This window comes from Centruroides vittatus, unplaced genomic scaffold (assembly GCF_030686945.1).
Source record: "Centruroides vittatus isolate TY-2023 unplaced genomic scaffold, ASM3068694v2 contig_883, whole genome shotgun sequence".
In the NCBI taxonomy this organism is placed as follows: Eukaryota; Metazoa; Arthropoda; class Arachnida; order Scorpiones; family Buthidae; genus Centruroides; species Centruroides vittatus.
Genome location: NW_027122575.1, coordinates 1,760,142 through 1,862,272, shown reverse-complemented (window position 1 = coordinate 1,862,272; position 102,131 = coordinate 1,760,142). Strand labels below are relative to the sequence as shown.

General features: G+C 31.9%; 2 protein-coding genes across 2 annotated transcripts; one reads left to right on the top strand and one right to left on the bottom strand.

Moving 5' to 3' along the window:
- Nucleotides 1-4,813: 4,813 nt before the first annotated feature.
- On the bottom strand, nucleotides 4,814-6,910 carry LOC136983542 (uncharacterized). Its single transcript, XM_067280302.1, has 8 exons — nucleotides 6,813-6,910; nucleotides 6,676-6,740; nucleotides 6,510-6,578; nucleotides 6,258-6,284; nucleotides 5,355-5,423; nucleotides 5,246-5,275; nucleotides 5,123-5,164; nucleotides 4,814-4,986 (listed from the first exon to the last, which is right to left on the bottom strand). The coding sequence occupies exons 1-8, from the start codon at nucleotides 6,859-6,861 to the stop codon at nucleotides 4,897-4,899; spliced, it is 441 nt and encodes a 146-aa protein (XP_067136403.1). The 5' UTR covers nucleotides 6,862-6,910; the 3' UTR covers nucleotides 4,814-4,896.
- Nucleotides 6,911-19,917: 13,007 nt separating this feature from the next.
- On the top strand, nucleotides 19,918-91,722 carry LOC136983572 (putative leucine-rich repeat-containing protein DDB_G0290503). Its single transcript, XM_067280366.1, is given in 20 exon segments — nucleotides 19,918-20,066; nucleotides 45,366-45,555; nucleotides 45,558-46,076; nucleotides 47,013-47,146; nucleotides 56,716-56,991; nucleotides 60,146-60,252; nucleotides 60,605-61,001; nucleotides 61,077-61,259; nucleotides 65,279-65,316; nucleotides 66,524-66,635; nucleotides 68,076-68,711; nucleotides 71,445-71,531; nucleotides 73,704-73,994; nucleotides 78,675-78,740; nucleotides 79,415-79,498; nucleotides 82,556-82,660; nucleotides 83,650-83,814; nucleotides 85,576-85,626; nucleotides 85,733-85,783; nucleotides 91,198-91,722. Coding segments are annotated over 19 exon segments (3,492 nt in total). The 5' UTR covers nucleotides 19,918-20,066; nucleotides 45,366-45,386; the 3' UTR covers nucleotides 91,219-91,722.
- The last annotated feature ends 10,409 nt before the right edge of the window (nucleotides 91,723-102,131 follow it).

The following is a 102,131-nucleotide window of genomic DNA, read 5'->3' as shown; positions in this document are numbered from 1 at the left end:
CACTCGATTTTCAAATTCGACTTTTTTTTAGAAATACTTAGTTTGTTGATTAAATTACTCTTTTTTGTGACTATAACTTAATAATGTTAATTATCGTTATCGTTACTTTTGCCCGAGCAACGTCGGGTCTACCTGCCAGTTTCATATAATTCAAAATATATAACAGAAGTATTTTTGAAAGTACAGTACATGGAAACCTCGTTTATTGCGAGTAATGTCGCCAAGAAAATTACCGCAATAATCGAGAAGAATGACGTAAGGGAAACAGGAGATTGTTATCAAGAATTTTCCAAAATTATGCTTAAAATTTTAAATATTACATCACTTATTTAATATATTGTACAGTTTATTTGTTTTAAGTTATAGCAACGCAACACTTGGGCGATCTGCCTAGGGGGTGCCTTCCGAGAGGTCTTTTTTAAGGGTAACTAGTCCCTATTCAGGCGTTATAGACGTTATAAACGAAATTACCAACATTTCATATTTTGAGCTAAAAGACACTAAATGGAATCTTTGAAATGTCGCAAAAACCCGCAATAACCGGGTTTTCCCTGTTACAACGTTCTACATTTTTCTAATCAATGTTTTCATTTTCATAATTGCTGCAATTACGTTTAATTCTTCAGATGCATATAAAATTACTAATACGAGTGATTACTTGTAAAAAATGCGAGTTATTTTACTATAGTATTTTTAAAATATTACCGTTTTCACCTCTTTAATATATAATTTGTTTCGGCCTAATTTCAAAGAAAATTATGATTTAATAATACAAAAATATATTTCAAAGAATTTCTATAAAAAATACTTTATATATATATATATATATATGTTTTTACCCCAGACCTAGAGTTGGGAGTTGGGAAAATATCAATTTCTTAAAACTATTTTATTAATTCTTGCATGTTTTAAAAACTTTGAACTCAATTGGTTTATTCTATTAAAAGTTATAAAAATACATTTAAAAAAGGTTAATATGGGTGATTTTTCAAAAATTTGGAAACAAATACATATATTTTTTGCTAAACTAAAAATCTATACGAGTAAAAAATCTTTCATAAGTTAGAAGCTTTTTGAAACATAGCCCATATACCTTTAATATCTCCTAAACTAATGGTCTGATTTTCCTCAAAAATTTCTAGAAATATTTCCCTCAATACATAAATCTCCCTGAAAAATTTCAGAAAATTTCGACAAAAGGCACAGGAGTTATTAAGCTTCAAAGTGGGTGGAAACAAATAAACGCCCCGCACATACACATAATATCGATGTATACAAAAACCCCGTAACATTACTAATATTTTTTGCATTTCTCGATGTTTTAAGGTCCTCAGAGTACAAAAATGTAAAACTTTTGGGGGATATGTTTTTGACCGATTGTCATACTTTTCCTCTGTTATATATAACATAGAAATTATATTAACTTCATTAAAATGAACTAAAAGTCTTTTGGAACATTTTTAAAGATTTAAAAAGGACATAAAAATTTTAAAATTTATTTTACTTTTCATGCAGTCGAAGTTTTCAACTCGAAAACGTGAACATTGGACGTTCAGCGCTGCCATCTTGTAAGCTTAGAAGTTTGACAATGGCGTTTGGATCGTCGGTGGAAGTTTCAAACGCCGTTGTCAAACTTCTAAGCTTACAAGATGGCAGCGCTGAACGTCCATGTTCACGTTTTCGAGTTGAAAACTTCGGCCGCAACCTCTCTATTGTGGAGAGACTCAAGGACATCTTGTCTTGTATCGGCAAGTTGGGCGTGAGCTTTTAGGCATATCGCTCCGTGGTAAAGTGTGACGTAATTGTCGTTGTATGGCCGCGACTCCACTAGCGCAAAAACGGCCGTAAAACCCCTCGCCGTAAAAGCTTTTAATCACGTGACCTATTTGCGTTTGCGTTGGGTTTGCGGTGGAGGTCCGGTTAACGAAGCTTTTTACGGTGACGATACTATTACGGTTGTATACGTGATATATCGATATAAAGACAATGATTATATTCTACGAGTTTTTTCTGTACTATAATTACAAATGTAGTAAAAATAATATCTTTACTTTCATATATTAACTTTTATTATTGTATTATTAAGATAATATTTAGCACTTATAAGCTTAGCTTTTTTATTATATACTCCTCTAAATGAAGGATTTTTCTTTGGCCGTCCATATCTCGTGTTTTAGGCATTCATTATTATAATCGGGATACCTCTTGTCGTAGATACATGAATACTTTCGGATGTTTTCGATAAATCTTTCTGGATCTTATTCTAGATCTTTTCCAAGTAGCCACGAGAGAACGTACACAAAAGCTTGTTTTCCGCCATTTTCGCACGTGTCACAATGACCTAGATTTCACTGACTTTTGATTGGTGGATGGTACCGTTTTACGGTCGTATTCGCGTCGAAAGTTGAACACTGCTCAACTCGCTTTTACGCTGGTTTTACGACCTGCTCAGGCGTAATTAAAAGCTTTACGTCACGTGATTAAAAGCTTTTACGGCCGTTTTTACGCTAGTGGAGCCGCGGCCTATGAGTTTATGACGGTCGTTGTGCGGAAAACAATGCCTTCTGGGAGATCTTTTGAAGGTAATTGGCCCCTATTCAAGCAGTTCCTTTCCCTGAACACTAGAAGTTCGGTCGTGGGTTCGCGCTTCGTCATAACGGGCTGGCCACGTGAAGTTTTTCGGGTTTTCTCCACGTCTGTAACGCCCGAATAGAGGCAATTACTCTTAAAAAACATCTCCCAGAAGGCATTCTCCTTAGGCAGATCGCCCAAGAGTTCGCGTTGCCGTAACTAAACTAAACAAACTATTCAGTGGACTTACTTTTGTAGTGGCAACTTGAAAAGGGTTGTCTTCTGTGTTAACTACGTGAGATTGATGCTATTATCAAGTGTCGTCAATGAATTATGATTACTTATTTGATCCTAGTGTCAAGTTATAGAAAATAGAAATTATATTACATGATATATATGTATATATATTGAAAGACAAGTCATTTTATAGGAAAGGTCAGTCGCCAAAAATGTAATGTCCTGAACACAATAAATGGTGGTTCCTTATTTTTTGGGAAGGACTTTGTCTTCAAATAATTAATATGAATAAATAATTGTTGGTAATAAGTTTAAAGATTTATTATTTTAAAGTTTAAACTAGCTTGTTCACATTCTCAATAAAAAATCTAACAGTTAGGCCTACATGGTAAATTTATAATGTTTTGCTGTTATGAGAAAATATTCTGATACTTCAAGATATGTCAAAATTAAGAATTTTCGGAAATTTCTATAATAATAAATGTTTTTCACATTTTTAATAGAGTTTTATCTTTTACAAAAATAACAATGCAACTGACATAAATTATTTATCCAATTATATAAATATAATGGAATTTGCTGTGTTATTTTCTCAATACTGTAAAACCGCGTTCAGTCGAAAATTTAAGGAGCAAAAGTTCCCGACTTCAAGTTAATAAATTTAATACCGACTTTCTCAAAGTTTTCTGTTGCCGTAAATTTACCAATATAACAAGCTTTTACTTAAGAATCTCTTCGTAGAATGATTACAAAATTGTATTCAGTTTATGGTGTTATCAAAGCGCTCTTTTATGTCCTAATCGGAACGTCAGTAACATATTGTATTAGTAAAAAGACGCCAGGTTATGATGGCGTGGTATTGTGTAGTTAGTGCCACTTCTATTTAACGCAGTTCGATTTATCGAGGTTTTATTGCGATATACTAAACCTACTACGCACCTGTTTATTTATTAATCTCTTATCTATTTTGCTTCAAAACACTTTTTATATTGGTAAAGCAGCTTATGTATCAATTTAATTCAATAGAAGTGAATTGAAAACCTTTAAGTGAACAGAATTTTCTTTCCGATGAAACAAATAATTGTCAGTAGTTGAAACTTATTTAAATATAAAACATTTTTAACAAATGGAATTAGGCATTTCAGACCTTGTTTTAAACAGATTAGAAAATATGAATTAGCTCTTCAACAGGAACGAAATTGAATTGGAATATACGTAGGTGGTTTTTTTCAATTTCCGATAATCCATAAAACAAATGTAAACAACAAAATGAATTTATTACCAAAAGGTAAGTACACACATGGTTACTTTTTGACATAATCACCGTGAAGATTGAGGCATTTGTCTATCTGTGGACGAGCTTTGAAATCCCTCTTCATAGAATGTTGTCACCAATGACTTAAGATGGGCCCTAACGTCGTTTTGAAGATCGTCATTAGTCTCGAACCTCTGCCCTCCTAGCCACGTTTTCAATTCAGAAAAGAGGTGGAAATCTTCACATATTAAAGGTGTGAAGACTTCCACACGGCTTAAAACTTTTTAAACACCCAGAATATAGCCCCGATTTAGCACCGAGCGACTTCCACTTATTTTTTGAACTGAAAACGTGGCTAGGAAGGCAGAGGTTCGAGACTAATGACGATCAAAACGTTAAGGCCCATCTCGAGTCATTGGTGACAACATTCTATGAAGAGGGGATTTCAAAGCTCGTCCAAGATAGACAAATGCATCAATCTTCATGGTGATTATGTCGAAAAGTAACTATGTTTGCACCTAACTTTTGGTAATAAATTCATTTTGTTACTTACATTTGTCTTTGTTTTATGGATTATCGGAGGTTGAAAAAGAAACAGTGTTCGTGTATCCAGTAGGACCGTTCCCGAGAAATTCTTGGAGGTTTGATCCGTCCGGATTCAATCCCGTGTTTCCCCAAAGCGGTAAGATGATGTTTTAACCGCCTTGACATCCGACCGGCGATACTTTTTAATCGATAACAACAATTAGATAATGCTCCTTATATTTTAATAAACATTTTATATAATTACAAATCTCAAACAAAAACTTAACAATGATTCTGTATCACTTTCACTATTGATAAAACATATCTTTGCATTCGCACATGAATGTGACGTCTTTATCATCACCGGAGTAATCGGAACATATTTCATCCACTTTTTTCTATAAAACAGAAAGTAATTTATATTTTAAAATTATATACGATTTAAATTATCTCCTGCTGTAAAGTAGGACCTTTTGCAATAATCAAAGTCTTAAATAAATTATATAAACAAATTATTGTTTTTAAATAAAATACCTTTACTTCCTCAAACACATTAGTGCAATCATCGGTAGTTATCTGGAAAAAATTGATCAATTTTACTTAATTTTAAAGTTGCATATATTTCTTTTAAATGTAATATTTTATAGTTTTAATTACGTAAATGTTCACGATATCCTTAATACTTTTCTAAAAAGAAAAAATATATTAAAAATTAACAAATGGTGTCTTGATGAAAAATTCGTATTAAATTATTAAAGTTATTTACATTCTCTTTGAATTTGTTCATTAAGCACTTTTTCGTCTCGTCCTCAACACATTCCCAAATTTTATTATCCTGAAATTCAATTGTTAATTGGTCATTACTGTATCACGCATTATTTTAATTTTTTATTTATATTAAAAATTTCACTTAAAAATTATTATTTTAAATTGAAGTTTCCCTTATTTTGTTTTATATGTATTATTTAAAAAATATACGACATGGGTGGCAAACCTATGACCCGCTTGTCCAAAGTGGCACAAACACTTGTTATTGTTTTACGTTTTCAGCTGAATATATCATCATTTTCTTAATCAGTTTTTTAAAATTTATTCTAATTAAAGTATATTCGCTTCATTTCTTTAAAAATAGTCATTCGAAGTCTGAAACCTCGGCACGAATAAATTATTTGAAAGATAATTATGTCTACTGTATGGCACGCGGACTCAAAACGGTTTGCAATCCCTGATGTATGATAATTCATCTCTAACCGATTATTATTTATAATATATAATCTCTTCATCTTTTTTATTAATGTCTGATTATTTTCACTTAAGGTTGAGGTTCGGCGAAAGATTTAAAAGTCTTAAGTGGGGGGCAATATTTGGCTCCCCTCTTAAGACTGTGCCATATATGGCCGAGGGGCCCCACCTTAGTCACTAGAAACCATTAAAAGCTTCACGTAGCCTGCAGATCACACCAGGCTTTTAGTTTCTAGTACGGCCTGAAAACAATATAGAAAGATGCAAATTTAATTTTATAAAATATATAATAATCGGTTACGGTAGAATGAGAGCATAATACTTTTTAAAAAATTTTAAATTCTTGTTTTTTCTTTAAATCACTACTTTAAACTTAAGTGTTAATAAAAATAAGGAATTTAGAATTTCGAAAAAAGAGTATTCTTACCTGAAACTGTTTTATAATGCATACCAACTAAAAGTAAAGTAATTTATTAATTAATTAAAATTTATAAATATTCTTAAAATATAGAAATAGCATTACTTAAATTTAAATTTACAAAATATAAATTACGATTGAAAGTATTTGAAAATTGTTATATCTTAATAAATAATTAATTTAGTTTAATTTATTTATTTATTTGAAAATAATGTTAAATAATTGTTGTTTATTAAATATATTTAATTTATGATTAGTTACTCTTTTATCATCTTTCTTATCATTGCAACACTTTTCAGCTTTAGCTTCAATTTTTTGTTTTTCTTCCTCCTATAACAATAATAATAATAATAATAATAATAATAATTCATTTTCTATATACGTTTAAATATATCCTACACAATTAAAAGAAAATTCTTTAACTCACAGTCAACTTTTCAAGTTTTCCTTTAATACAATCTTGAGTTGTCGAACTGAAACACTCTTCGCAATCTAACGTTTAAAGAGATATCAATTTTAATCATATTTTATTTTTTTTTATAATTTAATATCGCGAATACTTACTGCAAACATAAAATAATGCGACGAAAGCTAAAACTGCTAAATACTTCATTTTAAGGCTGAATGCTTGGGATCAGTGTAAACCACTAGCAAGTAGAGAGAGTTTATATAGGAAAAAGCTGTGAAAGAATTCTATAGGATTTGGAAGGGTGTCAAATTATATGTTGCGTAAAAGCCAACGACGTATTTTCTAATCCACGCAATTCGATGAAGGTCGAAAATTGTTTAATTTCGTGCACGAAATTAAATTCCTGTAACTAAGCATAAAATTCTGTTCACTTTTTATTAATTTTCCTTTAAAGTTTCGTGTTTATCTAATGCCGTAGAGAAGAATATTTATATATAAATTTTTGTTGAATTAGTGAGAAAATTTATAAATCGTAATTTTTACATTATGAATTTATATCTAATTTTTTATTTTTATTTTATTTATTATTCCTCTTTCAGTTTTGCGAAATACACAAGGAAACAGGAAATTCTAAAGCACGAATTTTCTTCACGAAGGCAAATAATAGTTTGGTGGTAGAAAAGTACTGAATAGAAAGGAATTCAATTAAGTCAAAACAGCTAAATAATCAAATTTTATTACGCTTGTAGGTAATATTTTTAATACTGTTTCGTAAAACTCTACTAAAAAGTATTAATTGAATACAAGTTTCTTGTATTCAATTATTATGAATACAAGATTCATAATAATTGGTTTATTATTATTATTATTATTTATTATGGTATAATACATATAATTGTTTGAATACAACAATATTGTATTCAACCAATTTTCAATTCGTTTTAGGAATTTAATAATTAAGTAATTAAATATTAATTATTCTAATTACGTGGATTGTATTATTATTTCTTATTATGAACAACATGTATTTAATTATTTAATTTACTGGCATGCTTTATTATATTAATTTAATTGATATTGTATATCGAATGCTCATGGAAATAACTTTGTCTTGCTTCGTAATTTCAACAATATTTTCAAATAAATGATATTCGTACTTAAATATATTTTTTTCACTTTTAACTTTTTTCGTTCTGTATGCACTATTAGGGCCGTTTTTAGGCCCATGATTGGTTTGGCCAGGCTCACAATGGACGAAATGAGAGACAGGGTTCTACATAAACTAGACAGATTGTCCATGAAATAGGTCTATTTCTGGTAAGTCGTATGCGGATTCGTTCCCGGAAACCTCAAAAAATTGTCTTGTGGATGTTTAATGTTATTTTACTTTTCGGGTTGTTATATATAAAAGAAGGATAATATGGCGATCGGTCAAAAAAATTACTCCCCCAGATTTTTACAGTTTTGGACTCAGGACACCTTAAAACGTCGAGAAATGCAAAAAGGAATAAAAATCGTGGGTAATTTTTTTTATGTATGTTAGTCTGTGTATGTGTGTGTGTGTGTGTACGAGGGGTACGATTTTGTTCACCCTCTTTAAAGCTTAATAATTCCTGTGCTTTTTTGTCGAAAATTTCTGAAGTTTCAGCAGGGAGGTCTATGAATTAGGGGGTTTGATGCTAGTAAATTTTGGTGATTAAAGGTCGAGGGGTGAGAAGATAAAGGTGGTCGTGTGTGTCTCCAATAGGGTCTGGCTTAATGACGATTTTACTCGTTATTAGCATTTAGAATCTTTTTTAATATAATCCATCTCTATCCTCAAAATTAAGTTTTCTTTCATTTTATAATAGTTAAAAATATAAAAGTTTTTTGTAAATAAAATATGATAACATATGGCGCCACCAAATGTTGCCGGGAAAGTTAAACAACTCTTCGCTGGATTTTTATAGTCACCGTCTTTTTATAATAATTAATAATATAAAAGTTATTTTTTACGAACAATTTGTTGTGACAACGTCACAATGCCGGGCTGCAGTTTTTAATCATATTTTTAATTTATTTCATTTAAAATATATGCTCTCCACCTCAAACTAGTTTTGTAGTGTCTTGCCCCTGTACATCATACTTTTCCTGCTAGCAATAAAGTAGTGTCGGTCATTTATCTAATTCCTCTAGGGAAATTTATTTGAATTGAAGTAACGTGACTTCCGGTTTGTATCGGAAGTTGTTATTCAGGGCCTCCTGCTCCACCCCTAGGCTTTCCATATATGTTCTCGATTTTCTTCTATCTAACTATGTTCTCGATATTAAGAAAGGACAGACGGACAGGCTGATGCTTGCAACTCAATTATAAATACAATGATTAAAGAATGAAATGAAGGGCTTGAAGTACCTAATCAATAAATTTAAAAGAAGTCACAATTTAGTACATAAATTACTTATATTTATGAATAACAACAGTGATTTTCAACCCGAGCTTCGTGACACCCCGGGAAGTCGAAATTCTTGTTTATTTTATTTAAAATTTAAGTAAATTATAGGGAATCAGATGTGTCACACACACGCACAAATTAGTTTAAGGTATTTATAATCAAATCACATTAAATTCCAATAACAGTAAAAAACATATTTCAGTTCGTCCCTCGTTAAATGATTGGATTTTCTAATACAGTAATACCTCGACTTACGCGAACCCGGAGTTATGCGATTTTCAAATCTCGTCGATTCGTCTTTTGTTTGAGCGCCACGCAACTCTTGATTACTCACTCTCCCCATACTATTGTTCAGCTTACATGTTCGGACGTGTCGTGCGGAATCGACGCATAGCAACAATTTATTTTGTGTTATTTATTTCCGAGTTTGTTATATCTACAGAGACTTGAGAGACTCTACTATGTCATCCAAACGAAGTAGAACTGATTCTTCTGCATCAACCAAGAAATGAAAATCTTTATTTTTGGAATGAAAAGTTAACATTATTGAAGACTTCGATACAAAAATGAAAAAGGGCTACAAATTTTAGAAAATATAGACTCGAAAGCAGAGCGCATTTCTTCTACAAAACGAGAAATAAGAAAATTATTAGCATGCTACGAAGAAATTTTGCGGGAGAAAATAAACAATCTTTGAGTCGTCAGACGAGTTTGTTAGATTTTATGAAGTTTTCTACATCAAAATGATGAAGATTTCATAAAATCTGACAAATTCGTCTGACTTCGGTTTACGATTTTAATAATATAATTTGTTATACATATGTATTATCTCAGATTTTATTAAACATTTTTTTTAAATTATTGTTTTCTTTAGTCTCTGGCCCCAATTAAAAATAATTTGTATGTATTTATATGGGAAATTATACCCCGACTTACGCGGTTATCGCGTAAGTTCGGGGTATTACTGTACTTATAAAAAGAAAGATAATTTTCCTAATATTATATATTCACGAAATTAACGTGTAAAACGATTTTCAGCGTGCAGAATATTCTAAATATTTAGATTTAAAAGTTCGTGTTAATTAAACGTTTAATAAATGTCTATAGAAAAAATGAAAGAATTTAATAACAGATGGCGTAACAACGCATGATTAAGAAATAATTCTATGTACTTAATTATAATTATTTTTTTAAATTGAATTTTGTAATTATATATATACATATATCATTGTTTTGTAATTATTTCAGATATAATTTTATTTATTTATTTATTTTTTATAATGATTTAATTCTATCACCTTGCATTTATTTATATTAACTTTTATATTATATGTTGCATTTTAACTGTTAGTATTATTAAGCATAATAAGTAAAATTGTGTATGGCGCCATCTGTTATGAGAGTTTATTATAAAAACTTTTTATATTTTTAATTACTATAAAATGACAAAAATCGTAATTTTGGCGATAGCGATGAGTTTTATTAAAAATAAATAAATAAAAACTGTAAATGCTAATAACGAGTAAAATCTTCATTAAATTTGACCTCTCTTGAAATATGACAAATGACACTCCTTTATCTACCCATCCCGTCGATCTTTAACCACCAAAATTTAACAGCATCAATTTTCCTAATAAACAAAACTCCCTGTAAAATTTCAGAAAATTTCGACAAAAAGCATAGAAGTTACAAACAAGGTAAACAAAATCGTCCGGACATTGATGTTAGTGTGTGTGGACACGCTGACATCAATGTCTTATATACAAGCTATTGTGCCAAATATAATCTCTTAATCTTTACCCTATTCTTAGATATTAAACAAAATAGACGCCAACACACAAAATTTTGTAAGCTTCTTTTTACAATTTTGGGCTCGTGGAATGTGAAAACGTCACGAAACATAAAAAAGTCCGGAAGAGATCAAAATTAGACCGATCACCATACTTTTCCTACGTTATATTCTATAACAGCTAGGAAATTAAAAAGAAAAAAAAAGAGGCTATTTGTAAACAATAAATTTGAATGAAATGGATTGACTGGTTAATGCAAAACATCAACTCACAATAGGTTTTATTCGACTTCAATTTTGACAATTATGGTTAGATCTAATTTTGAGTAGATTTGATCAACGCAACTTTATTCTAAATCAGATCCGAATTAGTCATGAAATATCACCAGGGTTTTAAATCTCTACAGTTTCTCGGAGAACTAAAAATAGACTTTCATTGTTATCGAAACTGCAGGAGGCAACTGACAGGAGAGATGAGACCAGGGAGGTCTTTTTGGCGCTGGATGAGTAACTGTAGAATGCGAATAAAAACCAGTTCCTATTGAGATTCACGTGGATGAGGTCAATGAGTCATGAAAATGCAATTTTGTGATCGTCATTTCGTTTCGTATTCCTTAATCAAGTTTTTTGATAGCCTCAGAATTAGACGTAAGAATTTATTATTATCACAAGAATGTCGGAATAAATCGAATTGATACTTAAACTATAAAAAAAATTACTCTAAAATATTATTTTGCGACTCTGAATTTACTTGAAATTTCAAAAAAATTTTTCATATGAGATATTTTATAACATTTCCGTTTACTAAAGTATTTTGCAAAATATTAATGAGGATAATTAAAGTGTTATTTTTATAGAATTAATAGATGATTTGGCATATTAATTATTAATTAATAGCCATTTATTTGTAAATTTAATTAATGATCAATAGTTAATTAAGTATTATTAGAGTGTGATCGTAATGTGAGAGGCATGCGTTTTTATAGAGCACATTCGTAAACGAAGATTTGTGCAAATTAAGACAAAATTACTCCATAGAAATTCGGAAGGGTACTTCCCCGAATTCATAAATCGTAAATAATATAAGAATTTTTGGCTTATTTTATGCATATAAATTAATTTTAATTTATATGCATAAAATAAGCCGAAAAATTAAAGGTTAAAGTTTACCTAGGGAATCCCAACAGCCGCACTTCCAGAATCTTGCTAGCATTTTCGATTAGAAATGCAAATTTTTAATTTTCGTGGGCCCGAGTACACACGTTCTAACCTAACCTAACCTAACCTATTTTAATAAATTACCCAATTATTCTTTTCTTCTGTTTGCTGGAATCAGGGAACTTGTTCTAACCTAACCTAACCTATTCTATTCCCTAATAAATTACCAATAATTTTGGTAATTTATTAGAATAGGTTAATTAAAACGAAAATTAAAAATTTGCATTCATAAATGCTATCGAGATTCTGGAAGTGCGACTGTTGGGGTTTCCTGGGTAAATTTTAAATAAGATAAAATTAAAAGAAATTCGTAAACAAAATGTAATGTGTCGCGCGAGAAATTTTTTTCGAATAAAAGTTATAGTAAATATATATTGCAAGTAACTTATATTACTCACTGCGATTTTTTTTCCTTTTTGAATTAGCGATTAATTTTACAAGATTTTTATTTTATTTTTCTATTTGCAGTTTGCTGCGTCCGCACCTGGAAAGAAAGCTTGTACCTTGTACCGAAATAATTATAATAGAATGAGATAATAGAAATGAACAAGAAGCTAACCGACAAAAGTACATGACTTTATTGGTGACATGATCGGACGGTAAGGTTGGAAACAGTGGCGTAACGTGGGTTTCAGCCGCCTGGGGCGGAGGAAAATTTCGCCGACCCCTTAAATTTTCGCCCCCCCTTTTAAATAAAATACGGGGAATCCCTACAAGTCAGTACAGACGGTGTTGTCAGTCGCTACAATGAGCAAGATGTCATTATTATACATTCATTTAAAGAAAGGGGATTCCCCAGTTTCGTCACAGAATAAGTAATGAAAAATTCCGTGCTCATTTCAATCGGTCCGAATCGTAGGTGCGACAAAAATATGAAATGAAATGGTTCAAATTTTTACAAGATATATTATTATTTATTGCGAAAAAATGCCGCCCCCTAAAAGTGCCGCCCCTGCCGCCCCCACTACGCTACGCCACTGGTTAGAAAATAACGACACAGGAAAGAAGAGACTAACACGCAGAAGGCTAGATGTCTGATTTGATTTGTTAATGCAGTGATTCAGAATACGAGTAATAAAATCGACCCCAAATTTTTCCTAACCGGTTATTTGGCACAGTTTGGTCGAAAAGCTCTTGTGTTGTTATACCAAACAGAATCAATTAACTGAATTTTGCTTCTTAAAAAGCGTGCTTTGAATCGCATTGGAATCAACCAACATGGATGAGAGATAGGACTCGAACGGGCTCGACAGCCTGGTCTGAATTTTCATGATTAATTTTGAGAATTCTAAGCGGTCAGATATCATCTTATTGAGACTATACTTTATTTCCTCGTAGTGAAAGGCTGATATTTTACCATGTGGCTATCCGATTACTTTCTAGTAAAATTTCTTATTCTTTTAATTTGTTTGTTTATTTGTTTTAAAGAAAGTTTTAATCATATTTAAGCAGAATATATAGCAATACATAACATTAATTATTATATAGATTACTAAAAATAAAAAAATCAGTCTGGTCTTTGTAAAACTTAATCAAGAAATGCAGATACAAAGACTCTCTTTCTATAAAAGTGTGTTAGATAAGGAAAATGGGTCAGCTTTCAGATTTTGAAGGAAGACTGACTTTCAAGCAAGAAACGATTGATCTTCGAGGAGTACCTTGCTATCAAATAACCTCCGAGGATAATCAGTGGCAGATTTCCCATTAGGCTCACTACGCCCAGGACTAAGAGCGCGAAACTTTCGGGCGCAAAAATTCAAATAATATTAATAACAATAAAATAATGAAAAAATAATTTTATGTAGGAACAAATTCATAAAGGAATTAGTGCAAATCAAAAGCTTAAGTAGAAACAAAATAAGACATATCAGTTAAATAACATTAAAATATGAATATATTTTGCTTGGAGTGGTAGTACTAATGGTAAGTTTTCAATAGTAGTGCCCTTTGCCCTTTTGATATTTAAATATCTGTAAAAATGCGATTATTGCAGAATTAAAATTATAAAATAGAATCATTCGATGCAAAAGTGGCACTATTAGCTTAGGGGGAGCATGCATATTGGGGGCATTTCTAAATCTGCACTGTGGGTACTACAATAACGATTACGACAATGGCTACGATTGTTAATACCAGTGGCGCATTCAAGATTTAATCTTGCGGGAGCCGAGTTGAACGGATAAAACATCTTTTAATGAGAACTCAATAAAATTACCACCTTATGTGACCGCTAATTTATAATATAGAAATAGAACACAAGACACACAAAAAAAATTCTAATTAGAAAAATATTTCCTGAAAATTTACTAGTGTTTCTTTTCCTTTTACTTTGCTGGGTGCCAAGGTTCCTTGGCCCCAGCCCCTGGGTACGCCACTGATAATATACACACTCATTTATTATATTAATAGTCTTAACACAGTGAGATTAATTTTAATTTTATTAAAATTTCGTAATGACTCAATAATATTATCAGTTCTAAAATCGATTTATTATTATTATTTTTTTTCGAAATTGAATTATGTAAAAGTATTCTAAATTACTTCAACTTATCTTCATTGATGATTAGTTTAGAATTTTTAACGTTAGGGAATTTTTAAGAAATTTTACAATTTGCAAATTTAAAATTTCATGTTCATTAATTGGAATTAACTAAATCAGTTATTCGTAATCAGTTTCCATATTCATTTATATCTAATCAGATAATCACTATAATTGTTAGATTTAAAATGTTTCAATTCGGATATAGGAAAATATTTTTCATTATTTCTAATGAGAAAAATTCTAAATCGTTTCCGTTCCCTCCTATTAATTCCAATCAATTTCACCAAACGCCACTGAAACAAGTAGAAACTGAAGCTAAGAACAGAGTCGCTCCCTACCAACTTTTACTAGCACGGGCCAGCAATGGCCGAATAGATAAAAGCACTGAACACTTGTAGTTGGTTGCTGGTTCACACCTGACCAACGGACTAGACACGTGGATTTTTTCAGGTTCACTTAAAGTGTTTACACTGTGAGTGACCATAGTCCTGGCTCATTAATTAAGTCAGACGATGCACTAGAACCTCGTAAACACATTTATTTCTCGAGCTCCCCCCAAAAAATCACATTTTAACATATACGAACGACATCGACTCAACAATCCACCACACACCATCAGTCCACGGGATAGCTTCTTCTCTTCTCCTCGCCCAAAATTCCTCTCTCTCTCCCCGAAAACATCGTCTTTCAGCACCTGCGCCGACTCGCTTCCTCCCGTTATAGGAACCGTTTTTGTTTTTATAAGAAATGAAGGCGTTGTAACTTGACAAACACCTAAGCGGGGGTCAGTTTCCAATAGAAAATCCTCCCGAAAGGCATCCCTTAGCAGATCGCCCCAGCAGATCGCATTCAGATACGAGATGTATTTTGAAAGTTGACTCGTTTTCTCTCTTTGTATGTTTTAACAAACTTAAAGTCGTGGTATTCTTAGTTTAAATTTATAAACACTGTTAAAATTATGTGACATTCTGAGGGGATAAGTTAATTTAGTTAATTAGTAATAACTTACAATTAACCAAAAAAGGTCGGAGAGGAAAAGGTCAACGGAAAAAACCCACACACATCTTATTTCTCCCGATTTCTTAGCAGATAAGACCGATTAAATGTCTCTCCGATTTAAACAATTATTACTAAGGTTGTAATATAAATCCTGACCTTAGTCACTACCGGCAATTAATTTTGTATGTTTGATAGTTGTTATCGCGATTATGAAGTAAAAGAGTAACAATGCCGGATAGAAAGTGTCAATAATTCATCGAAACGTCCGATTTCGGACAGCTTGTATAAATAACACCCGGACTCAGTTCGAACTTAGAACATATTGCATCAAGCTTGCATCAGCCAGACAGTGGTAACTAGGCAGGTACCCACTCCTCGGCGCGGACCATCCAGAAGAAGCAAGGACACAGGCTCTGTCCGTCACCCCTCCCGACTCCTCAGCTGACATCGTATGAACGGGATCTCTGAGGTAATTAAGTAGATCTATGTGACTCTCTCTCCGCGTCTAGATTTAGCAGACCCGCATATCGGGTGGCATACGAAATCTGTGTCGCGCGGGTTATATCTTTGTATCGATTATCGCGATATCCATATTTAGCCATAACTTTATAATTTCATGTATCTTAGTTTAGAGATATTAAATTGTTGTGTTATGTTAAATCTGTCTATTCCTGAGAAACGGCCAGCACCTATCGACTTACTCACCTCCCTCCCAGTCAATTACTTGCCCTCTTAAAGCCATCCATTGACACAGTGACGGTCCTCACCAGACCGTGCCGGTAAGCGGGGCATAGAGATCTCTTCCCTATCGCCCTCGGTTCTCACAATTACATTACAGAAAATCAAATTAAATGATAAATTTCAGTGAATGTAACGGTAATTTAATTAAATAATTAAATGCGAAACGTCAAGAAAACTTGGCTGGTGATCACACAATAATTCTAGTTTTCTTTATTATTGTGAACGTCTTATAAAGAAACAAATATAACTTCTGTTCACGTATCTCTTTACCTTCAGTATGAATTTCTTTGATTCACAACGGAATTATCAAACTGAAAGAAAATTAATCGAACAAATCAAACGAAATCGATGCGAAGAAACAAAATAATTTTCGTTAAAGGAACATAATTTTGAATTAAAAGTTAATGACTATTTTATTTTGCTGAAAATAGAATTTTTAAAAATAATTTCGATTTTGTTAGTTTAATTTATTATTACACTTTAAGAGTGCAAAACTGGTATAGTTTCCCGCAAAGCTGGCTATTCTGATTTAGAGTAATGCTTTGCAGCAAAGTAAGATTTACAGGCGACAAAGTCTAAAAATGAGTATTACCGTATTTAGATTTCTTTTCTTTTGCAATATTTCACTTAACTTAAAAAATAATTCAATTTGTTTAAAAGAAAATCAATCTCATTAACACTTTAAATTTTATTCTGTTAATAATATAATTATACGAGTGTTATCAAAAACATATTTAAATTCACTTATTGAAGTTCATTAAAAAATCATGGTACTGGTTGTAAGTGATTATAATATCATAGCAAAAGCAGAATTTTCTGTGTAACAACGCTACAATTTAAAGGAATCTTTAGTGCCTTAAGACCTCCTCTTGTATGGATACGTGAGACGATACGGTCAGGTATACTGGCACAGTATGCTATCCTGTGAAAAATTTTCCTGCAAACATTGCAACTGCCAGATCTCTCACACTCGTAAATAACCGAAACTAACGTTCTATCTGGTCCTACAAATGCTCGATGAATAACAAATCTGGAAACCTTGCGAGCCAAGGAAGTGTGACAACATAACAGACATTCCTGAGAAATCCCCTGTGTTCGTATCTTGCTGGAAATGAATGTTTGCAGCTCTGCCATGAAAGATTAGACATGAAGTACAGGATTTCCTGAATGATACGGGAAGTGGCAAGGTTCTATAGCGAGGCTTCCACCTGTTTCTGAATGATGGACAAAGACGCCATTGCAGTTGTTCGTGCTTGTCTCATGATCAGATAGATGATCATCTCTCTTGGTGTCTGGAGTGTCCAGAATCTACCCACGTGGGGTCTCCCGTATTCACTGCTTCCAGAACCTCCTCACCGTAAGAAGGCCCAAATGGTTAGAAATTCAGCAAAATGGCCATCCCGCTTCTCTCAGTCTGATGATGCGGTCTTTCAACTCCGTCGTCATTGTGTGTCATGTTTTTGATTGTTGTGTTTGATGTTTGATGTTGTGTGTCATGTCTTTGATTGCGTCATACAAAAAAACCGGGATTCAAAGATCTCCAAACAACAAGAACATTGAACATTCGGAATACAATGAGCCTTTTTATAAGATACTAAGGCTATTTTAAGGCATTCTAACAGCATTACCTGACATGTAATTGGACCACAAATATATATACAAAGACAACAATTAACTTTCCATGAAAAATTAGAAAACTTAAAGATATAAATAATTTACACAAAGTTTTCTGGTACAGAATATTGTAATTATTAAATCAAAAGGAAACAGTACTATGAAGAAAATGAAACATAAATTTAAAATAATATTTTTAAACCTTTGTTTTTATTCTATTTAAAAAAAATAAATAAATAATAGAAATTTCAACGTAATCGTTTCTGAACAAGGAGAAATTTTGTTTGAAAATGACAAAATTTCTTGTAAAGGCAGATCAAAATCTATTAAACCATGTTCTTGAATTTTGGCATGAGAAATAACTCCAAAATTCAAAAAAAAGTGACGCGTTTGGCCATTCTTGATGCAAAATGATTCCAAAGTAAATATTGTAAAGGTTATTTGAGACTTTTCCCCCTCACAAATACTTTTTTGGGTTTCTTCATGTTTTTAAAAATTTCTGAATTCTCTTTATAAAATCCTTTAAAATTTATATTTTATTTTGTAAGCTGATTATTGATAAAATTATTTAGTTTTATTTTAAAATAATTTTAACGATTGCCACAATATATTTATTACACCAAATTGTTTATTATTAATAATATATACATATATATATTTTTTTTTTCTAATATTATCCACGCTTAAAATTTTTATGTCATTTTTTAAATCAAAATCAAATAAATTAATATTAATTTACTTAATTTTGATTAAATATTTGATGATAATTAAATTTCTTTAATTAAAATTTATAAACTAATCTAAATTAACGAAATTTAAACAGTAATTTAAAAAATACATTTCATTACTAACTGATATCACTTTATTTAACTTTAAAAATAATTTTTTACTTATTTATTTATCATTTTGAAATTAGTTTTAATTAATATATGCCATTAATTTTTCCCAATTAAAAGTAATTTTGAATTATTTCATATAACTTACTTAAATCTGTCTTTATAAAACTCGTTGATCTTCGAAGAAAATCGTTGAAATTGCTAAAAAAAAATACACATATCTAGGAAAAATATAGGAATGTTATTAATGTGTATAATATAGGAAAAAATAAAGTAATAAAATAATATAGGACTGTTATTAAGAGAGTAAAATTATATTTTATACTCTTAATAATATTTTTAAAAATATAAAATTAATTATATTTTGTCTCGTTCTTGATTGTTCTCGTTCTCGTCCGTTAAATTATATTTAAACTTCTCTGGAATACTTGAAATTTGTTAATCGATATCTTTATCGATAAAGTTATTAGGCCTATTTTTAACTGGAAGTTGGTTTTTGAAATAATTATCCTATTTTTAGGACTAAATAATAGCCATTTTATGTTATAAAATGGCGATTATTTAGCTCGAAATGTAAGTGTTTTACAGTAAATACGGATTTTACAGCAGTACAGTCACTTTAAACGCGTTGTCGTAAAACAATTATAAAATAGAATATTATTTAAGAGATTCGCCAATTCGTTAACGTAATTTAAGAAATTGCATTTTAGAGTAAATTTTATTTCGAAAAATTCCGTGTGGAAGCTAAATTTTATTTTTAAAAAGTAAACATCGGGCACGTTGTGCGGTAAAGCGGCTTTAATACTGGTCGGATATTCAAACCAATGATATAGTCCGTTTCAAACAAAAACGACTGTCATTGGCTCGCTTATCCAGCTGTATTAAAGCCGCATCCAATAGCACATCATGAAATTTTCTCTTTAATTCTTAATAATACGCCGAGAAATGCGCATTCAAATTTCTTATCCAGTTAGAAAGTATCGGAAATACCGAATATAATTTAAATTTAATATAAGAATAACGATTATTATTTTTTAATTTTGAAAATGTAAAAATAAATATACAACAGAAATGACAAAATGACGAATTTATATTCGTACCAATGCAGGGATGTGGCTAAACGACGACGTAACGTTAGAGGGCGTTATAACGCTGTCTGCATTTTCGGATAAAGATAGAAAAGTGGTGCAGGTTTGAGATGTTATTATTTAGATGAGAATCGACATATTTAATTTTAGGTAAGAATGATTTCACTTACTTTCATCATCTGGTTTATTTCGAATATTTTCATTTTTATTTATTCTCTCAATTACGCATCTATTGTGTTAATGACAGAACAGACGACGTGAAATGACCGCTCGCGCTTTTTTTTTTTTAATTTTATTTATTTTAATTTTCGCCGGTATAAATTATTCTACAGAATACGATTCTTGAAATTAATCCAGAAAAATATTCGACGAATTTCGGATTTTTAAAAATAGAAATAAGCTGAAATTTAAACGAATCTTGTCATTTTAATCGATGCGTAGCTTATGAATATAAATAACTTCGTTCCTGTTAATTACTACATAAACTAAGAATTTTTCATTCCTAAAATATCCTTAATAATTACATAAATTACTGCTTTTTTAGATAAATAAAAAAACAAATTAATTAAATTTTAAATTAAATTATTACTCTTTATATATAAATATTTATATAAATTCTCAAATCTGGATGTTTATGATTTTAATTATGGAAGAAATACACATGTAATAAGGAAAAACAAATGTAATAATGTTACTGTTAAATGGGCTACTATAATATGGTTATATACAATTATGTGCTCACCTTTTCATATTTACTATGTAATTTATTACAAATATATAAAATTGTGGCCACAAAACGTCGAGCATATCCAAACCCGATTTAACCAAGCTTTTGCATTATACGAGATAAACCTACAAGTGAATGCTACTTATAATTTACAGAAACTTTGCTGTAATTGCATAAATACTTAATCTTGACCGTGCTGAATGAGTGCCTCGTGCTGAAGTGACTTTTTTATTTTTACTCTCCATCGTGTTGGTGTTAAGAAGAAATTCCTCCAGTGTTTGTTCCAGCTTTGGCTAGGGCAGTTGAGTGGTGAGCCCGATGTATCTGGGACAGGCTGTGCATGAAAAATGAAATAACTGCAGAACATTATGGCAAAGAAGGGAGGAACTGCTATGAAATAAAGGATTTTTTAAAGAGTTTTTAAAAATGATGATATATGGCAACTCAAAGTCTGCATAGTTATTAAAATCATCAAATGTCCTGTGATTTATAAAAACCACATGTTTCGGAACACTGTATATATTTATTGTAATCGTCTTCATATACACCGCATATATAATAAGAAATTAAAAAGTAACCAGCATTATACATAAGATAATGAATAACAATGTTAAGATGCAGAAATTTGGAACAAAAAAGTATGTACAAATACAAACTGTTTAGAATAAACTTAAGCAAATTCATAATAGTATTCTGTAGGAAATCCTTTTTGTCTAATAACTTCAAAATTAGTTTCATCAAGAATAAAATATTTTGAAGTATCATCTTCTATTTTAAACATTCTTCTTGCAAGATAGTCTTTAGTGTATTTTTAGATGAAACATCATGGTTTGTATTACTTGTTCTAATAAATCCCACAAATGATCTATGGGGTGATTTATGGAGGTGTATGCCATTTGTCTTTGAACATTACACAGTAACCATTCTTGCACAATATGTGAAGAATGCTTGCAATCATTGTCCTATAGCAGGGGTGGGCAAGCAAGAGTTCAGTGGGAGCCGAAATGTAAGTTTTGCAAAATGCATAGGAGCCGCAGTTATGTACTGTCATGGTGGATAGTATGGTAAGGTGCGCAATTTTATTATATAATATAAATATAATATATTAAAAAAGTCATATTATTTTTTTTAAATGTATTTTCACAAAATTGTAAAAATAATAATAATAAACAGAAATTAACACTTTCAACAAGAGCTGCATCTACCTCAAAAAGAGTCGCATTTGCCCATGTCTATCCTATAGAAATATGAAGCTATTCTCCAATCCCAATTTTTGCACACTACTATTAAATTTTGGGATACTATAGATTACTACCTATGGAATTTTGGGACTGAGTATATATCTGAACTGAGGAGACAGACGAGTTCAACGATACCATACTTTTGGACTGGACACGAAAAATAAAAAGGTTATCATGCTTTTTTCGGCAGTCGCGTGATGATCGGGAGTTGCGTTGCTCTCTCCGCTAAGCCTATTGCATGTTTAACAGGCAGTCTGACATGTCAGCCATATATACCTTCAACAGAGGCAGATGTTGATCCACGAGCACACTGATTGTCTGCAGTTAGAGTTAAGTCCTTTTCGCACACCCTCGCGCTCCTTGACCTCGGGGCCTACGGCCCCTCAGCTGAAAACATGCTTGCTATCACTCGTGATTGGCTAGTACTACGTGCCACTATCACAGCTTTTCCAACAAACCTAACCTATCCCTCCAGGAGATGACCATCACCGGGAGATGGTTTGCAGACTTTACCGCAAGATGGTGGTACTAGCAACTATGGTGCATCTACATGATAGCATTAAAAAAGTATGATAACTTAAAAGTATGATGACTTTCTTATTTTTTGTCTCCGGTCTAAAAGTGGGTACCGTTGAACTCGTCTCGGTCCCTGAGTTCAAATATACAGCTATATATAGCTCTGTTCCGAAATTCCATAGGTGATAATCTATAGTACAGCCTTAAATTTTTCTTTAAAATATTTAATCATATCTGTTCATATTGTGCTATAGATGAATTTTAATGTTCCAACTCCACCAGCAGCCACACCTCAACGTCACATTAACACTCATATTTAACAGTGGCATTTGTATTTTTTGCTTGAAATTCTGTGTTGGGCTTTTGCCATATACATTCTCTTCCATCAGAAGCAAATATATAATATTGGATATATCATCACTAACAAACACAAATTCCAAAAGTGTTCCAATTTCTCTACGTATTAAATAGAAAGAAGCTTCAAAATTTGCATGATCTTAAAATCAATAGTTTGTCTGATAGTGCATCCATTGAACATTGAATATTTTTTTAGTACTAACCTTCTTATTTTCACATATAGCTGTTTCTGCTGCTATTTACTTTTGGGTTTATTTTTACTTTTTTTGTAATTTTTCATTCTTCTGGAGATGTTAATATTTTTATGATCCTGATCTAGACTTTGAGAGTACATTGCCTGTTGCTTTAAAGTTATCAATTACTCTTTGAATGCTGGAATAGGAAACATTATTTGAAAAAGCCTATCTCATAGTGTTTTTCCTTCATTATGAAATATAATTATTGATGCATATTTAGTGACAATTAATATCAAGAGTTCAATATTCTTTAATGATCTTTTAAATTTAGCAAGAACAAAAAGCAGTTGTAAAACAAGTCTAATTTTTATAATGAATAATGGTTAGTAATGGATAAATTTCAACTTTTAGAGGTATTTTAGGGTGAGAGTTTGAGAATTACTAGTAGGCAGACTTTTTTGGCACACATTTTGTAGACAGGTTTGTTTTATGTTTTAGCATTATAAACTTTTTTAAACAATGAACATTGTATATGTTCATAAACATGTCAAGCAATTTATTACACACAAAAAAAAATGAAGTAACAAATATCAAGGTTTTCTGTGACATTAAAAAATTTTTAACTGCTGTATGCAACTTTTGAGTCACTGTATATTGCAGAATAACTTTGTTACCTTTTTTTTTTTTTTTTGTTCAACTTCATTATAAGACAAACCATTACAAGCCATTAATATTTAAAATGTAACTATAAATACATATTTTTATTCTTGGAACTATTTTGCATACTAACTGTATAATAAGTGGTGTAAAAAGTTTTTTTATACAAGATTAAAATCACTAAGATAGAGGTTCAAAAGTGATGCCATATAAATCTTGGACTTAATTTTTAATCTGAAATAACTGTGGTTATTGATTTTGAGTTTTTAGTTGAGGTAGCATCAGTCTATGTTACCTCAGATAATTTGGGTTCTACTATATTTTAATACAACTTAATGAACTGATCAGAACGTAACAAACCTTGTTACATGGCAAATATTGTAGAATTTTCTTCATCTTGTGTTCAGATTTGGTAAACCTGCACATCTTGTTTTATTTATAGCCATATTTTATTATAAAAAAATACTTTAAAGTACACAAAAAAAAAAAACTAAAAATATTTTAAATACATTAAACAAAACCTTTACAATCCAGTAAGTAATTTTAATGTAAATTCAACAAATGTTTCAATCTTGTGCAAGATCTGCTTCAGGTTAAAAACATTCTAAATTGGAATGAACAGAACTAATTTCAAATTTTTAAAAATTATTGGTACAAAAATAAAGAAAATTGAATGAAGATTTGGTTGCCTTTTTTAAGATGTATAAAATTAAAACAGATACAAATATAAGAATGTTAATATTATTTTTGTGATATTTTTATAATTCATGTTGGTATTGTCTGGTTTTTTCATAAAAGCATTGCCAAGCATATGAGATGCTTTTTCCATCTTTAAAGTTAATCCATTAGGTTGGCTTTGTGTATTTATAAAGCTTCTAGAGCCCTGATAAGGTCTGTTCGGAAGGATTGTTTAATTAATATGGTATTCTGGAGGTTGACTTGCATGCCAATTTGTGGTGTAAATGGACAGAGCAGTGGTACATTTTATTCAAATCATAATGTTGTGTACTTTTTTGCATATGGAATGTTTACTCGACACAATGTATACGAGATCCTTTTGGAGTCTGTTGTCCCTCATCAGAACCTTGCAGCCCTACATTCATTGACCTTGTCTTTGCTGTTTGATAGTAACTTACATAACCTGAGAACTATCTTGTAGGCTAACTTGGTATGCATATTGTCAGCTATTTCCTTTTACAATGTATGCAAATTATTGTCATACTACACCACAGGGCACCTGGGGTTAGGGATGTGTGTTTGACTGCTGTTGGAGCTTTCTTGGTTGTTGGAGTTACATAGAGAACTTATTTATTTTTATTTTTTTGAATAATTTAAAGACAGTTAATTAAAACATTCAATAAAATTTGAAATAAATGATATGCCAATGTTTAATTATTAAAGTATAAAATTAATAGCAGACACATGCTACACTTTGTCAGGGTAAATACAATTGGACATAAGTTACAGAATACCAAATTATTTCATCTAATAGATCAAATTTTTTTTCACTATAATATGCATTTCATTTTAATTTACATCAAAATGTTTATACTTGATGCTTTTATAAATCTAACTTCCAACAAATCTTTTTTCATCAAAACTTGTAAATATAATTAAGAAAATGTATTTTTGGTTAAAAGAAATGTATTTCTTTTCATAGAACAAAGGCATTGTACTTGGATTGACTCATTTGAATTTATAATTACTACCACCAACTTTTTTCTTTTGTATGTCAAGTCAAAAGGTAAAAAAGATAGAAATCAAAAATAAACATATAATTATAAATTAAACCTAAAAATAACATGTGTATTAAAAAAAATAAAATACAACACAATATATAAGAACTATAAATGAATAAATTCACACATACAGTACAACAATAAGTTATTTGTGTATATTATTTTTTTAATATTCATTTAAGCCTAAATTTAAAGATATGTTTGTAAAGCATGAAATACTTGGATTGTTGGGGAGGCGTGTGTGTGTGTGTGTGCGCGCATGCACTTTTTTTAAATGTCTACAGACATAAATATGCTAATATTGTGTGAAGATTTGGAAGTGGGCGTACTATTTGTGCAAATAAGAATTTTTTCTAATTTTTGTATAGAAGAAAATAATTATTATTATTGTTGTTGTTGTTGTTATAAATTAATGTTGTAAAAAGAAACCGTCAAACAAGAAAAAATAGTGAAAATGAAAAATGAATATTACATGTCCATAAAAGGACATGTCTGTAGAAATTTCCGAGAAAGTTGGACTTCTCAGGTTGAAACAATAGATGAATTTGAGTACTTAGATCGACCCTCTCTGATAGGAATCGAATTGTCCGTCGATGTTGACTCATCCAACGACCTGGGTTCCAATCTCGTTATAATTCGTAACGAGGGGGTGGCCAATTGGAGAGCGGAGGTAAGTCGGCATCGATCTATCGGAATGTCCAATCTGGGACGCAAAAGAAAGTTATAAAAAAACCATCAAAAAAGGATGTGACGTTCTCGGTTATTAGCTCTCTGTTCTCTAAGTTCTCTCAGTTCTCTTGGTTCTTGGACCTTTGGCTCGCGATCTTATGACTGTGTGTTTCCGTGATCTTCGGCAGTTGGATTACATCTCTTTTGGAATGTCACCCGCTCCCCTGGATTTGTCACCTGTTATCTGAATCGTTCCTGCTTCCGGAACTCTCCCTCGAGAAACTGAACAGTGCTTCCCGGGGTCATCATATTCCTGCGAAAACATCGGAGAACTTTTCTTGTGGACTTTTGCATTCGAAAAGGGGCCCAGACGACTTGAATGCCGCCACTGATAAAAGTGTATCATAGTTGTAAGCACCTTTTGTTATATAAACGAGTTATGAATGAAAGTCTGTCTCTGAGAGTTTCTTCCACTCCCACACGTGGATCGTGACCGTGCGACATTCTGACTAACGCAGTCGTTCAGCAAACCTCACAATTGCAAATTGTAATCTATCCTTCAAAAGTGAGTCAAGAGAGTATAATTCCTTAAGAATGACTTTCAAATCATTTATATATAGCATCCTTTTATAGGAGGAAGAAGATATGTTATATCTTTGTTATCTTATTTTAATAAGGAAGAGTTAAATTCAGAACTTTGAGGACATTGTGTGGAGTTTAGGTAATGCAGTACCAACCACATTTAAAATATGAAAATCTACAATAAACTTAAATTTGTAAATTGTTCTGCAATCCAGATTGATATAGATCATGAAATATGTTATAGTACTAGTATCAATTGTACACTTTTCTTTCTACATCTTACTTGTGAGTATAGACAGTACTTAATATTTTTTTTAAATATTTTACATATATATAGGCTTACCATAATATTTTTTTCTCAAACTAGGACAATTTTGAGAAAATACAACAGAAAATAAAGCCTACTAGCATTAGTATCTGATTGAAAAGGCTAAATAAAGAAGTTGTCAACAAAAAACAACAAATGAGTTAAAAGCAACCTTTAATAACTCAACTGAACATACCATATTATTAAGAAGTTATTAATATTTATCACTAGTATAAACTTTCTTTAAAAATTCTTTGTTGTTTTTAATGGCATTGAAAAATTCACTACAATTTAGTTCACTGTTAATTTTGCATATGATATTCATTACTGAGAATGTTCTTTTGACTGGTGCAGACTGCCATGCTGAAAATGTATTCTATATTTTGAACAAGATTGAGCAATGAAATGTTCTTTTCTTTGAAATGACCGAAAAGTTGTATCCATTTTTCTTCAACTTGTATTTTTCTAAATTTCTTAGTTAGCTGACCAAAAAGCATTTGCAATCATTACTTCATCAAACAGTTGATCCATGTTTGTGTTATTTGCAATAGTTTCAATTTTTTTTTCATTTGAAACTTCAATTTCAGACCATGTTAATTCATTGTTGTTTATCCAAGTAAAAGATTCTACTCCACCAAAACAGTTTTCCCATAGCTCAATGTAAGAAAGACATCTTTCATAAAATGCTGTAAACTCTTGTAGGATTGTATTGATATTAATACCTCCATTGTTTTCTAGTATTCTAAAACTTTTTTTTTCTTTCTTTCAAGCATAAATTTATCATCATGCCTTTCCTCAATGTTTTTTAATTTTCCAAGTTTACTGACAATATCAGTTGCACTTGCTTTTGTACTTTCCATAATCAAGATAGCTTTGTTAAACAATTTGAGTTTACCTTGCACAAACCATAAATACATTTCATCACAATTATTATCTGTTTTATTATCACTGGACAGTGTTCATGTGAAATAAAATAAGATTTTAGTCCTTCATAGATTTCAAGTATTGTCACTAGCTGGAAGTAGTGAAAGAAAATGGATGTTGCCATTGTTTAAATTATTTTTTATTTTTGTTTTTTAAACTTTAATGTTGTGAGGGGGTGCTTTTTTTCGCGCATTTTTTATGTGAGTCGTCTGTCGTTGTCGCCATGTTGTTTTGTGTATCGGATTCAAGAGGGATCCAAATTGTATTGCTTGAGTCATTTGAGAGAGTTTAAATCAATAAAGATCGTTTTATTGAGCAATTATTGTGATTTCGTATACAGTGCATTTTCGTCGTAAACATTTGGTCTGTCGAGGCGGATGGCAACGGATCGCAACGGATTGTAACGGAGTGCAGCGGATACTGTAATGGACGTGTAGCATATTCTGCTGGATTGGAAACTTTGGAAACTTTCTCCTTCGAGTATTGGTACTCCCCTTTTCTGGATTAACTCCGCAGAGATAGGATTAAATCGCTCGAGCAAGTGAGTTGACCTTTTATTATTACCCGGTGTTATGGAGGGTCTTAAGTGTGCGTTGACCAAAAAGAAAGTCCTTAAGTCCAACACTACCAAGCTTAGGGAAAGGATAAGTGCTGGTGTTGAGGTCGCAGACGATACCCAAATAGAACTGTTCCAGCAAATTCTGCTGGATTGGAAACTTTGGAAACTTTCTCCTTCGAGTATTGGTACTCCCCTTTTCTGGATTAACTCCGCAGAGATAGGATTAAATCGCTCGAGCAAGTGAGTTGACCTTTTATTATTACCCGGTGTTATGGAGGGTCTTAAGTGTGCGTTGACCAAAAAGAAAGTCCTTAAGTCCAACACTACCAAGCTTAGGGAAAGGATAAGTGCTGGTGTTGAGGTCGCAGACGATACCCAAATAGAACGTGTAGCATATTCTGCTGGATTGGAAACTTTGGAAACTTTCTCCTTCGAGTATTGGTACTCCCCTTTTCTGGATTAACTCCGCAGAGATAGGATTAAATCGCTCGAGCAAGTGAGTTGACCTTTTATTATTACCCGGTGTTATGGAGGGTCTTAAGTGTGCGTTGACCAAAAAGAAAGTCCTTAAGTCCAACACTACCAAGCTTAGGGAAAGGATAAGTGCTGGTGTTGAGGTCGCAGACGATACCCAAATAGAACTGTTCCAAACTAAAATTAAGAAACTTAGGGTTGAATTACATGACGTATTTCACGAGGTCTTTTCGCAATGTAACGATAAGGAAATTGAAATGTATATAGAGGAACAGCAATCTATTGAAGAGACTATTGACGAACTTTGGTTAACGGTAGAACGGAAGAACTCTAAACAACGAGTTAATTCCACAAGTGATGCCGATAGTTTAAAATCACAGGTACCGGATGTAAGACTTCCGAAATTGTCTCTTCCGACCTTTAGTGGAAATGTTGAGGACTGGTTATCGTTCCATGACCTGTTTAAGGCTAGTGTGGACAATAATTCTAATCTGTCGAATTGTCAGAAATTACAATATTTAAAATCATCTTGTAGGGGTTATGCTTTGAAAATTATACAGTCACTTCCGATATTGGATTCTAACTATGAAACTGCAATGGAGCTCTTACGCGAGCGGTTTTCTAATAAACGTGAGCTGGTAAATGCTTTGATCAAGAAATTAATAACCATTCCGAGTATCACTGATTCATCTCAGTCTATATTACAAGCTGTGGATATTACAAATGAATGCGTCCGATCGTTGAGTGTGCTTGACCAGGATATTACCGGGTTTTCTGAAGTGCTAATAGTTTATTTAATTACGGAAAAATTCGATAAAAATACTAGGAGTTGGTGGGAACGTACCTTAAAGAAGGATGAGCTGGGCACGCTAGAGACCTTGCTTACCTTCTTGAAGGATCATGCGAGAACCCTTCAAGTTATTAAGTTGCCACCTAAGGAACCGAGAAGTGGTTCGTATCCCAAAGTGACATCATTGGTATCTGGTAGTAATACTTGCTTTCTTTGTAAGAATGAGCACTCCTTATCGAAATGTTCAAGGTTCACACAGATGAGCACTCAGAAGAGGATAGATGTAGTTAAAAGGAATAGACTATGCTTTAATTGCCTTACTGCTCGACACCAAGCTAAAACCTGCATGAGCTTAAGTAGATGCAGACTATGTGGTAAATTACATCATACCATGTTACATATCAGTAGAGACTCTGAAGTGTCTTCAACTCTGAATTCTGGGAAGGCATTTAGTCCACCCTTGACTGATGCTCCTCCCTCCCAAACGACGCCATATGATTTATCGAGTCCAACTACCACTACTTGTGCTGGACTTTTTGATCCTTCGAGTACTATCGGAGTAGGTCTTAAAGGAACTAAACAGGTCTTACTTTGTACTGCTCTAGTCAAGGTAAGCGACTCATCTGGAAATTTCGTAACTTGTCGAGCTTTACTGGATAGCGGTTCTGAGGCATCCTTTGTAACAGAAGACTGTATCAATAGACTGTGTTTGACGAAAAACAGTGCTAATGTTCGGATTTCTTGCTTGGGATCTTTTCATGCTGTGACTTCTGGTGAAATAGAGTTGACCTTTACCCCCCATTTTAGTTCAGACTTGAAATTTAGTACAAAAGCATTCGTGATTAAAAAAATAACGTCGGATGTTCCTAATGTACCTCTCCCTCCACATCTTCTGAACAATTTTAATGACCTAGTTCTGGCCGACCCATTCTTTTTTGAAACAAGACCAGTTGACATTCTATTGGGTGTTAATGTTTTCTTTACAATGCTAAAGGGAGATATAATACGGAGAAAGGAGACACTGCCGTTTGCTGTTTGCACCAAACTCGGCTGGATTATTGCGGGAACTGCCTTTCTCCATACCATCAATCAACCTATATTCTCTGTGAATAATATTCAATTGACCACTAAGGAGTTAGTTGAGAAATTTTGGGCATTGGACTCTGTCCCGGAGGCAAGGCGAATGTCTAAGTTGGACCAAGAATGTGAAGATCATTTTCGAGATACTCATTACCGGGATAAGAGTGGACGTTATGTTGTGAGACTTCCCTTTAAACAGAACCCCTCGTGTTTGGGCTATACTAAGGAGTTGGTGTTACAACGATTTAAGGCTTTAGAGTATAAGCTCAGTCGAACACCAGAAACATATGAGTTGTATAAGGAGTTCATGCGAGAATACATAGAGCTAGGCCATATGGAATTAGTTGATCAGTCAGGATCAAGCGGTATTTCCTATTATATTCCGCATCATCCAGTTATGAAGGAATCTAGCACAACAACGAAGTTACGTGTGGTCTTTAATGCATCGACGAAATCTTCTTCAGGCGTGTCATTGAATGACATTTTAATGGTTGGTCCTAGGATTCAACAAGAGTTATTCCCAATTTTGATGAGGTTTAGAACCTTTCCCATCGTCATTACTGCTGATATAATGAAAATGTTTAGACAAATATTGATTAACGAAAAGGATAGAGATTTTCAGAGAGTATTTTGGAGAAATGATGCTAGTGATCCAATTCATGAATATAGACTTGTTACAGTTACCTACGGCACAACACCCGCACCCTTTCTGGCTACAAGGACGCTTCATCAACTTGCGGATGACGAGGGAGACAATTTTCCCCTTGCTTCTAAGGCTATTATAAGAGATTTTTATGTAGATGATCTGTTATCAGGTGCACAAAGCACCGAGGAGTGTCAGTTGCTGGTCGACCAATTAACGGCCCTGATGACTAAAGGAGGATTTGTGTTACGCAAGTGGACTTCAAATGACCCATCGGTACTAGAGAAGATACCTAAGGAATTAAGAGACTCTTCTGAGTCTGTAAAGCTTCAAGAGGATAATGGAATCAAGATCTTAGGAATCAACTGGATTCCTCAGGAGGATTGTTTCAGATTTTTTATTCCATATTCAGATGAGCAAGCAGGTTATACTAAAAGAGAAATCCTTTCGGATTTAGCAAAAATCTTTGATCCCTTGGGCTGGCTTGCTCCATGTGTTGTATATGCAAAGATTCTGATTCAAGAGTTGTGGAAGTGTCAACTTTCATGGGATGAGCCCATCACTGCTGAAGTGGAGCATAAGTGGAAGTTATTTCGAAATGAGTTAACCCTTCTTGGGAACTTAAAGATTCCGAGGTTTGTTTCACTTCCAAGGTTAAACGTCCTTGATATCCATGCATTCTGCGATGCCTCAGAGAAGGCTTACTGTGCTGTAGTCTATACAAGAACAATGTCAACTAATTGTGACGTAAAGGTCACTTTACTGACATCCAAAACCAAGGTTGCTCCTCTTAAGGTACAATCTCTTCCCAGGTTGGAACTTTGTGCTGCTGTCCTATTGGCTAATTTATTGCAAACAGTATTGAAGTATCTTGATGTTCCCATACGTGACATATTTGCATGGTCGGATTCCACCGTTGTATTAGCTTGGATTTCATCTGAGTCTTATCGTTGGGTACCGTTTGTTGCCAATAGAGTCGAAAAAATTCAGAACGCAATTCCTACCGTGAAGTGGAGACACGTTGGTGGAAGTCATAATCCTGCGGACTGTGCGACAAGAGGATTTCTTCCTTCTGAGTTAGTTAACTGTGAGATTTGGTTCCAGGGACCAGAGTGGTTAAGACAGATTAATCCTGAACTTTGGTCTGAACCTGAAAAATCTGTTGATGATGAGAAGATATACCTTGAGGAGAAGAAGACATACACGACGGCTACTTGTGAAGTTGAAGAAGATGGGATATTTAAAAGGTTTTCTTCATGGTCCAGATTATATCGCGTCGTATCATTATGTTTGAGGTTCCTGCATAATTGCCGTAACCCTCCAGAAAACCGTTTACATGGTTTTCTAACTACTAGTGAAGTAAAGACAGCTATTATGTCAATAATTAAGTCTGTACAACAATCATATTTTAGGGAGGAGATGTCTTGTTTAAGGTTAGGCAAGGAGATAAGTGTTCACAGTGGAATAATTCAGTTGACTCCCTTCTTGGATGCTGTAGGTGTTATCCGCGTGGGAGGTCGGATAAAGAATGCCAATCTTCCTGAAACACGACGATATCCAGTCTTGCTTCCCTCTAAGAGTCATGTCACGAATCTTATTATAACGTACTATCACATAGTTTACCTACATGCTAGCCAAGAGTTGCTTTTGAGTATTCTTAGAATGCAGTTTTGGATATTGTCCGGAAGAAGTGTAGTTCGTAATGTTATACATAAGTGTGTTACCTGTGTAAGAACCAGGGGAAGAACTGCCTCTCAGTTAATGGGTGATTTACCAGCCCCTAGAGTGCAACCCAGTCGGCCCTTCACTATTACTGGATTAGATTATGCTGGTCCTTATTTGTTTAAGTTACGAGGTGGAAGGGGTGTTCGATCGTCAAAGTGCTATGTTTCTATATTTGTATGTTTTTCCACAAAGGCTGTACACCTTGAGTTGGTTAGTGACCTATCTACACCAACATTTTTAGCTGCGCTGAAGAGATTTATTGCGCGTCGAGGAAAACCAGTTAAAATGGTGAGTGACTGTGCTTCCAACTTCAAAAGGGCGGGTAAAGAACTGAAAGAAGTTTATAAAAATGTGTCACTTATCGACAAGAGTAGTGAATTGGCTCATTTCATCGCTAGTGAAGGTATAACCTGGATTTTTAATCCACCAGCCGCCCCACATTTTGGAGGAATTTGGGAATCTGCCGTAAAATCAATGAAGTTCCATTTGAAGAGAGTTATAGGATCTACATTGTTAACGTACGAAGAGTTTGTAACGTTGTTAACACAGGTGGAAGCATGCTTAAACTCTCGTCCCCTTTGTCCAATGTCAAGCGATCCCAATGACTTGCAGGTATTAACCCCTGGTCATTTTTTAATAGGTGCACCCTTGATTGCTATTCCAGAATCTGATTTGAGTGATATAGCTCTCCCTAGACTGAAACGTTGGACTCTAGTACAACAAACAGTTTCACACTTCTGGAAACGGTGGAATGCAGAGTATTTGACAACTCTCCAACAACGTCGTAAATGGTATCGTTCCTCACCGAATTTGGAAATTGGTGACCTTGTGTTACTAAAAAATGAACAACTTCCTCCAAACCAATGGAAAATTGGCCGTGTTATACAGACCCATCCTGGTAGTGACAGTCGCGTAAGAGTTGTTACTGTATTCACGTCAACTGGAAAGCTAATAAGACCGGTTACAAAATTGTGTCCACTACCCAGTAATAATTAAGTAATATTTAAGATTCGAATGATTGTCGGTTCGCTCCAGCTACAGGTAATTGATACCTTGCAGGTGTCAAGGCTGGGGGTAATGTTTAAATTATTTTTTATTTTTTGTTGGAAAACTTTAATGTTGTGACGGGGCGCTTTTTTTTGCGTGTTTTTTATGTGAGTCGTCTGTCGTTGTCGCCATGTTGTTTTGTGTATCGGATTCAAGAGGGATCCAAATTGTATTGCTTGAGTCATTTGAGAGAGTTTAAATCAATAAAGATCGTTTTATTGAGCAATTATTGTGATTTCGTATACAGTGCATTTTCGTCGTAAACAGCCATGTTGAAGAACCTTTTTATACTCTATATCTACAAACTCACAGAACTCTTAGTTCAGTGACTCGAACGGTATAAATGTGGAAATATTCATAAATTTTGACCATTAAAGCTTCTTTAATAGGTAGAACATCAACTGCAGTTTGAAGGTAGTTATGTACAATGTGAGCACCGCAACCAGTGCCAACATTTCTTCCTAGTTCCTTCTTCAATCTACTGTAAATAGTATTTTCTCCTCTATGAACCTCCAAAATTATACTTCTTATACCTCTTCTCTTATACCTCCAAAATTAGTATTGCAATTATCTCCACAAAATCCAATAATATTTTTGCTATATTATGAGTTTTTATAACTGACATTAAATGATTTATCAGTATTTCTGCAGTTTCACTGGGAACTGATTGAAAGTTTGAAAGTTTAACTTTTATGCTATAATCTGGTACAAAGTACCTCAAAACGATTGGCACAGTTTTAATTTCTTTCCTGTTGGAAGAATCTCTACTGATACCATCACAATTTGTTTTAGTTAAATCTTCACAAAGCTGCTGAAACAACATTTTGGTTCAATCACATTAACAAAGACAGCTTCACATTTTTGTTCTGGCTACAGTGGTGTAGCTACTGTTCTCCAGGCCCAGTGCAGAACCAGATTTGTGGGCCCCTGAAAAAATTTTTTTGCAGGTGTGTCCTTTTTCTGTAATGGTAATCGGAAACGTCCAAACAAAAACAAGTAATTTTTTTCTATAAATTTCAGCTTTTGAATTTATTTATTCCATTAAAAACATTGCGTTTAGACGTTCAATTTCTTTTGTTTGATGAATGATGCGTTAGGTATATTTTTTGTTTTGTTTACGTAAACGGACTAAAATATTTTTGTGTAGTGGTTTATATAGTGTATAACTAGATTACAGTTGAGTTGCTGGTTTTCCTGTGTAATAGAGGCCCCAGCTCTAGCATCCAAATGCCAAATTTTGCTTTGTTCTGATTGCTGTGAAAAATTTTTTGGGTCTTTTTTTTCTTGTGATTTTGAGTCCCCCATGGGCTTATTGCTTTCCAGGGCCCGGTGTGGACCGCACCTACCACACCCCCTAGCTATGCCACTGTCTGGCTAGTCTAAACTTTGTTTCAAAGAGCTTCGAAATTAATTTAGATGAACAATCAGCTGACTTAAAGCTGTGAAAGGAACATAAAATGCAAAAGTTGCTTCTTTAGCTGCTATTAAAAATTCTTTGTCACTTAAATCTGTACCTTTTTTAAAATATGACAATATATTTGATGAAGTTCCTTCTGCTGCTGCTAGGCTTGCCTTGTGTTTTGCACATTTCAAGTGATTTTTAGTGTCCGAAAACCCACCATGAGTTACTGAAAATTCTGAAAAGCACAGTTCATATTTCACTTTGTCATACAATCTCAAACTTTTTTCAAAAACAGATAATCCTTTTTTAATCCATCAGTAAAGACAGTTTCATTTTGGCATTTTGGAGATTAAATTTAATTTAGTGTACAGTACAAAATAATTGCAAATGTCTGCTAGCAATTTGAACTCAACTAAGATAGGATGTGTGCAACAATGACGTGACAGTATAAGTTTCAGTATTGCCAACTCTAATTGAAACAAAATATCTAAATATCTAAAAAATGAAATAAAACTATATATCTGGATCTCGTAGGCCACATGCTATTATAAACTGGAAAAATATTGGGATGAAAAAATAAAAACATCTAAATTCATTAGGCCACATGCTATAAATTTTGAGGGTAAACATCTAGATAACATTAAAAATACTTGGATCTAAATACAAAATATTTAGATTGGCAACATTGAGTGTAACAGAGGGGATATTTTAGTTGTGAAATCATTTTACCCGAGGCTGCACTATTTTTGCTACTTGTATATTCTGCACTTTTAAAATTTTACCAAATAACGAAGACAAAATGACAAACTGGCCAGGAACCACATCATCAAACTGGGACAATCCCAGTCGTAGTGGGAACATCTTGTAAGTTCGCCGACCTTTAGGGGGGGATCGTTAATCCCGCGACAGGATGGTCTAGGGTCGTTCATGTGTGGGTGTGAGGGAGGTGACACAGACAATAAGTGTCTCACAAAGAAACCCGTTTATTTAAACATAAAACAACTCACACTATGCACAGATCGTTACAAAGGTAAACGTTCGAACGTTTTTGTGCCGATGTGTTTCCTATCGTCGCTCGATAGAAGGCTCCGGGGCAGCGGCTGGTGCAGCGACTCGTCGGTTGGCGTCAGCGGACCTTTCAATGGACACCTTGGAACACCTCTTGTTTCCCTTGAAACCTCTCGGAAAAAGTCTCTTGTCTTTCCAATTCGGCGATTACTTCAATCTCCCTTTTTTGTATTGTTCATGTTGATTGGCTCCACGTCCTTCCTTTCTCTCTTCTCGATTGGTCCCTCGCTTGTTTCCAAGCGAAAAACGACCCCTGTTCGAGTCACGAGAAAGAGCAGCCTCGACGAATTTTACTTGACACCCTCCGTTTACTCAGGATGGAAAGAATTGATGGAACTTTGAAACTTGCGCTCATATTTTCCCTATTGTCGTCTAGTCTGAGAGATTTTTGAAATTCAATGCTTTGATACGAAGTTCCTTTTTATAATTAACTTTTCCCTTTTTCCTAATTTTAATGATCTAAATTTCGTATACGAGTGACTTGTCAAAGGTCCATCTATACTGGAGGACATTCGTCTACAATCATTACTCATTACAATTATTGCGTTTTATTTTACATTAGGCCTTTTTGTCTTTCGACATCTTTCTCCTTTTTTTTCATGCGTTGCGGTTTCAAATGACTAACGCGTCAAATCCGATCTTTGATCGGTTTTTGTCCCTTGTAACAATGGACGATTTTCTACATTCGTTTTAACAATCTTCTAATATAAATAATTAATGTTAACCTGTTTTTGGGACTTCACAATCTGGTAAGCCTACATATAGATGTCTTAAATCAAATTCTATTAAATTATTTGTACCCTGTAACACAATTATAAAATCAGTGTTCAAAGTAGTCTAAATTGTGTGTAAAATGACATGAAATTTTCTATATTTTCTATTGTAATGTTTCTTTCTCTTCCATATGCAATTAAATGTACAAAATTTTCAATATGATAGTTGAAAAAGTTAAGCAAGTTTTTTTTCCTGTAGACCAGGATTTCTGTCTACTTAAGCAGGAAATTTTCTTAAATGGGAACAGGGCTGGTGCTAGGATATTTTGCACCCTAGGCAAGGTTTACAAGTCTCTCTTATTTCACAAGTCAGATTATTTTTTAAAATAAAATTTTTAAATATAAAAAATTATTTTGGCATGCTTTAATATAATAATATACGAAGTAATACACAATATGTATAATATACGAAAATCAAATTTTAATTTTTCTTTCTTTCAATTTTGCAAATTTTTCTACTACTTCCTTTGTATCTAATGTATTTGTGTTTGATTGAAATTGTTGCTAAATCTGTTAACCTGTTTTGGGACATTGTTGAATGCAAGTATGTTTTAACAAGTTTTAACTTTGAGAAACTATGTTATTCACTTGCTACTGAAACTGGAAGTGTCATGTGAATTGTTAGTGTAACAAAAATGTTGGCTATGCAGTCGACAAGCTTTTGCTGTACTATAAAGAATGATACTTCTTGTGGTGGCATGGATTTTGGAAGTTTGAGCTATTGCTTGAAGTGCAGAGATCCTCTGCATCAAAATTTTTATTAGCATTGAGTCAAAACATTTACAAGATTTTTTGCAATCATTTGGTACATCAGCAGTTGTTTTTTAGTGATATTATATACATCATAAAGAAATCCAAATAGAATGTTATGCTGCTGTAGTTGTTCAAACCTTGCTTCAATTGACTGTATAGCCAAGACACAATAGTAAAATTCAATTTTTTTGAATTCTGCTGAGGATCTTGCAAAGCCTCATCTCGACATTCATATTTGAACTGTTGAGTTTGTTTTTTCTTTCTGTTTCTTTGTATTTCAAAATTCAATTGAATTAACCAAAATGCTCTAACCTGTTACCGGTGTGCACTCTCCAGATGACCATCAACACAAAAAATCAATGAAAATTGTTTGTTACTAACGTTTTCGAACTGAAATACTGGTTCATCATCAGGTAAATTTGAACCTCTGGACTGTAGTTTGAAGAAAACCAAATTCAATGTTAGTAGCAAACGATTTCCATTGATTTTTTTTTGTGTTGATGGTCGTCTGGAGAGTGCACGCCCCAGTAACAGGTTAGAGCGTTTTGGTTAATATGTTCCGGTGTTGAGGCAATGATATGTATTCAATTGAATTTTCAGTTCTTTTGCAATTTCAACAGCATTAATCAAAATTTTTTCAAAACCCTTATCAGTTCTACATTCTAGAAGGTGTATTCTTTGGTTACTTGTAGTTGCTCCATAACTGAATTTAAATCACTCTTATCTATATTATAAGTTTATTTGACATATAAATGAATACAACATCAAAGGGGAAAGATAAAATAAAACTTTTTTTAGCTCAAAACATCTAATTTCTTTAACAACTTGCTAAATTTTAACAAATCCAAAAAGTTTGAATAAGAATTACCAGACAACATTCGTATGTACTCACTGTACATGTTGTTTCCACATTTACAGAACATGTGATAACACCAGTTGCTATAGCTACATAATTGATTACAAATTATACACACCAAAGAATCACTTGATGTTGTGGCAATATGCCATATTAATGTATATATTAGATATAAGTTTAGTTTTAAGTTTTGTTTCTTCTTTGTTCTTTTTGTTTTCTCGAATTTTCTATTAACATTCCTTCCTGTGGGTGGGGTAACCCTTTCCATGAGCCACGTTAACAATGGGAAGTGAAGACCCTGAGGCTACTAGAATGATAAGGTTCATTCTTGGGTTGGACTCTCAGTGAAGGTGGACGTGTGAAAGTTACACTCCTGCTCATCGTCTAGAAGGATAAAGGGAGACGAAGGTGGCCTACAGAAAGAGAAGAGACCCTGCTAACTTAAGGAGAGAGAGAGAATGTCCCTTGTATAAGGAGAATCTTTGAAGAGATCTGAAAAAGATCATCAAGAAACGATTTAGAGTAGTTTCCCACCAGAAGAGCGTCAATACCAAATAGAGAACCCAGGTATTCTTTATAACCTCCTCTATCATACTAAATTCTCTTGCTATTCTTCCTTTCCTTTTTAGTTTATAATTTAGTGTGAGATTACAAGTCTGTCTTTTCTTATTTGTCGCGAGCGTGTTCTTTTCTTCTGTATTCACTCGATTCCTAACCCCAGTTTGGGATATTGTATAATATAGGGTTGCCGACAGGGTGTCAACTATGTCAAGAGGGTTGAGCGGTCGCGAAGGGTCGTATGTGGGCGATCGGCACTGAGACAGACTCTACGGTTACAAGAAACCGTTTAACACGAAAGAAGCTTATAAGATTTCCGCAATCTTGGAAGTTCTAGGTCGGCAGCAGCTTATGGGTCTTCCTCTCTTTTCCAATATAGTCCCATTTTGAAGGAGTGCCCCTGGGTTGCGAATGGCCAGTTCCCTCGACATCTCGACGACTCCAGGATGAAGCAGTTGACTTCCGTTGATGGAAAGATGTCGATCCGAGATCGGGAGACGGAGATGAAGATGGGCACGAGACACACACACAACAATAGATCCGTCACTTGGAACTTTCGGGAGAAAAAGCCATTGCATCCTTGAATTCTTGGATTTTATCTGTTTTCCTCCGATTCCACTTTCCAGTTGGTCTCTCCTCGTCACCTGGTGACAATTTGAAACCTTTCGGGGGCGTGGGAGAGGTCAAAATCAGAGTTTAATTCGATTCTCATTTGGAGATAGACTATCTTCATTTCTTTGTTGTTCTATTGTTTAAAAGTTTACATCATTTTCATTAAGAAAAACTGTTTCTAACTTCTATCTTTTTCCTCTAAAAAAAAGATTATTTTTTCCTTAAAAATAAATGATTTCAACGCGAATTTCAGTGAGGTTCGGACCTGTCCAGAGCCTCACAATAACATTAAGACTTGGAATCCGAAAGAATCCTGCATATTGCTAATCACGTGAAAAAAATAAGTGAGTGTTATTTTTTTGTGTACTGCCTCTCATGGACTTTACAAGGGATAAGATATTATCTTATACAAATCTTCAATGTCGTTTGTTTCTCAGATGTAATTTTTGTTACTCCTTTAGCTGTTTAAGTCTTCTTGATTATATCTTAGATAAGATTGTGCCTACTGTAGACCTGTTCAAGCCATACTGCCTAGCAACATCAGCAACATAATATCAGTTTTTTTTAACTAAAGTTCAGAAAAGCACTTACAAAAATTCAGAAAATAGAAATCGACTAGTGCAAAAAATTATGTAAATGTGAAGCCTGGATGAAATTCTAAATTTGGTGTTGAAACATTGATAAATATCTGATGGGATGGTTAAACTCTCAACTTTCAAAAATAAAAACTGATGCAAAACGTAATGAGTGTGTGTCTGACAGTCTCATGAAGACTATAAAAAAATTATTTGTCAAAGGCAAACAAAAGGCTGGAATTACAAGGGAGAGTTTCAAAGTTCGGAGGAACATTATCCGATCAGTATATACTGGGTCGAGCGTTGATGTCGAAGTCACCAATGCTCCAAAAGGTTTTAAATTGTTACCTGGAAACAAGTGAAGACCAATTGTTATTTGTTATTTTATGTTGCTGTTCCTTGCATTTATTCTGCAAAGTGTTCGTTATCCAAAAATGTGTTTGTCGTCTGAACATAAAAATCTTTCACAAAAGTGTTCGTTGTCCGATTTGTTCGCAGTCTAAACTGTTCATTAACCGATCACCCGCTGTATAATGAATTCTCGGAACACCATATGATTTTTAGCAGCCTGAGTAATTTGTTAAAATGAGATTCTACTGTATATTCATTAGCTACATGGAATTAAAGTAAAAATGCTTGGGTGTTATGCACTTTCTTCTGTTCCCTTAATACCTCAGACAGGTTGCCTCTTATTCTCAGGTGTACAATTTAACTAACCTAACCTATCCTTAGTAGCTAGGGTTGACAACCATCCAGTTTTGAATCAACTGTCTACAAATATACATCAAACAAAACCCAATTATCATAAGCAAAAACATCAAGAACTGCATTAAATGATCGGGCTAAATTTTGGATTTATGATTATGGATTAGAAATAAATTTGGCACTAGAGTTAGGCATTAGGTGCCATCTCTTATTAAAATTAATAATTATACTATTTAATTTAGATTAAACTGGAAGAAAAGAATCTGCCTGAAGCGGGGCCTTGGACCCTCAACTTCCGCTTACTGTGCGGACGTGCTGCCAGTTACGCTACCCGGACCTGCAGTCCGATCTCCTCTTCCAGCATATATAAGACTAAGATATAACCATTGATGGTTATTATGGCACCGACTGGGGATACATCCACGCCCATTGCCAGAAACATCCACTCAGGGCACTCAGTTGGCCATCGCAACCCTGGCAAGGTATAACCCCAGCGCGTCCACACGGTAAGCGGGAGTTGTGGGTTCAAGTGCTGCTTCAGGCTGATTTTTTTTTTTTTCTTCCAGTTTAATCTAAATTAATTAATTAAATATTATACAGTAGAGCATCGATTATCTGACTCAATTGGGGACTGGGGTTGGTTGGATAACTGAAAAAAACGGATAACCGAAAAGTATGAAAAAATACATTATTAGTATGGTATATTAGTATATCCCATGTAATAAGTATATTAGTATATCACTCTTAACCTACTTTGCATTGAATTTTCATTGATGTTAAGCCTAACAAAAGTTTTTTAAAATAATAATCGTCGCTATTGTATTGTTAAAAATTATTTCTTTATTTTGCACAAAATAAATATAAAATTAAGCCTGGTTTAAATACTGGCCTCTCTTTTATGGTCGAGCCAGTGTTGTCAGCTAAAACACACAAAAATTTAACAAAAACAAGTAACGTAAAAAAAATTTCTAAAGTCAATTCCTTCTTAGGCCAAAGAAAAATTTTATTTTAGTTACTTCTTATTGAATAATTACAAAGTTTGCTTTTTTTCTCCTTGTGCTCTCTATCGGTCCAAATCAGCATATTGCTGATGGGCATCACAGTTTAAATTTAATTAATTAATGAATTAATATTTGAAAACCTGTGTTACAGTAGAGAGTCGAAAATCGGAATCAATTGGGGACTGGGGTTGTTCCGATTAGTCATTTGTTCCGATTACCCATTATGTACGAAAAAATACATTAACCTGTCCGATGTTCAAATTTTTCTCCGTTGTGTGTCGCTTCGTGTTGAATTTTCGTCGATTTTAAGCCTAACGAAAATTTTTATAATAATAATAGAGGCTATCGTATCATTAAAAATTATTTCTGCATTTTGTACAAACAAAATAAATATATTGAAGAATATAAAAACATGAAAATTATACTTTAGAAGTAAATTTAGTATCAAAAACGTTTGATTCAGCACGACACAGTCAGACTGAAAATCGTGCCGATTACCGGCGATTCCGATTAACGACTCTACTGTAACATCAAGTGTCATCCACTACAAGTTTCAAAAAATGTATTTGAACTTGAGTGGATGAATAAAAAGTATTTTATTAACAACTGAAAATTTGAACAAGATGTATAAATATATAAATAAATATATATAGAGAGAGAGTGAACTAATAGTAGGAATTTAATAATAATAAAAGTAGTCAAGAGACAGCTAAATATTGTAGCATCACATCACCAGTGAACATTTGAATTTGCCGACTAGAACGTGGTCAGTTAACCGATGTGATGGTTGATCGAGGGTCGGATAATCGATGCTCTACTGTAATTATTAATTTTAATAAGAGATGGCGCCTAATGCCTAACTCTAGTGCCAAATTTATTTCTAATCTATAATCATATATCCAAAATTTAGCCCGATCATTTATGGCAGTTCTTGGTGTATTTGCTTATGATATCTGGTTTCATTTGACGTATATTTGTAGATATATACCTTGCCGGGGTTGCAATGGCCAACTGAGTGCCTTGAGTGGATGTTTCTGGCAGTGGGTGCAGATGTGTCCCCAGTTGGTGCTGTAATATCCATCAATGGTTATATCTCAGTCTTATATATGTTGGAAGAGGAGATCGGACTGAAGGTCCAGGTACCATAACTGGCAGCGCGTCCGCACGGTAAGTGGGAGTTGCAGGTTTGAGTCCCGCTTCAGGCCAATTCTTTTCTCCTAGTTTAATCTAAATTAATTAATTAAATATTATAATTATTAATTTTAATAAGAGATGGTGCCTATTGCCTAACTCTAGTGCCAAATTTAAAAATTAACAGTTTTTCAAAATATAGGCAGATGACACTGAAAATTAATCAATCAAATATGATTGGCCATGAATGAGATTGAAGTATATTACTTAAAATTTCTAAAAATTTTTTAGTATGGTAATAGAATGTTCTTCAGTTTTGAATAAAAATTTTATACCAAAAACGTACAAAAAGCTAGCAGTTTCTGATGGAATTGAATGTGTTGCCATAATCATCCTGAATTATTGTTAATCAAGTTATTGTTCCTTTAAACACATTTATTTTTTGATGTTACTTTTTAAATTTAAAATGACTTTTTCCTCCTGATAAAATTATTTACCAATTGCTCCAATTTATTTGCAACTTAATTATCACTTGATAAGTTGGAGGAGCTGATTTAGAATGATTAATAATCAGCTTGTGATTAATTTGTAACCTCTGGAAAAGAATATCAAATTCCAAATTAAAGCCTTTATTACATCCTTTGCATAATTAAGGGTGTTTTCAGGGTTAGGAAATGCACAAGATTAACTTAATGGAGGAACATTATTTATTGTTTGAATAGTATTGTACTCTGCAACTGCATATTCAGTCCTATTTTCTTTTTTAAATGTGTGTAAAGATCTAAGTCTTGTTCTTTTAACCTATCATTGGGAAGTTGCTATTATGCAGGCTCAGACTAATCTTTTTAATTAAATTTCATTAAAGAAGTTAATGAATTTTACGTAGTAAACATTAATATTATAATAAGTAATAATAGAATTATTATAACAAATACATTTTGTTACAAAGTGTATTTGTTATAAACAAGAACAAGCCTAAGGTAATGTTTTGCTAAGATGGCTACTAATAACAGTGTAACTGTTAGACCCAATATTATGTTGGCCAACTCCCTTTTCCAAATGCCTTCACATTACAAAAAGGGTATGTAGTGGTGACTCAGCAGGATTTGACCAGTAAATTTTTAATTCTAAGATCTTAAATTATTGAGTCAACATTCTTTTTAACTAACAGTAATAAATTCAAAATATTTCATTTGAAATTTAAATAACTCCATGATCATTTCATTTTAAAAGCAATTTTAAATATTATGGCATATGGAAATATGGAAGAATAATATCCTTTATGTTAAATCTAAATTTAGTTTTTACTTAAAATATCCATATCAATTCTCTGGCCATCATACTAATTATGGCTATGATGGTCAGAGAATACAAGAAAATTGTTTTTAATTTTTATTTAATTTCAGTATTAATCTCTTTTTATTTGAATAAGAATCCAAATTTGTCTTTCTGTAACATCATTTTTATTTATACAGTTTTATACTATTAAGTGTATTTGATCGAAGTTTCTCTTTAATAGTCAAATTTATTTGCATCAGTCTAGAATGTGGCAGGAATCTAATAAGTCAAATGTTTTCAAAGCAATGTCTGCATCTGGTGTTTTCAAATATTTTCAATGTCAGTAAAGTTCTTTTTATCATAATTATCTGAAAAATAACTTTAATTAGTGCATAATACTAAATAAAATCAAACTGAAGGAAATTAAGGTGTAAAATGATTATTTCTGAAAATTCTAAAGTTGATTTGAATGATTGTATAATTATGAGTTCCTTTAAATTCTAAGTCAGTATTTTTTATTTCAGATATTGCTGCTGTTCACTGTTATGATGGATATAAATACAGCATTGGTTTGTACAGCTGTTTTTGTTTTCTCAGCCATTATGGTTTATTTAATTTCTGTATTTGGAATGAAAGAACGAACATATGAAGAAGCTATAGAGGAACAAAGACGACGAAATCAAGAAGCATCTCATCACGTAAAATCTGACAAATCCAAAAAGATAAGAAGTTTAAAAAGTGGAGAAGTAGAAAAGAAAAGAGTAGTGAAGATGAAAAATTACTTGAAGGATCAATTGAATTAGAACATGTTAATCATCATGCAGACTTTAAGACTGAATCTACAATGATGGAAGATTCAGATACCGAACCAAAAGTGAAACCAAAGAAAAGATCAAAATTTTTTATTTCTAAAATTTCTTCTCTAAATAGAGATGAAGCAACTCAACTTTCTTCTTCAACAGAAGAAACAGATGATGAGCAAACCACTACTTTTTCAAAAAATTTTCCGGAAAATGATACAAAAAAATTAATGAATGAACAATCTGATTTAGAACAGCTACAGCTTGAAAAAGAAAATGAAATAAATGGAGTTCAAGAGGAAAAGACACAAAAACAGAATTGTAATAGAATTGCAAAACAAATTGATCAGTCAAAAACAAATGAAACTTACAATCTTACTTCATCCAATAAGTCATCTCCTGTGAAAAAGAAAAAAATCAGAAATGATGTTGCAGGTAAGTTTTGTTTTATTGTTCATTTACACATGTAATTTTTTTTTCAACCTGGTGTTTCACCAGTTTGAAAAAAATCCTTTGCTATAGAAGTAAATTTAAAATATTGGAACTGTAAAGCAAAACGAGATTCAATCAAACTGCCTCATTTGAAAAAATGTTACAAAAATAAGGTATCTTTAGTAGTAATGTAAAAAAAATTTGTTAAAGCACTCTTTTTGAAGTGATGGTTGCTGCTATATATAGTGATAACTTTTTTATATAGTGTGTAAAAGTATTTAATGTATATTTAATCAGTCAAATCTTATGTTTATTGCTTTTTATATATTTGAATTATATTTATGAATTTAATTTGACAACAGTTGATGATTTGATGTCATTTGCTAAAGATATTAAAGGTATTATTTTTGATGCCATTCATTAATGAATCAATTTATATCAATTGGAATGCATTCATATTTTTAAAATTTTGAATATGATTCAAGATCATTTTGATAACAATCCATATTTTCACTATTTAACATTTTTTTCTACCAACAACTGTAGTGCCTTTGACCGGTGTGCACACCGGTCAAAGGCACTACAGTTGTTGGTTTTAATTTATTTTCACTCTGGTGTTGTTCCTTTATATTTTTTTTTCTACAATGTAAATGCTTGAAGAGGACTTCCCATTCCATATCATTTCCTACCAATTGATATGAGATGTATGTTTTGTACTTATTGTCTTGCTTTTCTGTCAGCTTACCTATAATCCCATTCCTCTAGCTCCCTGTTCGACACATCCAGTTGATGTTGGACAACTACTGTTTTGTCTCCCATCAGTACTATGTCATCTGCAAATAGCCCTTGTCTGTTTTGTGATCTAGTTATCAAAAATAATAGTGATAAGAAAAATTCTAAATATATATTTATTCATAATGTTTTAATAATTTATTACAGGTGTGGAAAAATCAGATATAACAGGAAATAAACTTCTAACATTGTTAAAAAATGCATCTCTTAATGATGATGATATCCAAATGATGATTGATGTTCTTTTAAACAAACAGAGTGATAGTTCTGAATGGACAAAGGTAAATTTTTTAAAATTTTGTTTATTTTAATCTTAAATTTAACAATTAAATTTATTCCATAATTGATTTGTTAATGAATTGTTTAATATACAAAAGTTAAAATTGTAATTTTGTTAAATACAAAGATAGTGTCTTAAGAACATTCACCAATTTCAATAAAAAAAAGGTATTGGAATGAAAATTTGACTATGATAATCAATTGGAATTATTTTTGGTAAGTTATCAAATACCACAAATAAGATGGTTAAAGCAATCCACTGAGGTAATATTATGGTGGGGGTTTTATTTTCAAATTTTCTATCTTTTAAGGGCATATTATTTGCTGTTTACTTTTGTAGTGTTGAGGGTCAAACGAAATGTTTCCCGATGTTGTGTTGTGAGAAGGTTAACGAGTGGTATGAAAAATTGAAAGAAACAAAACACGATGAGTTTTATTTTCTTCGCTCGTAAATAAACAGGATACAGGGGATACCAACAAACACCTTTTCCACTGACAATACTCGAAAGCAAAAATACCGAAACTGGTACAATAAATATTCCCGACAATATCTCCTTAAACATAAACCTTAATTCTAGTGTACAAAAAAAAAACCTCCCGACAATATTACTTAAATATTACTTAAATTATAAAGTTAAAAATATTATACAAACAAAGAGATGAAAGGAAGAGAATATCAAGAACGGACAGGAAAGAGGGTACCCACGACTAGATGACGATGACAAAACTACTGGCCGAAATATCACGGTGAAACGGGGATCAGCGAACACTTTCACTTTCTCTTTCACTCTCTACAACAGCTCAAATCGTCCTCGTCCCTATCTTTCTGGCACTCGGCGCACTCGGAGACCCCACTATCGCTCCTTCCAACTCGAGTTCTCGCTCCAGAATGACCCACGTCTTCCTCTCTCACCCCTCAGGGCTACACTCCCTCTTTTGTTTTAGGGGTGAGTCATCGAAATAACAAAGAAAGGGTGGGAGCGGTAGGTACATTCCAGGAAGAATGGACAATTAGGTTGGGAAGAAAAGAACAAAGAAATAGAAAATATAAAATATGAAAACGATATAATTACATATAAAAATATACAATTTACGCATGGCGTGTAGCCACAGTGTTAAGGCAAGAGTGTAAAGGATCGAGTGTAAAGGATCTTACAGATAAGCACACTTTGAAATCTTGTCAATATCTATATTACCCTTTATAATAATTAGGATCAGTGATACACGATATCTATGCTTGTAACAACTATAATTAACCCGTCTCGCCACATGAAATATGCCGATGAGGCCTTATAACATGTATATAACTGACAATTATATCAAACTAAAACTACAAATCAAAATCTATATATATACATACACATACACACACAAGTATGTACAAATCACATAAATTACACAATACTCATATGCGGGCGATCATTGAGTATACCACAAGGTCATTCCCACGCTGGCCTTCCTTTCCAAACCATGTGTAGTTCGTAGAAACAAGGAAGGAATTATCTTTACTTTCTCTGTGGTGAACTAATAGTTACTATACATTAATCTTAACAATAACCTTTCCTTGGTAAGGAAACTTAGACGAAATTCCGATCTTCCATGCAGATGCAAGTGGATTCCTTTTTTTCTTTTTTATTTGTCATCTCTCTGTCCCCTTCTTAATGATGAGCGACAATCCTCACCTCTTCCACGACTCAGAAGTCCAACAATTCTCCTGTCCAAGTGGTGAGCCAGCCAACAAAAAAAAATGTCTCGTAACATGTAGCATCACATTTTATATTGCCTGCCATCCGGGGCTACAGCCACATCCACATGGTACAGAGTCGACCAATCCTATGTCCGCTTACAAGCACCTGTCAAAAAGTGATACGATACCGCGAAACAAAATGACCCATGCGACAATAATTCGATTTCCAACATGGACAAAACGGAATGCATATATGTATATACAAAAAAAAATAATAATAGTGACCCATCACTACACTTTAATTTTCAATTTGCATATAAATTGCATATAGTATATCCATATGATCCATGGTTCCTCCATTTATTAACAAAATCTTTCAGGAGTTATATAAAATTTATTAGATAATGTCATCCACCAGCCGGCATCGCTAAATGGTAAACATCAACATCCAAACAACACCAGGATGAAGTCAACAATGTACCTTGAACCTGTTACTGGTGTGAGTTGCAAGAAGGATAAAGTACATCACAAACATTTTTGAACCAATTAAAGTTGTTCTTCAGGCAATATACAGAATATCCAGTGGAACAGAGTAAATGTAATATTTGTGTTCTATTGAATCAGTGTCTCGTGAAATTGTGTGGGTAGCTGCTGTTGCATTTAAATATCGGTATCTATCAGGGCCTGCCGTGCAACCGACAAATTTAACTCTTCCTTGTGATTGATGCAAGTGGCCGTGAGGCTAGATTTATATATGGAAATGGCCTCTAATCATCTCAGGTGTTCAGTGTGAGGTGAAGTGAAGATGACTTTTGTCTGGTTAAAGGCCGCTTCGATGTCTGGATCAGCCATGTAAATTGCGAGGGCAGTGGTATTCCTCATGTGCTGTATGTCAGCGCAGTGTTCCCGTACTCTGACTTCCAAGGAGCACTTGGTGGAGCCGATGTAAATAACCTATCAAACCTGTAGTCTCTAAGAGGGCTACAGTAAATGCCTGGGAGTCTTTTCCATTGTGGAGGATGTCAAAGATGGTCAGACACCTCCTGTAAGTGATCTGAATATGGTGTTTCTTGTCAATCTCAGTATATAATGATTTAACGTATGGATTAAATGTGATAGGAACCTGTTCTTCGTCATCGGGATGGTTATCGCCACGCATGCGAACAGCAGTGGTGCTTTGAGTGGTGATATCAATCAATCAATTTATGGGTAAGATTGAGGTACTCATGCATAGCTGCTATGCATTCTATAAGCATTAATTTAGCAGCTAGTGCTTGTGGAGTAGATGAATGAGAAAATGCCCTCCTAAGTAAAGTGTTAATACTGCCTTCTTATATGGAAATGGGTCATACAACCCCACATGTATGTAAATGGAGACCGAACACGGTTTATGGTAAACGGAAGTGTGGCTGGCCGATCCTTTGACCTTAATGTTTATGTCAAGGAAGTGGACTTCCGTGGGGTTAGCTTGTTCAATTTCCAGGATTAAGCCATATGGGTTGTCATTAACAGATTCAACAAACGCAGTCACGTCTGATATAGTCCTCCATAGTGATGTCATTTATATACCTCCTATATAAAAGGATGTTGGGGAGGAACTGTGGAGGATCATGTACTTTGTCTTATAACCATTTCACATAGGTCCCCTGGAATTGGGCTGCCTATGGGGAATCCCCTTTTCTGCGTGTAGACTGTGCCATTAAACAGAAAAAACAAATTGTGGAAAAATTAGGTGGGCCATCTCCAGCATGTGTTAGTGTAGGGTGTCATTTTTGACAATACGGAATAGTAGGTCCCCAAGGGCACAAAAGGCTGAAAGGAGCTCCACAGAAGGGTATACATACGTACAAGAAAGACATTGGCCATACATGAAGTCGGAGAGGAAAGGGGGAAGAAGGGGGAGAGGAGATAGACAGTAGAGAAAGGTAGAATCCCTCTGAATGGTGTACATAAGACTACAGTACTGTTTGATGTTGGCATGCAGTTTTTAGGCTGCAAGGCCATAATCCCCTGAAGGGTCTAAAAGAAAACCTGAGTGTAGCGAACACTAATAATTGAGTGCCACCACAAATAGCTAAGTGTAGAAGTTGGTGCCAAGTGGCTGTTAGTAGGAAGACTTGTATCTACTTAATACTAATAAAACTGAATGTGATCGTAAATCTTAATACTACTTAACAGCTAGACAGACAGTGTGAAAGCAAATGAACACAATGACAAACTAGATGAGATGAATGGACTGACAGAGACAAACAAACAAGACCCAAATATATATTTTTTTAAATGTTAGTAAGTTAACTAAACTTACCTACCATAACCTAGGATGGGTGGCAAACCTATGGCATGCGTGCCCAAAGTGGCACGTAAGGAGAAATCATCTGGCATGTAATGTATCATACGATTTCTGTCTTTTTCAATCATCCTTTTGGTTTATCACCTGATCGTCCTTTTTTCAATCAGCTTTTTTTACAGTTATTTTAATTAAAGCATATTCGTTTAATTTCTTTAAATATTGTTATTTGAAGTCTGAAACTTTGGCACGCATTAACATCTTTAAAGCTAAGTATGCTTACAATATGGCACACAAACACAAAAAGGTTCACCATCCCTGACCTAGGACAAACCTAACCAGATGACTAAAGCTAACAAACCCTAATCTATATTAACCTAACCAGAAACCAAGCTGAGTCCCTAATCTAATTTACAACTAGGACTAACTCAAACTAACTGAATTTATATTGAAAATAAGAATTAAAATAAAGTTCAAAGGCAGCTATATACTGACAGTTGAAACAAAGCAAGGGAAAGCTAATTGCCATCCATGCCCCTGGAGTAAGTGATCTCAAGAGCCTAACTAAGGGATATGAATGCAGGTAGATGATGGAACATTGTACGTGTGTGAATGAGTTGATGTGGGTTGCAAGGCCAGTTGTAGCCTTCAAGAATAGTGGCTCTCTTTAAACTATCCCTAATGTGATTGTATCTATTGCAGCAAAAAACTAAGTGAAGTGTGTTTGGTCCTCCTGAATACAATTGCATTGTGGATTGTCCCCAAGGTTAAACCAATGCAAGTATTGCTTAAACTTGCCGTGTCCTGTAATAGCTGAGTGAGGGTGTAATTAGGGTAAAAGTGGCAAAGAATCACAGTAGTGTCAACCTTGGGGATGAAAGTGTAGGTGAGCCTACCAGTGTGTCATGGTCCCAGCTGTCTTGCCAGAGAATGAAGATTTGCTACTTGACGTGATTGTTGATGTACGAGGTAGGAATGTAACTGAAAGTACTAGTGACTGATGACTTTGCAGCTTGTTTGGCAAGACTGTCGACGGTCTCATTGCTGAGAACCCCACATGACCGGGACCCATTGGAAATCTATTCTAATGTTGTTGTCTAAGTGTCTGAGAATGTGGTGTATGAAATGGACAACTTTTAAGCAGCTATCAGACTTTGCAATCCCGTGTACAGCTACCCTACTGTCAGAATAAATGCAACGGTGTAAGTAATGTCTTTTGTCCTTCTTATGCCTAATGTGAATTAAGCTCATATAAACAGCTAAAGTTTCTGCCTGTGCTATTGAGCAATGTGAACCTAGACAGAAGCATGCGTTGTGAAGCTCGTGGCCTAAGTCAGAGTAAACTACAAAAGTGGCACCCACATCGTCACCCATCTTAGAACCGTCAGTGTAAATCCTAAACATGGGATGATCATCTGGATCTTTGAAGTAAACGTCAGGGGGCAAGCTGATGGGAAGGGTGGTAATCGTAAGTCAGGAGGGTATTTTTGTCAATGCTGAATTTTTTGATATCATCGATCAAGATCAAACTGGGGGGAATCTTACCTGCTCTAATCATTTTGTCAACATCTGAGTCGCTATAATCTCACCAGGGTAAGGTGGTGAGATTTTCCTGCCAAATAATGCATTTAATTTCTAAGTCAATAGGGGTCAATCCTGACCTTACCAAAAGGGCACTAGTGGGTGTGGTCCTATAAGTCTTACAAATGCAGAGAGCTGCAATCCTTTGAACAGATAAGTTTTTTATGGTTATGGACTTTGGTGGCCACATGGCCTCAGACCTCTACAGCATAGAGGAGTGCTGGCTGAATTTCACCCCTGTAAATAAGTTTAGTAGTGTTAGGGCCCATAGGTGTTCCTAGTAATACTAATGAGGGCTTTGGCCATGCTTTTTAGCTTTGTCTGTGATGTATTTGATGTGGGGTATGAAGCTAAGTCTCTTGTCAAGAATAACACCTAAATATTTAATTTCCATTGTTTGCTTTATTCTGTGAGCACCTATTCGAAGGGTAAGGTTTCTGACAAGTGATGCATTCCTACCAACTAATTATCATGCTTTTGCATTTGTCTGTGTTAATGGGTCTATGCTTAAGACTCCACTGGTGAATGTTTTTGAGAATGTCATTGCATATGTCCTGTAAGCATTCACTGTTCCTGTGTGAAGCTAGGATTATTGTGTTGTCTGCATAGCCTTGTATGCAGTAGCCAAGAGGCAGGGTGTCATTTAAGTGCAGGATAGAGTTATAGGCTGTGTTCTAGAGACCAAGACCAGACCTGGATCCCTGAGATTCCTGGCCTTGCATGATGGGTATGACTATGTTATTTGTGTTGTATAAACACCTGCACTCCTGTTGCTAAGATAGGACTGAAGAAATTTGTAAAGATCTTGAGGGCAGTGATGAGCATGTAATAGGATAAAAGGCCACCAGGCGTGATCAAAGGTCCCTCTAAAGTCAATAGTGATAATTGCAGTATGCTGATTGTTTTGTTTAGCCTGGTGGATGGCATCTACTGTACCTTTGTTTTTAGAGAAGCCAAACTGATTTTGATGCAGGGCTCTACACTTGCAATGCCATGTGATCCTATTAATCATTAGACCATCTAGCACTTTTCCCAGAGTTGGGAGAAGGCAGATCGGACTGTATTTTTTGTAAGTGTTGGTGCTGGTGGGTTTGGGGATCAATTGGACACTAGCCTTTTTCCACTGTGTAGGAAAAAGGCCAGTGTTCAAGCAGATATTAAAGAGAATTACAAAATGCTGTAGGATTGGCCTCAAATGTGTTTTATCATCCTAGTGGTTATGCTGTCAAGACCTGGGCTTTGTTATCAGTGAGTGAACAGATGGCATTTGAAATTTCAATGTAGGTGAAGTTGTGGTCATTGTCTGTATTAGGCAGAATGAGTATAGAAGTCCGGATGACTGCTTGTGTATTGTCATTCTGCTGTGGGTCATCCAAAGGGTAAAGGCTGGTGATGATGTGTGTGATAGTTTCTTTCATGTTGTTGGTGTAGCAACCATCAGGGAGCTGGATAGTGGAGGGGGTTTGGAACTGGCATTTTTCCTTAGAAGCTAAGTAGTACGGTTCAGACCAGGGGTTGCAACTGCAAGTGTTCCACAAGTGCAAGTACAGAAATCCTTCTAAGTGTTAGTCCTTGTTTTATTTATAAAAATTTTGTAAGAGTTGTGTTCGTGCCTGTACTGGTCTCTAAATGTGACTTTAATGTCATTTCTAAATTGCCTCCTTAATTTCCTAACAACTTTTTTTTTGTTTTCTAGCTCAGTGGTCCACCAAGGAACCATTGTGTTCACAATGTTTGACCTCAAAGGCAATAACATAAGTTTAGTGATTGTATTTGTAAGCCTAGGTGACAAGATGGTCTAAGGTGTCCTGAGTATAGTGACTGTGGTGAGGGGTACCAGCCCTAATGTTGTTGAAGGTGTTGTGAAATAATTGCCAGTTAGTGCGAATATAGTGAAAACTATGATTATTAGTATTACTAGTAGTGTTCAGTTGGGTGAAGATATACCTATGGTCACTAGCAGAATCTATGTTGGTAGCATAACAGTGTTCGACCCTAGGGATGATGTGACTATTTCCTAATGTTAGGTAAATTCAACTTTCCCATGTGGTACAGGAGTAGGTTGGAAGGGTGTGGTGTTCAAATGAGTAAGGTTGTGTTGGGCCATGGTTTCCTTAACTACATTACCCCTAGGGTCATCTTTTGGACTATTGCAGACTTGGCATTGAAGTCTCCTCCTATTAGGATAGGTTTATCTTTGTATGAGTTCGGAAGGTGAATGTCTTCTATGGCCATCCCAATGTTAGTGGTGTCTGAAATGTAGGTGGAACATATGTAAAGGTGAGTGTTACAGAGACAATGTATTCTGTGGTGTGTTGGGAGACAAGGCAGGTGGTAATGTTTTAGTTCTTGATGGTAATACCAGCTTTGATGCGATAACCAGGGTCCTGAGCTGGATAGACTGTATAGGGACTTAAAGGCCAAGATAGTGATATATTGAGGGGAGGAGGTGAGTTCCTTTAGAAGGGTTATGAGGTCCATGGGGTTAGTCACAGTGTAAGGATACCCTTCAAGGTGGAGGGAGAGCAGGATGCGAGTGGCATTTTCAAGCTTACGTGTAAGTGCTCTAGGTTTATCAACAACGGGGCAGAATTGCTGTCTGTTGGTCTTGGCAAACACAGACCCTAGAGGTATCGGGGAGTCAACAAATATACTACCCAATGCTAGGCAATTAACTAATTTGGAGTTACAAATGTTTGTGATGTACTTTATCCTTCTTGCAATTCACACCAGTAACAGGTTCAAGGTATCTACCATATATAAGATCACCAAATGTTGCCAGAGCTAGATTATGTTTCCCTATTAAGTGAAAAATTTAATGCTTCTTTTAACACATGAGCCCAAGCGATACTTGAGCTCATGTGTTAAAAATATCATAAAAATGTCAAATCAAGGGATCAAGCTTTGATTCTAATACTTGTAAAAATTGGAAGAAAACCTTAAATTTGGGAAATAATAAAATTATTAATTGAGAGGAAAACAGTTTTAAATAACCTTAAAAGGAGATGCAGTGCTGATATTATGTGTCACACTTATAAGAATTCAAAACAATTAAATGCAAGCCAGAGTTTCAAGGTGTGATTAATTTCCCTTGATCAGATTAAAACACAGTGTCAAATTAAACCTTTGGTAGCCCGAAATGGTCTGTCATCTGTTTAGAAACAGAAAACCAACCAATCAAAAGCTTGAGATCTGGGGAAGAGAAATCTTATAAAAACCTGGATCTCAAGGACAAAGCAGACTTTTTCCCTGCTTCCCCTAGTGAAGTTAAATGTAGAGACCTCTTCCAGACTTCTCCTAGCCTCTGATAGTGTCGACCACTGTTCAGACTTTCCCCAGCTATCAACTATAGTCAACTGTCCAGACTTTCCCTGCCTCCACAAGTGGACACCATCCTGATTGACCTTCAGGCTATCGCCCTTTGTCACAACCTCCCACACCATTGAGCATTGACTGACTGCCCGAGGGCCAACAACTGAACAGTTCAGAGCCACCAGAAGATATGCAAGACACGCTAGATTGTAAGACAGTATAAATAACCTGGTTTGTTTGTCACTGTAGCTATTTGCCTCAAATTCCTTCATCTCACATACAATAAGTCCTGACATTTGGATATCATGAATTCGGCGACTTCACATTCTTGATTGTTTACTTAAGAATTTTAATCTCATTTTAATTGATTGGTTGCAATTCTTAGAACCACTCAAAACTTTTCATGTATTTGTTTCCTCAAGTATTACCCCTAGATGATAAATTTTTTTTTTACTATGTAGCTAATAGTATGATTAATGTGGAACATGCTTTATTGTGATTATACAATATTTTGTATTACTAGTAAAGATATGCTATATCAAACGTAATTGTTTAAAACAGACAAATCAAACATTATAGATTTTAATTTTTGGGCTGTTTTGTTTTTGGGTGGTGGCAATCCTTGTCTTTAGATGTTTTTCTTTTGTAACTAAAATAGAATTTTCTGCTTAATTTTGTCAATGCATTATTTTAAAAATCTTTAGAAAAATGATCCAGTAGCAGTTTTGAAGAAGCATCTTCAAGAAAATGAATCTGCACTTGAAACAGAACAAAAATTAGTTCAAGCAGCAAATGCTAAGCTTAAAGAACTTAGGCAAGATCTGATTCATGAAAAAAGTAAAGCCACTACAAATGACAGAAATTTGAGAGAGAAGATTAATCAGCAACAACAAGAACTTCAGAATTTACATAATCGTATGCAGTGTACACTTGAACAGCATTTATCTGAGAGATCTAATTTGCAATCTAAACTTCAACAAGTAAGTTTTTTAATAAAAATTAATAATTCTTAATCTTGTCTTTTTGTAATTTTTGACATTTGTATTTTGATATGATTCATTAATCTAAAAATTTTAATTTTGGAGTTTAGATTGTCATCAGACTAGCTGCACTCAAAATGAAATTCAAATTAATCATGAAAAAGTTTAACGTGTTATATTTTGAACATTATTTTTCATTATTGGAATGCTTTTAAATATACAGGTAACTCCTAAATAACATGGTAGTTAGGTTCCTACATAAAAATCTCATAAACAGTGTTATACAGAACTAAATCAGTGAAAAGGGGTTATATTCAAAGCTTACAAAAATAAATTATTTTAAATTATTGCTATTTTAAGAATTGAAAAACTAACTGAACAAGCATCTTTACAAACACCTGTTGTATCTTATGTGTGTGGTGAATTTTTTTTTCATTGCCGTTTAAAGTCAAATTATCCTCTGACTTGATTTGGTTTACTAACCAAATCAAGTCAGACTTTCTACAAATCTGTATTGTCAACCTCTTTCTGCCAGTAATTTTTGAACTTTGATCATATCAAAACATTCTTCTCCTATTAACTTTACAAGTTTTAATATTGCACCAACTCTATATTTTGTCTGACAATATTTCCTGAATGAATTGACTCTAGACACAAATTTTTCTAATCTGCATTTAGTATTGAGTGTTACTACTATGAGAAATGAAATATGATTGATATCATCCTCAATTTAAAAATATTTCCAATCCTCCATGACTTTAGTCAGAATCAATTTTTACCAGAATCCATTTGTAATGAGTTTCAAAAATAGCTAGATATATAATTGAAAGATTGACAACAAAAAAGATTAGAAATATTGAAAAATTTACATCCAATATAAGTAAATTCTTCATTGAAAAATTTAAAAATACTGTTAAGCATGGCTTGCTACATTTCTTGAGTCATGTTTAGAGTGAAGTCTTGTTGAAATACCCTGTTATACAGAGGTTGCCTGTATCTTGCCTCTGATAGATGAATTTTCTTAAATTGTCATCTTAAATTATATATTTTTTACTTCTTAAAGTAATAAATATTAGTTGATTGAATTCTTTAGTTTTATCCTCTTGAAATTGAAGATTATTGTATTTTCATTTCAAATACCTGCTGGTTGTGTGTTTAGAAGATAGTTTGAAAGGGAGACAGTTTGTGGTTGGGTTATATGCAGAATTTAAATTGTATTTACAAACTTAGCAGTTTTTTCTTTGTCCAAAGTTGCTAAAAGCATTTTAGACAGCATAAAATCATTTGTTCATGGTAGACATTTATTTGCCATTGTGGAATTTGGTTTCAGAAAAAAGATGTTACATTGCCTTCTAGTTCTTTCCATTCATTTTTTTGTAAATTTAATCCATGCTAGAATTGATATTCACTTCTGTTTGAATTTGTATCTTAAGTGAAGTTTCCAGTAATTTCAGTGAAATAACAAATTTTAAAAATGTTTGGTCTAATGCATTTTGTTATTTATCTAAAATGATTTTCAAATTAATTTTCTACATTAGACTTAAAATGTTCAAATGTTGTCTTGTACAAGCACAACTAAATCACTTAGAAGTTACATATACTCTACTGACAATCAGATGAAATTTGACATAGACAAATACAAAACACCTTCATAGAAGAAATTCCAAAGAAAAATGATTTTGTACTCAATGGAGATATTGATTCTTTTGATGAGGCGGTCTACAAATATTTAGAATTTCAACAGGTCAAATTAGCAGAATTTGCACATATAAAACAGACTAACCAAAAGAATGTAACAGATTACTCAGTACTAACCACACACATTTAAAGCAATCAACACGTCATGTCATCTTAGTACTGACATATACAACTAAAACTCCAAAACAAAATGCATAAATTAACTAAATAAACATTACTCTGTTGTCCTTAGAAAGGCTAGCTATTTCTAGTAGGAGAATGATGCCTCAGATATAAATCTTCACTATAAACACACTTGTTATGTTCTATAATATCAAATTACAGAAAACAGTAACCCTTGAAGACAGACAGTAATATTAAACTTATGCAATACTGACATGGATCTAACATAGAACATAAGAAACAAACTCCCATCAGGTAGTATTGGACTTTGAATGAACTTCACAATAAGCATCCTAATGATCTTGTCTTTTTGACAGAATTGCATCAAAATTACTGGCTGACTTGGTCCTTGTCTTCCTTTTTATGTTCATGATTTCCATACAAAACTAGTTCATAAATACTTCCACATTTTTTAAACAATACTTCCAGATGACACCTGTAGGAAATGCCACATCATGTATGAAACTATACATGTAACATTAGGTTGCAAGAATTTTAACACAAACTGACTACTTACATCAACAAAATCAAATGGTAAATATAATGCATCAAAAGCTTACATGCACAAAATATTACTATACCTTGGAATCATACTAAAAAATACACACCTCACTGCCATAGTAAACACATACAAAATGTACTATAACTATATTCTATATTATAATTATGGACAAAACAATCCATAACAAACCAGACATCACATTTATTGAGAAACAATCATGTACATCATAGACACAACCTTACAAAACACTCGCAATATACAAAACTACATACTGAAAAAATTTTGTAAATACTCAAAACTTACCCATGACAAAGTTCATGGGGAGAATGGATAAGGTACTATATTAATTGTGCCTACAGACTTTGACAGATGTTATGCTACACACTATGCAACTGTCTAGAACCATGAGCTTCATAACACACATACCACACCAAATGAAAAATCTTAATTTCATATGATTTTTCACTTTTCATAAGTTTGTTATAAATTTATGACAATTTGTTATAATTTTTACTAGCTTTTAATGCTATTTTATTCTGTTGCTCACTTTATTACTAAAGTTATACAAGACAGAGTTTAATTTTTTTTTTCTGTATTCAAAACTTGAAAATTACTAATTCAGAGTGAGTTTTTTGCTGCATATTATCATCCCTTTAAACTATTTTGTAAATTATATGGCATCTGATTTTTATTTTTTTAATTTTGTATACAATATTTAGTTATACATTCATTATTTGTGAGATTTTTTTTCCATAAAGCAGTATATATACTTTTTGACAAAATATCTTTTAGGCTGAACAAATTCAGAAAAAATTAAATGAAGAACATAATATTACAGTTCAGAGATTAAAAGATGACAAGAGTCAACTTCAGCAAGCCCTTTCACGATTGGAGACAGAGTAAGTATCATTTGTTATAAGTGTTACAGCTAAGTACATGAATTGGATAAAGCTAGGATTAACTGGTTAATGTTAACTTTGTTACTTGCTTTAACCAGTTTTTTTTACTAGAAAAAATTGTAAGAGCTTTAATAGAATGTTTCTTCTAAGTCTTCTATTAAGTGTTTTTCATAATTTTATTTCTTCAGTCTTAAGATTGAGAAGTTAAAAATTATTTGGAAGTGAGATTGCACAGTTAAGTTTTAACCAACAGATTATGACTATAATTTAGTCAACTTAAAAATACTTGTCATTTCATTTATCTAAATGTACATAAATTTTACAATTAATACAAATATTTATATTATTCTAGTCAAAAAAGGAGTTCTCTAGAAATAACTAGGTTACAACGAGAAGTTGAGCAATTACTTTCAACTAGGGAACAATATGAAACAAGACAAGCTGCAATGCAACAAGCCCAAGATGATCTTCATCATCAAATACAACAATTAGAAGAACACATTCAAAAACTTGTCTCCACACACAAAGAAGATGAATTTACTTATAAACAACATTTAACTGATATGAACAACAAATTTCAGCAAGCAGAGTCTGCTAAAACTGCTTTAACTCAAGACTTGCAAAATCTTCAATCTATATGTAATTCCTTAGAATCTGAAGGAATTAAATTGCGACAAAGGCTTGAAGAGGCAGAACATTTAGCGGGAAGTAAGACTCATGAATTACAACAATTACAGAAGACATTAGAGGTTTATTTTTTAAGTTTTTTACCTCAAAAATTGTTAAATATTCTTATAGTAGTAATGTTTAAAATCTTTATTTAGGAAGCACATAAGAAACACATGGAATTAGCTAATTGTTGTGATCAACTTCAAAGTGAATTACTCCAGATGAAAAACAAAGAGAATGAACAGATTGAACAAATTGAAGATCATCAAAAAGAAAATAATAAATTAACAGAAGAATTAGCTAATGCAATTAATGAAATTGAAAAGCTAAAACTCCAGGTGACTGAGTTAATGTAGATATACTAAACATAAAAATATTTCTAAAAATTCATAATTTCATTTTTTTTCTTTTAATTTGTTTATATTGGTTGTTGAAATAATAATAATAATAATAACCTTAGCCTTTCTACAAAGGACTTAATTCTTCCTCTGCAAATACACTGCAAGAATTTTTCTACAAAAAAAAAAATCACAACTACACAGATCAGCTTTCAGATAACAATAATAGACCATTAAATCTGCATAATGTTGATCTGGATCTAACAGTACACAAAATGAACAGATATTATCTTGGGCTCAGAAAGTGCTCCATGGTAGACATCCTAATCTCAGCTGGTATCTTGTTGACAGAATTGTATCAAACTGCTGACTTACTCATGAATGCTTATTTGGAGAGACAAAAGGGTTTGATTACCATACAAGACCATGTTGTAAATAAAAATTTACAAAAAGCATATTTTGACACATTCCCAAATGACATTTACAGAAGTGTCCCAACAAGCATGAGACTCTACATCACATCAGGTCACAAGTTTTTAACAGATTATCTACATTGCTATAACCAAATAGCATGTGCGTGCTATACATATATCATATTTACTATCTCCAGATGATCGTGGTTCATTGTGTTTTCTGTGACTGATCCATAATTAGATAAAACAATACATCATAACATTTCAGACATCATTCATTTGACAAACAAAACAAAACCACATGCAAAATACATACTGAAGAGATTATTAAATATGCAGAACTTTCACAAAATTGTAGAGAATGAATAAGGTACTTGTGCCAGTACAGTCACTTCTTGAGTTAAAATTACCTCAACTTGCAACCATTCGCACTTATGACGAAAAAATTTCATAAAAAATTTTTAAAATGTGTTAATTTTCTATAGTTTTCGTCAAATATATATCATATACATATATATCTTGCACACTTCTGGTGATTGATTGTGAGCTTCTGCAATTGATTGCATCGTCTTTAGTTTTGTTGTGCAGTTAGTTACCCTTTGCATGTGGTTGTGTAAGGTGGCTAATTGTTTTGTTATAAGTAGTTTACTCAGTGTAAATTGGAAATTCTACTTTATTTTACATTGATCTGTGATATTTTGGTCCCAAAATGGCTGGTAGGACCGATGAAAAAAACAATAGACTTAGAGATGGAAATAAATAAAATTAATAAAACAGCATGAGTGCAGCAAAACAGTATCAAACTTGTCATGTGAACATAAATTGTCGCATTCAACCGTTTCGACTATAATAAAGGAGAGAGAACGAATTCATGAAGCGGTAAAGAGATTGGCATTAGTAAAATCAATCAATCACCACAAAAAAATGAAATGGCATGTATATCACACTACTGAAAGCTGACATACTAAGCACTTCAGTAGGGAAATTCTTACACAGGCACATTCATTAACATTGTACAAATAAAACACTTGTCAAGGTATAACTACAGAAAACTAATCCAGCATAACACAAGGCATTGGTGTATATTTTTATGTAAGCTACTAACACTGCTTTATTTTTATTTCAAATTTATTAGTCTCATTTAATGAAAAGATATTTTCAAGTTAGTAGTTTGTGAAAAAATTTATTTGAATTCCATATACAGGTATACTTCGAGTTATGTCTTTCTTGATTATATGTCGTTTCGTCAAAAAAGTTTATGGAAAAATAAAAATCAAGTTTAAGTCATTTTATTTGACTTTACCTCTGTCCACCACAAATATTAATAGTCACAAGTCGTAATATGACTAGAAAAGCGTTAAAAGCACAAAATCACATTAAAATATGTACATTTACAGTAAATGTTAATATAATCATCATAAATCCTAGAGAACGAAACATGAAAACATCTGTTTCTGTGTTGTCTTATTTAGCGGTCTTTAAGTGCTCATTATTGGCGTTTTTCCACGGTAGTTCCAATATCTACCTTCTGGCGTCGTTGTCAGTGCCACTTGATATTGGTAAATTTAACATAAATTAGTTTATTTTCTACTATTGCAAAATAATTTTAATAACTGTATTTGTTATTTCACCTTAAAAAATCATCATATTTTATAATGTCTTAGAGAAACCACATTCACAAATAGTCTGTGATGGACTGTAAACATCACCAAATCATCCTTCAGATTATTGGTCACTTTTCAGAAGTTTTGATGAATAATCATCTGACATGCTACAATACAGGTCTGGAAAATAAATATTTTATGCACAGGAATCATTGTAAATGCATTTTTGTGCAATAACATGTTCATTAACATTTCTGCTTGTTTTCAATTTTAACACAGTATAGTTGTGCACTGTAGATCAATTTGATGATAGTCTGTGTACAAATCAGGAACATAGAGCCAAGGACAGTACTAGATTTTCTGGTACCTTCAGTAAGCTGAACTTTGGAACCCTTTATAGAATTTCCTTTGCCAATTGTTTTTTTAGTTTGACTACAATAAAAAGTGTTTTTTTTTTTTTAACTCTGACCTGTGGGCTCTAAGAGGGTCTTTTTCAACAAGCCCAAAATGGGTTTGGCCAGGCCTACAATGGGACAGCCAGGAGGAGAGGGATGGGGGCTGACATATCTGGTTGGACTACCCCCAAAAAAATCCAGGGGATTTATCGACCCATCCAGATTTGATCCCAGTTCCCCCCAGAGCAGTAAGCTGCCACCTTGACCGCTCAGCCATCCGGCCTTTAGTAAAAGAAAAAAGTATTTAACTATTGGGTATTCTTCAATCTGGCTTCTTCATATCAGAGAATTTATTTTGATTTTATTTTGTTCAATTTATTATTTTACCCCCTTTTTTCATTTTGTAAGTGGAAAATTCTACTGTGACACAACACTGTTTCCTCTAGCACTTTGTGTTCCAGCAACTGTCCACATCACCAGTATCTTGAGTCAGCCCAATGTCCATCAGTGTGCATTGGTACAAAATATACAGTAAAATCTAAATTCAGCTACTTCCAGACATTATACAATTGTGAAAATACAAAAAATTAGAGAACGCTGATCTATAGGATTAGCGTTCTCTGCAACCTTTCTGACCTCACGGACCACTAAACTCACAATTTTGAATCCCACGGACCACTGTCATGAATTTTTTTTAAACAATATAAAATCTATAGGATGATGATGATGATAGTTCAATTTTACTAAATTAATATGAAACTCATTTGTTTAATTATAACAAATTAATGCAAGCCTAAAGTTCATTGCTGCTTGTTTGAAATAAGTTTATGGATCCTTAGCACTTTTCCACGAAGTATGACAATTGCACTCACAATATTGTTTATTGTTCATTATTTATTGATAAGTCATTTTGTATTTGGTTTTAGATTCAAATAAAAAAACCCCAATGAGTGAAAAAAAGCAACTAAGTTGCATTTTTTTTTGTAATACTTTGCGTAACATTCTGTTGATCAATGTCCAAATTTTTTTGTGGACCACCGGTTGCTGACCACTGCTATAGATACTAGATTAATAAACTGCTACTGTAATATTAAACTAAGAAGTGTTTTTTTCAGTTTACAGTTTATAATAATATAGAATCAACAAAATTTCTTCTCATTTCATCAAGCAGAATTTTAATATTCACCAGATGTTTTAAGATTAAGAACTTTAACAGGATACTAAATTCAAACTTCCAAATTCTTTCATTCCATACAATTTTCTGGTTTTTTAACAAGGAAAATGTTAAAGGGTTTATCTGTAAAATAATGAACATTTTCTCATAAAGTAGTGCATTTTTTCATATGTAATGTCACATTATATAGCACTAATAAAAGATTATAAGCAACATGTTTTAAAATACTTTCATAAACTGCAAATTATTTTTAAGAGAACTTATTTTTAACAAATTTTTTGCTTTTAATCTTCTGGAGTAATTTTAAGTTTTGTCCCAATTTGAGGTGAATATTAAATTTGTATGCCTGGAAATATAATTTGCAAAAATAAAAAAAATTACGTGTTTATAATTTATTACATTAAAAATAATAGAATTTAAATTTCTGTTTTAGCAAATGGATAAGATAGATCTGACAGAACATACAAAGATGTAAGTATGGAATTTATTACAAATATTTACTTTAACATAGTCTAAAAATTTCTTTTTCTGGTTTTTCTTAATGTAACAGTTCTGATATAACACTTTTACAAAAGCAGCATTATATTTAAACCAAAATTGTGTTTAGTCAATTTGGTTTTCTTTATTAGTAAAAAAAATTTAAAGTGATTTTACAAAAATTTAGTGTTTCTAAAAAAAAATAAAAAAAACAATTAAGTGATGTATGTAAGATAAATTATCCTTAGTGTGAATAGGCTGTAAATATATTAGGCTTTTTTCTTTTGGCAGCAATTTGTTTTTCTTACTAGGATTGCAAGATTGCTTTTAATTTAGTATTGTGATCAACAAATCTATCTTATCATGGTTTTGATTATGGAAATTAGCTACTGAAACTAATTTGTATATTCAAGGAATAGTGAAAACACTTATTCAACATTGTTTTTGATAGCTAATTGATGTAACAGGTCAACTGAAGATCTTAATAATTACTTTATATTTAGTTCTCATATTTCCACATCCATTGTATATTTTTGGTATTGCACCAACTGATTTTTGTTGTACCATTCAGTGTAACATTATCTTGTGAAAAATCTTGATTGCATTAAAGGTTGCATGTGCGGTTTGTTTTTTTTTTCTTTTCATTTAGATCAAATTTTTATGAAAAAAATATAGAAAACTGTTTAAAGGTATTTTCCTAATATTTCCTAGCAAGTACATAAAGGATTCTCATATGATTCATTAGTTGATTTGTTCAGACTTCACACATCATTATGATATGACCACCAACCTTCAAAAAATCAAAAACCAACTGTATGGACCAAAACTTTTCCTGAATTTGACCCCAAAAAAAAAAAAGTAGTAAAACCTCTTTTCATCTAATTGCTAAATTTTTGTATTTTTTCTTTTGATCCTTGAAGAGTTGGTGGAACGTGTTAGCTAGAGAAATTCTCTTTTGATATCATTACTAAATACTGAAGTTTTTTAATATTACTTTTTCAAAGATGTGGGTTAAATGTTATATAATCTTTCCAGATTAATTTGAATTATTTATGAGCAACCAAAATGAAGTCCATCTATTTTTAAATTGGAAGAAAACACACTACAGAAATGTTGCTCACCTAATTCTAATATATAGCTTTTTCACTTTAAAAAATTTGTTTAGTTGTTTTGTGTGTAATATTTTTCTAAATTTTTACAGGTTAGAAGAAAGAGAAGTTATCACAAATGATCTATCACAGAAGTTAGATGATCACAAATGTCAAGTTAATAATTTGAAAGATCAGTTAAGAAAATTAACAGAAGAAAATAAGGTACACTTTCTTTTAAAATATTTTGTCATTTCATATAAAGAAAATAGCTCTTAATCTTAAATTCTAAAATTTTACTGTAGTTTAAAACTGAATTGTTTGAAGAAAACTGTTTTCATTTAAATTTACTTTGATTGTTCAAATTAGAATTGAATATTTGTCTAAAAAAGGGACATGTATTGAATCTGAGAGATGTTATTTAAAAAACTTTTTATGTAATAGTTTTACTTGCTGATTTCAGTATATAACAATAAGCAAGACTTATTAATCCATGATTCATCTCCATACAGTTGAGATGTGAATTTCCTAATATGATAGGTAGATCTTTCTTTTGACTGACTTATGGAAAATTGCTAAATCACATTCCATAAGCTCCTGAGCCATGTATTACTGAATAACTGTTTGACAAACTTCAAATGTTATATAATCTTTCCAGATTAATTTGAATTATTTATGAGCAACCAAAATGAAGTCCATCTATTTTTAAATTGGAAGAAAACACACTACAGAAATGTTGCTCACCAAACAGAAGTGAACTAAAATTGATTCTAGAATATTAGAAAAAAATTATACTATAGCTAATTCAGTATTAATTTTGAATATAGTCATATTAAATTCTTTAGATTTTTCAAACTTAAAAAATCTAAACTGTTCACTTATCTGAATAGTTTTTGCTCTAACATTATTCTTGGATAATCTGAAATAATTAGATTTATTTTAAATTAATACTTTAAAACTTAAAATTCATACACAATCAAAGGTGTAGTATTTGTAGCATAAGACCAAAGTCTTTATATGGTGAGAGATCACCATATGGACAGAAGGATAGAAATAGATCAAAAATTGTTTTTATTGACAGTATACACAGAACAAAAGTGTTGATGTACATCAGTTTCTTTCAAATAAGTGATGTAAAAGTAAGGCCTTGCTTTGCTTCTACAAATAAACAAATAGCTTAAAACAAACATTTTGCATCATGTTTTATCAGTTATAAAGGATACTTTCTAATGTGAAAATAAGGGATTTGCAAATCACATCCTAATGTTACAAGATAACTTTCAGCTTCTTTATTGCTTTCAAAATTAATCATACAAAATAGGAAAGCAATTATCAAAATATCAGATTTGGTATGAATAAAACATGTAACTTCTACTAAAATTTATTTAAAATAATCTGAATTTCATTGTGTTCAATTTTCACTCACATGTGGTCAAAGATATCATGGGATATCTAATGAATAAATTGATTTTGTAGAACAAAATATACCAAACAACATAAGCTAAAAGTATTTTAAAAGCAGCTTATTATTGTGGTATGATTTCAAAAAATGAAAGGATGTACTCCTGCAAGAAATTTCAGAGAGAATTTTTAACAAACTGTTGAAAGGTCCCCTTTTTCTAACTAGTAGAATTTAATTTTAATATTCATGTAATTTTGTTTCAGAAACTTTTAGAAGAACAGAATAAGGTACAGGAAGAAATTGATGCAGTTAAAATGAATGCTGATAAAAAAGTGAAAGAATCTGAAATCAAAGCTGATGAGAGAATTAAAATGATTCAAGAAGCAGCAGAGGAAAAAGCCCAAGAAATTCAAAAAGAAGCTGAAAAATGTAAAATTGTTCAAAAATCACTCGAAGAAGCAAATGTAAAAATTGCAACATTACAGAAAAATGCAAGTGAAGTGGATAAAAAAATAAATGAGATATCAATTGAAGCAAGTACTAAAGTTTCTGAAGCCAAAGCAAATGCAGAAGCTAAAATAGAACAGATATTGAGAGAGGCTGCAGAAAAATACAACGAAGTTCATCAAGATTATGAAGAACGTTTAAAAGAAGAACGAGCAACTCATAAAGAAGAAATTGGAAAATTAACTTTAAACTTAAAGGAACAACAGAAAGCTTATTCAAATATGGAAGACAATTTTATGATTTTCCGTAGTGAAGTGGATAAAATGTTGGATAAGACAAAAAAAGAAACAGAAAATAAAATGCTTGAAAAGCAAATAGACTTGGAGAATAAAGTGAAAGAATATCAAAAAATTATAGATTTAAAACATAATCAAATAAATCAGCTTAATGAGGTAAGTAAAAATTCCAACTAAATTAAATTATTTTAATATCTTCTAATTTATCAGAAGTATTGTGTATTATAATACATAACAACATTTAAAGTTTTGTTTTAAAAAATTTAGCATTTTATATTAATACTTAATTTCAATTTTTAAAATTAAACTTTCCAAAACCAAAATTATTCTGATCTAGATTTAAAAAAAAGAAAAGTGAGAGAACTCAGTGTGGAGATAAGATCTTGCTCCAACTCCTAAAACCTGATGTGAGAAGCCCATTCACAAGGTCTGGAATGGCTATTATTTAAGAAGCCGAGAGATCATAAAATCTATGGCTCATGTCAAGGTCCTGACGTCAGATAGGATGTGATTTTCTTAGATTTTACCACAAGTTTGGATAAATATCTTTAGAATATGTTTGTGGGGAGGGTTAAGTCCATCAACAGTGACCAGCATTTTAAATGAGAGTTTGGGATTAGGGGTTTAATACACAAAGAAATCTTTAATAAAATAAATAAATAAATATATAGGATTATAATACACAGTAATTAGACTATGCTATAATAGGAATTTAGTTATCTAAGCCTCACATGGGTTGCATAAGCAAGTTTACAATATAGGTTTCATAATACCTCTGAATATTAGTTGTTTCTCTTCTACAGTGGCGATCATTATCTTGCTTTGTCTTGCAACTTTTATTGCACAAAATTAGTGGAGGAGAACCTTTCAAAGGAGAGAGTGAGCCCAGAAATGGGATGTTCTACCCTTTTCTGAACCTGCTCCAATTGGGGGTCAAAATGACACACCATGTAATGGGATCCAAGGGGTGAGTCACGTTGCAAGCTGCGTCAACAACATGTGAGATAGCTGATTTCATCACGGGAAATCAGCTATCTTGGCAAAACAGAAGGAAGTTGTATTTTCCTCTTTTACCAAATTTGAAAGCAAAGGAAAATTTTATGGTTTATTTCTAACTAAATAATTTCTCAAATCGTTAACTAATTGAGGGAAATTCTAAATAAATCTTCCCAATTAAGAAAAGATTCTTGCATTACATCTCTAGGTTATCACAAAAGATAGCAAACTTATCAAATTATTTGGTGTAAATTTAACTGGATGATTCAAAACTTGTCAACAAACTGAACATATTTCACATGGGGCTAAGTGTATTCTGGTCACTTACATATCCTCTTATTTTGGAGATGTTTTGGTTCATGTTGACATCATTCAAGTTTGGATTGTCTGCACATATGACGACATAGAACAGAATTTTTAACCAATGAAATTGTTAATTTTCAAAAATGCTGAGTACAAAATTACAGAGCATGTGGTAAATGCTAAATTGCTAAATTAAGTTTCCATCTAAAGTTAGCTTAGATGGAAACTTAAATAGGTGCAATTTTTTACAGAATAAGTGGTTGTAAAAATCATATGTTGTGTAAACCTTATTAAGAAGCATTTCATGGGAATCCACATCCCTTAAGTAAATACAATTATTTCTCATCCCTTGTTTATAAATTTCTAAGATTAATATTTGATCCCATTTGGTTAAATATATGTCTTAGCTTCATCCCTTATGATAATTAAAATTTGTTTATACTGCAAGAGCTGTAGAGATGCCCCTTTTTTCATTGGTTTTAGTTAACGTTTAGTGTAGGTTGGTGTTTTTCTAATGCATATTGGTCTATTCCTGTATCTTTATGGCAAGTATGGAATAAATATTGGACTTTCGCTGTTCAAAGGATTTGTCATATCTATTAGATTGATTTATATCATAAGGATTAGTTTAAAAACTTCATTGAAAAATAGTTTATAGGAACTTGTTTAAATTTAATTCATTGCTACATCCACTATTTTAGGAAGCATAGACATGAAAAAGATAACAATTTTAGATCTAACTAGATTTTGACTGCTTTCATCTGAATCATGGTATTTTATATGGGAGATACAATGATTATTCAACTTGAATTTTCTAACTAGAAAGAGTGCATTTTGAAATCTTTTAATGCAGATGCAAAGTATTATTCAGTATTCTGTATAAATTTAGTTTTTTTTGTGTAGTTTACATAACTTTAAAATGCATTAAATATTAGCAGTGTGATCCAAAGATCAATAACTATTATTTATTACACAATTTTGCAATTTTAAATTTTCTTGGTATTTTTCAATGCCAGAATTTAAAGCTTAATTACCAGAAATAAATTTGAGGTTATTTAAAAAATTGTAGGTTCTTTCCCAGAGGCTGTCTTTAATATTTTATAGGTTTCTGTAGCTGTTTTTTTCTAGCTGAAGGAATAATGTGCACACTTTGTGAAAATCTCATGGTGTTAATTGCAGACAGCATGTTGGACATGTTTAAAACTCATAGCATTAGGTCTAATGTGCCATAAGACAACCTGACTTTTACATATATATATATATACTATTGCACTTTGAAGTTATGCCTAGCATCTAATCATGAAACTATGTTCCATTAAAGTGCAGTTAGTCTGAAACTGATAGTGAAATAATACTTAATTAGAATCTGTTACCATTAAGTTGACTTTTTATATTATAAAACTTCACAATAATGATTTTCACACATATATCTAAAAAAAATCAGTTTCCATGTAAATGGAATTATTATTCACTACTGAAAATCATAATTGGGATTAATTTGAATTATTTTTACAAATATTTTAATCTAAGCTCATTACTTATATTGCTAATGTAATAATAATACAGAATTTTAATATTTACTTATATTAGCAATCTTCAGAATTGCAAAAACAGAGAGATCAAGTATCAGAAATTTTACAAAGGCTTTTCCCAGATGTATGTGTTAACTGCAAACAGGTAAGCTATTAAGTTATTCAAACAATTTAAAATAAACAAAAATTAGCTATTTGGCTACATTCATTGTACCATATTTTCTTTTTTCCAAAAATGTGAAAGCCCTTTACTTTGTCTGAAAAGTTTGAGATTGCCTTTAAAATATGTATCTTATACAGGAATGTTCTAGTAACTACTACAGTTTCATTTATATGCTTTTTTTTTACAGTTTACTAAAAAGGGTGCATTGAAATGTTTCTTGGCCTGTGGTTGTTTTTCCTTCAAATTTGCTTTACTGTATTTATTTGCTAAAATTTCAAATCATATATAATTCATAAATAATATGAACTTAATTATGTATAAAAACAAAATCTCAATTCTTCAGATATGAATGAATGAATGACAGTAACAAAATATAAATTCACCAAGATGTAAAATTTTTTTGCATTTAATTGAAATGACAAATTCATTTGACTTTGGATTTTCTATAAATAATGGAGTTCTCAAACTTGTAGCAAAGTTAGGAGGCAGCAAAAAGATGGTTTCTTTTATCCTTGGGACAAGAAGCAAATCATATTTTTTAAAAATTCAAAAATTACACATAATTGTAAAAAGAAAAAATGTGCAAATGGAAAGCTTAATCTGTAGAAAGGAATTTAAGGTAGAAAGGTTTGAAACTTTGTCCTTTTTTCCTCTTTTGATTAGGTAGTGTTAAACAGGAAATGTGATCTATTGGAAACAGTGTGCTGCAGTTGAATTGTTAAAAGGTGTTTTTTTGGGGGGGGGAACATTACCAAAAGTTACAAAAATTTTTTTTAAAAATATACTGTAACTATTTTATACAATGTATAGAGGTACCTCGTATCACGTATGCCTCGAATAACGGATGCTGCGAACAACAGACTTTCTGTTTGACCGTTACATGACTCAAGCAACGGACTGGCTGCGAACAACGAACTTTCCGGCATAAGTGGTGACTGCTCCATGGGTGCGTTCTTTAATAGCGGTTGCTCTGCGTCTCCGCTACTACGGGAGTGCGCTGCTGTTTGTAGGCATTTAGGAACGACGGTGAAAGAAAGAAAGATGGCGGTGCCCGCAGTATCGATAGTATCGTGATGGAGGAATCTATAATTCTAAACTATGAGCTTTAAAAGGCAAAAGAAGGGTCCCAATTTAACCATAAAATGGATTATTTATTGATAGAGCATTCAAAATAGCCTCGGAAAAAAATTCCTAAAGACACTTACATCCCCGCATGTGCTAACTCGCGCTTTCATAATTTCTAAATGCTCATTCATAAAACCACATAATGGACCCAGAAACAAAACTATCTGAGCCATGGAGGATGCCATGTTGCTTTCCACCGTAAACTACTGCTACAAGCGGCCATTTTTGCCGTTCCATAGCACTTACTCCCACCAGAATTTAGGAATGCGTTCCACAGGAATTTTTAAACGGATGTCGCTCGCCCAGAGTTACGCGGAGGAATAAAAGAACGCACCTCGTGTTCATTTTTTTATGATACAGTACGGTTATTTTATGCTGCGGAACGAATTAGATGTTCTAACATGTATTTCTACGGGAAAATGTGTTTCGTATAACAGACGTTTCACTTATTGGATGTGCACCTGGAATGGATTAAGTACGTTATATGAGGCACCACTGTAATAAGTTTTATAAAACAATGATCTAGAAATTAGAAGTTTTTTTTTCTTTATGATAAAAATAGGCAATGTACAAAATAGTCAAATTCATCTCTTTGTTAAGAATAAGGCAAATCTGGAAAAATAGTTAAGATCTTTTGTGAATTGGTACTGTAAACAATGAGTTTCACATAAAGCAAATTTTCCCTATTTTTTTACTTTTATTTAAAACTATTAAAATTAAACTGGGATTGATTAGAAATAACACCGAATATAAAATATTAAAGATTCATTTAAAACAAGGTGCTACTTAATAATTTTTTACAAATACATGGGAGGCAAAATATTAAATAATGAGCTGAAATAAAGTAGCGCACTCGTATTTAATTATATTTGCTGTTTGGTTTTTGTAAATAGTTATTTGATTTCAATAATTTTATTGAATAATTTGTTAATCTTTAATCAATAATTTGTTGATCCAGCATAAATACTGACAATTTTAAATAAAGCTTTTAACTTTTAAAAAAATGTTTTAATTTTTTTACTCTTTCAGTATCAGGATGAATGGTTTGTTCAATTTGAAGAAAAATCATCCAATATCTTAAATAATTATAAAAAAATGATAAATGATCAAGAAATATTTATTTCCGATTCAAAAAAGACTGGTCAAGTGAATGTTTTAGAATCGAAAGAATATAATGAAAAGCTTGAAGCTCAGGTACTTCATTATAAGAAGGTTTTATCTGAAACAGAAGACATTCTTAACAAACTACAGACAAGTGTTGAAACTGAAGAACTTACATGGGAAAATAAATTGAAAGCTAAAGATGACTTAATCAAAAAGGTAATTGTTATGGATATTAATGATGATTCAGTTTTTTTAATCTTTATTGGAATTAACTTATACTTTAGCATCTGGGTTTTTGAATATAAATTGCTATTATTTATTATACTTAACAAATTTACTGTACAAAAAGATTTCTTTGCTCTTTCTCACATGCACATGTTTGGTTTGTGATGCAGATACTTGTATTCTAATATTTTCTGTACTCTAGTACTTTTATGTACCAGATATATAAGTGTGATTTTTATAAAATCCTTTTGCAATGGGCAGGGAAAATGTGAGGAGCTTCCAGGAATGAAGAATATTACGACAAATTTCACGTTAAGTGTTATGACGTCACCACTTGGCTGAGCTATGTGGGTGTGACCTACTGCAGAGAGAATTTATGATCACACTAGTGGTACTAGATATTTCCACTCTGTATATATTTCAATTGTTAAACTGTGCTCTCAAGAGTCCCTGAAAGTCTTGGGTGTCCTCACTGCCATCCAGACACTCATTGTGGGTTGTCAAACCCATGATGGCCCTGATAATAGGCATCTCAGTATCAGAGTGGAAAGTAAAAAAATAATTTTTTAAATTTTATATATTACAAAATTTTAATGTTCTGTGGTCTTATTAAAATTTTGAAAAGCTTTTTTTCTGCCCCAGCAAAGAATGAAAAATTCTAATACTATCTTATCTAGATCATAATAGCACTAATAATATAGTGTAGAAATAGCCAGTGTTAATATTAGGAATAAGTACTGTGCGTACTATTGCCATTGCTTGAGTAAAGCATTATTTTGTTTATTTTTCCAAACATAACAAAAACAAGTTCTATTTGCTATTACAAATTTCAGTTTGTTTTAAGTATGCAGTCAAACCTGTTTTTTATTATGCGGGGGATAGGGACCGCATTAAAAAAACGCATAAAAAAAATCTCACGAAACTTCACGAATGGCTGTAAAAAATAGTTTTCGCGACACAATTAAAAAATATTTTTTTTTAATGCGGTCAACGGGGACCGCATAAAAAAAGTCTCACATAGAAAATAACTCAAAACCGTACGAAATAGAATTTATTGACAACAGATGTCAGCACTTGACTACATCGTCTGGTCTATCGTCTGTTTTACATATTTTTGTCCAGGTGGTGTTTTGTTGACTTAAAAAGTAAATTATTTCATTTTTCGCATATTCAAGCAATAATATTACTATAATAAGTGCATTTATGCTATAATAAGTTTATTTAGCTATAATAAGTCAACGTAAGACATGACGAATCGCACGAGACTAGTCGCCAACTATACCGCACAAATTAAAAATTCGCATTAAAAAATCGCACAAATAAAAATCGCACATAAAAAGAGCGCATAAAAACAGGTTTGACTGTATTGCCTCCCTTTTTTTTATTAATTCAGTTTGTCCAATTCTATTCTGTATTTCATTTTAGTTTTGTATCTGATTTTTTTGTTTTAGTTTTTGTGTAAAGAAATTCTAAAGTCTAATTGTATTTGATTTGTAAACTATCTTAACTTTCCAAAGCCAAAAAGTTTTGATTCATATAGTTTTATTAAAGATGATATAATTGTTGCAAGCTTTATAAATTTAATTCCATATTCCACCCAGATCAAATCTAACTTCAGCAAAATAGTTATCTTTAAAATTTTCCAATTAATTTACCTCCTTAAAAATTTTTAGACTATAGCTTTATTACCATGCTTATTTGACTTGTGTTTCACTACTAGCTTAATTATATGAGAGATTAAAAAAATGGAGTAACTAAAGTTGGGTTTGACTTAACTGATTATTTGGTTGGAGATTTTAAAATGCATAAATGTGTGATTTCAGATCTTCTTGAAAATTACTTAGTTTTTCCTAATCATGTTAGTATTTATCTAAAAAAATAATTTTGCTTTCATTCCTGCCTTGGAACATCTTTAGCTTTAAAATATTCAAAAATCAAACAACAGTTAAATTACAGGATGACACTTTTTTCAAAATTTCACGCACTCTTATGTAATTTAAATTTTTTGGTTTTTTTTAATATGTATATATAATCAAACATCTTGTATATATGTTTGATTTTTTTTATATAAGATATATAGTTTAAGCTGAAGATGTTTCAAGGCAGGAATGTAAACTTTCATTTTGTGATAAAATTTACTACCTGAAATAAGCATGTTTTGTATTTGTGACATTGTGGTACCGAGAATTTCTTTGCAATTCTAAGGTCTCTAATAAAATCCCTTCCCTTTTTTTTATTAAAGTTCCTAATTTGGTCCCATTTTTCCATTCCAGTTTCATATCTCTAAGTCCCTATTTTGTAAATGAATTTGTTGAAACCCCTGTAAACTAAAACCTTTGAATTATAAGGATAAGGAGAGATGCAAAGTTAAGAAATATGGGAATTTATACATTTTCTTTAAAATTTGTTTTTAATGAAATAATCGGGAATATTTTCCAATACAAAGGTTTTAACTCAAGTTTCTTTGCTACTTTATCTTTAATGTGGAATTAAATTGGCCTATTTTATTTAACAGTAACACTTTTTTATAATCATATTCTTAATTTTTTTTTATACAGCAGTCTCTTGTTATATTGTGGATTCAGATATATTGTACTTTGTTTTTGTCTCCCAAATTTTAAAGCACTCCAGTCAATAAATTTTAAATTACCAATTGCCATTGAATTTCTTTTTGCAACAAAATACAGTATTTTATTCCTACCATTGTCCTTGAAACTACCACTGCGGGTGAAAGAATAAATTCATCAAAACCTGAATAAGGGTGGACAACAAACAGGTGGACAGATCAATTATCATTTGTTTCCTTTTAATATTAAAGGTTGTTTATTTATTGGTTTTAAGTACTGTCTCCTCATTTAAAAGTTTCTGTGAATTTGAAATTTTCACACCTTTTGTGAATTGACACAATACAGCCAATTCAGTACCTTCACATAAAGGTGTGAAATTTCAAATTTACTGTGTAATGTGTAAGGAAAAGATTTTATTTCTGAATGGAAAGTTCTAAAATTTGTATACAGTAGTAACTTTATTTTGCTTTTTAGAGAATTTTTACTCTAGTTTTATAAATTTAAATATTGAACACATAATAAAACATCAATTTTTTAAATTTTCAATTACTGTATAATTTTTATTGTATAATATAAATTACACAAATTTTTAATAAGCAATTTTATTATGAAATGTAGTACTCTATAATAAAATCGCAACCGATATTTTGTTTTTATATCAACAGTGTTATCTTTAAAAGTCATTGTTAAAGAAACAATAATGCTAAATAGGTATTCGTGGTATCAACGTTTACATAAATGTCAATTAATATGATATAACCGCAAATAAAATTAGGTATTGAAAAACAGCTTATTTTATATTACACTTAATGAAAGAATAGAGGATAGAGATTCCCTAGCATTTAGTAAAAGCCTAGAAGTTTTAGTACTCGGTTATATTGTGCTTTTTCTTTTGTCTCTGGATAAGTATGATCTAATGAGGGGCTACTGTATTTAATTTTCTGTTTGCTTATATCTAAACCATTTTAATATCTAGTATGTATAGTAGTGCATGCAGTGAGATTGGAAAGTAGGCATGCAGAAAAAATTTCTGATTTTAAATAATAATGAACAGGAAGAAAAAATAGCAAGATACTGGCATAGGTGCACTATCTATGCCTAAGCATAGTCGCAAACTCACATACTTGTATTGTGAGACTTTTTCACGTGCACAAGCACAAGTTACCAAAATCAAATGAAAATATTCAGAATTGCACCTCACACCAAGCTGTAGTGTTTATGTGGTGTTGCAGACTGCATGGACTACAAAGCAGAAGCAATCCTAAAACTGTGTTACTGAATTCAGTAACACAGTTTTAAAGTTGTTACCTTCTAGCAACCCTAGTGTCTGATTAGTAGCTTTGATACAGAAAATGGAGAAATAAGAATATTTTATGTAATTCAAATAGTTGAATTGGTACAAATTAATATTTAATTAAAATTGAAGTAGTGCATATTTACTTTTTATATTTTTAATGAATGGCTATTTAGCTGTTTGCAGAAAAACTATCTAAATTCAAGTAACTATATAAATTTTATAATGCAGGAGGTTTTTAAAGATTTTTTACGTTTTAAACTGTGCTAGATTTTCTACAATTTTTATTTAAAGTATTACAATTTTAGTATGCAGTTTTACAAAGGAAACATGTTATACTGCCTGTGACATGTTTCCTTTGCCTATGGCTGGCAGAAATGAGCTTTGCCTACCTCTCATCTTATCTCCTCAATAGATAGCATTGAGAGGAATGCATGTATCTCCTTTACAGGAGATGAAGGCAGTGCTTAATCCAATTTTCTTCACAGGATCCATGAAAATCTAAATTTTTAGCCATCTACTAGATATGGGATACTAAATGCATGCATATTAGTAGAGAAATTGGGATAAATTGCATTTCTATGAAAACATAATAAAAACATTTGTAATGCACATCCCAAAATACTGATAAAAGTACCTTGCATACTCTGATGGCTTGCCTTTTAATGTATAGTATAGTATAGTATCTCTCTTGCATGCACATTATTAAATTTATCTTGTAAGGTGTATAGATAATTGCCAAAGCTTATTGAAGATTTTAATACTTGTTGGAAAGTTGAGATGTATGAAACATTGTTTTTATATTTATAGATAATTTCTGAAAAGGAAGAAATGAGCAGGAAAATTTTGGAAGAGAAAAACAAAGATTATAAAAAGGTGAGTAATGTATTTTGCAAGAAATGCATTAAATGTTTAAAAATAGTTTCCTATAACGTGCATTAAATTTTAAAAGAAACTTTTGTGTTTTATTACAAAAGTGCATCTTTAATAAATACTAGCTGCTATGTTTAATATATTGAAATATATTGATAAATTATGATATGAACAGAAACATGAATAAAGTTGGATTTAGTGGGGTTTTTGTTTTAATGGTATAATTTAATATGTAAATAAATTTTCTGGAGATAAAATGCATATATCAGCTGTTTCTATAATTTTTCTCGATTGCAAATAATTTTGAGACTTGAACATTGTGATGGCAAATAAAATATTTTGAACAAAATTTTATTAATTCTTAGCCAAATTAATTTAAAATCAGTATTAGCATAACTTGGTAATTTGGGTTATCAATGTTTGACCCTGCATGACTATATATAACAATGCTTGAAACAATATTAGACACACAAACTTGTTTTGGAAACTTTTTACAGAATCACAAAGAAAATGTAGTTCTCACTTAACTGTGTACACTGCAAAATTTTAGTGATGACTTGTATATTTACCGTCACCTCATTTTTGAAAATACTATAATCAAACTTTCATAATTAGTGAAATAGTTTCATGTATTATATGAAATTAACTGAATTATTCTTATCAAATTGTACTTTCAGATGGAATGTGATTTAATATGCTTACAGAACCAGATAGATTTTGAAAAGAATACAAGGGATATGATGGAGAACAATCATGAAATGGTAATAGTAATTCAAATTCTTTTAAATTTTTAAATGATTCATTTGCTTATATAGTAATTGTATGTATTATTTATAATTCAATTAAATAATCAAACTACAGGTGATCCTCAACTTTGATAAATGTAAATGACAACTCACTTTTGTACAAAACTTTAGATCTCCTAAATCACTTCATATGCCAAATTCAGACTTTCATAAATTTTCAGTCTACAAAAAAATATTCAGATATATACAAAAATATATATACCAAAAAAAGTACCACTGTATAATACAGTGGTACTTTTTTTGTTTTTGTGGCATCAAAATCATTTTTGGAAATTTCTTTTAATATAGTGAATGCATGGTTTTAACATTTTAAGGTATAGTACATAAAAAATATTTACTTTTAAAAAGTGAACCTTTCCCTACCTTAAGAGGCTTTTAGCTTTCTGGGAACAGAATTTCCTTTCTAGTGTGAGATTCTACTTCGGTATTTCCTTCTGACACCAAGTAGGTTACACCTACTAAGAGTTTTTTGAGCATTTCTGGATGGCAATAATGTGGTCTTGTATGAGAGACTAAGCATAAGAGGATGGAGTAGGAAAGGATGAGATTCAGTTGGTACAACACTTTACACAGGGTATTTGCATTTTGCAGAGAGAGAGATTACGAATTTTTGGTGCCTCATAAATGTGAACTAGAATCCCCATTGAAGATCTTCAGAATGTAGTCCTTCAGTTAGCAGTTTGGGAGAGAAGCAACAAGTAATGATAAGGAATCTGAGGCCACAGAAGAGCAATAATCCAAAAGAGGCATACAAACACACTAAACTGAACAGTTGAAAGAACAGGCAATGACTGCCTGGAATCAGCTATTCCTTGTCATAGTCAAAGCAGCAAATGCTTTAGAGGTGACTAAAAGTCGTGGGAAAGATGTCACTACCGACTCTGAGAAAGTGTAAGTTGACACACACTCAGGTCAGAAAGTTGACATATAATAATTTCTGACGAGGTTATCCTTGTTGTTTTTCCTTTTACTTGTTTGATTCTCACACTAGAATAAAACACATTGTTTGACTCTGAACATTTAACTTTTGGATACAATGCATTTCCTAAAAAATGTACAAAAAGGTATTTCCTTCTGTAAATTTGGTAATAGCTTGTCCTAGGTGTAATACCTATGACAAACTGTACTATCTCGTGCACTTTTTTAGTCAGTTTATTGTCTGCTAAATTTCTTCTTGGAATATTTTTATGCTAGAATATGCAGTGTGTGGTGTTACACATTTTCCTCTAAATTTTTATTGCATTTTTTCATAATACTAAACATCTGAACATTTGTTCTTACACAATTTAGATAGCCAAGTGCAATATTATTGAGATTTTATATATTGAAATATACTTATGGTAAACTATATTTTGTACTGTTTGGATAATTTATAATTTTGACTATTTTAAAAAAAAATAGCAAATAGCAAAATTATTATTTGGGAAAAAGCACAAAATTGCTGTGCATAACTTATCACACAGGAATACTATTTGATGAATAAAATAGACTTTATTTTGTACAGTGGTTTTTAAATTTAATTTTTTTAACATGGCAATTTTATGCTTTTTTTCCAAAGAACAGGAAACAATCCAAGTATTAAAGCAAAATTAATACTTGATTTGCTTTTATTTTGTTAAAATACAAAAAATTATGATCATTGTTGGTCATGTTTGAGATGTATGCAAGATGGACAAACTCCACCACTTGAATTTGATTAGTTGATGTACTTGTACATCTTAGTTTATTTTTGTAAATAATATGAATAATTTTGTTTCGTAACAACGAAATTCCTTGTAATATTTACAACTTAAATAACCCTGTTGTTTAATATTTTCATATTTTTGTGTTGAATTGATCATTTACTCAATTTTTTTTTTTTGTTTGAATGTCACTTTAAAATTAATAACTTTGAAAAATGTTGGACAAATTGTTCTTAATGGTTGTTTAAATTTTTTGTTAGTAATAAACTTATATCTAGCATAAATTTGTTCAGTAATATAATAAAAATACAGTAGAACACTTTTTTAACCACTCACTGTTCCAAATTATCAGAGGCAAACCTGTAAGTGAATGTATAACTTTTTTTAGTTTTAAACTTTTGTGAATTACATTATATGTATTACAAAATCATTTTACCTTTTATCATTTATTTCAATGTGACAAAATATTTCATATTAAAATATAGCTGTAATATATTTCTTTTTATTCTTAAAACTCTTATATGCATTAGCTGTATAATAAATTATGCAAAAAGTAAATGTATTCTAAATAAACTATTTAAAACGATGGAGTCAGATTAATTTTTCAATCTTACGTAATTGTATTGTGGAAAAATACACGAATTCAAATTTTCTTGTTTATCCCCCATAAGTCAGAAAAAAAACTTCTAAAATCTAAAACATTATGTTAATTATGAGATAAAATTAAAGTTAAAAAAGGTAAAGCAAACCAACTTTGCAGAGAGAAACACTTTAATTACTTTGACATGCCCCCTAAATTCATATTGCCAGTAATGTTGGCCTCTTCAGTAGGGTTATTTTGTACACAGCTCAAATTCCAACAATTATCCATCATGGGATTCCATTTTAAGTTACTACTTATATATCTGACGAAAGTTTCCCAGCATGCTGCTGTTAAAACACCCATATTTAAATTAACAGTATTATTTTGCATAATTATAGCAAAGTGTTCTTTATGTAAAAAGTCTTCTTATATGTGATCAAATTCGTAGGTATGAAAGAAAGGCTTGAAGGTGGTTTTATTTTCCTTTTTACATTTTGTGAATTTTTAATCTGAAATGGCTATGGCCCTCTGCTCTCAGTTTTTGGTTATCCAAGTTTTCGGTCCATATTACATTGGATAATCAGTATTCTACTGTATTCAATAACTTGTTTTAGAAATGTTCAATGACAATATTTTAAGAATTTTTTAGTAAACATGTGTAGTTGCTTAAAATAGAATGTTTGTACATGTTTAATTTTATATTTTACATTTTTTTTACACATAGTATTTATAAATTTTGTATTTTAGGAGAAAAAAATGTTACTTGATTTACAGCTTGAGATAAAGAATGAATTAGAAGAAATGAAAGCAGTAAAATCGGAAAAGGATAAAGAAATGAGTCAAATAAATAATGTAAGTTTATAAATTGTTTGTTTTAATAAAAAGAAATTAAATTAAAGTTTAGTGCCACTCAACTTTTGCAGTTTGTAAATTTTATGTACAAAATAAAAACAGTAACAAATGTTAAACTGAATACAAACAACAAAGCATAGCATCATCTCAAATCAGCAGATCATCTACTTTTTAAAATGAAATAACTTCAGCATTTTTTTTCCTTTCATGAAATTTTTTGATTGAATTTGATTATTGTACAAAGAACTGTATTTTTTCAGCTTAATAATCAATACTTCATGAATATATTTTGAATTATTAGTTGTTTCAGTCATTTGAAAATATTACTAGTACTGACAGTGAAATGCTGAAAGTTTTAATAATTGCAATTATTAAATCTTTCAGCATTTACAAAAACTTAAAAACAAACTTTGCACAAAATTTAATATAATTGTACAGAAAGTTGTGATTTTTAATATTCCTTGCATAAGTCAATTTTTGATTAAAAAAATTGATCTCTTTCTGATGTATGCAAGGTTTATTTTGAAATTATATCTGTTTCATATTTAAGATTACAATCTCTAAATCTACCACAAATGGTGGTCATAACAAAATCTGTCTGAATGTAGTAGCAGGAAAATTATTCTGTTGAGACCAAGTATTGGATAGAATTTTGTTTTCTAAAATATTCTTTTGTTTTAGTACATAATCATTTTTTTATTATTAGCTATGAAAAGCTAATAATCAAAAAATTGCCATGAATATTAGTTAAAATGTCATCAGGACTAAAAATTTTTGTAAAAGCTGTCAAAACACGAAACAATAATTTCATTGGTCTTATTTATCTCTCAGATAAATAAGACCAATAAAATTTTAGCAATTTGGGAAGTGCTTTACAAAACTGAAGACATGAACTGAGTTCATAAAAATTATATATAATGGGATGTTTCTGATGATAAAAGAAAAATTAAGTTTGTCTGTGTATATTAAAAGCTCAATTTGTTTAATAGGAACTGCAACAAATGAAATTTCAGTTGGAAAAGGAAAAGAAAATTAACAATGAATTGTCAGATCAAATAACAAATCTTAATTTATTAGTTAAAACAAGTCAAGATGCTATAAAGGTTGAACAAGATCTTGTCAAAGAACTTCAAGCCCAATTATGTATGAATAAAGTAAGTGTCTATTTTAAATTGAAATAATAATTTGATTGTATCTGAATTGACATTAGTTAACTAGACTTCCTACATTTTTTTCATGTCTATTGAAACTGATAGTATAATCTTTTAAATAGTTTTTAATAAACATACTTAAGTTTTCCCTTACTAAATAAATAGAAAACTGAATTTCATAATTTATCAAAGCTAGTTATGCCTGTGTAAATTATTTGTGTGTGTGTGTATATACAACAAAATAGTGAATGTAAAAAATTATTTGGGAAATTGTGATGGGAACAGGAAATTATTCTGACCGAATTTTTGGAAACTGGGTTACTCACAAATAGTTTTTGCAGTTCTCCTCAATTTCTGAGTTCACTTTATTTTTGTTTTTGATGGAATGAGGCAAAGCAACATTGAGTTATCTGCCAAGGGAGTGCCTCCCATGAGGACTTTCTAGGGAACTGGCTCCTATTTAAATGTTACACATGAAGGAAACATGAAAGTTCATGTAGCCATCCTTTTGGTCAGACACAAACCCACTGTCAGTGCTCAGTGGTTTTATCCACTCATTTATTTTTTGTTCAATGTTAGTAGTTAACAATTTGCTTTCCATGTTTTACTGTTGTAATGGGATTGATATTTAATTTAAAAATACTCATTCATTTTTTTTATTTCAACACTGTTTCATCTTTTAATAATATGCATACTTCCAAAATGAATCATTCAATGTAGAAAGTGAGTGCTGAAAAATCATTCTGAGAACTTTGAATTATTTTTGTATATTTAATTTTAACAAATTAAATTTTTTTTTTTTTGTCTGACTATGATTTAATAAAAATATCACCCACAATGGCATTAAAAGTAAATTGTAAAGTTTTTAAGAACATATTGTGAAAAGACAGAGTAATTGAAGTTGATGATGCAGCCTTTAGTGGAGAGAGAGAGAGGAGTGGATTTTTTTTTGGAAAAATTCTTTTGAATGAAATAATAAAAAGTAAGGATCAAGGCAGGAATCATAAATCATATCTGTAAAACTGTGTAAATTGTAGCAATCTGAATGTTATCCCTTGGTACTTGATTGCTACTGCTTTTTTTCTTTAGATTGTTGGAAATAAATAAATAAATTCCTGTAAAGAACTTATCATAATGGAACACCAGATATGTATAAAATGACAGTGGGGAAATGCATTTCCTTATTTAGATATATATAATCAGTCATCTAGTGTTCCTATGAGTTCTCTACAGCAATTTTGTACTCCCAACATGCTAGAAGTTTTCTATACAGTTACTTGCAATGATTTGTATGGTAGATTTAAAGAGCCTTACAGATATTACTGTAGGTGGTGATTTATACAATGAAACTTTTTTCATGCAAAGCTGTTAGGTCTGAAATATTTCATTTGTTCATTTCACTTATTAATTAATTTTAGATTTAACTAAAATAACAGAAATGAAGCAAAATAGAAAGTATCATCAAATATTCATTTGTTTTTAAATTGCATACTAGCTGTCATTTTTTTTAACAGTAAATTCAGAGGTATGGGAGTATCTAGCAGTGCAGGTTTGTCACCATAGACATATGCAAGAAATTGATTGATTGTAAATTTAAATAAAACATTTATTTCAGAGATTTGAAAGATACAAACTTTAACATTAATGTGTGATCCAGATAAGTTGGCATCAGTTGTCAACATTCATAATAAATAGGAAAATTTATTTTGTTGAATGATTTTAATTCACAAAGTGTTTGCTTCAAAACAATTTTTTAAATTTCAGAATTCTTCAAATGGTCCCACTATTCAGGCTGAAATGCCAATAACTACAAATGTAAGTTTTTTTTTTTTGTTAAAATATTTTAAATTTTTAACTACTCTAAAAATCTTTTTAAAATCATTTACTAACTACTAGCATATATAATATTTAAAACTTGCAGTCACGATCAGTACAAGTAAAGAGTGATAAACCTAAAAAGTCCAGGAAAAGGGTAAGGATCTAACATATCTGCATGTCATGTAAACAACATTTCTTAACTGTTGTTAAAATTTTGATTTTATTAATGTCAGTCTACACATTTCAATTGTATCTAATACTACATTTTTGCATAAATCTAAAAAATACATCATCTGAATTTTTATATTTTTATCTATCACATTTTTTAATAGAGTAGTTTCCACAGTTAATTTATTATTTTATGCAGTAATTTGAATTCTTAGCATTCAGTTTAGTGATTTTTCAGGTTTCTTTCAAGGAAGTCAAATTACAGAAATGTAAATTTTCCAGTATTTATTGAATTATTTTTATGTAATTCTAATAAGTATCTGAGAATAATTTATATAAAAAGTAAGATTATTTAAAAGCAGCTTTAATATTACAAAACTATTTTTTATAATACTGATCCTGTTTTATATGAATTTTTCTTAAATGCAAATTCACTTTCTCACATTTGTGTAAAGAATTAGACAATTATTGCCAACCCCTAGAAAGTTGAGTATGTGGAAAGTCCAAATGTTGCACAAAATTGGTAATTGGTAAAACAGCTTGCTAATGAAATTCAGGATTTAAAATTTGATTCTGCTTTTGAAACTTAAATTCTCTAGAATATGTTGGAAATTACTTTTGCAGTCAAAACTGCCAATAAATCAATGCATTTATTTTAAAGGAAGAGCATAATTTCTTTTGAGTGAATGTCATAAGATGAAATTTTTAAACATTACAAATAAATTACATGAGATAGCAAAGCAGACCTATCTTGGTTTAATTTGCTTTGATTAGTTGGTTTTAAAATATTTCTTGTACAAAAAACTAACTAATAAATTATGTAATAATCACTATTTAATTTTTAAACAAATCTGTGTTTCTTGTGAAACATTCTTTATGTAAAAGAAATGCATCTGTGCTTAACATGAAATTTAACTCTACTCAAGAACCTTGTTTCATGCCTTAAATAAGACTTACAGAAGAAAAGCAATTGTTCTAAAATTAATCAAGTATTAAATTTGTATCAAGTATATAGATTACTGTATTTGTTCTAGACTTCAATGTTAGAACACTGTAAATGCTGTTAAAAAAAAACTATGTATTTTGAAGTCCAAATCCAAATTTTGAAAAAGTTACATATCCTTGAGGTTGGCCATCCAGGCCAACCTTCAAAGGTATATTTATAATTCAAATTTTTGCCTTTACTAACGTTTTTGTTTTAATTATTAATAAATTTTATAACATTAGCTTTATTGATAATTCTGGAAATTTCAGCATTTGTCTTTGGACATTCTTGGATGATTTTTTTTTCTTTTTAAATACAGTAGAGCGTCGATAAGTGGAATGGCCGGAAAGTGGAACGATTTTCAGTCGGACTGTGTCGTGCTGAATCGAATGTTTTTCATACTAAATTTACTTCTAAAGTATAATTTTCATGTTTTTTATATTCTTTAATATATTTATTTTGTTTGTACAAAATGCAGAAATAATTTTTAACGATACGATAGCCTCGATGATTATTATAAAAATTTTCGTTAGGCTTAAAATAGACGAAAATTCAACACGAAGCGACACGCAACGGAAAAAAATTTGAACATCGGACAGGTTAATGTATTTTTTCGTACAAAGTCGGAAACTGGAACAAATCATTAACTGGAAGGACCCCAGTCCCCAATTGGTTCCACTTATCGACGCTCTACTGTAATACAATTATATGCAATCTATCTTTCAAGATGGTTTAAACAATTTTCAGTCATTCCTGTTCTCTGATGAATCGTTATTTCCTCCATAATTTATTGCTGTTATAATTTTATTGTATTGTGTGAAATTCCTAATTTGAAATATAAACTTTTTTTTAAAATACAGTAGCCTCTCGTTATATTGCAGATTTGGATATATCGTACTTTTCCCCCCTCCCAAATTTTACAAGCACTTGAGTCAATAAATTTTAAATTACCTGTTTCCATTGAATTTCTCTTTGCAACAAAATACAGTATTTTATTCCTACCACTGTCCTTGAAACTACTACTACTGCAGGTGAAAGAAAAAAATTTGTCAAGATCTAAATAAGCAAAACAGGTGGACAGATCAATTATCATTTGTTTCCTTTTGATATTAAAAGTTGTTTATTTATTGGTTTTAAGTATTGTCTCCTCACAAGTTTCTGTGAAATTTCGAATTCACTGCATAATGCATAAGGAAAGGATTTATTTATTTTTGAATGGAAAGTTCTAAAATTTTTATCTCTGCTTTGCCGTGGTGTGTCATCCATGCAAGCTGTGGAAGCACCACTTCCCTTGTATTTTCTAAAATATAAATACATAGTGTGTGATTATTTTCATATTTTAATGTACTTTGAATTAATTAAAATTAGTATTTTTATTATAACTGCATTATGTATCTACATTTCTATACTACATGTGAAAAACAATGATAAGATTACTATTGTATATTCGAATATGCATATTCCCAATGGAAGCACTGTATTGTCTAATACAGGATAGCTTCCACAGTAAAAATATTTGAATGGTGTAAAGCAGCCAGATTATATGCATTCACGCATGATTTTACAGAGCACCAACCTCATGCAGATGCTACACACCAAAACATCATATAACGCCACTTCCAATGATTTTATCCAAGGCCCGCACAGTTTTCTTATCATCAAATGTCACTGTATGCCACTACTGCTTTTGATATGTTCAATATTTATTTTTTAAATTACTGTATAATTTTTATTGAAAACTAAATTACACAAATTTTTAATAATATATTATGAAATATAGTACTGTATAATAAAATTGCAATTGATATATGTTGTTTTTATATCAACAGTATTTGCTTTAAATGTCTTTGTTAAATAAACAGTAATGTTAAATGGGTGTTCGTGGTATGAATGTTTATGTAAATGTCAATCAAAACGATATAACTATGAATAAAATTTGGTATTAAAAAACAGCTTACTTTATATCAAACACTTGCTGATGAAAGAATAGATGATAGATTTCATAGCATGTATAATCTGTGTAGTAAAAGCCTAGAATTTTTAGTTCTGTGTGTCTCAACAAGCACAATATAACGAGGCTACTGTATTTTTTCCTTCTTTCAATTGGAATTCTTTTAATGAAACTAAGTTTGACAACATTTTTTTAAAGGTAATATCAGTTTGTTTTTACTTTTTAAATACAAACTTGCATCAACCTTTAAAAAAGTTGCTATTAACTTTTTACAGTTCTGTGTTTATTAATATCATCTTATGGAATGTTACATTCTTAATGTATTAATATACATTAAGAATTTAACATTCCATGCAGTAATGCTAATTTATTTATGGTCAGAAAATACTTGAATAATTGCAACAATCTCCAAATTGTAAGTTAGCCAACCTGGTGGAGGTTAGGGACTTAAAATTTCACTTCTCGGACACCAGTGTAAGTAACTTGACTTTTACGGGGAGTCGAATTAATCCCATGTTAGAATGATTAAAGGAATATTTGTATGTGGGTGTGGCGGAGGAGACAAATGATGACAAATATCTTACATAACCCATTTATTTTAACAGGAAATAACTTACACTATGCACAAATAGTTGCTTTAAACAATTGAATGTTCGAACATTCTAAGCGTCTGGGATGTTTTCTCAATTGTCACTCGATGGTTGGCTCTGGGACAGAGGCAGGTGAGGAGATTCGTCAGTTAGCATCAGCAGCATGGCTCTCTGGATGGACACAAGGGCAGAAAACTCCGTCTTACATGCATTGACACACAGCATCTTCGTGCTTCCAAACTTCAGTAACTGCCTGTGTGTGTCCTTGAAGATCAGGGATTATATCAATCGCCATTTTTTCCTTTTTTGTCCATTCCAATTGGCTCCATATCCCTTTTTCCCACTTTCCGATTGGTCCCTCATCTGTCCCTAACCGAAAGACAAGACCTGTTCAAGTTACAAGAATCCGCTTTGGAGAATCTACCTGACATCATCCATTAACTCTGGACAGAAGGTGCTGGTGGAACTTTGGAACCTGCGCTCATATTTTACCTCATTGTTGTCTAGTCTATTTTAATGACCTGATGCAATGCCCCTTTTTTATCATTAACCTTTCCCCTTTTCAAAGTTTATGCTTTAATTGCTTGTATACGAGCACCTTGTCAAAGGTCTATCTCTACTGGAGGACATTTGTTTACATTTGTTTACATTCATGTTTTACATTAATAATTTTTTTTCGTCTGTCTCATATGACTTGCACAACTAATCTGATCTTTGATCGGTTTTAACAATGGAAGTTTTTCTAGTTTCGTTTTAATAAATTTTTATAATAATTGTTTAATTCCAACCCATTCTGGGAACCTCACAAAATAGCTAGATGTTACTGCAGATATATTACAACAACACAAACTTTGGATTTTTTGTACTGAATAAACAAATAATTATTTAATAAAATCTCAATCATGATTTCTTTCAAAAGACTTGTAATTTTTTTTTTAATATTCTTTTCTGTTAATGCTAATTTGAATTTGTGTGTGTATTTATGATCTCACTATTACTACATAAAAATTTCCAAATGATGCCCACAAGTTTGATTCCAAAAAGAAATTTCACTACAATACAATAAAATTATGATAGCAATAAGTCATGGAAGGAAACTTAATGAATCATCATAAAGCAGGAATTACTGAATTGTTTATAGCATTTTTACTGAAAAATTTTAAATGCATATAATTGAATTATTTAAAAAATGTGAGCAAATTCTCCAAAGACCAAAATTAATGTCTATGGGCAATGCTGAAATTTGCAGTATTATCAATAAATCTACCATTTTGAATATAGCTGGAATAAAGTTGAATCAATAGTTAGCTTAATTTATTACAAGAGATTTTATTCTGGAATATTATGCCTCTAAATAATTTTAAATTATATGCAATATACATATAACATGTTGGGATGCAAGTATAAGAGAAAACAAATATGACAAATTTACTATTGCAAATAAACATGATTCAGATAAATATTAGATTCTTATATTTTTTTTTTTGTATAAAATGTGGATTCTTAACCATGCCTGCATAATTTCCTACAAAGGAACCTTCCATTTCGTTGGTTATTAGATAAGCATGCATTTATGATACAAAAAGTCAGATTTTAGGCTTGTAATAAAATGAATGCATATGTAAATTTTCCAGCATGAAGAGTTCGTATAACAAACATTTGTTATACAAACTCTTCATGCTGAAAATTTATGTATGGTGTTCATTTTATTACAAGCTATCTATTCCAGTTTTAATTAGGACTTCATATTTTAGGCATCTAAATATTACTCAAAATTGCATTGTGGGAATCTTATTCTGTTTAAAAGGTCATAAGCTGTATTTTTGTGAAAGGTAAGAATATTTTTTCTAAAATTTAATATTTTTATTATACAGGGTTCTTCCAACAGGAAATAGCCATGGCAAGTTTTCATCATCAATGTGTTTCCTCTGCTTATGTTAAACCTGTGCTGCTTTTTTGTTCGGTTAGTTTTGTGGGACGAAAGAAAACAATGTAACTATTTATTATAAAGTTTCTCTATAGTAAAAAATTTACTTGCAGAAATACCATTAGTGTAAATGAGTAATTAGAATTTTAACTACGCACGAATATAAAAGTTGACCTTTATTTATTCTACCATAATTTTGCACTTGTAAATTTTTGCAAAACAGTTAACTGTTTTGCTCTGTAAAAGGTGCTTTTACTAAAATTAGTGTCAATGTATATTTAATGTTAATATGAGATGTCTATAAAAAATATTTGTAATTAGTATTAAAAATGTTTTGCCAAATTATTGGAAATGTCTTGTACAAATTTAACTCTAGATTTTTATATTATGTTGAATTGCATGTGTTTTTACTTAAGTCCAAATGCTTTAAAAACTGTAGTAATAAATTATAAATAAAATTTGAATCTTACAATTTCTGAAAGTCATTTTAAAATAATATATATATAAAATTAAAAATTATTACACAAAACAACAAATGCATGTTTGATCATTCTTACCATATTTCTATGCAGAAATAAATTCGTTGACAGTGTAGCTAGATCAACTATAGGGGTGGCTGTAACAAACTGGAGGTGGCCTTACTGGGGAGTCAATGTTCTATGTCCCTACAGAAAATTAAGTGAAATTTAATGTTTTAAAGCACATTTTGATGTATTTTTGACTCTAGCAAATGGTGAACTGTATATCTACAGTAGTAATCTTTGTCTACAAATTATTTTAAACTAGATATTCCCTGTCAAGCATGACTGAATACTTTTTATGAGAAAGTTAGAGATTGAAGAATTGAGAAGAGTAGAGACTTTAAGAAATTCAAGAAAAGTTGCTACTATTTTTACAAATTAAATAGTTTGCTAAATTAAGCTATCTGTTGTAACAACAGATAGCTTAATTTAACATAAAGAACAACAAAACAAAATTTCATCTGGAGTGGATGAAAATAGTAGGGGAATTCACTTACACACAGATTTAGGCCTTCATATTAAAAAATAAAATCTTTAGTGTTTACTCAGAATGTAGTGTATATTGTCTCTTTAATAGACTTTTCTTGCTGTCCTTTTTTTTTTAGTAATAGACACCTTAATATTGTTTTGACGATTGACAACATGATGCTGTTTCTGCAGCCCTTCACAAAATCATTTCTTAAGAATTTTGAGCTTGTAAATATAGGCCTATGTGCGTTTTTCATGAAACAAAGTTTTAAAATATTTTATTACAGTAATTACTAATACAAAAGCCTTAGTCTGTGTGTGAATTCCTTAACTCCTGCAATTTTGGTCCAATTCAGATGAAATTTTAGTTATTCGTTTTATGTTCTGTACTTATTTTGCAGAAATATTAGCTGCAGAATAAAACGTTTTATCGATTTTGGATTGGTGATCACACTTATGTTGCAGTGACATCAGTGTCCTCATTTAATTCATGTTTGATGAGGGAATTTCCCATAAGTTGCATTTTTAAATATTTGGCAAATGGCATATTTTAAACTTACTTCATTATATTTAAACTTTAAAAAAAGTTAGCCTCATCGTGTCACTTCTATAACAAATTTTTTAATCATCTTTCCATGGTGACAACGTGACGTTCTATTGTCCAATCAGAAGTTACGATCTAACAAGCCCGTTATTTAGAAAGCAATTAATAGGTTGTTGTTATTATTAAATCTTTGTTTTTACACTTTATAAAAGAAAGCCTTCAAATACTGACTTTTGTTTTCGTTTATTTCCTTATATTTTTATCTATAACTAGCTGACCCGGCAAACGTTGTTTTTGCCATATAAATTATTTCTAGGTAATTTCTAGCTGACCCGGCCACGCGTTGTTGGCTCAAAATGTATCTATTATAAATGTATAACACTTCCCCCGTGGGGGGAATTTCAAAAAATCCCTTCTTAGTGTACATTCTCTTGACGTACCCTAGTTAAAACGCAATCAAAAACGCATCTAAAATAGTATAATAAAAGCCGAGTTCTTCACAGTAAGCCTTAATCCCGTCACTTTTTCCCGCTGGGAAATATCGAAAAATCCCTTTTTAGTGTATATTCTGTTGACGTAACTTATTAAAACGCAATTAAAAACGCAAAAAACCGCATGTAAAATAGTATAATAGAAGCCGAGTTCTTCACGGTAATCCCGTCCATCTCCCCCCACTGGGGGGAATTTCGACATGTATATTATATAAAAACACGTGCGTATTCGAATGCAACGTAGTGTCAAAATTTCAAAGGAATCGGTAGGAACAAACGAACGTTATATTTTATTTATATAGATAGATAGAAAATGATCTGCTTCAGTCCATTCTCACAGAAAAGCAAACTTAGGTCGTCGGAAGTTAGCGCCATCTGTTGGACATAAAAGCCTTAATCCATATATAAATATATTTTTGAAAGGGGGAAATGGTGTAGGGGTATGAAAAATAGATAGTAGCCGATTCTCAGACCTACTGAGTATGCATATCAAATTTGGTAAAAATCGGTAAAGCCGTTTCGGAGGAGTAAGGTAACTAACATTGTGACACGAGAATTTTATATATAAGATGATGATAATGTTTCGGCTCACAAGTCTGACACTTGGTGGTGGGTTCATCTATATTGAAATATGTATTCTATACAGTATTTAACGTTTCTGCATAAACACTAAAAGTTATTGTGACATCATCATACTGTCGGGCTGCAACTTTGTCACAATTTCTCAATTTTAGTAGTGTCTTGCCCCTGTACATCATACTTTTTCTGTTAACAATAGGGTCATGTTGGTCATTAACTGCTTTCAGGAGAATATTTTTGAATTGAAATAACTGTTAAATATATAGTTAATCGGGGCCATCTGCCGCTAAGCTTTCCGTATCTGGTCTCACCTTTCATCTAATTCTATTCTCGAGATAAAGGGAGGACACTGACAATAGTGGGAATTTGGCAATAGTGGGTCTACAATTTTTGATAATTGCATCTCAAAAAGTAAATCCAATTATTTCTTGGAGACTTGCTGAAAATTAAACCTAAGACAAGATTTTCGTGGTTGCAAAATTTTATCTGTAGGTACACTTATTCTACAACTATTTTTAAAGGCACATCTATGCGATCAAATTTCTTGCATCAAAAAATTGGGTTCTAGACAATTTTGAAATCTTGTCTAAATGCTTATACAGTCAAACCTGTTTTTATGCGGGGGATAGGGACCGCATTAAAAAAGACGCAGGTTTGACTGTATATAGTAAGTTGGAGAAAATGGCAACGTATTTATATTGTCACTATGTATAAAATTATGAACAAAAAGTACATAGTATTGTAATTAAAGATTATAAAAAGTTTTGCCAAATACAGTCAAACCTGTTTATGCGGTGGATAGGGAACGCATAAAAAAAATCTCTCAAAACTTCACGAATGGCTGTAAATAATAGTTTTCGCAACACAATTAAAAAAATATTTTTTTATGCGGTCAACAGGGACCGCATAAAAAAAGTCTCACTATAGAACAGTGTTTTCTCAAACTTTTTGGACCGGCGACCGCCCGCTTCTGCACTTAAAAATTGTCAAAAGGACCCCCGAGAAGATGAATGTGGTGTCGGAAAAACATCCCGGAGGGGTTAGGCTCGTATTTAAATATTTATATTCTGTTTTATTATTTAGTGTGCTAATTTATTTAAGTAAAAATTATTTTTTATAGTTTTTATTTCTAAACATGAACCATAGTAAATTTATAAAATATTTGAAAAAAATTGATCTGAGAATCAATTTTTCAGCGATCCCCCAAATATTTTTCACGACCCCCTTGGGGTCGCGACCCCCACTTTTGAGAATCACTGACATAGAAAATAACTCAAAACCGTACGAAATAGAATTTATTGACAACAGATGTCAGCACTTTGACTTGCATCGTCTGGTCTATCGTCTGTTTTACATATTTTTGTCCAGGTGGTGTTTTGTTGACTTAAAAAGTAAATTATTTCATTTTTCGCATATTCATGCAATAATAATACTATAATAAGTGCATTTATGCTATAATAAGTTTATTTAGTCTATAATAAGTCAACGTGAGACATGACGAATCGCACGAGACTAGTCATCAACTATACCGCACAAAAAAAACCGCACAAAAAAAAACCACACAAATTAAAATTCGCATAAAAAAATCCACACATAAAAAGACTGCATAAAAACAGGTTTGACTGTACAAAGCAAATGTATATAGCAAAAGTATGGAATCAGTGTCAAAATGCCATATTCCCCAAAAGCGAGGTAATATGGCTATATGCAAAAATGTTGGATAGTGCCAACCAGTTTGCATTGTTCTTAAAAAGATAAAAACTAACTCTGCCTAATTGTAAAAGTAAGTAATAATTAAGCAATGGTAAGTAAATTTTTATGAATTATCCTCTGCACAAAAAACAATGAGATAGTGTGCATAACATTTATCTCATGAATTCAATGCAAACACTGCACACATTGGATCTAGTTCTTTTTTCTTTGGTGTGAGATGTACAGAATTTTGCACACAATTAAAGTGAATTGCAATTGGATGCCTCAATTATCCGGAGAAAAAACATAATTCTGAACTAGATGGTTTGTGGGCTGACTGTTTTTTCTTCCTTTTCGAAGAGTTTACTGTTTACTTCAGCTGCTGGTCTTGTTTTAGGTAATGTAAGAACTTCCAATCTCCTTATCTATTTTGCCATTCCTCTCAAAAGTGTTCCCCAAGTAAAAAACTCCCCGACCTGCTCTATCGTGCGCTCACTCATTTGCTCGTCTCTTTCAAACACTACAATCTTTGTTTTCTCCCCAATTATTCTCAATGCCATTTTTTCACAGCTCTCATTCAACTTCAACATAAGATATTGCAGTTCTCTTCCATTTTCAGTCAGAAAAGCAGTATCATCAGCATATAAGCAATTGAACAGCTCACCACCCACTTTCACATCCATTTGACTTTCGACTTCCTCACACATTTGTCCAAGTACACATTGAATAACTAGGGAGACATCAAACATTCTTGTCCATAGACACATTGAACCACTGACATTTCCTCAGGCACCCTAGCACATGCTCTGCTGTTCTCATACAATGCTTTTATTGCCTCGAGTAGCTTCCCCCTCACCCCATACTCGCAGAGAACATCCCACAAGTATTCTCTTTTCACTAGTCATATGCTTTCTCCAAATCCACAAACGCTGCAAAAAAGAAACTCTTGTTCGCACCCAAGTACTTCTCAACAATCATTTGCAATCCAAAGATTGATCCATGCAACTCTCCTGCCACAAGCTTGCACTGAGCCTTCCAGATGTTCTCCTTAGCAATTTTCATCATCCTCTCCACTAGAACTCGTGCAAATATCTTTCCTGGAACACTTAGCAGACTTATACATCTATAATTCTTACATTCTGCGCTGTCACCTTTCTTTTTATACAGAGCAACAATAACAGCGTCTCTCCAATCATTTGACACCTATTAATCCATTCTTAACGAAAAATTTTTTTTGCGGGTAGAGGTGGTTAACACTTTGCCCAACCCCCAACCTGGAGGAACAGGATAATTCCTGTATGACTGTGTGGGAACTATCTGATGCAATCTGTTCTAAGTTCGAATTAGGTCTGGTCTTGGCGGATACCAGCTATCAAGAATCGGACGTATCAATGAATTATTGCCACTTTCTATCCGTCATTGTGGCTCGAATTACCTCATAAATTTGCTTGTTTGACAGTTTCTTAGCCTATTATGACTAATCGTCTATATTGACTAAGGTCAGAACTTAGGTTACAACCTGAGTAGTAATTGTTGATCTGGAGGGATATTGGATATGTTTTATCTATCAAGAAATCGAGAGAAATAGGATGTGTGTGAATTTTCCCCACTTTGTCATCTTTTCCTGGTGGGGTATTAGAATCGGATTGGAATATTACTTTTAATTAAATTAAATTAAATGATTAACTTAATTGTCCCCCTCTTCAGATTCTCACATCCTCTTATACGCTCAATGCCTTTATCTTAACATGTTGCGTCAATAGATACTCCTTTTCTAATCATCTACTTGCAGAGATAACGCTTTTCCATCTTGAGTAGCACCTTATCAAGCACCATAGCATTTTGTGGCTTGGGATGCAATAGAAAACCTGGCACAAATTTTTATTGTTCTTCATTGCTTGACATATCGAAGAATTTTTTCCATGCGGCTTGGCTAAATCCGCAAACGATTTTTTTCTATTTCTACGATATTGAGAATTTTCGCTTTCTCACTTGTAGTATAGTATTTCACGTAGGCTTAGAACACATTTTAGAAGTTATTTAAAAAAAAAAAAAAAACTAAAAATTGTTTTCGTAAAAGCTTTTCATAAAATGGTATAAAGAAACGTCTTGTTTATCTTGTTTGTAAGAAATTTCTCATAAATTACAATTTAAAAGAATATATAGGCTATATCTTATATTCTTTTGGTACAGATGATGAGAAAAATTGGTCTGTAAATATAATTAAAAGATGTATTTGAATAAAATAATAATTTATTATTAATTAGTTTGAAACATTACAAAAAATTTCAATAATTCGCAAACATCACATAGTTCTTTATTTCAATATTTTTTATATATTGGTGAGTACATATATAGGCACACATATATATATTGCTTTTACATGTTTTACTGTTTAACAATTTTTTTTGTGATATTTTGAATGTCTGCTCTTAACCACCGGTAAGAACTGTAGTTAAATTTCCCCCCCCCCGAGAAAGTAAATCAAATCTCATCTCTGACCAAGGTCTGTATAAGAAGGTCAGGGACACGCTCCCGTGATTCTATGCGGCAGCGGCCATGTTGGGGCATATCGATAGAGATCACCATACGTGGTCTCTGCGCGAGTCGACTATTATTACGTATATACGTACTCAGAACGTTAAACAATGGGTTATTCTGTGGCACCTAATTGTAAAAGTAAGTCTACCGACCTTCGATTGTTTAGATTTCCTGCAGATAAGCAGAGGAAAGCGAAATGGGTGCAGAACTGCAGACGGGATAAGTGGCAGCCAACTGAACATTCTAAACTATGTGAGAGTAGTGTATATTATGTATTTTTCTATAGGTACTGTCTTTGAGATGTACACTCAAACCTGTTTTTGTGCGGTGGATAGGGACCGCATAAAAAAAGTCTCGCGTAGAAAATAACTCAAAACCGTACGAAATAACTAGAAATTGCTTTTTTAACTCCTTGGGCCTTTTTCTGCCATCCCTAATGGGGGAAAAATCCTCTAAGAATTTTATTTTTTATATTAATTAATTATTTCCACTTAAATACCAATCTAACATTAAAAAGTTAAAAATAATCGTTAAAAATGATTTTATTTGATAAATATAGCTGCAGAAAGTGTTTTCATTTAACAAGGCGAGAAATTTTACACCCGCAGTCTAAAGCTGGAGGGGAGCTAACTTACCGCAGCTGTTCAAATATAACATAATATTTATGATTTTTATGCTATTAAAATGAGAGTGGACCGAAAAGACGTGAGAGAGAAAAATTTTACTGAATAAAAAATGAAAAAAACCTGCTGATGTCATAGAAAACATCCAATAGTTTTAAAAAATTTTACAGGAATCAATTATGTTCCAATTTGATTGAAATTTTCATATACCGCACAAATAAAAAATCGCACAAAAACAGGTTTGAGTGTATACCTGAGCTCACATTAAATTATTTGTTGTTCAGCTTCATTTCGAAGAATCTCAGAACTGTTAATCTCAACTTTTCTGTCAGTGAGATTACATATTTTTGCCAGAGATATGAACAGTATTTTGAATGTAAAAAAAACTGTATGGAAGCAAAAACTCATTTATGCGTACTTCTGCTGACTTCCGAAAATGATATTTTATTATATTTGTATCTTGTGTGTTTACAGAGAAAGAAGTTGTCTCAGATAAGCTCTGTTAAAAATATCATCAAATTGTGTTTAATATTATCCTTTTTGATTAAATTTTATATATTTAGGAAAATATGACGTTTAAGCCTTTGTAAAGCCAAAAATGTTCATTAATTAAACGTTAGTCCAGTATTTATTTTTTAATGCATTAATATTGTATTGGTAAATGCTTTAAAATAAAATTTTGGATAACTTATGTAATTGCATTACTTTACCAAGTGCTTATATACGTAATTGCATCAGTTTTAGCACCTATTTAATTAGTTTCACTCACGACAGCGAGTGATGTGGATGATTGTTTCTTTTAAACTATTTGATCGAAAAGTTACATAAAATTGGGGATGCGTAATCATCCGAAATTATTATTATAATTTTGACTGGAAATCACTGGATTTATGCAATTTTAGTTTAATTAATGTCGTATAAAACTGACTGCTCGTACAAGTTTGCTTAAAACATGCGACTCAAAATACCCCAAAATGGCGGCTCAAGAAGTAGGTCGCGTGTCCTGACCTTGTCTCTGACTAGTAGCCCGGGACGCCCTCTAGTGGGCATTTTAGTAGCAGCGGTGTCATTCCGTAGTATAAATAATAAATTCATATTACAAATAAAAAAAATATACTGAATTTCTCATAGCATACCCTACAAAAACGCAACAAACTGCCTTTATTGTTATTTTAATATTGTTACGCAAAAAACTGAATTTATTGTTAATTTAAATAATAGCTAGGGGCGCCCCTAGTGGCCGTTTTTGGCATACCGTGACAGAAGAGACTGCCCATTTTTTCAGCTGTATATAGTAGATAACCCTCAATACAAGGATAGCTCATAGAGAAGAAACGCTTCTCATTGGTTGCTTATTTGACGTCACTCGTATTCGAAAACGAAACATCTTACTATGTCCTTATAGTAAAAACATTACCGATCAGAGGCTCATAGCTTCAATTACACGCTAATATTCTATTAATTACGATTCATACTTAATTAAATATAAATAAAAATGGATTATAAATAAGAAAAATCCGGAATATTGAGCAAAATCTTCGTAATTTCTACGTGTAAAGATGAAATTAAAATGCGTTTTTTCTAATTTGTAAATGAAATCGATTTTATCTATTTTATGATATAACAATAATAATTTTTAAAAGATTAATTTTGGTAAATTTTACGTAGGTGATTTATATATAAGTAAATTACAGTAGAGAGTCGTTAATCGGAACGATTTTCAGTCGGACTGTGTCGTGCTGAATCTAACGTTTTTGATACTAGATTTACTTCTAAAGTATAATTTTTATGTTTTTTATATTCTTCAATATATTTATTTTGTTTGTACAAAATGAAAGAAATAATTTTTAACGATACGATAGCCTCGATTATTATAAAAATTTTCGTTAGGCTTAAAATCGACGAAAATTCAACACGAAGCGACACGCAACGGAGAAAAATTTGAACATCGGACAAATTAATGTATTTTTTCGTACATAATCGGTAATCGGAACAAATCACTAATCTGAACAACCCCAGTCCCAATTGATTCCGATTAACGACTCTCTACTGAAATTTAATTTATATCGTCAAACCACTTTTTTAAAAAAAAAAACGAAAAATTATATTGGTCCAATATTTAATACTCATATACCGAAAACGATATTATTTACTCATACATACAAAAAGTAACGTTGACAAAAGAAGAATTTTCTGTCATAAACATATTTTTAATATCAATATATACAAATTAAGTGTTACGTAAAAACAGAATTAAAAGAAATTGGGTACAAATTTTTTTTTAATTTTCTATTTTTATTACAATTTAAGTTCAAAGCCTTTAATTTTCATAATGTTTATAACATCATTTAATATGCCTTGACAAAGATTTAGTTTAGAAGCCCATTCTTAACTCAATATGTTTAATCTTCATTTTTAAAATAGAATTTTCATGTTTTAATTTAAAATTGAGATTTTCTAAAGTTTTACAATCATTACATTTAAGAGATTTTTCTGGTTTATCCTGTTTATTTACATCTAAAAGTTGTTCTATCAGGTTTTTTCTATTTCTTTTTAATAAACGATTCTTTCTTTCATTTGACTGATTAATATTTTCATTTTCTATATTTCCTAAATTTACTGTCGGTAATGAAGTTTTCTTTAGTTTAGGTCTGCCAATAAACCTAATAACTCTGCTTTTAAATTTCTCTCAAAATCATTTTCTGTGAAATGATCAGAGCAAACATGACAGGAATCGGGATTGAATTTGTCTTTTCTTTTACAATTATGGATCCATTTTCTTCTTATTATTGGATCTTTAGGAAATCTAAAATAACTAACTTTCCTGTTTAATAATTTTGTTTTATGATAGCTGATATTACAAATTGCAACAGCACATGATGCTCCTGGCATCTAAAAATAATAATAATAAAATTTAGGTTTTTTTTAATTTTTCCAAATAAATTTAATCAAGATATAATATTCTGAAGTGGAAAAAGTAGTATTAACATTTCTTACATAAAAATTATTATACAAATAAATAACGCTACAATAAATTTATACTGTGGTCTGGAGACCACGTGTTCTGTTGCGAAACCAGCTCCTTGGGTGGGCCACAGGGTAAAAAAGAGATGGGCATTCTCGATGACAACCGAAAAACCCGGATTAAGGAGGGAGAGAGGAATATCGCGCATGCTCAACGGAAAAAGCGGGACCCTTTTTGGGGGAAGAAAGAAAGAGGAGAGAAGACGTGCAGACGAGAGTCACGAGTTTGTTTTTTTTTTTTGTGTGTGTGTGTGTGTGTGTGTTGTTTCCTTTGTTTTAGTGTCTGTTATAGCGAAAGGACAGAGAAGTGATCGGAAGGACTAAAATAAACTTTAAGTTCCTTGCATTGGAGTCATAGAATGTGTGATTTATTTCTTTGAAGTTTCTTTTGTTTTGTT

Excerpts from the sequence above, each read along its gene's own strand:
- LOC136983542 (XM_067280302.1), bottom strand. The coding sequence starts at position 6,861 with ATGAAGTATTTAGCAGTTTTAGCTTTCGTCGCATTATTTTATGTTTGC. Across the intron at positions 5,276-5,354 it reads TGAACAAATTCAAAGAGAAT|AAAAGTATTAAGGATATCGT; the intron begins GTAAATAACTTT and ends TTTTCTTTTTAG. Across the intron at positions 5,165-5,245 it reads AGGATATCGTGAACATTTAC|ATAACTACCGATGATTGCAC; the intron begins GTAATTAAAACT and ends AATTTTTTCCAG.